At 31.2% G+C, this 144,179-nt stretch overlaps 2 protein-coding genes across 2 annotated transcripts in view; one reads left to right on the top strand and one right to left on the bottom strand.

Moving 5' to 3' along the window:
- Window positions 1-13,806, bottom strand: part of LOC148280965 (farnesol dehydrogenase-like) — a 17,693-nt gene extending 3,887 nt beyond the window's left edge. The window contains exons 1-4 of the mRNA XM_088227477.1: window positions 13,471-13,806; window positions 8,188-8,350; window positions 4,930-5,053; window positions 1,200-1,338 (exon numbers count right to left, since the gene is read on the bottom strand). Of these exons, the coding sequence (XP_088083603.1) occupies window positions 1,200-1,338; window positions 4,930-5,053; window positions 8,188-8,350; window positions 13,471-13,602 (558 nt within the window). The 5' untranslated portion in view covers window positions 13,603-13,806. The remainder of the gene's footprint in view (window positions 1-1,199; window positions 1,339-4,929; window positions 5,054-8,187; window positions 8,351-13,470) is intronic.
- Window positions 13,807-28,690: 14,884 nt separating this feature from the next.
- On the top strand, window positions 28,691-129,948 carry LOC148280964 (multicopper oxidase 3-like). The gene is made up of 5 exons (XM_088227478.1): window positions 28,691-29,123; window positions 86,427-86,526; window positions 87,665-88,800; window positions 122,126-122,308; window positions 129,138-129,948. Exons 1-5 carry the CDS (start codon window positions 28,979-28,981, stop codon window positions 129,506-129,508), a joined length of 1,935 nt encoding a protein of 644 aa, XP_088083604.1. The 5' UTR covers window positions 28,691-28,978; the 3' UTR covers window positions 129,509-129,948.
- The last annotated feature ends 14,231 nt before the right edge of the window (window positions 129,949-144,179 follow it).

Here is a 144,179-nt window from a genome sequence, read left to right as displayed (position 1 = left end):
CTTAACTATTTTCTTAAAAATATTTTTTGTCCTTGAGAGCTTAATACGTTCATCCAAAATATTGAACACTCTCGGTGCGATAAATGAGAGATGAGATATATTTTACTATTTGGCATGGAATTATCAAGATGCTTGTTTTACAAAAAAATCACCTTGTCACAAAATGTATTTTTGCTAACGTATTGTGCAATGATTTATTTTTGTCTCACTTTAGAATAAAACTGCTGATATATTTTTACTAACATTTTTTGTTTTTATATTTAAAAAAATGTTTTATTATGTATTAGTTTCATGACAACGTTTTTTGTAAATAATAATGTTATAATAAAAGACAATGGTGCATAGGGAAAGGATAAGTCGACTTCTCCTTCCTTATATATATATATATCACTAACGTTAGAGATTCTTCTTTATTTACATTTAAGTCAAGATTGAAATGTCACTATCTAAATATTTAAGTTGTTCCTGTATCCTTCTTCTTTCCTTCCCATCCCCTTTCCTCTCTTCATAGTATAGTGTTAATTTTTTGTGTATTTTTATTTTCTTAATCTTTGTTTTGAATTTTTGTATAAAATTGTAAGATTCAATATGTCCATGTACTTGTAATTTTCTCAAACTGAACGGTTTAGGTTGGTAGGAAGAAATTGCATTAAGGCAATATGCTCGCCCTTATATGTATAAAAAGTGTTAAATAAATATATATATACATATAATATATACGTTCAGGTCATATAGTGATTATTATGTTGCAATTCGAACCTGTATAATGTCAAATGATGAAAACATAATTTATTATTTATATCACTACAGAGATGGGTAGAATTTTTGTTTCAAGATTATGGATATTCGAGCGTTTACAGGGCTTATGACCTGTCATAGGTTGGGTTCAAGTGGCCACTTTTATGTAGATACTACAACATTCCCCATTCCGCTTATTAGCGAATATCCATATCGGTGACATTTTTGGTTTTTGTATATATGTCATGAAACAAGGAAAGCTTTCGCTAGCGCGTTTGGAGCGCCATCTATGTATTTGATATTGAGGTTAAGTATTTAAACATAATTTACCTTTTATATTTCAGTAAGTTTTATTATGTACAAAATTTAATTATTAAATGAATAATAATAAAAATAAATAACATGGGTGCATAGGGAAAGGAAAACTGGAAATTTTTCCGTAAAAATGTTTATATACGTACAGTGATCTTAATATTGCTATTTAAAGATTGTAGTTCGACTCTCAAGGCTTCAGTAAGAGCATTGACTGCATGTTTAGTGGCACTATACATTCCCGAAGGAACATATTCTGGATTTTGGCATACAATGTGACCTAAAACACTGCAAGAACATCAATAATATAATCAGTGTATTTTTAAAAGGAAATTATTAATCAACGTCTTTATAGACAATCTCATACAAAAATAAAACAGTAAATACTGCTGAAAAAATCATTGAATTATTTCTGTAACGTAGTTTTAGAATAAAATATCAACAAAATAAAACTATAAAACAAACAAATTACAAATTAGCAGAGCAAGTAAATGTAATAACAAAGTTTAGTTGTTTTTTAAAAAAATATATGGCAGTAATGAAATATTAAATAAATTATTATTTCAGCTTGATTTCACTTGAAAGTCATATTATTATTTTGTCTATTCAACTTGCTTTCCTTTAAAAAAATTGACAGCAGCAAGAATTAATTGGGTGATATTTACAATAACAATAATAATTTTTAATCCAGTAAAAGGCTAAAAAGCACAGACATATTTAACATATAAGACAAAAAAATATTTTAGCTTCATTAAACAATACATAAATAACTAATGAACTACAATATTTGGAGTTTGTCCAAATGTTTGTAGACAAATGACTAAATTTCACCCCCTAGGGAATCATTAAGATAAAAAAATGACAACAAGGATGGAGAACATTTTAGAGAAGGGAATATGGAAGACAGGGCTTATAAATTTGTAAATAAAATACAAATGAACAAACTTTACAGTTTCCTTACGGAAAGAAAAATTGAATTGATTTTTTTTATTAACTATATAAAATATTTAATATACCAAAAGATTAAAGAGGTCTTTTCACTAGGGATATCTGTTTGGATGAGGACTATCTAGTGTTAAATTTTATTTTTAAGTATTTCACACGTCATTAAATTATTATTGAATTTTTTCTATCCTAATTTTCTACATTTGCTTGTTTAAATATTGTTTGTGATTAGTTAAAATATATAAATAAAATATAAATCCTTCATAAATTGTCATAATAACATTTTATGGATAGAATCATAGTAGGGTAAACCAGGGTATTGTCGGCAGCCCCCTAGTAATTGGAACTTTCACATTTAATCTTAAAAAGGAAGTTTAGTAATTTTAGTATTAAAAACAAGTACTTAAATTTATCAAGTTGAATTACATTGTTGTATACTGGCCACAATTAATCTTTATTATTATGTTGTTATTCCTTTTTTTTTTCTCCCTCTTGTTCCCGTTATTTATTGCTTTGCTTATGCATACAAAGCTTTTTTTCCTGGTATGTATATTTTGCACAATAGTTATTTTTCTCGAGTCTGAGTCAATTCCTTCATTAATTTTTTTCATTTTTGTAACTATGGCCTTTAGAAAGTCAATGTATTTTTCGACAGTAGCTTCATTTTTTATAACTTCCTCTGGGTTTTCAAAAATTTGGCTGTGTTATGCGCACATTTGTATGCAGTTTAACCTCTCGGCGTCAAACATAGGACAATCTAGTAATATATGGGGGACGTCCTGAGAGCTGAGTCCATCGCAAGGGCAGCAAACGTTTTCTCTTTGTTATTTCTATTTAAAACCACCTGTCAATGTGCTCTATTAAAACGTGCGAGAAATCTGGAGTTTCTAAAAAAAAATTTAAGGATTGGGCTGGGCTGTGTTGTGTTGAACTTCAATTTTCAGCAAGGTTAGTATATACTTAACTATATTGTTTTTACAAATAATCGAAAACATGTTTACTAAGCTAGTTTTGTATCAAATGTGATTATTTTACTAATAAATTGTCTTTTTTAATAGGTGCCAACTTTACAAAGAAAAAAGGTACAAAACCGCAGATTGGCACTGTGCCAATAACTAACATGTTGTAGTTTTATCCGTTAATATTTGAACTATTGGCCCATGTCAATCAATATTTTACATGCATTATTGATATTTTGTTCGTGTATTATTTGTGGCACATAAAGTAAATTATATTAGCATTCGTAGCTATTGAAATTTAGTATTATTTCATATTCATTATTATAGATGCCGAAGGTACAAAGATAGGCTTATAAAAAGAAATATTCCTAATAAAATGTTTCTAAAGCCGTGGCAGCCATTACGTTTGGTATGTCTAAAAAACACCTTCGAAAAAAATGTGTGTGCCAAGATCTGCAATCCAGTTTTGCTTGAGTGGAAATAAAACTCGCAGAATTTTTCCTTGGAATTATGCAGCCATCGATTTTTTTTAATGTCTTGGATCCAACAGAAAAGACATTTCTAACTATCGAAATCTAGCTGATTGTGAAGAAAAAATTTTTTTTTCAACTAATTCGAATCTAATTAGCAAAACAATAAAAAAATCGATGTTTTACATCAAATATGTAATTTTTTAACTGACAAAGAAAAAGTCCGTCGAGACATACGGTCTATTCCAGTTATCTCAGACCAATCTAGAGCAAATGTGTTTGATGAAAGGCCAATTATTTTTGACATCGATGCACCATTACTTATTACAAATACTGCGACTGACTACTGATGTATTTAGATAGCTGTCATTTTAAATAAACATCATTTAGTTTGCTTGATAATATAAATTATGCAAACCCACTGAAAATTTCAGCACTTTTGCCTATTTCTATTTGTATTGGTTGGCGAAAATCTCCAATAAAAACAGGTAAAAGACAAGCAACTCGAATACCTTTCGTTATTACTGGGAAACAATGAAACAATAGAAAATAAATTATATAATTATAAAATTAAAAAAGAAAAAAATCTTGTTTGACAAAAATGAAAAACAAAGTGCGCTTTTAAAAAAAAAAATTAAAGACTGCATCAGCCAAAAAAAAAAAAATTCAACCAAAAAATAAATCTTCGAACGGAATCGTCATTTCATCTAATAAATCTCTCAATTTTAATATTGATGAAGATTTAGAACAATTTATAAAAAACAAAGGATCAACAAGTTATTCACCAAGTAAAAAAAATCCAACTCAAATTTTGAAATAGAAAGAGCGTTGGTATCTTCATCCTATTCAGATTGAGCTAAATTTTCTCATTTTGTTAAAATATTATATCCGTTGAATAATAATAATAAATATCAGGTCTTTTATTTTTTCCATATTCACGGAAATGTAAAGGTGCCAATAACTGACAACATTCCTGTGCCAATTAATAACTAGGGGTGCTTATAAATGTCTGAAATGGTATATTTCCAATAATCTTCATTTAACTTTAAAAATTGAAAGCTCCTCTGAATATCAATAAAAACATTAAAATCAACTAACATTATTTGTTTATGCAACAAAAATTGATTATATTAGTATGATGATTACAATATAAATTAATATTGCTTCAATCAATACGCTTAAAGTGCCAACCATATGTTTTGTACTTCATACGTTATAGCGAATTTACAGATGATTTTTTTTATTTGATTGAATTTAGAATTCTAAAAGAAGCTTTTTAAATTCTATCTAAGTGCTAGTTGAATGGAAACAAGTTAAGTTGAAATTGAAAATAATCGTTAAATATTTTATCAACGTTGACAAAATGGGTTGTACGAAAAAATTAAAAGGATTCTATTTTGCCCATTTAAACGAAAACGTAAAAAGATTAAACTTTTATTGACCTATTTCATATAAACTGACCATTAGAATTAAGAGAATGTTTTTTTTTTGAAAACATTATTTACCTGTTTAAATGGATAATATGACCGTTGTCTCCTCTTTTTCTCATTGTTTTCAGAGCTTCCTTTGTACAAATGCTTAGTCCTAATACATTTGTTCTTAGCATATTGTCCCAATCAGCAGTCGAACCTTGAAATGAAAGTGCACACATATTAGTTAGACTAATTTTGATGAAAATTAATTTTCCATTAATTTTTAAGTAATAATTTATAAGGAAACTCCACACATGAAAGAATTTGAAAAATATGGCGGTCACCCGATTCTCTTCTCTGCTATTTATTATGCATAAGTTATCGAATTTTATTACCAGTTTCGAAAAAATCTGCAATAAAAAATGAAATGGTAATTCATTTGATTTGTTTTTTCCAATGAAAATACATCATTATCATTGGGTCTGCATTGGTACCCTAACCGCAGCGTACGACCATGTTATTTAATGTGGGTACTATATATTTTTTTGTCTGTATTACTTCTATCTCTTTAGTGTATTTCGGGATAGAAGAATGTTGTTTTGTGTGGTACGACGCGATACATTTATCTTATATTAAGAAGAAAGCAAGCTATGATTTTAACTTTATTGTAATATGTTAATGTTAACAGCTCCCCAGGGAGTTGAATCCAGTCCTTGCCTACAAAAATTTGGAAAATATCAAAATATTGTTGATAAATTCACCTAGTCTATGAAGAAGTATATAAATTTAAAAAAAAAACAAAAAATTCAGTCGTTGCCTAGTATGAAGGTTAAATAATTTAATTAGATGAATCTCACCCGCATAAATAAAGGTTTCTGCTCTTTAACTTCACAAACATCAACAGATGAAAGAAGTAAACTAATATCAATATTGAAATATGGGCAGAATGGTGAATGAGTGTGTAAAGTGGCCACTTAAACCAGCCAATAACAAGTCTTTTTATTTTTTTATTTCAACTTTTAATATTAATTTTAACTTTATTTTAACTTTTTATTTCAACTCTTCATTTTTACTTATTCATATGTACATCTACTACCTGCATGTAACTAATTATTGTTGGTTGTGATTTTTACCAAGAAATATATGTGTTCATGGAAGCAGAAAGAGAGGGGAAGAAAGTAGAGTTGGAGCTTTGCAATGTCTTCTTCCTTTTATGTACTTTTTATTTAATTTTTGTAAATACATATTTTTTAGAATTTAATTGTTTTTGCCACCTCCTCCTGCATTCATAATAAATTAATGTGAAATCTGTAATTGGTCTTACTTTTTTGAATTGTCCCTTTGTACCTTGTATTTATAAAAAAGACTGTATGATTTCCTTCATAAATAAATAAGTCCTGTAGATACCTAGACTTCTATATTACCTTCTCAAAATGATATTCATCTCTGTTGTAATATGTTAATATTAACAGCTCATAAAAACTTTCCCTAGAGGGGATTTTACTTTATCCAAAAGCCACATCGTCACAATGGCGCCTATATAACTTCAGCATAACACATTTATTTATTTATTTATTTATTTATTTATTTATTTACGGACAAAGTCCATTATAAACATTACAATTAAAAGAAATTTTTACAAAGGAATAAAAAAATATAAGGAACAGAAATAAGCAGCAAAGACAGATGATAGATTTTTTAGATTAAGTAAAAAGCATAGGCTAACTATACAGATTCTTTAGCTGATTTGTAAAGAAAGACATCCTTACACCATAATAATCAAGATCTTGATGATCGTTCACCCGCCTGATCATTCTGGGCAAAGGCGACTGTGCACCATAATTGGTCCTGTAGTGACCGAGGAAAAGCATTTCATTATTTCTTAGTCTACGGGTGGGAACGTTAAAAAGAATCTTTTGCAAAATTTCAGGGGCATCAATGAGACAGTTCATAATTTTATACATGCAGATTATATCTGCAATGCATCTGCGTTTTTCAAGACTTGATATGCTTAAAAACCTCTCCATATCAGAATATGAATAGTCTCCTCTTTCCAATCCCATCTTCCATGCAATTTTTCTTATAAAACGATGTTGAACTGATTCAAGGCGCTTGATATGAACAGCATAATGAGGGGACCAGATTACAGATGCATATTCAAGAATAGGGCGAACTAAAGAGCAATAAAGTGTTTTAAGTGTAAGCATACTTTGGAAATCAGACGTAGTTCTATTAATAAAGCCTAAAATTTTTAAGGATCTGTTTACTATATTATCAAAGTGTTCCAGAAAAGTTAGTTTATTATCTAGGATCACTCCAAGATCTCTCATCTATCTCATCTATCATCATCTCTCATCATTCTCATCTACGGATGCGAATCGTGGCACCTTACTTGGGTCGAAAACGGCAAAATACTTAGTTTTGAGAATAGGTGTCTCTTCTTCTTCTTCGTTTTTTCATGGCCTTTTCACATCTCTACTCGGGTGTTCTAGCCAGTGTCGAGTATTTTTGTTTTGTTTTTTTTTATTATTTTTTTTACATATTTACACATGTGTTAGTAATATAATATATACAAGTTAATATGTTAGTATTCAATAAAATATTTACAAATAATAATATAATATATTTACAGCTTTACACCATTTATAACTAGATATTTATATAGGATTTAAAATACACGTTTATTGGGTGGGGACAGGAGAGTTAGAATATGAATTGGGAATGGGATGTTAATATCAGAGAGGTCGGATAGGAAATCAGGATAACAATCATTTATGGGGCATCCAAAAAAATATAATTTGAACCTTCCTCATCTAGCTGACATTCGCAAATGGCAGAGTCCCGGACATGGACTTTGAACAGGTGAAGAACCATTGCAGCAGTGCCCAATGCGCATTCTGCATATGGAGGATGTCTCAAACTCGTTCAGAATAATAGGTGTCTCAGAAGAATCTCGGGTGTGCGGTGGCTTGACTTCGAAAAGAATGAAGCAATAAGAAAACGGACGCAAAAAACTTCATAAAGCTGAGGCGATACGGTTGGCTGGGTATGTCTCCTGAGAGCTTAATCAGGCTTGCTTACTTTACAGGGCATCAGGTTCTCGACGTCCTGGACGCCTGCTTCTGACTGTCCGTCGACAATTCATTTCAGAACCATGGCTTGCGAATTTAAAGCTGGCAAGTGACATAAATAACCGGAGGCTCTTGGTGGACACTATATGCTCAAACTAGGGAGCGGATATGGAATGACGATGATGGTATAAGTGATTCTGCTGTGCGGATGTGGTCCTTAGTATTATGTTTAGGAAATGAATAATTATAATACGAAAATCTTTAATAATGATTAACTCACCACTAGACAAGGAAGCAGGTTTAACAATTCCAGCATTGTTTATTAAGATATCAACGCCTCCTAGTGTTTTCTCAACCCATTCGAACGTCTTCAGAATATCTTGTTCTTTGGTCAAGTCGCATTTTACAGCGTGAACCTTTCCTTTTGAAGCGGCTGCTACTTCCTAAAAATAAAGATGGAAAATCTGAGAATAAATTATTTTGTTTTATCAGGCTACCTTCCCATGTGGTGCGCAGTTAGAAACGTCACGACTAACAATTCATACCAATTTAAAACGAATTGAATTTAATACATTAAAATGACATTATAGCATAGGTCTATAGGGTCACGATGAATCAAGATCAACTGAGAACCGTGGTCTATACGAGGCAAAATATCTAGAATTCAAATTCGCTAAAATACTATTCATTTTAAGCATATCGTTTTAAACGAACTGTGATTATTACTGTTCATATATTTTCATATGCACACATGTAAAAAAAAAAAACCAATTCCTTGTATTTTCACTTGTCAAACTCGGAGTAGACGTTCAAAATTTGCATTACGTAGTTTTTAATAAAAATATTCTACAAATAAAAACGCGAAATTACAAAAAAAAAAAACAATCCATTGACATCTTTAATTGCTTTTATTTATGTGTGAGTAACATAAAATTATCTTATAAAATGTTTGTTATACACAAATAAAAAAATGTGATTAGTGGGCTCATTACAGACAACATATTAATATGGGCTATTAAACACACGCATTAAAAACACGATGAATATTTACAAACACCGAGACTATAACCCTTAATCAGAGCTTTTTAAAATACGCAACGTTTAAAAAAAATAGTATTGTATGAATATACTATTTGTTTATGTGAAGATTTTTGAGTTAACAACGAGATAAAATACTTGTATATAAATAGATCGATATCTGTTTAGCAAATAGAATTTGATAATATTGAAAATAATAATTATTTTTGGTGCTATACATAATTTCTAAAAACACTCGTTTTTCACAGCGCCCGGGCTATGTCATTACGAATCAGAAAATCGATTAATCGACAATGTTCACTTGAATTTAAAATAAAATGAAGGAAAAAGAAAAATTATGACAGGAATAGTTGACTGTACAGAACAACTTAGTTTAATAACAATACACGTGCCAGCCAGGATTTGTAGACGCTACCACCTGTTTCATGTACCAATAAGTAAAACATCGTATGTCAAAAATGCTTTTTTTCGTAGGACTTTTTCAGTGTACAATACAAAATTTAAAGACATAGATTACACAAACATCACTCTGTCAGATTTAAAGATAGAAGAAGGGAGAAGACTTAGAAAAAAAATTGAAAAAAATATATTCAGTAATGTACAGTGTAGCAGTTACATCTTTCCTGATGCAACAATTGATAATTATATGTCGACAATTATTCAAGGGTGTAAACAACTAACAAAAAATGATCTTGTATTTTTATACCCAGGAAAACATGAAAAATCACCAATTAATATTTTAAGCAATCTTTACTTTATACTCCAAAACTTAAAGCATACCAATGTAATTGTCCATTCGGTTGCAACAAATAAAAACTTAAATGTATCAAAACTAAACGTAGAAATAAAAAACAAAACTAATCTATTTGAGCATGCTAAATTTATTGGCCCAATATTTAATGACCAAATGAATTCATATTTCATCAACAATGCTTATAAAACAGAAACATACAGAATTATAGATATAATTAAACAAGAATATATATTAAATGTTTTCAGTGATACTAATGAAAATAATACTTTAGACAAAAAAAATTCTAGTGGGTCAAAAAACTTGGAAAAAGAACCGGATCAAAGCCTGAACTAACAAGTTTTATAATAAATAACCACATTAAAAACCTTAAAATACTGTACATAAATATTCGTAGTCTGAAACCCAAAATAGATGAACTAAAAGCACTTATAATAAGTGAATTTAAAAACCCCGATTTCATCATTCTAACTGAAACATGGCTCACTAATAGTGAAGCAGAATTATATGACATCAATAATTACAATGTAATAAACTCCTGCCGGGAAGGTAGAGGAGGAGGTGTAGCAATGTACATAAAGAAAAACTTAAATTACGAAGCAAAAAATATTGAAAATAACAGAGATATGGCAAACATTGTTTTAATAAGTCTCATAAAACAAAAAATAAATTTGTGTGCTATCTACAGACGACCAAATAAAACCGAAGTACATAGTTTCATAAATCTTCTAGAAACCCAAATACTTCCGTATGGAAATAAAGGAAAAACAATAATAGTTGGGGATTTTAATATCAATATATTAGAAAAAGACAATGTACTAACAAATGAATATGTAAATAGCCTAATATCTAATAATTATGTAATTCTTAACGAAATTTCACTTGAAAAATATACAAGATGGAATCACAGAGGAGAAAATTCGATTATTGATCATGTATTAACAAATTTTGTAGAAGCTAAATATACAATAGACTACAAAGATACTCCACTAAGTGATCACAGAGCACTCTATCTAAATATAGATATACCTATCGAAAGACAAAAAATATTTAAACAAAAATACACCTTAGAAATAACAGATTATGTCAAATTAAAAGAAAATCTCGTGGCGAAAATACAAGAAGTTAATAGTTTTAAACAGTTACAAGACATTATCCAAAACGAAATAAAAAAGAACACAAAAACCAAGGTGAGAAACTTCACAACATCAATAAAGGAGGGTTGGCTAACTAAAAACATATTTCAAAAAATAAAAAATAAAAATCAAGTATATAAAAAAATGATTAAAGAAAGAAATAACAGTCAACTTGTAACCGAACTAAAAAATATTCAAAAAGATTTAAGAAATGAAATCAGAAAATCAAAAAAACAATATTACCAGAATTATATAAAATCAGCAGAAGGCAGCAGCAATAAACTTTGGAAAATAATAAAAAATATCAAGTCTGGAGAAAAATTGCAGTCAGCTAGTATAAAAGAAATGAATGTAAAAGATGGGATTTTCACAAATGATGAAGAAGAAATATCAAACATTATCAATGAATATTACTCCAATGTAGGCCAAAACCTTGCAAGTAAATTAGATGGACCATGTCTAAACATATCAGAAAAACGAAGAAGAAAAATAAATAGTACCTTTTTTCTTAGACCAACAACGACAAAAGAAGTGTGTAAAATAATTGACAATCTTAAAAAAAATGCATCGCCAGGATATGATAAAATTAAACCTTCACTCGTAAAAAATCTCAAAGATGTTTTAAGCCCGGTCGTATCAAAATTAATTAACATGCATATAAAGTTAGGAATCTACCCGGAAGAACTAAAGACTGCAAGAATAACTCCTATATTTAAAGGTGGAGATCGAACGGAACCTAGTAACTATAGACCTATAGCAAATTTAACTGTATTTAATAAAATCTTTGAAAAATGTATTCATAAACGATTAATGGGACATATTAAAAATCTTAATATAATATGCTTAAACCAACATGGTTTTCAAGAAAAAAAAGGAACTGGAACCGCTCTAGTAAATTTGATTAATTATATTCAAACAAATATGGATGCTAAAATTTCAACCACAGGAGTAATATTAGATTTTAAAAAAGCTTTTGATACGGTTCACATTGAGACCATGATAAAAAAATTAAATGATATAGGAGTAAAATCTCAAGAATACAAACTATTAAAATCATACTTAACTAATCGGAAGCAGTATACCTTTGTAAATGAAAAAAAAAGTAAAATACAAACAGTAAATTTTGGAGTCCCACAAGGATCTATTTTGGGTCCACTGTTATATATTTTATATATTAATGACTTATCACTGTATAACTTTAAAGGGAAAATTATTATGTATGCCGACGACATTGGACTTTTTTATAAAAATCAAACAGACGTATTAACAAACAATGACATAAACGAAGACCTTACTATATTGACTAAATGGACAAACACAAACTTACTTACACTTAATGAAAAAAAATGCAATATTATCCATTTTGAATCTAGAAAAAAATGTCACAAAGTAGATGCTTACATAAATAATGAACGACTAACTGAAATTGAACATGTTAAATATTTAGGACTAACAATAGACAGACAATTGACATGGACAATTCATATCAACAATTTAATTAGCAAAGTGGCAACTTTATCGAGTCTATTTTTTAAAATCAAAAACTTTGTTCCAATAAAGGAAAAAATTTTAATGTATGAAGCATATGTTAAAACTAAAATATGTTATATGCAACTACTATGGGGAACAGGATATCAAAATGACATAAACAGACTACAAAGACAGCAAAATAAAATATTAAAGTTAGTATATGACCTTCCCTATCTAACAGCAACTAAAGAACTTTTTGAACAAACTAAACAATTAAACGTAACTGAACTCTTTAAACTAGAATCTTTAAAATTTATTCATAAATTAGCCACTGATGTAATTGTAGACGAAGAATTAAAACTTGAAAAAAATTGTAGTAAACATGAACACAATACGAGAATTTCAGAAAAATATCATATACAATCTTTTAAAACGAGAAAAGGACAATCGAGACTTATAAACCATGGACTGAAATTATACAATAAACTACCAGACAAAACTAAACAAAAGACTCAGGCAACCTTTACAAAAGATGTTAAAAATATTATTATTAACAGTAGAATTTGAATTTTAAAAGTGAAAATATTTTGTTAAATGTATGTAACCCGTAAGGGTTTATCAATAAAATTTAAATAAAAAAAAAAAAAAAAAAAATTTACACTAAAAATGCACTATGTAACTTGGTAGACATTATAATAATAAATATGCACATCTCCCTTCCCCTCCTTATCCTCTCTTCAAGCATCCTTGTCTTAATCCCGCCAAATTTACAATAACTTACTGTTCTTGAAAAAAGGTTATTTGATTATTAAAAAATATTTACGAGTACATGAAAATAATATTTTTATTATTTATTTAATATGTAATATATTTTCTTTACTAACTTTGTTAACTTAGAGGTAAAATAAAATAATAAAAAAAAAAATGAATAATAATAATAAAAAAAAAAATAAATAAAAAATAATAAAGTAAAATAAATAATAATAATAATAAAACAATCAAATACTTACTCAATAAAAATGAGCGTATAATAACAAATATTTTTCAAAAACAAGGCAATAAATTTGGTTCCAGACACAACAAAAACACAATTTTCAAAACGAAAAATAATAATTTTTAAAACTATTAATTTTTTGAGGTTAATAAGGAGGGAATTGAAAAAAAATACATATAGCTTTTCTTCCATTATGTCCAGAGCAACCACGATAATTCCCTTTGCAGCCAGAGCCGGTACTAAAGAGGCTCCTATTCCCGAACTGGCTCCCGTGACCACAGCAACTTTTCCAATCCAGCGATCCATTTCAAAATAACTGATAAAATTCCCGATTAAGTCCCAAAAGCTAAGAGCTAGTTAACTATGCGGAAACAAGGACGCTTAAACAGTAAACACTGAATTAGTAGTGGCTAGTGAACTGTTAACTAATACTTTTATAGATTGGGAAACAAAATGACTTTTAGAATATAATAGAGAAGTGATAAGTTATTTTTAAATGTTCACCATGAGCGCCTTGTTGAGTACATTAAAATAAATTTGATAATGGGTCGTCATATCAAAAACCCTTTATCACCCGTGACTTTTAATCTCAGGAAATGAGAGACGATTTATTTGTAAAAAAAAATGCGCGTTTATAAGTAAATAAGTATTACAAAAATATGTAAAACAGAATGCAGATAATACAGAAATTTTCAAATAAATACGAAAAAATAAAATTATGTGTGTTTTGTTTTATGTATTAATTTGTTACTACTTATGCAGGTATCTTTTTTTTTGGTCAAAATCGGGAAATATCACCTACTACGAATACCGAAAAGAATTTGTGAAATGGATTAAGAAACTTAATTGTATTTTCAAAATCAATATGGATACTGTGGAGAAATATTTTTACTATTTTAAAACATGTCTTCTCAAAAACGCGACATGTTTGGCCTTGACCAATGGTGACATCAAACTTTGTGAAGATGTTCTTTTTAAATTTAAAAGGTCACAAACTAAGTTCAAAATTTAACTGAATCGTGACGTATTAGGGGCGTGGCCAATGCAATAAACCGTTTTCGCGGGAATAAAAAATAATGAATTTAAATATATTTACTATGCTACTAATGAGTACATTTTTTTTTAACTCGACAGTATTCCATAGACCCTTATTTATTTTAAATTGTTTTAAAAATTACGTAATATTTCCCTTGTGAACTTTTTAATGTGCCTGTATTTATAAATGAAGTTTATAAAAATTTTGATATACAAAATGAACAACAACAAAAAAATCTCAACTGACGACAAAAAAACAACACCACAGAGACAACATATAAAAATAAGACAATTTAAAAAAATATTTTTAAGTATTCCTTATTATAGTTGACATAATATGTAAACAAATAAACTCAGTAATTTTATTCGTCATTATTTCGTCTGCCTAGTGGTCCAATAGTCAACGCATTTGCCTAACACGCAAGAGGTCCTCGGTTCAATTTACTACACGATTGACATGCAATATTTATTTGAAGAAGGTGTTTTTTCACAAAAACATTTTACAGTCCCTTGACTGGCATCTATAGGTCTATCTTATGCACCACGAGGCACTGAAAGATATTAATGATCATGAATTTTATTTCAATACACGATAATCTAAATGGATTTTCACAAAGTTGACACTAATCTTAATTTTAATGGGTACTTTTCATTAAAAAAAAATATTTTGTAGATTTAATATTTTTTTTTAAAATCTTATTTTGGTTGCATTTATGAGTACCCACTTTTCTTTTTTTCTAAACTTCCAAATTTATTCAACGTGTATTCTTTAATTTTTTCTTCTCTTTCTATTTTTCTCTTTTCATTCTTTTAAAAAATATATTTTACACCATTTTAATCGGTTTTGTTAGTTTTTTAGTCTAAATACTACTTTAAAAAAAATAAAATATGTACAATATTATGTCTGTACTCTTTTATTTGAATTTTAATTAATACAAATGTCTGAGCACCAGATGATAAGCTATTATTTAATAGTTTATCGGGACGAATATGGTTAATTACTTTTTGTTTTTCTTTTTTTTATGTATTAATATTTGAATAACATGTGTATTATTAATTGTAAGATTCAATATATCCATGTACCTACTTGTAATTTTCTCAAACTGAACGGTTTGGGTAGGTAGGAAAAAATTACCTCAAGGAAATATACCCGCCCTCATATTTATATAAATTGTATACGGATACAAAGTGTAAAATAAATAAATATTTATTTTTTTAAATAGAGAATAATATATTTTTTTAAATTATTCAAAAAGGATAAATCATTTTCTTCGAAATACGACGTTTAGGAGAACGGGTTAAATTAGAGATAACCCAAATCATGTTTTTTCATTATGTAATAAAAATCAGCGTGACTTCGCGATACTTCGCGAAAAATGCGATCTCACACACACATTCTCACGACGATAGTAGAACGTCGATTAGGAGCATTGTTCAAACGGTGGGGTGAGGTGGAGGCTCCACGATGTATTCTGTCAGATATTTCAACAGAGATGGAGTACCAACCAGAAAAAAAGAATGTGAAAGCTCACCCATAAATTGTCCTATCTATCTATAAAAACATCTCTGTTGAAATCACGCCCGAAGAAACATCTCTCTCTTCCTTAATCTCTCCCCTATTCCTCTTACTTTATTTCCCTCTCCCAGAGTCCCTAGATATGAATTAATTTTAAATACTGCTTGTTCTATTTTTGTATTTATTAAATCATATTTTTTCTCGAATACGTTTTGAAATTATAATAAAATAAAAGTTTCCTAGTATTTTATTAGATGGTTGGAATATATTTCCATATGGCAATAAGGCCGTCATTGTATAAAAATGTATTTACAAGAATTTCAATAAAAAAATCTTAGTTTCATTATTGTAAATAAACCAATTTATTGGAAACAAATACCATCAAGGATAAAGTTTATGATTTGATTAATAAGTAAAAATAATGCCACCTTTGTTTAAATGTGAACCTTTGGATTAACAAAAACTATGTACGAGTAGTATCCGACTCGTGGTCCAGACTCTAGACAGTGCGTTTGGTTATGCAAGACGTTTCTGGTTCAGTTTCCTGCACAATAAAACTGAAAAAAATATTTATGCCGGCCTCGTGGTGCAATGGTCAGTGCGTTTGCCTTCCATGCAGGTCCAAGAGGTCTCGGGTTCGATTCCCGACATGGTTGATATGAAATATGTATTTAAAAAGGGTGCTTTACACTGGAATATTTCATAGTCGTTGGACTGGTATCTGAAGCGTAAGACTGATCATCTTTTATTAAGTTTATTTTTTATTAATAAAGGTATAATTATTATAATATATAAAGTAATGCCTAGAAGGAAAAGACCCGTGCTAAGGCAGATAAACATATACGTTAATTTATATATTTCCATATATATATACACACACACACACATTCACAATACACACCCACATAAATATATTCATATATTTTAATTTTTTTCCTTCATGTCACAAAAATGATCAAGATACGCTGGTGTACCAATGCAGTGCCCTATGTACCATTAAATGCGGAAAAGGAATGATGCACATATCTACGAAATTTTTCGATTGATTTTATTTTACTTTAAATCGTCTCGATATACACCTACCGATGAAGATAGCGCCCAGGGCCGCGATTATAATGGAAAGCTAAGGACGTCATACCTTCGCCATGACGACATAATTGAATATAAAATCTCTGGAGCGATTACGAAGATACACTACCAAACCATCTTCAAGTTTTGTGTAGGTAAGTGGATATGTAATAAGGAGAAGCGTACGTCACGGTACACATATATACGCACTAAAGTGAGGTAGTTTTATTACGGCGTCATCGTTGAAGATATATTCTCCCGAGCGATTACGAAGATACACTACCGATCTCCAGCACTATCAGGTTTTGATTTAAGAACATAGGTTTGTACCGACGGATCTAGTACCCTTCGATACGCATATCTACGTATTGAATGTGACAAAAAATTTGTTCCAGCGAGCAATTTTTCCTTTAATTAGGATTTATTTAAATTTTTTATCGTTCTGAAGTTGGCACTTTTTTCTTCAAAGCCTATTAAAAATATGAGAGAGAAATAAGCAAATTTTGATGTCGAATTTAGTTCTGACATCACTGTTTTGAAAACGCACGCCTAGATGCTCAGATAATGTGGCTAGATTCTGCCCTATTAGCATACAAGAGCATCTAGGCATAAAATATTGCCACTATAAAAAATAAAATTTAGTTATAATATTTTTTCCATCTGTTTTACTATCTTCCAGAGCCGGCATTGTAATAGCTCGGCATCATTTTGAAAGAAAGGGCAAAATTTACTCTAAGATCACTTTTTTTTTGCTTTTGAAATAATACAGTGAATTGGAATCACATTAAAAACTTACTCAAAAATATCCAGCAAAGTTAATCGCTTTGAAGGAAAAACTCATTTACGACCTTACAGCTAATTATTATAACATCTCCTTTATTTTTTATTCATGACGAACCGGATATTTGGAAATCCGGATGACTGGAGTTCTACAGTAGTAACAAAAAATATCTAAATACGCAGCGATCGTCCTATACACTATGAAATGCGAATGCTAGAAGTGCGATACTACAAAAAACTCGTTCAAGTGTTTAATTTAATGTTCAATTTAATCTTCTTTCTTCTCTCATATAGTGTCCATGCAGCTCGACTGTGGAATCATCTCCCATCCATTTTTAAAGACGTTACTACAGTATCTCTGTTTAAATTACGTCTGAAGAAACATCTCCTTTCTCGTCCTTAATCTTTCCTCCTTTCCTGATTCCTCTTTTTGACTTTTTTCTATTGAGTAATGGCATTGATTTAAGATAATTTACACACAAATACATTTATTTATATTTTTATATATTGGCTTTTTTATTTTTATTTTCTATGGAATATGTTTTGTTACTTAAATTTAAAAAAAATAAAACTTTTATTTTAATGGTTGGATGGAAGAAATTGACATTTGGCAATAAGCCCTCTAATGTACAATTAACATTATGTACACAAATTCAAATCAATAAAAAATAAAAAATAAATTCTACACAAATAATATTTCAAGATACCTAATTGGGAATCGCTGCGCGCTGAAATAATCTTCATAATATTTACTTTGGAGTTGGTTCAATGATTTGCAGAAAATAAAATAATGATGATTTCGTATTGAATAACATTTTTATGGCTATCGTAATATTTAGTTTGAGGTATTTAAGTTATTTCTCTGTCCGGGCTTTTGAAGAATATATAATATAGTCTATGAGTGAAATAAAACCAGAATCCTGGGCGACTTTTCCGACTCGACGGGTACTGTCGGACTACTCTTAAAAAAGGAAATCGAGTTAATAAAAGCACGTCACGTAGTCTGTCTTTTGCGTTTTCCTACTATGTTTGAGGTCCAGAGACCTTTTTGGTATTCCGTTTTTTTTCCTAGAATTTTTTTTTAGCCTTTGTCATGTTTTTGTCATTTATTGCGTTTACGTTTTTACTAACCCATTGAAGGAAAAGTGAAAAAATTGACAAAATGATAAGACTATAGTATTTAAATTACCCTATTACAAAAGAGATAAAGAACTTTTTAAAGAAAGGAATATAGAAGTCTAGGCATCCACAGGGCTTATGACCTATCATTGGTTGGTTTAACTGGCCACTTTACACACTGTGTAACATTCACCATTCTGCTTATATTTAAACATCTATATTCCTTCGAATCTTCCATCTGTTGAGTTAAACAGAGAAAATAAAATAAAATAAGATAAAATTAAATTAAATAAATTAAATACAATAAACTAAAATAAAATAAAATGAAATAAAATAAAATAAAACAAAATAAAATACAATAAAGCAAAATAAAATAAAACAATAAAAATAAAATAAAACGAACATAAAAAGAATATAAAATAAAATAAAATAAAATACAATAAAGCAAAATAAAATAAGCAAGAAAAAATAATAAAAAAATAATCATAATCAGCGTCTCTATAATAAAGGGCAGAGGATCGAGAAAGTTGACGGCTTTAAATAGTTTAAACCCGCCAGGTATTTCTAGAGTAACTTTTAACATGATATGTGTTGTCTGGAACTCTAATCTATACTCGGTCAATACAAAATGCCGATTATTTAACTCTTGTATAATGACAGCACTCCGATATGGGTGCGAATCTTGGCACATTACTAAAACTCAAAACACCAAACTTCTAGAGTAAGTGCTTTAGGAGAATTTTAGGCATTAGGTGGTTTGATTTTACAACCAATGCTGAAGTTGGAGTACGGACGCAGCAGCCTCCTATAACGAGCTTCTTGAGGATGCGGCAATGGGCCTGGGTTGGACGTGTGCTGCGCATGCCTCAGAAGAACCCAAACAAAAGTTGCCTTTTCTTTAAACCTGCGGGCATACGCTGTTCTGGAAGGTCGTCGATGGCAATCTTTCAAGTTTATTCGGCGGAACTTAGGGATGCGGGATTGACGTGGGAGGAGACGAGAGTGCTGGCTGGTGATAGGGTCTCCGGGAGGCATCTGGTGATGTCCACATGCTCCACTTAGAAGTGGATGTGGAAAAGAAGAAGAAAAAATTGATATAATAATAAAATAAAATAAAATATAATGCACGCTTACTATGGCATATTATATTATATTTATAACTGAACAGTCTGGTTGAAATTTAATGTAAATATTATGAAACTTGATCCGTCTTATGGGCGTTCAAATAAATATAAGAAAAAAAGTAATTTTATCTCTCCTTAAATACATTTTTATCTTTTTATTTTTAACCTTTCTTTTTAACCCTCGAAATCAATTAAACATATTGCCTGTTCTATTTTTGTATTTATTATTATTTTTTTCAACCAGAATTGTATAAATAACCCCTAATGATTTATTGATTGTTTGGAAGATTTGCCATCTGGCAACTAGCCCGCCAATGTATAGACATGTATGTATGTATGTATGTATGTGCAAGAAGTTGAATAAATCAACATTATTATAAATAGTCTAATATGTTAAAAAAATATAACCAACAAAAAATTCTTCTTTTGATTTATTAAAAAGAATGTCGCCTTTGTTTACATGTATACTTTTGAGGCAGCAAAAAAAAATCTGACTTGTGGTCTAGGGGTAAGCGTGTTTGCTTATGCAAGACGTTTATGGATCAGTTTTCGTTATAATGAACCTAAAATAATTATTTCAAAAGCTGTCTTACACCCAATTTTTTATAGTCACATTTCATATGTCATTTGTTTCATAGTAGAATAGTGAAACTGAGAAAATAGCATTTTTGTGAAAAGAGTCAGTGGAATGTTTTTTATTTTGACAAATGATAAATAATGTATCCATTCGATTTTTCTACAAAAAAAAAATGTTTATCTACACAACCTAAAATAGGCATTTTGAAGAAAACAGCCAGATGTAATATTAAATGAAACTTCATACAAACTCTGAATGCACGAGGTGACATTCATTTTCATGACATTTTGACATCATGAAATTTTCAGAAGGTGATTATTATAGTTTTTTTGTACGAAAACGGCACATAGAATTGACCTTTCTGAACTCGATAACATCAGTATTATTTTTTCTAATTTGTGGACTGGCTGCTTTTTGCATAATTTTGTTCAATGAGGAATTCCAGCCCAACCCAGAATTAAATTTTAAAAATGTTGTCGTGTACACGTGAATATTTAAAAATTTTGGAATAGGATGAAATATCTCAAAAACGCACGCAAAAATAAATAAAAAATGTTAAAAATAGTATTCATTTTAAAATCGTAAATAATGACGTCACTCCTTAAATCTACGTGTAGTATTTCATTTAAATAATTTATTGACAATTCTTGATGGAATTCCATTGTAATGATGTAATTCAGTCTGAAGATGCCCATTAGAGGGTGAAAGCGCTAATTGGTCAAAATAAATAAATGGAAGTGTACCAAGTATTTAAAAAAAATTAATAACTTATATGGAAATATAAGTTATTACATCACTACGTGTAGTATTTCCGGTTTCCGCTTCAAGCCCCCGTACCTTGTAAGGAACGTTTTGACCATAAATAAAAACAGTATAATTTGTATAATTTGACATTTCAACCAGAGATTATGCCAACTTTCTAGGTTTTTCTAAATCGAAACGTTCGTAAAAACAACCATAACATAGAAATGAGCAAATTACGATCAACTAAATGAAGTAATCAAAGCAATATTCCATAGAATCTTAGAAGTTATTGGCTGGCGAAAAACAACTTACCGCGGTAAGTGAAAGTAAGAACGCCAACCGTTTCATGACGTCACTTCTGAAAAGTGACACACTAATTACAGTCATTTGGCGCAGTATTTGATAAATGTAACTTTAAAAAATCATATCTTTGTAAATAACGCACAAAAAAAATTATATTTTTACTTAGTTAAATAGTACGCAAATAGAAAAAAATTAATTAGAAAACAGTGGAACTCCTCATTATAGTAGCAAAAAATATCGAAATGCGCTGCGATTGGTGTACAAATGCATGGAACGGTGATAATACTATAAAACTGGTTCAGGTGTTTCATTTCAATTAAAAAATAAATATTACTCAAAACCGTGATTTTAAATTTCTGATTGGGAATCGCGGAGCACTGAGGGTTACTTACTACTTACTTCTTACTGCAGACCTAGAGATAAATACGCATTTTGAATTGCTATCCAACTATTATTTCGGCATCGGCATCGGCGTCGGACAAATGATTTGCAGAACATAAAATGCTGACGACGATTTTGTATTGGGCAACATTTTCATCCTTGTCGTAATATTACCTAGTGGATTTCAGTTACCCCCCGTGTCCGGGCGGACGTGTGTAAATTGAACTAGAATCCTGGACGAATGTTGACTCATCGGTTACTCTCAAGTAGTCTTTAAAAAAGATTTGTATTTTGATCAAAAACGTGATTTGAATCTCTAAGGTGGTTTGCAAACGTGGAGTTTTCCTTGTTATTTCTCCAACTTTGGAAGTGTTCGTTAATCCTAGTTTTGAACGACCTTGCCGTTTAAACCTCAGCATAACAGATATGAGCCCGAGTTAGTATCCCTTTCCCTTTTATCTTTATTATTAACTAACAATTTTTCCATTTTAGAATTATTATATAATGCAATAACAGAACGCAGTCATATCTGTTAGCTATTTTACCTATTAAATTACTACAATCCCCGGGATATGATAGCTTTGCCCATTTATAGGCGTTTTTGAATCTTTTATAAAAAGTCGTTGACTGATTTGTGACTAGTTTTTTCTGTTTTTTTTTCTAATTAATCGATCAATAAAATCACATGCATATCCATTATTACGGTTTATAGATAGACGTTTTATTTATGGCGTAATTTATTTGAGCTTTTTTATAGAATAAGCTGTGTTTTCATTGCCTCATAAAAAAGGACTCAACAGTTAACTTATTGATGATGGCGTAGGTAGTGTATTTGGATCATTACGCCGCATTTTAAACTATCACATTTACATTCAACATTTTTCGACGTCCATTTCTTAAAAATACCAAAGAATTGTATTTAAGTTTCAAAGCTAAAACACAGATGTCAGAAGTAGTATTTCGTAAATAGATTAAATAAAAATAAGCATTTTATATTTCAGCGACTTTTCATCAGAAGAAAAAAATTGTCCATAATTTAGTCAAAACAAAAACTCCAGTAAACCTAAAATATCGACCTTAATATACAAATTATAAATTGCAAACATACTTATTTCAAATTTGAGTTCCGCGTCGCGCCGTTTGCGCGTTGGCAAAAAAGAAACACTCTCTTATTGGGTGATCGCCAAAATGCAGTAATTCGAAAGGTATTATTTATTGTTTGTTTATTTATTTTCTAGAAACATACAGTCAAAAATGATTAAACGACATAATAAAGATAAGGTTTAAAGACAGACCAGCGAAGTTTCTAAATAAAATTTATACATATTAAATTATGGTACAACTAAAAGGTTTGTTTGTGTGTATTTGTATGGAAAATAAAATAATATTTATGCATAAGAGCCCCCCCGGCTGATTGTGACAAAAAGTCATTGTGACTTTTTGTTATTGATAATTTTGATGGAATTCTATTGTAATCATACATATGATATATTTTATACATCCATTCCTCAGAGGAATAATTCTCTAGAGAAGCCCTTTAGCTCTATTGCATAAAACAAAAGCGTTCCAAATTTTAGGTTTGGCCCGTTGTATTACTGTAAGCTGTAGCGAACTTCGTGGTGAATAATCGTAGACTGGTCATATGCGTGTTATAACTCTAAGTTCCAGTCATGAATTCCAGTCTGAACCTAATCTAACCTAACCTAACCCGTTAGTGGGTAAAAGCGATAATCGGTCAAATACATTTTAAACAATTTTATCGATAGTCCATATCTCTTGCAGCGTATTTCAACCAATTGTCCCGTAAAGTCAACACGACAAGTTCATTTTTTTAATAATTTATTGCCCAAAAAAATTATGTTCAAAACTCATTTATTTATCGTAGCTGCTCCAAATTTAAATTACTTTGACCTCATTTAGATATTTTTAATACAAAATTTTGTGACTTCAAAAAAAACTTTTTGAAACACTGTAAAATAAAACATTTGTCAGTGTGTAAAAAGGTTATGTTCCTTTAATTATGTTTATTTTATTATAATATCAAAATTTTAAATTGGTCATCTATATTATGAAAATCCCTCTCCTCCGCTCCTCCACTCTATTTCCCCACCCTTAACCTTCTTAAGAGCTCTTTTTTTTCTCATGTCTTATAATATATTATTTTTCTCTTTACTGTGTAACATGTTCTCTCATTATATTTGTGAAAAACTTTAACTGTAACTGTGTATTGGTGAACCGATTGCAGTGTAATTATGGGTAGGTACCTATCATTATTCCGTGTTCGCTCCCTAGTTGGAGTATATGGTATCCACAAAGAGCCTCCATGAATCTCTGTCGGCTGCCAGCTTCCGTGCGTCTTCCCAACCCAGATTCTCGTCCCGATGTTCTGACTTGAACTGCCGACGAACAGTCAGCAGTGGACGTCGAGAACCTGATGCCTTGTAAAGTAGGCAAGCGTGGTTAAGGCTCTCAGGAGGCATGCGCTGTATATGGCCCAGGCAATCGTATCGCCTCCGCTTGATGACAGTTAAGTAGTATCCAACGGAGTTTTCTGCGTCCGTTCTCTTATTACTTTATTCCTCACAAATAAAACCACCGCAGTCAAGATTCTTCTGAAACTCCTATTCTGAAAACTCAGTGTTTTGCTGTTTTGGGCCCTAGTGAGGTGCCACGATTCGTATCTGAAGAGGAGAACAGGTGTTATGAAGGCGTTATACAGGATGGTCTTTAAACCCTGTCACATCCGAAACCACAATGTTTAGTATGAGCAAGAAGACATATTAGCATATTTAAAAAAATATTTAGAACACAGAAAATTTTCAAAAATAAAATTTAAAAAAAACAAATGGTTGCTTACTTCTGCAGGGGAGAAGTGAGGGGAGCGCGGCGCAGTATCAGACTCCCCCTTCCCCCTCTTCATTTCTCCACAGCAGAAGTAAGCAACCATTTGCTTCTTTTGATTTTTAATTTTTTAAAATTGTATTTGTTTTAAAAAAGTATTTTAATATGCCAATATGTCTTCTTGCTCATACTGATCATCGTGGTTTCGGATGTGACAGGGTTGAACACTCTATATAGGCGGTTTCCACTAAGTAAATATCCGATCGCCAAACAGCCTTTATACTGTTGAATGTGGCGCTTGCTACTCCTAGCCGGATTCCCAGTTCTTTTTGAAAGTTGCCATTTTCTGTGACATGTACTCCGATGTATTTGTAACTCTCGACCGTTTCGATGATTTGGTTTGACAGAGTCACGGGATTTCGAGCATCAAAGCACGGAGAATTACACAGTACATTGATTTTTGCAATATTGATTTTTAAACCCACGCGTGCAGAGTACCTGTTTAGCTTATCTACAGTGACGTGAAGACCCCCGAATGAATCGTCAATTATAACCGCATCATCGGCATACTCTAGGTCGCAGAGTTTTTGGGAGGAGTAGATAGATATTAGGTTATTTGGTGTTAGGTAAGTACCTATACTCGTATACAAATATTAGAATTTCCATTATTTTTATCATTTTTGTATTATTATTTTACTTTCTATTTGGGGTATCTTTTGAAACTTAAGTTGTGTAAGTAACATCTTTTTTTTATTAGTTGGTTAGAAGAAATTGCCATTATTTGGCAAATAGCCGCCAATGTCGGGTGTTAACATAAATCGTACCCATTTTTTCCAATTGAAGAGAACAAGAGGTACAAGTAAAAAAAAAGATACTACGAGTTAGTCGATAAATTTTTGTTCATTATTTTACAACAAATAAGTCAATAATGTATTTTCCTTCATTATTTACAACTTCATGCCAACGGCCTTTCTGATGCAAACCATCGTCTTGCGCGGATGAAAAGCTTGTTTCGCTTTGGGCGTTGCTTGACCATAACTCACCCATTCTTTCCGTTTCTTCATATAACAAAAAGGCACAAATTTTCATCACCAGTAATGATGTGTTAAAGGAACCTTTGCTTGTGGCCATGCGTAGCTTGAGTGTAAGCAAATCGGCAGAAATTGTCGAACGTCGATTTTGCGTTATTTTCACTTAAAACATGTGGAACCCAAGCGTCGAACTACAGGACTTTTCCCATTGATTTGAGATTATAGTCATGCAACTGCGATTCATCTGCTCAGCCGATTCAAAAGTGGTCTGAAGGGGATCTTCATTAATAATATGGTTTAAGCGGTCCTCATCAAAGTCCACTGGTCGTCCGGAATGCGTGATTTTGAAACAAAAGTTTATTTATCGAGGTGTAATTTAGTACCAATAGCAATTGGAAAATGGAATTCTAGGCATTTATAGGGCTTATGAGCTGTACATTTTCCTTTCTCTAAAATTTTCTCCATCCCTGTTGTAATTTGTTAATCTGAATGACTCCCTAGGGAGTTAAATCCAGTCTTTCGTCTACAAACGTTTAGACAAACTCAAAATATCGTAATTATTCCAAATGGTTTATTTTATTTTCTGTTCTTTATACTACTTACCTTTTTAACACTTGTGAATTATTTGTCGATTTTTGGTCTGCGATCATTTATCCATTATATTTTCATAATGTAAACAGGTTCTTTATTTCATATCATGACTAGCTGGGAATTTCCTGTGTTTAAGCAGGACCATTTTTTACATTTGTTTTTCCATTGAATGATACTTAAACAATTGAAATCATAAATAATAATATGAAAAATTGTAACATAAATATAAATTAAAAAATATTCCAATAATAATGAGAAAATTAAACAAATATAAAAATTCTAATAATGAAAGGAATTTAAACAAACGTAAATTGCAAAATTTAAAAATTAATAAATATTAAAAGTTATAACCACTGCATAGAAATATATCCGTGTTTAGAAGATACAAAATATCACGGAAAAAAAGTTTTTTAGAATATCATAAAGTTTTTATCCACAAGTTCATCATCTTTTTACATGCATTAACACTTATGTACGTATTTATATCAGGGCCCAATACTTAAAAAAATCTGGGGCCCAATACTGTAAAATGCCTCTGAAAAAAGGCAGTTTTAGTTTAAGGTACCCTATAGTTAATATTCGAATTGCACATCTTGTTTTTTTTTTTTATAAACGGCTAAAGCCAATTTGTACAGATTGTGTTACATAATAAAAAAAGTGATCAAGTATAAGAAACAAATTAAGTTTATTAAACTTAGATACATTATTATGATGTACACATATGCATATTATGTATGTTGTATACGTACGTATAAATAAATGTAATTTTACGTACATATTTATAAACATATGAATATTTGGTTCATTGGTTATTGTTGTAATTTCAGTAGTACGTATTTCCTATGTACAACTAAATGAGTGTGTCAAACCAATATAGATAGTCAGTATGCTTTTTTGTAAATAGGGGGGTTTTAAACTAATTATATTTATTTTCTCTTTTAAAAAAAAATTAAATTATCAATTATTATATTAAAATACAGGTGTACGTATAAAACAAGGTATTATGCATTCTCCAGAAATATTGCGATTATTATCACTTTATGCTGGAAGTGACATATTCTGTTTAATATTTCGTTAGGTTCTTTTATTTTTATTGAAAACCAGAAATTATTTAGAGCCGCCCTGACACAGCTGTCGAGCTGTCTGATAGTTAAAAAAATAGTTTACTCAAGTGGAGTATCTGAGGAGTAGGCGAGTGGCAGTTTTAGCATTATTTTTGATAAGGGTTCTAAAAGAACACCTAATAGCTTGAAAATTGACTACATTGCCAATTTATTCTTTTATCTCATTTTTTTATAAATAATTCATCTACTTGTATGCGTATATTTTATAGATTGAGTTTTTCTCCTTACACGTTAAAGACACAAAGAGACGTTTATTTTAATAAAAAGGTTTTTAAAAATCACTGCACCGGAAGTTGGAACCGGAACTTTACGCCATTTAACAAATGATGAATGATGATATACAATATTAATGAGTGAAAATATTATTTATATTTTTGTACATTTTTCAATTACATAACAACGTCCATTTTGGTTACTTAACGCATATTATTTCGTTCTTCAGAAAAATAATTATACCAAATAGACTCCAACGCACCTTTATTCATAAATAAAATATTATGAAACAGAATTTTGCAAGAAAACTGGTTTCGTGCCTCGTCTATGCTCAACATTACAGGCGCGGACTATTAGAAACTGGATATTGTTACACTGTCGACAAAATAAACACTTAAGTCATCTAAATTATTAGAAAGAAAAAGCTTCGTTATAATTGTTAAACATAATATAATAACAATTAGAATTTTATAATAATTAATTATAGTGTTGCGAAGTGAATGTCAATTGTATTAATTTATGGTAATCAATCAGTTTCCTAAATTAAGATTCATAATAGTCAATTAAAGTTAGTACTTAAGCTTCTTGGTCAATTGGTCAGCGCGTTTGCTAAGCACGCAAGAGATTCCGAGATCAATTCCCGGCATGCTTGGCACGAAATATCTATTTAAAATAGTTTTTTTACAATAGGATATTTTATTTTCGAGTATACGGGTACAAATTTTAAAACTGAATATTCAAGCAATGGAAATTACCACAAGAAATGTTATTTTATGTAAGTATATTTATATTTATCCGAAGTACAAATAATTTAAAAAAATTGCAACGCATATGTAGATACGAGAATATTGTGTTTTGTAATTGCCGAGCCGCGGCGCGCCGCTCACCTGGGGAGTAGCATAGACGAGTCACGTTATCCGCGCAATACGAAGTGAAATATTTTAGGTATCAGTTGTCAGCTGATCGTTGTTGATGACGGTCGGGGATTTTTAGCATTACTGAATTAAAGCAATTAAAACGACAAACACCAAAAAAGAAATAGTACCATGTATAAAGGACAAAAATAATATAAGAATCTTACGCCTTCAAAAATTATTTTTTATCAGTTTACTGACCATACTTGCATCTTTATTTATTGGTCTGACATCATGTTCGTTATGCGACGGAATTTTATTTTTTAATATTTACTAATTGGAGCTGTGATAAATAGTATTTTCATTGTTTTTAACTTTAAAATGAAGGCTTCGGAGTGTGTCAGTAAAAAAAATGGCGATGTCGCGAAGCGGATTGACTACAAAAAAGCGTCACTGCAAAAAGTTGGAATTATTCTGGGACTCGTGTGTTTGGTTTCCGTGATTGTTTACTTTACTCCAATGCCAGGTAAATACATTTTGTGGATATTTTATATTAAAGTGGTCTTGCGCTCCGAATGTTAGTCCAGGGAAAGTATAATAATATATTGTAGTGATTTTATTTATTTATTTTATTAGGGAACAATGACAGACAACTGAAAATTACATGGAATATTGCTAGACCCGTCACCCTTTATAATTGTTCACATGATCCAATGTGTTGCAAATAATAATATAATAAATCGAAATAAGAAAAAAAAATACAATTCCAAAAAGAAGTCAAAGAGAAAAGTTTACAAAAATAATAGAAAAAAAAGAATTTAATTTAAAAAAACAATAAGAAGCGTATAAAAAATAATTTAATCATACATCATGTTAACATTATTAAAAATCAACACCGGGACTTCTAAACATGCTACCCGAGCAATTCACAATGAGACGCATAAATATACTGTAAAAGTAACCATCTTTCATAAAAAAACCATAAATTTAAATGTAGGTAAATAATGTAAACAATGTCTTCCGATTTTGAGACGTACAGGTCTCTTCGGCAGGACACTAATTATACTAACATTAATATCCTACTATTCTTCTTCACCAATGTAAAGTTACATAAAAATATAAAACAACCATGCTTATAAGACAGATGCTGTTAGTAGTAAATATAATGTACACTGATTATAATAATTGAAAAACTATAAATCTTGTTCAGCACGGAGCAGTCAGCGTCCCAGAACCAGCTGTTTCCAAAGAATAGCTGTTTTAAAATAACTTATTTTTCTTAAGTTTATTTTTTTTACTATCTCTTCTGTGTAGGTCGGGTAGAAATATAAATGCTAAGGGTGTTTACTCATGGATGATAATATACTCTAGGACGTCAAAGATGTCGATATATTTCATGACAGTGCGATTTCAGGAAGGCATTTCCAAATTATAATATGTATGTTCATTTTTTATGACATTTTTATTAGTAATCAATCTGTTTTGTATATTTTGTAATGCATTGAAAATAAATTGGGCACAATGTAATGTTCCTAATGTAAATAAAAAATGAAAACATGAATTTAATCATAAATATATTAATACTATTTAAGTAGTTGTTAAAAATATGAAAATATACTGGAACCTCTTTTGTGAGAACATTTTACACAGAGTACCGTGTAAATAATGAGTACTAAAAAAATCGGGGTTTAAAAAAAGAAAATTTTTCGCTATTTATTTTACCATAAGATTTTTCCTAAAAAAATGTAAAAGGAATATTCACTATCATATTATATTATACGCCAAATAAGTTTTTTTTTAAAGTGACGTGTAGGGCCCTCCAATACAAATAGTTTACACAAGCACAATCGAAATGTTATTAACTCTTGTGTGGCTGTGATTTTTTTTATTTTCTTTTATTCAGGAAACATACAGTACAGTTACAAAGTTTAATATTTTACACAATTGGACTTAATTCTAATGGACCAGTGAAGTTTCCATATTAAAAAGCAATTAAATCTAATGTTAATTATGAAAGTATAAAAAAGAGAAGGAAAAAGAAAACATAAATGAAAGTTGTTTAAAAATTTGAATTTAAGTGAAAAAAAAAAAAATATTTTAAGGTTTGTAGTTTGTAGTGAGTATTTACAAATGGAAATAATATTAAAAATGAAGAAAACTTGTAAGAGTAATTAAGAATTAAGAATGGAAATAAAGAATGAAAAACATACTCAGATGTAAAAATAAAATAAAATAGTAATAACATTTTTTTTTAAAAAGGAAAAACATAAACACATATTTATTTTAAGGGATTCAAAGAAACGATGAGAAGAATATTTAAGTGAAATATAAGACAGTAAATTTAAATTTAGGTCAATTTAAAAAACATCTTCAAAATTAATGACATATTATAGTAAGAGCAGCAATATATTGATTTTATTAACATATATAATATAAGTAATTAAAAGTTGTTTAAAAGTATAACAAGTATAAAAACATGCCAATGGCAGCAGAGAAAAAAGAAAAAATAAAGAAGGAATAACAAGTATGGCAAGTAATCATTTAAAATTTGAAAAAGCAATATAAGGAGAAGATTTTAAACCAAGAGAAGTCGATAAAATTTCATTAAAGCGATTTTAGAAGTAATACAAAATTTCAAAAGAGAAATTTAATTTATAATAATAATATGAATGTATGTAATTTGAGTGATATAAGAGAAAAAGGGACCAACCGTGATGTCACATTAGTCGATAAAGGATACAAAGATTTGAAATATTTCTCTTATTTTTTTAAATAATGAATTCGTATTTTTTTGTAATCTTCAAATGAACATTTTCACAAGCGATTTGCAAAGTATAATTTGTATAACTATGCTAAATGTTGATACGAAAAATATTTATCCATGCTACGCGAAGAATGAGTCCGCTAATTCAGCAACACATCTATACAGATACCTTACACAAGAGAGAGCACGAAGATAAAAGTCATAACAAGGAAGACAGAGACGCTATTCTGTGGCGGGTGTTGTTTAAAACAGATTCAGTCTTCAGTCGGTTGATGACAGTGATGGGAGACGCATGCACGTAATATGAGCGGCGTATTTGTGATTTTTAATAGGCCTTTTCGCATAAATTATGAAGAAAAAATTATTAAACAGTATGTCTCCATATTTTTTTTTTCAAATGTCTGAGCTTAAGAATATTCCATCTTTTACTAGCGGTAAGATGATGTTACATCACCGCGCGCAAAAGGATTATTTACCACAGTCTTTTAAGAGTTAAATAATTAAAGATTTTATTTAGGTAATGCTACATTTACAAAAACATATATGTTATTCATATAACATGGTGATAAGACTAATAAATAAAATAAAATAATGTTTTTAGTTGCTAACCAAAAGATAAATAATTTATTCTTTTTATTAAACTAGATTTTATTGTTTTCCATCAGTTTATATATTTTTTAAAGTTTTCTTTTATTTTTTTTCAGTTTTAGATACTTTTCCAGTTTTAATTATTTTAATTCCATATTTTTTTATCAGTTTTATATATATAGATATAACTTATTATTTTATTTATAGATATTACAAACTAAATTTTATAAAAAAAAAGTACAATGTATTTACAAATGACTAGTGAGGATAGACAGTGTCTAATTTGTTTGCATACAATTCAATTTTAATTTTGGTTGATTGTATTAAATACCATTGTCACTGTATTGCAAACAGTACATTTTGTATTATTTACTACAATAAACGCCGATTTTCTGCACTTTTACTCTTGCTAACTAACTCATATTGCTATTAAGCCTGAATTTTCAATTTAAAAAAAATGTTGGACCGTGTTATTTCAAAACCGTGTAAAAAAACCGAGGTTCAAGTGCGTATGAAAAAACATTTAAAACTCAAAAAGACACTCTCCATTTTCAATAAAGTTTGAAACATCGAATCACCGCGTGTACTTATTACAAAATGCTGACTATCTAGAACGGTTTTTATACTTCTAATTTCAGTTTAATAAATATTGTTGCAAATATAAAATAATGAATAGGATTTGCTGTTTGCAGATAGAGAAAAGATTTTAATTTATGTTTAATTTAGTGCTCCTAACAAAATTTAATCATAAATATTTCATTTCATTCATATATTTTATAATTCTGATGAATATAATAACGTGATGCGTCCTATGTGTATTAAATAGGCCACAACACATTATTTATTTATTTATTTATTCACTTAAAATTACAAAATTAAATATTTATAAACTTATTAAAGCTTTTTAGGCTATGCCCGTGTCAAGCCACAATAAATAACAATAAAAATACATAGTAAAATTAATTAGATCAAATTATAATGACATAGAATCACAATCTAGAAAAAAAGGTAAATGTATTAAATAATCAAATTCCAAAGTAGTCTTTGTATTCAATGCAAAAAAGATAATCAGAAATAATTTTTAAAATATAAATTATACAAATTAAGAATCACACATAATCAAATATACAAAATAGTGGTATCATTAAAATCAACAAAATAATAGTAAAATATAGTAGTATTAAAAAAAAAATAACACAAAATAAGCATAATTGAAAAATTGAAATATATAAAAGCATAATTGAAATGATATTTGAGTTATGTTTCTAGAAATTCACTCAATTTTAATAAGAAATATAAGGATAGGAGCAATAAATCATATACCAAATAATAGTACGTACTAAATTAAATTATAAAAAAATACATAATAAGAAAAACATAAAAATTATAAAAATTATTCATTGGCTTAGGAAATAGAAATCATTTGAATTTAGTCATATTTGTCCATTGTGTACATATTTGAAAATTCAATTACGTCCCACGTGAATAACAAGGTTAATTGAGTATTCAAAATATACCACACACGGTCCTAAGTTTAGGCAATCAAGTTGACCTTTTTCACACGGGTTTAAGAAATTAATAATATTTATTTCTGGTAAATATAAAAACAATCATGTTTTCACTTGTTTCTCACATTAAATATTTTAAAAAGTGCGACAAAAAAGAATGAACAAAGGAAATGCCCATAATTTAGATGCCATTTTGTTTTTATGATCCAAAATTCAAAATATCAAACTAATAATTTACGATTTGGAAAACTCTTTCTATTTTTGGGATAAGGAAAATAGGGTCTTAATTTCGTATACTGTAGGCGCCCAATTTCGAATACAATGGATAGGGCGAAAAACTTCAACGAGAATATTTTTATTAGAAACTTTCATTTCAGACATTCCAAGCAAATAAACTTTGCCTTCCTTGTTTAATTCTGCACCCTTCTCGAAACCTTACTTGAAACATTTACTGCACTTAGTCCAATCTTCCTCATATGTATTTTCCTTATATAATTCTAGGCACACCATACACTCAACATCTCCAGGATCGTCAAATTCGCATTTAGATTCATTAGTCAAAGGGGCTCCATATCTGAAAAATTTGAAAAGCTAACTTGTAATTACCTTTTTTTTCATTTTCCTGGCGGCGACTGATTTTGGGCATCCAAAATAAGAAACCATAGTGTATCCAAAAATAGGACACTACCAAAAGCATTTTACAACTTGCGCGCCAACATAATCTCATAAACTTTGACGTCTAATCAACTTGACTTAGCAAATAGAGTATAACACCTTTATATCAAACTACATAATAAATCATTTATGCTTACCACTTGCTGTGTTTTCCCGCTATTCGAAATTAAGAAACTATGCGAAATTTAGATAATTTCCTCTACAACATGCGAAGTAATCAAAATGTCTGCATTGTGGTGTAGTGGTTAGCGCGTCTGGACACCGTAAGTAAATTTGATTCTCGGAAAGGTTGCGATTGATTATTTATTTCAAAGGTGCTTTACGCAATATTTAAAAGTTTTCCTGGAAAAGCCTCGAATCATTTTAACTTCAAATTTGCCATGAAACCATGTAAATATTGTTATAAAAGTATATGTAAATTGTCTTTTTAAAAATTTTACCTGAGAGTAGCTATCGAGTTTAGGATTCTAGTTTTATTTCGCACGCAAAATTGTATTCTTCAACCGCCTGAACCCAAATATAAATACATTGTATTTCGTTCCGTTTTTTTTCATTTGTTCTTTTCGCCTTACATGTTTTATTTATATTTAAAATAAATCTGTTCTTGAATCATTTCACTAAAAAAATAAATTATTATTTTACCTACGCTTTTCATTACTTTTTAAAATATTTTTTTTCTAATCTTATATTCAAAAAAAAAATGTGATTCTTCTCAGGCCTGGGAGTTCTGTGTAGTAGTTTACAAATGTATTGAGGAAGTTCAGTGGATTAAAAAAAAAAGTTAATTGATAAGACTATTAAATTAAGCCAACAAAAATATTTCTAATTTTTATGTATCGTATTATCAGCGTCGGCCTCGTGGTGTAATGGTCAGCGCGTTAGCCTGCCATGCAAAAGGTTTCGGGTTCGATTCCTGATATGGTTGATATGAAATGATTATTTAAAAAGGGTGTTTTCACACTAGAATATTTCGAAATCCCTTGACTGGTAACTGAAGCGTAAGACTGATCACCTTACCTTCATGTAACAAAAATGATCAAGAAACGCTACGATTGGTGTACCAATGCAGTGCCCTATGCACCATTAAGTGCGGAAAGGAAATGATGATGATGATGATTATTATCAGAATTATGATTTTTTAAAGTTTTGCATTTCTGAAACTACTCCGCGTGTGACGTCTAAAGTTCTCTTTCGCTTTTTCTCGGTCAGTTCTGCCGATTGGCGCGTTAGCGGTATGTAAACCGGAAATCTTCCACTACTCTCTTATCATTGGTTAATTTATGTCTGTCAAAGAAGTTCTTTTTATTTTAATATTTTTAAATATTTTTTTAGTACATTTTCGAGAAACTTTGCCGCACATTAAAAGCTCTAATTTTTACCGCGCGTAAAAAAGCATTTTTTGTATCTAATTTCCCGTAGGGCTGAAGTTCTGCATTTGGTCTCTTGACATGTTGTAGTTAACAAAAAAAAAATATTTTGTTATAATGATTCTGTTACTCATTAAATTATGTTGGGAAAATGTAATACTTATCTACAAACATTTAGACATGCTACTTAAAATATGTGTTTCATTTATAATACGTTTTACAATACAATATATAACAGCATAACAGTTATGATTAGTGTGTATTAAAACCTAAAATAGGGAAAATAACTAGGTAAGTGAATTGAACATTGTCCATTATTACGTCAGAATAGTTTTATTAACTTTAATTTTTTAATTTTATTTAAATTTTTTATTAAGAAACCCTTACGGTTACATAAATTCAATAAAATATTTTTACTTTTAAAATTCACATTCTACTGTTAATAATAATATTTTTAACATCTTTTGTTGGTTGTCTGAGTCTTTTGTTTAGTTTTGTCTGGTAGTTTATTGTATAGTTTCAGTCCTTGGTTTATTAGTCTCGATTGTTCTTTTCTCGTTTTAGAAGGTTGCATATGATATTTTTCTGATATTCTCGTATTGTGTTCATGTAATAAAGGTTTTTTTTTAATTAACGTAAAACACGAATATGTTATTCCAAGGAAAAGAAAAGAAAAGTACGTATATGAATAAATAAGAAAACAATTAATAATACAGCACAAATGCCTTTTAAAAATCATTAGTACGGTACAAAGCAAAATATTTGTTAAGAAATGATTTCAGAGTTTGGAGTTTAAAATGTAAATATAAGAGGTAGGTAAATTCATTCTTTAGTCTGTGTATTGTTAAACAGATTGAAAAATGTTCGTCACTCTACGTAAAATTGTATTTTAATTACAATTTCATAAAATTAATCATGTAAATTGTAAAAAAGTTGTGACAACGTGTGAATTGCAGTAAAAACATGACGAAATTTCACTGATTTAATTCAAAACACATTAGCGAGGAATTTGAATGCATAATTAAGTTTCCCTAAAGTTACGTCAATTATTTTGAATGCTAGAAAATAAACAAATATGGATATTCGAACATGCATAGAATGGTGAAATTAATGTTTTAATTTTTTTTAAACATTTTGCAATTTAAATTTTTTTTGTTTGAATTTAGTACATTTTTTATTGCATAATACTCATCATGTATCACTATTTTCATGAAAACAAAAAAAATCCCACATAAGCATGGCCTGTGCGTGGGTATACTAAATCTATAATAAATAACGAAGTTTAAGGTGTAGATGCATGTATAATATATACAAAATATAATACATAGAAAATAATACACATAAAAAATAAAAATACATGCAGAGAAAAAAAATATTTAATTTAAGTTGATAATTTAATTAGGGAAATTCAGTGTATAAACTATCTACTGGACCCCTACGACTTAACTGTACGAAAAAACACCTCAGCAGCTCAATCACAATGGCCGAACTTGACGATAATTACCGACGCGATAAAAAATCTTAAAGATAAGTATTGGTTATGGGCTTAATCGACGTGATAAACATCTGTGATTAAGCACTTATGATTAAGCACTAAGTTAGACATAAAATGCTTGACGAAAATTGATACGATACAATTGTACGTCAAATGTCATCAGGAATAATCTAAATGATGACGAATTAATATAATACAAGACGACAACATCCACATTTAAAAAGCATTAAATATAAAATTTGGATCCAGTTTTAGCATTCTATACAAATTTTAACGGCCACGAACAAATAAACATGAATCATGACGTATTAGGGGCGTAGCCAATGGAATCACAGTTTTTTGCGGGAATTCAAAATTACAAATTTAAAAGTATTTTTTGTGCCACTAATAATTAGCAAATATATTTTTTTTTACTGGACAGTATTACTTCGTTCAAAAATTCCTCGTAGTGCAATGGTTGGTGAATTTGCCTTCACTTGAGGTCTCGGGTTTGAGTTCTGAGAAATATTTGTTCTGAACTAGCACCTGAAACATTAACGATCACCTTATTTTCCTGTAATAGATTATTGAGATACGCTGCATTTAACTTAACAATGCAATGCTCTATTGGTGCGGATAAGAGTTGGATGGTGAATATTTAACTGCCAGTGTACTTGACAACTAAAGCGTAAGACTTACCACCTTGCCTTCGTGTAACCGATGATCAATATATGCTGCATTTGGCGATTCAATGCAGAGTCCTTTTGACCATTTGGTACGTATTGATGATGATTACGTCTTTCTTCTCTCATATAGTGTCCATGCGGCTCGACTGTGGAATCATCTCTCTTCCTCTATCAAAGATATTTAAATCACGTATTCAAATCACGTCTGAAGAATCATCTCTTTTCTCTTCCTTAATCTCTCCCCCTTTCCTCTTTTTTCCCCTTTCCCATTGAGTAATAGTATTGATTTAAGGTAATTTATATCCAAATAAAATTATTTATATTCTTGTATATCTTTAGATTTTTTTTTATTTTCTATTAAATACGTTTTGTAACTTGGAATAAAAAATTATAACTTTTATTTTATTGGTTGGTTGGAAGAATTTGCCATTTGGTAATAAGCCCGCCAATGTACAATTAACATTACGTACAAAAAGTTAAATTAGTAAAAAAACTGTTCGGGTGGCGATTAATTTTTGCGGGGTGTAAAAATAGCGTTTGCGCGATTACGGCAGATGCGGATAAACAGTATGCGGCCTAACAAACCACAGCAGACAACAATCCTACCTTTGGGAAGTCAGGAAAATGGATCAGGGACAGGAATCCGGATGCTAAATCTCCAAGTCCTGGCTTCTGGGTAGTGTTTCCCTTTTTTGGCGAACAGAGCACTGTCACTATAATTATGCGGGAATATATCGAGGAATGTGGCGGCGCGCGGCGTGGCGGTCAGAAGATGTAAAGGTGTACGGATGCGGACAGACGATTAAAAGGCAAGTGGATGCGGGCAAATAAATTATGCAGAAAAAAAATGATTGTTGATGTGGGTTGCTATGGATATGGAAAACTCTTCTCATAGAAACCGTAGGTACCCATGGCCATAGCAATGAGGAGAATAAACCATTATTGGAAGTTGGAAATTCACAGGATAGGATAGGTGGACTCCTATCAACTGGCAGTACATCCAGCCACGACTCACTTAATCTCAACCACTCACGCAACCAACTGTGATGATTAAAATAAAAATAATATTTTGAGATGAAAGAGAATATTTTTGTTGCAGAGGTATTTGTAAATCACAAATTTAATTTATGGACTTGGTGAACCCAAGCCCATATTTTTATAAGAAGAGTTTTTAATTGTAATATTAACATTATTGCTTCGTAAAAATTTAAAAAGTTTTTATAACCTCGTTGTAAAATAGAAATTTAAATCGTAAAATTTGTTATTACAGGTAATTTACTATCATATCATTCATACCTGAGTGCACTTGTTTCACCGAGGTAAATTATTATTATATTGCTCTTAGGCTGACGGAGTTTCTGTTAAAAGGTGGCATGTTATTTATTAGCTAGGATGAAGATGTTGCGTTTAACAGGAGAGAGTTTTTCCAATAAACAGCAATCAAAAATATAAATGGTTTTATTGTCAGAACGTGTTTCCGTAAAAAAATAATTTAATAATTATTTTATGAGATATCAAAAAATTATTAACTGTAATTTTATGCAAAAATATTAGACCTAAATAATAAATATCTAACATGCAAAGATTAAAATTTGTTTCGTTTAACAAATTACAACAGGGATGGAGAATACCTTAAATAAGGGAATATGGAAGTCTAGGCATTTATAGGGCTTATAATCAGTCATTGGCTGGTTTAAGTGGCTACTTTACACTCTGTGTAACATTCACCATTTTGCCTATGTTTGAACATCCATATTTTTTCAATTTTTCTATTAGTTGATTTTAGTGAAGTTAAAGAGCTGAAACCTTTATTGTTGTGAAGATATTCATCTGACTGAATTATTTCACATACTAGGCAACGCCTGAAAACAATTTTCTTCTTCTTTTTAAACTTCTTCTTGGACCAGTTGGTTTCATTACAATATTTGAGTTTGTCCAAATGTCTCTTCACAACAATAAAGATTTAAACTTTTTAACTTCACTAAAATCAACAAATGGAAGAATTGAAGAAATACGGATGTTCAAATATAGGCAAAATGGTGAATGTTAAACCAGCCAATGACAGGTCATAAACCCTGTAAATGCCTACACTTCCATATTCCCTTATTTAAGGTATTCTCCATCCCTGTTGTAATTTGTTAATCTTAATGACTCCCGAGGGGGTAAAATCCAGTCTTTTGTCTACAAACATTTGGACAAATTTAAATATTGTTTGTTTCGTTTGTTATTTAAGTTTAAACTTTTTTATTGAAATTTAAAAAAAAGTTTATTCAGTAAAAAAGTTAAAGGGCCATTTACATGTGGACGATACAATAGATATGGCATTACTGTCTTGTTCTAGCTCCGTGAACAGCCTCAACTGCGCTGGACAGAACGCTAGGACAATACGAAAATTCGGCCGCAGTTCACACGTGAGCGCTGCGAAAATGAATACACTAAGGCGTTTGTAACGAGCGAAATAAAAAACATTATTAGTTTTACTCCAGATAATTCAAAATTGTAAGAACGAAATATGTAACAATTTTTTTTCCTGCCCGACGAACTAAATAGTAAAAATGTTTTTTTTGGAGCTCATGTTCACTTCAAACAAATTGTCATTGTCACATGGTCCTGTCCATACGCGTTCACACGAAGACAATGTGGCCGCTGGTGGCCACGCGCTATGGAGAGGGTATTCATTGTTCCGCGTAGATAGCCTGCCTGTCTTTCGGTAGCGATGTCTTGGGACAATTTACTGACCCGCGAATTTGTATTTACGCGTGGACAATGGTCTAGTCCTGAGACGAAACAATATTGTGTTATCTACGTGTTAACTCGATTATTTTGGCGAAAACGTAATGTAACAACCCGTGAATGCCTAGACTTTCTTATTCCCTTCGCTAAAATGTTTTCCATCTTTGTTGTAATATTATGATTCCCTAGTGGGTAAAATCCAGTCCTTGACGACATAAATTTGGACAAAAGTTAAGTTTAATCTAAGAATAAAAAATTCGAAGTCATTTCATATAAATGATCAATTTGGTAGAATCTTATCTACATCAATGAAGATTTTAGCCTTTTCACTTCACAAAAAATATAAGGTGAAGTATAGAAGTACCATCATATGTGGCAGGCAGGATTATAAATATTTCTTTATTTCGGTATTTTATCAAAAATAATTTCGGCTAATTGGTTTTCCAACGAGAATGAATATAATTGGCGTACGTAATAATTATGATTTTGTCGGCCTTGTGGTGTAATGGTCAGCGCATTTGCCTACCATTCCCGACATGGTTGATATGAAATATTTATTAAAAAGGTGTTTTCACACCAGAATATTTAATAGTCCCTGATTATCTTACCTTCTTGTAACAAAAATGATCAAGATACAATGCGATTCTTGTACCAATGCAGTGCCCTATGCACCATTACGTGCGAAAGGAAATGGAGATGTTGATTATGATGAATAATCATGGTAAAACTAAATCACTTCTGCTATTGCTTGTTTATGCTAGCTTATTCGATCGATTTTACCAGGGGAAAGCTAAATAAATTAGTCAAGAAATTATAATTGAACGTAGTTATGCAGAAAGCAGCCAGTCCACAATTTTGAAAAAAAATATATTGGTGTTATCGGATGCAGTTGGGTCAATTCTATGTTCTGCTAAAAACGGCAAAAACCGCTTTCGTACTAAAAACTACTCCAATAATCACCTTCTGAAAAAAGTTTCGATCACAAAAACGACATTTCTAAATTTGCAGAAAACACCCACAGTACCAGAAACATCTTGTGGTACTTTAATAATCGTTAATACTGGTCCAATGTATAATAAGGTTCTTGTTTGTAATATAAAGAAAACTAATGTACTCATTGGTTATCATTTGTCAAACTCAAGAACATTACAACTGTTGTGTGGATTTGATTACTCACTCTTTTCACAAAGGTGCTATTATCTCAGTTTCACTTTTATATGGCTGGCTGCTTTCTGCATAACTACGTTTATTCTTACGGGTATTGTAGGTTGATTTTCATATGTGGACAAAAAACTAATAACTTGGACAAATGGGTAAATGGGTAAATGAAATTTAGAAAACTAGTCACAACGGAGTTAATAATTAAACTTTAATGCACCATTACAAAAATGACCGGGTTGCCAAATAACTGAGTGACCTTTGCTAAAACTTATCGAAATGAAAGATTTCTATTTTTTATTTACCATAAACTATTTTAAAAGTTTATTCATAAAATTTAAGTACCTCGTTTTGCGAACCATTTTAGTAATATTTACTTTTCCTCATGTTTTACCTTACCTTTTACTTTTAAATTTCTCGTTCGTATTTTTTATCTGATTAACTTTGACATATAATAAAAATAATCATTTGTCTTATTTTTAATTTGCCCGTCTGAATCCTAGATGTATATGTACGAGTATGTTTTAAACAATTGACGACAGGCTTTTTTGACGTCATCCATCTTTTGTGCGTCTTCTGAAGTCAGGCCTGAATATTATCATTCATCATAATTTACTTATTCTCGCCCAGTATTACATAGGGCGTTACATTGTTTTTTTGTTTGTTTGTTATTTTTATCAATGAAATTAAAAATTTGTAGTCAAATCGCGTTTTTTATTATTCGCGGATGACTTGAAACTATTTTTGAGGGTTAAAACTTTGGATGATTTTCGTTCTCTCCAAACGGATATACTAAACGTATCTGAATGGCGAACACGAAACAAATTATCGTTCAATATTTCAAAATGCTCAGTTATGTCTTTCACCAGGGCCCACAAAACGCTATTCTTCCGCTATAGAATGAATAACCAGAATCTTATGCGGACTGCGAAGGTTAAAGATCTAGGCATCACTTTTGTGAGTTCCCTGACATTTCATGATCAGATCGAAACAGTTTGTAGTAGTTCATTGAAGATGATAGGATTCGTCTTGCGTACTGCTAGGGTTTTTGGTAGTACACGAGTACTGAGAATTCTTTATAACTCGTTGGTGCGAAGTAGACTCGAGAGTGGCTCGATGATTTGGGGACCGTGTGAGTTGAAGTACTCTCTTATGGTGGAGAGGGTTCAGAAGAAATTTCTTCGGTTTCTCTACACGAGGGAGTGCGGATATTATCCATGGCTTTATCCCACTGAGTTCCTCCAGGGTATGCTTGGTTACAGCAGTTTGAAGACTAGAAGGAGTGTGTATTTAACAACGCACTTCTTTCGATTGTTGCGCGGTATTATTGACAACCCTGAAATTATGCGGAGCATTAGCTTTTATGTTCCTGATAATTACCTTAGACAGCGTCAACATAGACTGTTTCACATTCCAATATACAGGACCAACCTGCCAATGGTTATGCCTGTTGGAAGGGCTATCTCTATGTTGAACAATATCACTTTGGACATTGACATTTTTCACGTCTCTGAGGGAGTTTTTCGTTACAAGATTCTCTTACTTTTTAAACATATTTATTCGTTGGATATTATGTATACTAATGTGTTTTTTTTATAAATACCTTATTTTACCTAATTATTTCTATATGTATGAATTAAGATATTTTATTTTGTAATGTACATATATATGAATAAATAAATGATAAAATGATAAATAAATGATTGTTGCACAAGCGCATCTCGATCATTTTTATTATGTGAAAGTTATGTTTAAAAACCTTAATCTTCAGGTGCCAGTCCAGGAATAAAAAAAAAAGTATTTTAGTGTAGAACCCGCTCTGAAACCAATATTTTATGTCCACCTTGTCAGGTATCGAACCCAGGACCTCAAGCGTGGCAGTCGAACGTGCCAACCACGCTACGAGAAGACGTGTCTTTACTCAATTTTTTTTTGTGATTTTTACATAAGAGTTGCCATCAATTCGAAAGCCTCGTTCAGTATTATAGGTCTATTTCTCACAAAGACGACAAAAAAAATATTATTTATTCATCCGGATACAGCAATTTATACTGAAAGTAGTTATTCAAATTCAACTTTTTATTTAAAAGTCTATTTCCGTGATACATTTAGAGTTTTAGGTCAAACTTCGAATCGTTCTGTGGTCCAGTGGCTAGTGTTGCCGACTCACGCATCAGAGGTCCGAGGATCGAATGGCGTAATTCAAAACCGACTCTAAGTCTTGCAAAAACAGATATCAATTTTACTAATTGACACCGCAAACTTAGCATTCTCCATTGAGTTAGTGAAGCATCATTAGAAATCTCACAATTCTTTTTTCAATGTTTTTCGCAAATATCTCAGTAACTTCTTTATTGGAGATTTCTTAGTTTGCTTGTAAGAAAAAATAAATAAAATAAAATGAATAAAAAAATAGGCAATCGAGATAAAAGTTGTCGCGAGCCATTCACAGAATGTGAGCTATTTAATCGCCTGTTTAATGGCAGTTATAACCAATAGTTTTTACGTCCTTTTCGTTTTTCTATAATACATTATTTACCAAGTCAAATCACCACTCACTCAAAATAATTCTGAGGCAGAAAAACCGTAAAAAGAGTTAATTTAATTCTTTTGTAGCATTTTTATGTGCAAGCGAAAGTTAAATCCATTGATATATAATGAGTTAAAAAGAAAAGTGAATTTCTATAGATGCAAAATCCCACGCAAATCATTAAAAACGAATTGAATTTCGATCACAGCAGATCGAATATAGTAAAATTGAAATAAATGGGTCGTAAGTGTTACAATATTTATTCAGCGAAAAGTTTAAAAACCAAAATACAAATAATATTAAATCTGTAACTATTACAATATATTTTAGTTTAATGTTTGGCATTTATTTTTGCAATCACGTACGCGTAGCACGTGTCATTTCTCAGGTAACATCTAACACTTTCCATTTGCATTGTTCAAATCAGGGTTTTTTAACCTTTACGTGACGTATGAATATTTACAATACTTTTAAAGTTTTTATCAAAACGTGAAGATACATAATATACCATCATCAAACACTAATCGGTACCCGATGGCGCATAGAACACTGCATTTGTAAAGTACTTGCAGTGAATCTCGATTGTGTTACTGGAAGGTAAGGTGATCGGTCTTACGCTTGAGATGCCAGCCCAAGGACAGTAAAATATCGTAGTGTAAAACCACCATGTAAACAAATGTTTTATGTTGACCCTCCAAGGAATTGAACCCACTACCTCAAGCATGGTAGGTGCCACGCCAACCACTACACTGCGTGGTGGACTTATCTTTACTGGTTTTCCATTTTGAGGATTTTCACATGAGATTAGCCATCGACTTGAAAACACTGGTCGAACTGTATTCATCGTCCGCCTGAAAATATACAACAATACAGACCATTCAAAAATATATTGGGTGTCCGTTTTTTTCTAATTTGAAAATGAGCATCAGAGGTAAAGTGGGCGTTATTCGAAAGAAAATTTTCTACTTTATAAGTTTATTATTGTTTTTGCTTTTACGTTACATAAAACACATTATTTTATTTGATTCCAAGTCTTCAAAATGGAATGTCAAGTAGACGAAAGTAAGCATTTTTGACATGATCTTCTGTTCGCGTTCAGTTGAGGAAATGAAACCGCCAAAGCTGATCGTGACATTTGCCCAGTGCGGTGACGATGCTTTAATTATTGACTAATTTGTTATTAAATAATAAATGAGTGTACATTATTTACTAATTTATTGTGTCCGGTCGTTCTTTCCATTTGGAAAAAAAACTGGTACAATTTATGTTAACAAAATAAACTAGTCAATAATGTATTCTCCTTCATGTGGTGTATATTTGTCTCCATTTAGACACAATTGAACGCAGTTATGCAGAAAACAGCCATCCATAGAGAAGTGAAATTGAGAAAATAGCACGTTTGTGAAAACAGTGAATAATCAAATAAATACAACAGTTAGAATGTTTTTGACTTTGACAAATGACAAACAATTAATACATAAGTTTTTTTTTATATTTCAAACAAGTATCTTATTACGTATTTGACCAGTTTTAGTAGTAGTTATAAAGTGCTGTAAGATTTTTCTAGTGCTGTGGGTGTTTTATGCAAATTGAAAAATGCCATTTTTATAATCAACACTATTTTTAGAACGAGATTATTCCAGTTTATTTGGATGATACGGCCTGGCTGTTTTAAGCAGAACATACAATTGACACTAATATCGCATTTTTTCAAAATTGTGGACTGGCTGCTTTCTGCATAACTACGTTAAATTTATGTATACGCCTAATATTTAAAATATTGGTACACATTTACAATTTACAAAACGAGTTAGAGAGTTACCTTTTTAATTTTATTTTAAAAAAAACATTTAAAATATAATATTATTACTAAGCGACCACCGTGGCGTATTAGCTAAAATGTTGGCTTAGAGGGTTGGGGGTTCGATTCCCGGTACATTTATAAAATAGTTCATGTTGCAAATCTAAATATTTTATATTAAAATAAGTATACGTTAGTGTTAGATTTTAAAGGCATTTGTCCTATCAGCAGGTAAATTTGATATTTTTTTGCAGCTGGCGTGTAGTAGGATTTAGATTTTAGTGTAATTAGTATCCTGTCGAAGAAACGGGTACGTTTTGAAACCGGTAGACTTTGGAAAATAATAATAAAAACATTTACTAAGATTTATTGAAACAATATTTTGAGTTCGTCCAAATGGTTGTAAACAGTTTGTAGAGTTGTTATAATACTAACAGGTCCAAGAAAAAGTTTAAAAATAGCAAAATTGTTTTAAAGAAATAATTCGATCAGATGAATCTCTTCACAACAATTAAGGTTTCAGCTCTTTTATTTCACTAAAAGTCAACAGATAGAAGAGTTAAGGAAATGTGGACGTGCAAACATAGACAGAATGGTAAATGTTACCTAGTGTGTAAAAAGGCCACATAAACCAGCCAATGACAGGTCATAAGCAATGTAAATGCCTAGACTTCCAAATTACCTTATTTATTATGTTATCTATCCAAGTTTAAATTTGTTAATTTATTGAAACGTTTGAAAACAAAGTTAATGCTCTCAATAATAATAAAACGAAAATATTTGTTTATTATATTGCAATAAATCCACGACTGCGGTCGAACCCCAGGTTTTTGAAGGCCGATTTTGGTCTGCGGGCCGTTATTTAATGACTCCTGGTTTATATTGTTCATTTAATTAAAGATTTTTTATTAATAGTGTCGGTTCTAGAGATGATATCAAATCGTGAGATTGATGAGGCTGTTTTTGTCTGTCGAATCTATTGATTATGATTAAGGATCTTGTTCCGACAAAATGTGAATACTAATTTTACCAAACGGGTATGCATATCATTAAACATGTCAAAATGTTTCAATAAAATGGCGGTGTTTTGTTTGCAATATTATGATTCAAGTCAGTTAAGGTATTATGAACTACTAATCAAGCTGTATAAACAAGTTACATTTTATTGATATGGGGAAATTTAACTTTTTTTTTGCATTTTTAAACTAATAAGGGTCTATGAAATACTGTCCAGTGAACAAAAAAAAATATTGCTAGTTATTAGCAGCATAAAAAATATTTGTAAATTATTGATTATTAATTCCCGCAAAAACGGTCATTGCATTGGCTTCGCCTCTAATACGTCACGATTCATGTTCATTATAAACTTTGTTCCAGATTATTCAAATTTTTATATAACATCGTCACGAATCTTGACGTCACAACTATCAATGCAAAACATGTCGCGTTTTTCTAGTGACATATTTTTTTAATGAAAACATTTCTCCACAATATCCATATTGAATTTGAAAATACAAATAACTATTCTAAGTCCATTTCATATATTTTCATCGGCTTTCGTAGAACGTGATATTTCCCTATGTATGCTAAGATCAAAAATTGACAAACCCATCTCCTATTAAAAAATATAACAAGGAAAAACTCTCATTCGTGCCGTAGACGTATTTTTAATTAAAAAATAATGCACATACATTAATTAAAACGTGCAAAACTCGTGACAGTGTCCAGTGTATCATTTTAAAGAAAATATTCTAATTACGATTATGGATTTGCCGATATTAGTATTAACGTAAGGATTTAACAATATTTAAAAAAAAAAATTGATTTGAACAAATTTGACAATGATCCTTATATGGTGTATGCATTTTGTTTTTCAGTAGCTAAATTTCAATGTTTTATTAATGACAGTTAAAACAATACATGTGAGAATAAGAAAAGTATAAATATTAATAAAAAAATATATAAAGTATAATTAATAGAAATCATTTGAACCGTAAAATACAACAATATCTAATACAAAATTTATACATTTTTTATTCGTAAGATTTAAGATAAAAAATATCGATTTAGCCAATTAAAACAGTGTTCATAGTATGCCCAAATGTTTGCAGACAAGCTAGATTGCTTCCTTAGGGTGTTATCTCGATCTAATTTTGCTGCAGCAGAGAGGGAAAACATGTTTGAGAAGGGGGAAATCTAGACATTTACAGGGCTTATGACCCGTCATTGGCTGGATTAAGTGGCCACTTTAAACACTGTGAAACATTCACCATTCTGCCTTTGTTTAAACACCCACATTTTCACAACTCTTCCATCTGTTGACTTTTGTGAAGAAAAAGGGGTGAAATCTTTATCATGCGGGTGAGATTTATTTGGCTGAACCAATTAACGTAATAAAGTAATTCATGAAATTATGCTGTTTTTTCACCCTCCTGGAAAAATTTTATTTTTGGAGATTAGAGTTTTGCAAGTTAGCCAGACGATATTTTTTTTGGAATTATGTGACTTAAAAATCATTTTTATTTTATTTAATGAAAATGTCTGAAAACGTGAGAACTGTTCAATTTATTAAAAGGCATTTGGGTATTTTTTACATGTGGTTCATAACCCCTTTACAGGGCAATACTTGAGGAGCTTTAAAATGATTTTTTCACTACTTATATTTGTTCATATATCTTCAAATTTTATGAATGATTTTTTTTTATTTTGAAAAAAGAAATATGTACATGGTGGAAACAAATTTTACCAGAGAACGCTTGAAAAAGCAAAATATCACTAATCACTTCATTTCCATGTTTTGAAAAATCAAAAAGTATTACAAAGTCTTTTAAATTTAAAATTAAAGCTCTGAATAATAATGAAACAAAGAATTAATTACTTATTTTTTTTGTCTAAAATGAACAAATAAAATACAAAAACAGCTGTCAAAAACGTGTTGCGATGATCGAATAGATGCTCACTTGTATAACGTAATTACCCTTTTGAATGTTCACCTATGAACTTTATTTTCTTCGTAATGTTTTTTGAACCGACAACTGCGAAATGCAAAAAGTGGTAAGCCCATATATCAGAGAGCGCCTGTAAAATAAAAAATTAGCAATCAATATTATTTTTCTATACTTTTTGTATAAAAGGTGATTCTTCTAGCAAGTGGTAAAACGTATTACCAAAGACCGTTAAGGAGTTAAAGGAGGTGATTAAATTTTTTAAAGGGTTGAAATAATGGTAGGTGCATGCTTTGTACATTAAAATTGGCTTTCCCACAGTAAAGCTCCAATTAAATTTATTAGTTGTGTTCTAATACCAGAACCTATTTTTTAACTATTTGATATCTATCGATTCTTCCAGTAGGATTTATTTCAATTAAAAATAAAATTTACACCCACTTACAGGCCATGCCTTTGTGGGTTTTTTTTTGTGCCAATGCAATAGTTTTTTTTTGTATTTGTAACTAATGTATACCTATTTTGAAATGCGAAGAAAAAATCATAATAAATAAAAAAAATATAAACATATAAATACATGTTGCAATTTTCATTCATTGTGATGTACAATCAATTTGTAGTCACAAAGTATTTTACCGGCAGGACATTACAGAATTTTATTATACACCTTCGCCTATATGTTTCGTCTCACGGATTATGCTATTTGGTACAATCCCCTTATACAGTCTTACCTGAATATCATAAATTTTACCCAGATGAGACTGGAAGGTGAGACCCCAGACACGTACTCCGTAAGATATATTCGTTTCAATGAGCGAGTTATATATGTATCTTAACGTTTTGAAAGGTAGTATGCTTTTAATTTTGTAAATGCCTTCAAGCCAGTACCTTAATCTGTCACTGATTCCATCAATATAACACCCCAGCTTAATTAAGAATCAATAATTAATCCTAACTAGGTATTTATAATTATTTACAACACCTATAATAGGACAATTATTATATTTATCTTATTCTATATTTGAATTTAAATGAGGGCGAAAATTTATATGAGCTTGTATTTCTATTTCAAATTTACATATAATATTGTGAGGATTTTTTAGAATTTATTACTAAACCATTGGTCATGCGCCTATTAAATAAGATTGGACAAAGCTTGAAGCATTTTTAGGCAGTTTTTTGCATTTGAAAGTATCTTATCTTTGACAGTATCTTCTGCGAATTGGAAGCGAAGGAATATGATTTCCAATGAGAAAAAAAAAATCTCAAAACTCATTGTACGAGGGTTTAAAATTGTTTAATGAATTACCTGGAGATATTGGAAAGCCTTCAAATATTTCAAATCAATGAAAAAATGTAAAATTTTGATATTAATGTAATGTAAAAGTAATTAGTTCTTAAGATGGTTTAAACTAACTTAATAAAGCATAAAAAAAATATGTAAAATTTAACAGTAGAATGAATGTGTGTAAGAACAATACTTATTTCTGAAGCTATAATATTAGTAACTTATTATAAATAGTGACTTAAAATTAAAGTTATAAAAAAATGTGAAAAACCACGGGGAAGCTTAAACCAAAACTCAATATAAAAAATAATTACGTCGGCGTCAATTTTCTTTATACTCCAGAGGTATTTTATGGCGTTGTAAAAATCTTAAAGGTATTATTAAAGAGAAATTTAAAGAAATTACTCAACGCTTTGTGCGTTAAAATATTCATGTCAATTTAAATACGACAATACAGATTACAATTCCTCCTCCTTTGACTTATTGGAATTCGTGTTCACAACATTCATTTGAATGAACGAGTGAGCTCACCCACGTAATTATAGATCAATAATAATAAATTATTTTACGATATGTTGAGTTTGTCTAAATGTTTGTAGACAAAATGTTGAATTTCACACCTCTGAATTTGATTGAGATTAATAATGGATAAGGAAATAATATATGGAAGTCTTGGGATTTACAGGTCTTATAACCTGTCGTTGGCTGGTTTAAGTGGCCACTTTAAATATTGTGTAACATTCACCGTTTTGCCAATATTTAAACATGAATTTATATTTCTTCAATTCTTCCATCTGTTGATTTTAGTGAAGTGAGCTGAAACCTTTATTGTTGTGAAGAGATGAATCTGATTGAATTATTTCACCTACTAGGCAACGCCTCAAAACAATTTTTCAATTTTACATTTTTTTGTGGACCAGTTTGTTTAATTTCAATATTTTGAGTTTGTGCAAATGTTTGAAGACAAAATACTGGATTTTACTGAAGAGTAAAAGAATCATGGTTTCTGTGTCGGTACCTAAACCATTTTGGAAAATTATCCAACATATTTGTCAACCGCACGTCTGAATAGGTGGATAATACGGGGCCTTTTTTGGGTTTTTGGATAGTCCTAGCTGTTAACGAAAAGGCGTACTGTAAATGAAAAACCAATTTCATTCAGTTTTGTGATAGAAAAATATTTGAAGAAAGGATAGGAACATGGAATGGATACCTACCGTTAATATGACGTGAATGATCTTCAATTTCGGGCACTGGATGACAAAATGCACTATAAAATGTAACAATGTTTCCAACGACACGCGACGAATCCAAGCACTTTTTATGCAATTTTTTGTGAAGTGAAAAATGTTTTGTTTTTGTTCTAAATCCGAATCTTCTAATTTTAAATTTCCACTATCTTGATGTTAGGTAGGTACCATAAGGATGGATCAAGGGAAGGATGGGAAAGAAAGGTAATCGGCCAGGCATAGTACCGATAAATTCTGTTATTTACTTAACACTAGCTCCTATTAGAAAAAATTCATCAAAATAATGAAATCATTACTCTAGAAAATAAGGAAATACGTTTGTATGAAGAAAGATGAGACCGCGTTTCCTCTTAAGTTCCATGGAGTTAGAATTAGTGTCTCAATAAATGTAATCAAATAGATAATAAATAATTGAATAAACATAATAAGCGTTGATTTTCTTTTCACAACTGAGACTCGGGAAATAATGACCAAACATGTTATGTAATATTTCTTCCTGTTTCCTAAATCTAATGATGACTCATGTTCGTATGATTTCCCTCTTCACTTTACACAATCTAATGACAATCACTCGTTTGATATGTAACCTTTACACGTTTTTATCACGGCATTATTATATTATTTTTTATTGAAGCTGACTTGTTGATTGATTGAATTTGTATTTATGATCAGTCTAAGAAAGGAGCGATAAAATGAAAATGTAAACATGTCAATTTATATATTTATCTTTGAATAATATAATTACAAACTACATATTAACTCTTATTTGGGTTTCTGAGTCATAATTGTCTAATTTAAGTGATCATATTGTTTGATATTATGAACGTAAAATCTTTATCTGTGTCCGACCGGAGGAAGAATACAGTTCTGTGTGTGAAATATAACCAATCCCTGGACGGGTGTTTTCGACTCGATGGTTGCTCTCAAGTATAAATCCCGAATTAGGAAATCGAGTGAAGATAAGTCCGCCTCGTTGTGAAGTTATTATTGTCCCGTTTTCCGAACCTTAATACAGAACCGATTTTAACGTTTTTTTTAGGAAGTGTATCAGAATAAAATTTTATTTTAAGGGTCTTTTCCTTTTCCGTTTTAGAAATGATTTATCATAGATATATACCGTACTTCCGAAAACGGCAGATAAAATTAACAGCTTTTGTAGGTTTTTCGATGATCGTAGCTCCCATAAGAAATAATTTAAAAGATCATTGCTGTGGTGCTATAATCAAGGGAGAAAATACGGGACTATGTTTGAATGAAGAAAAGTAATACCGCGTTTCCTCTCAAAGTCTTCCTCGTCATCAATACTTCAAAGTAAAAAATGTGTTCAGCTCTTACTTATAGCAATAATACGCCACCGCTTTTAGGGTATCATACGGACAAAACCCATTCTATGATTATCAATCACAGTTAGCTACAGTTTACAGCAATAAAACAGGCCGACGGGACCCAGGTCGAAAATTGCAAGCGCAAACCGAAACCGTCCGTAACATGTTTGCTGTTTGACCAAAAACCAAACTAAAAATTTCGAACGCTTTTGTTGTATACAATAGTGCGAAATGGCGTCTCTTTATCGCGTAGCAAAATTATTACTCTGAGATTCAGCTATTATTCCTTTTTTTTAAAAATCGTAGCATTGTTTCATTTTTTGGTATTTGATTTTTTATGATATTTTTTTATTTGAAGTAATAAATAACCGATAAATTTTTATTTGTTTTACGTGATCTAGGTATTAATAACTTTTGTTTATAAATTTGAGGATACAAACCATCATCATTTATTTTCCGCATCGAATGGTGCATAGGGCACTGCATTGGTATAACAATCCCAGCGTATCTTGAACATTTTTGATACATGAAGGTAAGATAATTAGTCGTACGATTCAGTTACCAGTCCAGGGACTATATAAAATTCTAGCGTAAAAACATCTCCAATAAATATTTCATATCAACTATGTCGGAAATCGAATTCGAGACCTCTCGCATGGTAGGCAAACGCGCTGACCAGAACACCACAAGGCCGACGACAAATAGTGTAAAAACATAAAATCAAAACGAATCATCTATCAGTTTGTAATTAGTTTTTCCCAATTTTAATATGTTTATGTAATTATCGTTAGTAAATTTTGAATAGGTCAACCAAATTATACAAATCACTCTCTTCCACTTTTTTTCCTCATCTCCAACCTTCTTCTCTTCTTTTTTTATATTATAATTTCATTTTTTCTTTGTTCTATCATTATATTTATTCATTTATTTATATTTCTTAACAACTTTAACGTACAATTTTTGATATTTTACTACTTATGTACATAACATCTATTGTTTTTCTTAATAAAAAATATAACAGGCGCCGTGGGGCAGTTGTTATACGGCTAACTGTGAAACTGGCATCTCGGGTTTGATTCCCGCCAGTTGCAAGAAAGAAATCCAAGAAAGGCTTTTTTATCAATTAGTCTAGGTGTTGTAGTGTATTATTAATTGCTTTCATCCATATCCTTTCTTTCCCACCTGCTGACAAGCTTTTGAAATAAAAGCTTATTAGGTATTTCCATTTTTTAAAAAAATAAAAAAAATACCGTGTAATGTTCTTAAAAATCATAATTAAAAAGGCAAGCAAGTGATTAATATATTCAGTATAGGAAAATAGGAATACATGAGATTTTTTTATAAATTTAAGTATTTTGTATAATTGAGTGTTTAAAATTAGATTGATTCAAAAATATTAACCGGTGATTATTTCGGAATATCTAAATATGATTCAAATTTTAAAGTCTCCGGATTAAAAGAGAGAAACCAATAATAAAAATGAACCGCTCTTACAGAAACAACACCGAGTTCTGCATTTTGTCAGAAGTAAAACATACACAATGATTAATAAAAAGAGTACACTGGGAAAGATTTAATTATTGTAGTTGTATAATAATAATTACTACTGTGATAAAATCTTTGTACCTACAAAACAATTATTTTATGTGGAGTACATCTTAATTACATTTGGTGAGAGGCTCTCTCCATTTTTGACATGCACCAACGGGGAATGAGTGATGTTTCAATATAGGAAGTGGGTACTCAATTGTATGTTGACAAGCAAAAATGTATCAAAGAAATTTTGAATATGTCTGCACAATACTTGAGTAACACCGAACCTTATATGAGTGAGAAAAATTAAATCTTCGTAAAGAAATTTCCAGTGCTTCAATTTGGAAGTTCTGCCCTACGGGGAATTGGAAATAAAAAATATATTATTACGCGCGGTAAAAATTAGAGCATTAAATTTTTAGGCAAAGTTTCTTGAAAATGTATGAAAAAAATAATTAAAATGATTTTGATAAAAACGAACAACTTTGCATGATGTCACTTGTTTTTAAAAACTATTCGAATATGTCTTTTGAATGTGCAAAACAACTTCAAACATTTTTTCATAATATTATATCGCTAAATCTATCGATAAGTTGATAAATTAATATGTTAAGTCCATGTTCCTTTTATTGTTATTAAATTTCGATAAGAAAAACGATGTATAAATAAATTAATGACTTTATAATAACATGCTGTGAAACATTTATTTATTGGTTGCAAAAATAAATGTATAAAACACATTCAGAGGCTATCTTTTTACTGACGCTATTAATTTTTATTATAGCAATAAATCAACCGTTTGAGCTTTTTTGAGCATTTGCTTTGGTCAAAAACATGGTGGCAAATTAATAATGATGCATGTTTTTTTTTACTTAAATAAAACTCACTTTCTTATTGCGTGGAATGGTGGAAATTTTAATTCATAATTTTGATGATTAAATTAATTAACGAAAAAATATAAAACGATGATTTGAAGTTTGGTGCTTAAAATTCTGAAAGACTTTGCTTTAAAGTTATTGTATCTTCGGCGTTAGAATATGTAGCTTAAAAAGAAAAAAAATGAAAAAATAATTTTAAATGTGAATTAAATAGATTTGCAATAACTTGTTGATATAATTATTGTAATTCTAAGATAACACGAGAGTATTTAGAAAATTTAATTAAAAAAAAGAACAACATTTTTTACTTATTTGTACAATGTACATGTTGTGTTCACATATATAAAATTGATGAACAGGATTTAAACGTAACAATTTATAATAATGTTATTAAATATTTGTATATAACCACTTACCGACTTTTCTATGTCTACCGGTTTCGAGACGTACCCGTCTATCGTCAGGACACCAATAAAACCAACATGCAAACCAACTATGGTGAAGGTGTATAGTGGGTTTTGCGTGTTGATTTGCATGTTGGTTTAATTGGTGTCCTGATAAAGAGACAGGTACGTCTCTAAACCGGTAGACAAAGAAAAAGCGGTAAGTAGTTATTTGCAAATATTTAATAACATTTATTAAAATGTTTGACGACAGAGTTAATGCTTTAAATATTCATAGTAACAAATTGTAATTATTATACCAATGTCTTTTATATTGTTTATTGTTTGTGAACTATAATAAATATAATAAAGTAAAAACAGTGGGATCATTAAGAACATTACATTAACATATTACAACAGAGATGAAGAACATTTAAGAGAAGGTAATATGGAAGTCTAGGCATCTACAGGGCTTATAAACATAAACATTAATATATAAACATTAATATATAATAAACATAAACATAAACGTTAATATAAACAGCTCCCCAGGGAGTTGAATCCAGTCCTTGTCTACAAAAATTTGCACAAACTCAAAATATTGTTGATAAATTACCTGGTCCATGAAGAAGTATAGAAATTGAAAAAATAATATTTTCAGGCGTTGCCTAGTATGTAGGTGAAATAATTCAATTTGATGAATCTCACCCGCATAAATAAAGGTTTCAGCTCTTTTACTTCACAAACATCAACGGATGAAAGAATTGAAGGAATATAGATGTTCAAATATAGGCAGAATGGTGAATGTTACACAGTGTGTAAAGTGGCCACTTAAACCAGCCATTGACAGGTCATAAGCCCTGTAGATGCCTAGACTTCCATATTGCCTTCTCTTAAATGTTCTTCATCTCTGTTGTAATATGTTAATATAAACAGCTCCCCAGGGAGTTGAATCCAGTTCTTGTCTACAAAAGTTTGGACAAACTTAAAATATTGTTGAACATTACATTATTTGTTATATCGTATCGTGGCGCGGCGCCGTACCGAGCAATTTTATTAATCGAAAGGTGGATGGTACTAATTGAGCGAATGAGGATGATCAGTGGTTTTTTTTTTTTTTTATACATTATTTGACTATCTAACAAAGCAAACAGTTTTTTTTTTTGCGTAGTATTATTATCTCTGGCTGATGTGATCAACTCCATCAAGGTGGCGTTTGAGGCTGGCTGACCGTATAATTAAAACGGACGACAACCCTATAAAACGTCTAACTCTCGACGCCTGATGAAGACCAGGAAGGCCCGAAATTTGATAGATGGACTGCATCAGTACAATACGATAACGTTGGAAGTGAGGAACTAGAGAGGAAGGGCAGCAGACCGGCAAGAGTGGAGGAGACTATTGGATACTGCTCACCCAGGACTGTCGAGCTTATGATGATGAATGTGATTGTACATTATTTTTTTAATGATTCGTAATTTTGAAATTACACCGCCCGAGTTCAAGTCAGTGAGTTTTTCTGACATTTAAAAAGAGAACTCAGTGCCTTTGAAAACACGGTAAACATAACTTCCCGGAAACCGGAAATCTATCACAATACATCATTGATTAGCTATTCTAAACACGTGTTTACCTAAACCTGTGACCTTTCAAAGAAGTTATTTTTTTATAATTATAATTTTTGAGAAACTTCGCCGTACACTAAAATTCTCTAATTTTTACCGCGTGTAAATTTTTTTTGTATTCAATTTCCCGTAGCACTGAACTTCTTTATTCTTGTGGGTACTAGGTACGCATTAAAATGATTATCGATAAGAATTCCTGTTTGTGAGCTTGCGTGCAAAGGAATTAAGATTAATGTAGTATGTCAGATAGCAATCAATTCTATTTTTATGCACGTAAAGGCCTAGGTGCCAGCATCAATGAAAAAAAAAGTAAATTAGATCATAACGATGTAAGAATTTCTCTCATTTAAAAAGAAAATGAGGTGGGAGAGGTCACAGCTAGAATAATAATTTTCGATCAATCATTATTACATCGGTTTGCGAAACGATCCCCAATGTGTGAAGTTGGTCCGTTTCGTGATGCGTTCATTAATCACTAGAGAAATCTTTAGGTACCGCAGGCTAAAATATTTATGTACATAAAATTATTCTGAACATAAACTTATCTCGGAAATTATTTTTCAGTAAGCCAGGAGTAGAGAGATACACTGATTTTGGTCACGGTTCACATTGGAAAAAATCGATTTGCAACTCTGTTAACCAACTAACGACTATTTTAAAGTCACGCACATCATTTCCTTTTTCGCATTTAATAGTGCAAAGGCCTTAAATTGATTCACTCAATTGCAGCGTTACAGGCTGTTTGCACGTGGGCAATACAATTTTGTTTTGACCCGGGATCGACCATTGTTCACGTGTAAACAGGGGACAAAAAATTGTTTCGAGACATCGCCACCGAGATGGACGGCCAGACTATTTTCGCGGAACAATGATAACCCTTACTACCGCCCGCGGCCGCAATGTCCTTGTCCGAACATACGGACAGGACTTAGTGACAATATTGATTCATTTTGTTCGATGTCAACGTATCACTTTTTATTATCAAATTAATTCTTAAACAATTCCAATACATCCAGATAAAAATTAAAAAGTATATTTCGTAAACTCACTCGTAATAAACGCGCCGTCGTGTATTCATTTTTCCGAATTTTTGTGTTGTCCCAGGATTCTAACGCGTGCGGTCGAGGCTGTTCACGAAACTAGGACATGACAATATTGCCATATCAATTGTTTTGTTCACATGTAAACGACCGTTTACTATCAATTTCGTATAAAATTATCTGAAATAACGTAAGGTAAATCAAGAAAAAGTTAACGGATAAAGTTTTTATTGAAATTGGAAGTAAATCATTAAAAGATGGCCTTAAAAAAATACTCTATAAAATTAAATAACGCTAAGTCACTATAGCTGTTAGAAAACAAGATTCAATCTAAATACACAGAAGCATTTCCTGAGCAATGCGGTTGTTGGTGGTTGGAATAAGCTGCCACAAGAGCTAATCTAAATCTGTAATCTTTGTTCAAAAATTGACTTAATTTGTTTCTGAAAACTTAAAGTGCGCCACCAACTTCACTCATTAAAATAGAAATAATTATTTCAGCTTTAAGTTGCGCGCTTAAAATAAATGTGTTACTATGTAAGATTTACAAACCTAAAATGCATCTTTTTTATTCTACATTTCTTCTATACTTCACCATTTTACCATAAATCTTTGATTCTTTAATACATTACTTTTACTAAGTTTAACCATAACAATAAACTATGTTTTATTTATATTACATAACTTTGTATTTAATTTTAATTCTGTCCAAATTGGCTATGGCCGTTAGTTATAATAATAAATATAAATAATACTCAGAAGAAAGTGTGTTTTTCAAAGGTAGAGTAAGTTTATTCGAAAGTATCCCGGCTTACACATAAAACAAATTATCAATTAATATTAGTGTTCTCTAATGAGAAGTGCAAAGATAAGCCGGGTTTAGCAAGATAAATTAATTGAGTTATTAGGAAGATATGCAAATACACCTGGCTTATAAAATAATATTGTTTGCGTAGTAAGAAAACGGTTGAAAGCATTTCCGGTGCTTTGAATAAAGCAATTTTTCAATTAGAGGTGTGAGAAACGGTCAATCGACAAAGTTGTAGGTAGACAAAACTGCTTTTGTGTATGAAAATTAGTAATTTTTTTCAACTCTCTCTAGACCAGTCATTCCCAAAATGGTTTATATCAACCCCCAGAGGTTGATTTCGACCTGCAGGGGGTCCATGTCTGTGACAAAAATATTATTGGGCAGTCACTGAAATTTCGGCTTCCCTCAAATGTTATAATTCACCTAACACAGATACTACCTCTAAACAGTTCAGAGCCAAATCGCAAAACTTCAGAGGAGCATATTTTTTTGGAAAATCGCATTTTTAAATAAAAATAAAAAATGGACATAAACGTCTTCATTCGACTCATCACCTGTCATTGGTCTTTATACATTCTGTAGTATTCACCATTTTTCTTATTTTTAAACATCCATATTTCTTAATTAAGCCATATTTCCTTCTAAAAAATGTTTTCTCTTTTCTATAGCAACAAATTTAGAACATTTTTTCATACCGACATAGTTAACACCTTTCCAATATTTTTATTATTTCTAAATGTTTGTAAGTAAAATAGTGAATTTCACTCCTTGGGGAGTTATTAAGGTTGACATATAACAACAAAGACGAAGAACATTTTAGAAAAGGAAATGTGGAACATTTGAATATTTTATTAAATGATGACCCGGGTTTCGCTCGCGTGATATTAGGGAGAATAGGATAAATAACGTAGTTTTGTCATTTAACAATAAGAATTTTCTAGATGGAATCATATTATTTTTTTTAGATAAAAAAATAGCCTGTGTCGATTGCCGGTCCTTCACCTATCGCTATGTGTAAAAACGGCGATCCGTAAGTCTATGTCGACGTTGCATCGTTATTATGTTTTAGTATTATATAAGTGAAACCATTTTTCATTATACTTGGTAAATGTTAGTATTTGATCACTCACCGACGTTTCGAGACGCACCTTAACCATCATCCGTAGTACACATAGTAAACACAAAAAAATACGTTATTTACATTTTATTTTATTTATATTTTTTATTTATAAATCATGTAACACAAAGTATTTTACGTTGAATTACATTCCCAGGAGTTACAACAACTCAATTCGGGACATGCAGAGTTAAATGGGATGCATACACCACCATGTTCTCTTCAATCTCTTCACAATAAAAATGGTTTCTGCTCTTTAACTTTACTAAAATTACAAATGAAAGAATTGAACCTCTGTTGTAATTAGATTATTTTAGGTTGTGAAATGCAATCTTTTGTTCACAAACATTAAAATAATCACAAAATACTGTAACATTTAATGCTGGTAAAAAATTAATATTGTGAAAGCAGGGGTCTACCTAAAACTGAAAAAAATCGGCACATGGTTTACGGAACGAAAAAGTTCTGTGACCTCAGCTCTAGACGATGGATGATCTCAACTTTAATATCAAGATGGAAGATGCTGGTGTAATTTATACAGTTGTGGCTACATAATAAATGACCTGCGATTTGTTTTTGCTGATAATTCTGCAGTTGCGGCTGCAGCGGTCAATAAAACCGCCTACATACTTCATTAATCTATTACTTGCCGTTTTAAACATCGATCTATCAAGATACCACTAGACACAAAAAAAAATGCAAGACGCATGATAATGTCATCGATTAAATTGATATGAAAAAAAATTGAAAGCTCAATTAATTCGTATGCGACTTTCAAACAGAAAATAAAACTTTTTTTGGTTGAATTATGAGGATATGTAATGGCAGAATAGATTGATAAATAGGTATTTGAACATAGTTTTTCTGTTACTCTCTCGCTGAAGCCTCCCCGATATTGTGTCAAAAAGAAAACTGCACGTCGAATTGATTATGCCTTAACTAAATCGACGGAATCGAGGTCTCGAGGAACAGAATAATGTTCCCTCACTGGGGTGTCCCGTGCCGAGGGAACCATTTTACAAAAAGTGAAACATGCCTTAAATTAGTTATTTAACTAAGTCAACATGATAATTAAAAAAAAAACGTAATTAATCTATTAAACGTAATTATCATTAACATAATGAGCATATTAAACTAAAATAATCATAAAAAACATAACCAATTTATATAGCCTTGTTGACCAGATTTCATATACATTAAACAAATTTTACCTATTTGGCTTAGTCCACTCATCGATCCGTGCGCAACCCACCTCAACTATCTATTTCTAAATAGCAAATTTATATTGTGAGTATTTACTAATTGTCCTTATGGATAATGGAAGTAGATTGCACACTTTAACCGAGTAGTAGGCCAATCCTCTTTGACCGAAGGTTATTTTAATTTTTAATTATTTTTGCATCATCAGGGTGGAGTATCTAGTAATTCTTGTATTTGTGAAAGAAGTTATGGAAGGTAGAGAATAATGTATGTGTGCGTATAGTAACAGAGCTTTTACATAAAGTTGTGTTTTAGATGTTACATTAAGATTTACGAATATACCGAGGGAGCTAATTCTGATTGGGACTCTTTAAGATATTTTTTATTAAAGTTTTTTGTGCAATTATTATTATTTTTTGGATAAAACATAGAACAAAAACCTTAATTATCACCTACTAGTACCGAAACAAAAAATGCTCGGTTCAACATTTATGTGTAAATCAACCAACACGTTTGATAATTACTAATATAATAATGGGCGTAGACATTTTGTTGGTTTAAGAACAAAAGAAACAAGAGAAAGTATGCGAAGATGATTAATTTATTAATCATTTGTTGGTAATAATTAGAAAAAAACACAAACGTATTTAATAACAATCGTTTCTTTAACATTCTTAATAATGGATATATGTAGTTATTATGATACCTATTTATTTATTTACGGTTATAATAAGCTATACTATTTTTTTTAAAAGTGATAACCAGTTAAGCCTCTATTTTAGAGGCTTGTCAGTTGCTGGGAAAGAAAATATGGAGGGAAGTTAGGAAAAATACACCACAACACTTAGACCAATCAGGAAAAAAATGTTTCTTGGATTTCTTTCATGCAATTGGTGGGAATCAAACCCGCGCCGCGACGCCAGTTTCACAGTTGGCCATTTAACCAACTACTCCACGGCACTATTTTGAGATTTACCATACTTTTTGAAAATACAATCAAAGTATTGCCAAAGAAAAATATTTTTTCAACTGTTTCAAAAGTAGATATATACTTTTTTATTTTATTTTCTTTAATAATCAAACCTCTTAACAAGTTATCTCCTATACCCTTTTCAATATAAATAAACTTTCAAAATTATTTTTTTTTTACTTGCGCACCCACACACCCGCACCCTTATTCACATACACACACATGCGTACAAACGACTCACTCATAAAATTTTGTAAACTCTTTTCTTATATAACATGTATTATTAGATAACAAGTGGATTGCTTTGATTAGCTCTAGTATTGTTAATATATTCTTATTTATTATTTATGTAATCGCTGTAAAAATCCCTAAAAAAAAGTATGTATAATCACAGCGGTCAATAATTTATAAAAAAATAATTAAAAGAACATACAAAACAACAGAAAAGCTTACAAAGTTAAAAGTTAGTTTAAATAATACATAATTTTGATATTTAGTTAATATCCGATATTTTAAGAAATGAGAAAGTTCAGTTTTTTTTATAATTTTTTTTTGTTCATAGGATATGAAACTATATCAAAAATTAAAAAAAATATTTTTATGCATCGTGTTATCAGCGCTATGATTTTTTAAAGTTATGAAATTTTGAAATTACTCCACTCGTGATATTATAATTTTTCATCGTTCAGTTGATTTGGAAGAACTTGTGACGTAGTTCATTTTTTATAAATCCTTTTTATTATTTTTCATTAAATTTCGAGAAATTTAGCCATGCAATTAAATGCACCAATTTTTACCGCGCGTTAACAAACAATTTTTGTATCCAATTTCCTGTAACACTGAACTTCCTAATTATTGATATTGTGTGAATTTTCGATGTTATGTAACATATTCAATGTCAGGTTATTTTCCGTAATGAAAATCATGTATGACGATGGATAACGAATGGTGAAATCAGGCGGAGTGAATTTGAGTCAGGTAAAATTAATAAGGTTTGGTCATGTATAACGAATGGGAAGTGAAAGAATGGTAAAACAGGTATATAAGGCGAGAATGAACGGTAACGTGGGACTAGGACGACCAAGGAAGACGTGGCATGATCAGTTTAATCAAAATCTTAAGTCCGGTCATGTCAAAAGCAGGGAGAACCGAAGGGCATGTTTTTAAACTGGATAGACAGCTATCAATCTAATCGAGTTCTTTGTGTTAAAATTGAAAGTATAGTATCTTCTTCATTTATTGCTTAGAGCGGTGTTCCACAGAGATCTCATTTGGGCCCTATTTTATTTATTTTATTCATTAACGATATTGTTAATATATTCTACGATGTCAAAATACTCATTTTCGCTGATGATCTCAAGATCTTCAGACTTATTAAAACTCCTTTCGACTGTTCGATTGTTCAAAGAAATTAGGATAATCTTGAGGCCTGGTGCACCAGAAATGTTATCTTTCTTAACGTGGATAAATGTCATGTAATGCGATTTTCTCGAATTAAAAATCCATTGGTTTTTTAATATAGCATCAGTAATACGACATTAACTCTTGTAAAGCGAATAAATGATCTGGGTATCATATTTGATGATAAATTAACTTTTGTTACCTATTTGAATGAGATGGTTAATAGAGCCATAAAAACCCTAGGCTTTGTTATCAGAACAACAAGAGAGTCTGTTGATGCATTTAAAATATTATACATGACCCTAGTAAGAAGTCAGTTAGAATACGGGTCCTCAGTTTAGTCTCCTCATTATGTTACCCATATAAATAGTGTAGAGAAGGTCCAACACAACTTTTTAAGATTCATGAATTTCAAATTAAACATTCCAATTGAGGAGATAAACTATAAATGTTTAATGAAGTAGTAAAAAATAACATTATTTTGTGATAAAAGGGAAATTTCACATTTAGTGCTGCTTTTTAAGTTATTAAATAATGTTATTGACAGTCCCGAACTTTTGAATTGTGTGAATTTTTATGTGAGACGAGACATAATATTTTTTTTGCTGTTGATTTGCATAGTTCAAACTATGCTAAATACTCACCTATTCCACGGCTCCACATGTTAGCGAACAAACATGGAAACTTTGATTTATTTAATTTATCTTTGCACATATTAAAATCATTACTTTTTGTTAACTTCTTTTCTAAATTATAAAAATGTACTGAGTGTTACAATTGTTTTACTATTTAAACAATGATACTCGTATTTCACCACTGTTACTTCAGTACTTTTTATATTTAAACTCTTTATTTATTGTTAATTTGCTGCATATCTATGTTATAATTTCTTATTCGATTTTCCTTTATTATTTCTTCATTTTCTGCTGATTTTATTTATTTGAATTTTATGTATCTATATTTTATATACTTGTGTACAGGTGTTTTGTTTCATTATAATTGTTTTGCAAAATTATTTTATATTTTGTCAAAGGCGTAAGCCGTCGAAATAAATAAATAAATAAGATGCATGAATGTGGAAGAATCTAGGAATGTACGCCAGGATACACGTGTGTGGCGGTCCACCCTCTCTGCCTATCCCTACAATGAAATTGCGTGATGGTGGTAGTAGTAATAGTAGTAGAAGTAGTAGTAGTAAATGCATATTTCGATATTTGGGAAAACATGCTAATGTCGATTGTCCGGCGCGGTGTGCGTGCAGATTCATGCGAGACAGTAGATTAAGGCTGTAAATTTTCGATGTTAGGTTATCTTCCGAGATAATGCAACATTTTCGATATTCGGGAAAACACGCTAATCTCGCTTGCCCGGTGCGGCGTGCGGCGTGCATTGTGCAGTAAGTCATGCGAGACGAGGCGAGGTACACAGTACGACACGACTCGGTACTTGTATCTCGTAACTTCTCAGTGGAACCAGTTCAATATGAATCAGAAATTCTAAAGAAGTCATTCAGATTTTTACTTGTTACAATATTGCGTCGAGTTACACAATATTTTCGAAAACATAACAGTATTTTTTTTATCGTTTACTTGGACTGCCTCACTAAAGCTGCATATTTGATTAATTAACCATTTTTTTCTTCTTTTTGGTATTCTCAGTCGTTTTCTCTTGGCAGAGTAGTCGTAGACACATTGGCAGGAGGGAAGCACGTTGTTACGATCCGCCTCCATCTGCTTCTATCTACAGGGCTTCTAGAGATGCCAGTCACTTCTGTCACCGAGTCTGTCCATCTGGTAGAACTTCTTCCGCGATATCGAGTTCCTTCTACTCGTCCTTGTACCACTAATCTTTTACCATATTGGCATTTCGTCTCGTAACGTGGCCGAAGTACCTGAGAACATGAATTTGTGCAATGGAAGAAAGACGCTGTTCAACCCCTAGTTCTCGGATTATAGAGACATTAGTCCTATAGGTGTCCATGGTATCCACAGCATTCTACGCCAGCATCACATTTCAAAAGCATATATCTTTCTTTGTTTTCTATTTCTCAGAGTTCACGTTTCTGCGGTGTACAAGAAAATATAAAACAAAATACGGTTTTGACCATTTTTACTTTGGTAAACTTGGTGATACTACTAACACTTTCCTTACAATACTAAAAAATCATGCGTTCCGCTGCTGTGTAGTCAATACGCATATAAAAATGAGGGATTTAAAACGTGAAAAATGAAACATTCATGGGCGATTTCTTTAATTAACTATATTTGAAAACAAAAGTAATCATATTTTTAATGTAATCGCTAAAAGCATAAAAAAACCATTTGCTAACGCTCACAGCGCGGGCAAACAGAACACCCTTAGCGGAGCTCCGAGAGCAACTAAGAGCAACTGGCGTTCGGCAATGGTACAAGCTAGCCTGCGTCACAAGTAAAATTGTCTCTCCCGCTTGCGAATATATCTGTTGAATCGATTATGAGACGTAAAAAGTGCGTGAGACAATATAATATTCAGTAGTTTTTTTAATTCATACCTCGCAACTTGCGACATATTGGTAAGCTTTTGATTACAAAGGTGAATTTGAGTTTGAATCCAAATATGCGAAAATCGAAAAAAGCCCGCCGTGACAATATCTCTTAAGACGATGCCGATTGATTCTCATAAGATCACGTTAAAATTCTGGCTCAAAGTAATTTGATTTGATTCAGAATCAGTTCGCGCATACCTAATTACTGTGCATTTAGCGCGTACTTACTGCATGATGCATGATGTATTGTACTCGCTCACGTGCTATTTCAAAATTGAGATTTGTACCATACAATAAAGTAAATAACGGCCTCCATGGTGCAATGGCTTAGGCGCTCGACTTACACAAGAAGAGTTCCGAGTTCATTTGCCAGTGGGAACACAATGAGATTTTTTGTTCGGAATTCTGACCAATTTGCCGTTCCGTTTCTGATCCATCTAAAACGGGCAAGACTAACGGAACATGCCACATGGTGCAGATGTGAGAAGAAAAAATGCCGAGGTATTGGTGGGCTGAAGTGGTGAAAGTTATCGAAGTACTTATTTCTTTTGGTTGTGCTTTGCAAAAAACAGTACTTTCAGTTTATGTCTGTGTAAGCGGCGATGGGACAGTTTGTTAATGACGGCTCATTATACAGTCGCATTAAGGTATTATCCGGTTTTTCAATCGAATAAATTATGTAAAAAATACAAGCTCCGCACTTTCTTATTTTTAATCCGAAAATTGATAAGCAAAATATAACAGCTTTAAGTTTTTTCAAGCATTCCAAAACTCGTATATTTGTAGAGCATTTTTTATCACTAAATACGGGTATCCGAGTACTAAAGTATTCGTATATTTTAAAAATGCAATTTCAAGAAAGCACACTTCACGTGTCATGTTTCGTGTTTAATTTATGGTACCATATTTGTCGACAATATTAGTAAGTAAGTCTTAAATTATGTTTAGATTATGTTAATTTACTTAACCGGACCCGGCTTATTGAGATCTCGGAATATTAGTAAAGTTCTAACTGGGTTTTAATTGTTTTGTTGTTGTTTAATATAGGCGGTTTTCCCTTTTCAATAATTGATTTTTCATTAAAAAATGCTGTATGTTTTTTCAAATGGAAGTAAACACGCCTTCAATTTTTTTATTCATTAATGATGCATCTTTAGCTGAATAAAAACTATATGTAGCAATAAAAACGAGATTTTAAGGTTAACCAGGTGTAATAACTGAATCGTTGAGCTACAGAAAAATGTTATTTAAAATTTTAACGATTAAAAATGCTTATTAATTTAAGTCAAAATACCCGTACTTTGTTTTTTTAAACTACTTTTACACCCACTCAACCATCACTGTGTAAATTTTATATAAATATCATTTTAGTTCAAATTACGAAATCAAAAGCATACTACCTTTCAAAACGTTAAGATACATATATATACCTCGCTCATTGAATCGATTATATCTTACGGAGTGCGTGTCTGGGGTCTCACCTTACAGTCCCATCTGAGTAAAATTTATGATATTAAGATGAGACTGTTAAAAGTGATTGAACCAGATAGTATACTCCGTGCGGCAAAATATATGGGCCAAGGTGTACATTTTAAATTCTGTAATGTCCTGCCGGTAAAACAACTTTGTGACTACAAATTGATTGTAGATCACTTTGTTTATCTGGAATATGAAAAAAAAGGAATTTCTCACACTCACAATACTAGATTAAAAATAAAGGTCCCCTGGTCGTTCCCCGAATCACAAATTAATTCGGAGAACGTACATTAAATTGCGTTATTCCAAGGTTGTTCAATGATCTTCCACAAACCATGAAAGATATTCAAATAAAAAAAAATAGCCGAAGAAATATCTTCTACACACTTTATAGTAACCGTTGATCAATAAATTTGTGTAATATAAATAAAATAATGTAAAATAAACCTGTCCTAATTTATTTTTTTAAATATGTCCCACTGAAAAAGTCGTTGGACTTAGTGGGTAACAATATATATTATATTGTATTTTTAAATGTCAAATAAACGCTGTTCTGCAGCTCTGAAACCGAACAGCTCTCCAGGGAGTTGAATCCAGTCCTTGTCTACAAAAAATTGAACAAACTTAAAATATTGTTAATTGTGTTAGTTAGTTAGTTAGAAGAAGGCAAAGTGTTTTGTCGAAACTAGTTGGTTATTAAATCAAAAAATTAAGTGGTACATAAAAACAAAGCTTTTTATTTTAATTTATAAATCTAAAAGGTTAGTGCTTAAAACATTAAAAATACTGTAAATATTGTTTATTAACAAATCCATGATATTTGAATAGAATATTATGTATTTTTTTAGATTGCTACGTTTTATTGTACGTTCTTTTAACATCAGACCCCTATTCTTCCGTCTATTTTTCTTATTATTTTTATACCCTTAATCCTGGCTTGATATAACCCCATATTCTATTTTATTATAATAATAACTAAAACTTTTTTCACCTTTATCTTTCATTACGTAATGCGTAAATAATGTCCCGCCCGAATGAGGGTAAAAACATAGTACCAACTTCAGAAGTAGGTAAATAATGTTGTTTTTACTCCCAGGAATATAAATAAAATACATAAATAAATAGTAAAAAAATAAGATTATGTGTCTCGCAGAGTTATGTTTTACGTTTTTTAACAATTAATTTAACTTTTGCACTTTTAAAATATATGTTGGTACCTACTACGTTGATGTTTGAAGTGTTAATCTTGAAACTGTTATTTACTAAAATTTTGCATTTTTATTTCACGTAATTATAAACAATACGCATTGTTTTTTGTTTGAAGCTCATAAATATATTTATTTGATTAAAGTAATTGTACGTAAACTACTTTATTTGTTACTATACCTTTGTTGTTTGATTGTTAAAGTAACAAAAAAGCATAAATATAATAATAAAACAGTATGTATGCAGTATGCTTCTTACTGTTTCTAAATGTATACAAAAAAGCATTGTTTATCTTTTAAATTTTTACGCACTATGTTTGTACTTGCCTGTATATTTTTTGTAAATGCCCCTTAGGCGTATTGTAAAATTAATTAAATAAATAAATAATCAGCAATCTCTCAATCTGTCTTCATTGGAGAGACGTAGAACTGAGATGGACCTTATATGCATTTTCAAAATACTTAATGCTTTAAGTGATGTCCCATCTCTGTTGCAATCAATTTCTTTTCATGTTCCCAACCGTGTCACCAGAAGTCAAAATCTGCTATTTATAAAATCTTCTAAGAGCAACTTTGGTTTTTATGCCCCAATGTCCAGAATGTGTAGATTAGTCAATTCATCACACGACTTGGAATTTTTTGGGATAGATCTTCCGGCTTTTCGTAGATCTCTTCGCGACTAAACAGTGTGGAATGAAGTTGGATTGGCGTGGTTTAGCTCAAAGTTTTTGGTCTTTCGTTTTTTTTTAATATATTGTATACTATTATTGTTTTGCCCTTGTTAAATAGTTTTATGTTATTTTTGTTCAGTTTCTTGCATTTATGTTTCTTCATGTAACTGTTGTAATTGGCTTAGGCTGTATATATTTAATAAATAAATAAATAAAGTAAGTTTTAAACGCACTGGTAATAAAAACTTATCAAAAAATGAAATTTTAAACAGTTGTATGAATATTCAATTAAAGTCATTTGTAAATTTCCTTCCCGAATCTATGCTATCCACATTCTTTGTATTACATGTTTGTAAAAAATAATTTTTAATTTGTTCACGGGTACATAATTTTATTATTATTGATTACCTCCAGTATTTTAGACATACGAATTTACATATTATTAAAAAGTCAGAGAGTTTTGTTGCTTTAATAAATAAACATTCCTCCCAATTAAGCTATAGTGCTTTAAATAGCTTTCAAGTATAATATTGTGTTTTTATGTAATTAGGCTAAAGTTAATTGAGTTATTAAAAAAGATAAGTTATAGTTCTAAGATTAATTGATCTCATTCTAATGAATAATAAAGAGATTTAACATTTTTACAGTTCATTATAATACCGACAAATCATATTTTTATCACCTAAGTTCGAATATAATCACAACAGCCATTAAAAATATATAAAAAAATACATAAATTGTAAAAAAATAAATCATTGATAACATAAAACACGACTTTCATCTTTTTACTGCTTTAATCTTGATTTATTATTTTTATTTAAAATTATACCAAAATTTTAAACCAATATATTAAATTTCGATGTTTCTCCATAAATAAATAAGAGATTAGCTTTGGTTCACGGAGAGGACCTTTAATACACAAATTAAAATATCTGTAAAAGAAAAAGGATTCGGTATTTAAAAAAATGCAAATTAGATTGATAGCATAACGTTGGACAGTATTTTCAACTTGATGGCTGCTCTCAGGTAAAATACCCGACTAGAAAAATCGACTGGAGGTACTTTCATCTACTTGTGTTCTTATTAGTGCGATCTCCTAACATTTTAGAGGCGCTGAATTAGATTCCTAACAAGGTGGAAGTGAAATATTGATTTTAACGGTTGTTTGAACTGCAATATTTCATTGTTCCCGAAGCGCATGACTTATGACGTTACCTAAATGTAACAGATGATCGAAATACGCTTATGCCCTATGCACCATTGAGTGCTGAGAGAAGAATAATGGCGATTGGATTAATAGTCTGTTTTAACATTATTTCTGGTAGCAAGAGATAAAAAAATAAAAAGGTAAACATAAATTTGAAATGTGTTTATTTATTATAATGTTTATATTTTTTTGAGATTGATTGAAAACAGAGATACAGTTTATAATGACACAATCAGGAATGACCCGTGCGTGTGAACTCGCCCCGACTCATTTGAAAATCCATGTCGAGTCGGGGCACTTGCAGTGCATTCATAAGCTCGTCTTACCTACATGTATATTATTATTACTAAACAATATACAATACTTTACATACGTACGAGGGCGGGCATATTGCCTTAAGGCAATTTCTTCCTACCTTCCTAATTTATTCACACACACATAATATATGTGTATATTTATAAATTATACGTACATTTTAAGTGTAAAAAAAAATATTATTCAAAACATTTTACTGTTTTGACTATCGATCTGTGCATTTGTAGATAGTAAATTTGTATAACACTTTCATCACACTATTTTTCTATTTCCGTAGGGGTAAATATTATAAATGTACATATTATACTTAGACTATATAATATGAAATAAACCAAAAAAAAAAAAAAAAACCATCGCGCTGTTTCCCCATCAGGGTCACCAGACAGGATAGAATGCCACGCCAATATAACTTTATATATAAAACAATCTTCCTCCACAAATACGCATCTGATTATGCAGCCACGCTGATTATCCTACCTTTTAAAATGTCAATTTTAAAATATTTCAATAACTATAATTTACGTTCATTTACATAACTTAATAAGTAAGGAGTTTTGAAGGATAAAGAAGAGGCTCGAGGAAAAAAATATGTAAATACAGTGTTTATCCGGACTCCAGTTATCCGGATTGCGAAATATCCGAATCGTTATCGGGAAATAAATAAGGCGATGTTATGATAACAAATAAAAAAGGGCGCAGGCGGCCGCGGCCGGGGCGTCTTTTTGTCAAAGCCATTAACTTTGCTGGACAGTAAGTTTTTAGGTTATAACTTCTGGCACCCATTAGTTCAGATTGGAGTTTTACTGTATAGAGTAAAAAAATAAAGTAATTTGCCTCGTGGTCTAGTGGTTAGCGCGTTTGCTTGCCATGCGAGAGGTCTTAGATTCGAATTCCAAAATGGTTAAAACAAAATATTCATTTAATAAGCTGTTTATACCTAAAATGTCACAGTCCCTCGACTGGCTCCTGAGACGCGAGACTGTTCATCTTAAATCTTCGTTAAAAATGATCGAGATACCCCGCGGTTGGCAAGAAAAGAGCTATTTATTTATTTTCTTTTATAAATTTATTGCATAAAACCAGTATACATATTTAATAACAGGGAAACTATATAAAAGTAATTAATATAAAATAAAAAACGGAGTGTTCTCTGTTTATGATAGTCTGTCTCCATCTAACATGGCTCAGCCTGTTCTAAGATGGAGATTTTTTATCTTTTAGAGCATAAGTAGTCCTATACTAATAAAACAATAACATAAAAAAACACTTAATTTTAAATGCATAGCTAATCAAATATAAGAAATTAAAAATAGTTTTTTACAAATATAAAGTATATACATGTGCCAAGAATACATGTTACTTAAACATAAATAATATAGTATTAAAAAACAAATATAAAGCAATGAAATACATAAAAATATAAATAAAATGTGTACCAATTATATAAAGTACTACGTTTTTTTAATAACTTATATTTTTCAAAAAAATCTCTCGCTACAATATTTATATGTGCAATTATTTTTATTTTTATATTTCAGCACAGAACACCCGGGTTTGAGATTTTTTTGTGTTCTTATCGGCAATCGAACCGGAAATCTTTCTTGTGTGAGTCAAGCGCCTTAAGAATTACGCGGAGGCCGCGGATTAGTTGCGGAAAAGAAAAAAAAAATTAACACACAAATAGACATTGAAAAACTGGCCTTACTTCCTTATTGGATGTGCGAATAAAAGATCTTTAGACGTAAACTTTCCGTTTTACCAAAGCACTTAAATATCTCATTACATTGACTTAACACAAAACAGATATGCCACATAGAAAAGATATTAAATAACCAAACAAAAGATGCCTTATTCTTAAAAAACATATCGCTATTTTGATGCCTTTGTTGAAACTCAGTTTACTAAAAAAGACGAATAAAATAATCCGAAGAGAAATTTTTCATTTGATTTTTAATTAGGAAGAATGCTTTTGTGTGCTAAAACGTTGTTCTAATATCACCTTTTAGATGGCTGTGAAAGTTATCTTTTCAGGTTCAATTAAAGTTATATTATACCCTCACTAATTCATTTATTTATATGTAAACGAAATTAACTGCCTTTTATCCCTATCTTGCCACAATGAAAAAATATTTTTGTACGCATTTGATGGTTAAAAAGGCTTCGGAATCTCGTGAATCTATACTCGTATTTTGGTTCATTTAAACAAATGACATTAAATAATATATTTTGTAGAATATATTGCCAAGAAAATTGTTAACATATACGAGTAGATTGATCATAAAAAGTGAAAAATATATATTATATCATAAAAATAAAAAAATTGAATTTCATATTTATAATAATATTTATGTATTAAAAACCTCAAGTACAAAGAATAAGTACTCTGGCGGACTTATTGCTAAGTAATATCTTCCATCCAATAAAAAACAGACTGGTCAAAAGAAGCTGGTCAAAAGAAACTGTTTTTTAATTGGTAGATAAGGCTTGCACATTTGGCAAAAGCATCAACTTGAACATGTGAAGCCATTTAATTTTTTTGAAAAAATGCTTGCACATAATAACTTTAAAAAAATTACATACTGTTAAAAATATTAAATGATAAAAAATGTGGAATAAGTGAGTTTGGAAGGAGAGAGAAAGAGGAACCAAGGAAAGAAAAAGGAAATATATATATATATATATATATAATAACAACTAAATTCATTAAATAAATAAGACGAGCGATACTTTAATCCACAAATTTGGAATATCCAGTGACCGGTTTCATCGCTTTCGCGACATCTTCGAGACTGGTATCTTTATTAAGGAGTTCAATGTATTTATACAAAACAGAGGTAAGGATAGAGAATTCAAAATTATATGATAGTAAATTAAATCAAATTATTTTTGTCTTAAGGATCATTAACGAAATAATAAATACATTGAACTCCTTAATAAAGATACCAGTCTCGAAGATGTCGCGAAAGCGATGAATCCGGTCACTAGATATTCCAAATTTGTGGATTAAAGTATCAGTCGTCTTTTATTTCTAAAATAAATTACAATGAACTTCCAACAAGAATGTTCACTTACAAACTTAAATGTTTTAAGCAAATTCACTTAAGTAAAACTATTTTAAAAATTAAAACATAAATAAGAAAAACCTAAATATTGATTTTTAACACAAGTTATGTCCGTTTTTTCCAAATAAAGAGAACAAAAGGACAAATTATACCAAATAAGTCAACAATGTATTCTCCTTATTTGTTTTCTCTTTTATTTCTCTCCGTTGAAAGCGAACATAAGAAGGTGCCAAAATTGCTCACTTTCGTCTACTTAACATTCCGTTTTTAAGGCTTGTAATCAAATGAAATAATATATGTAACGTTAAAACAAATACAAAATCTTGTAGAACAGAAAATTTAGTTTCGAAAGACGTGTAACCTTTACCATTTGTTTTACTTTTAGTGCTCATTTTTTAATTTGAAAAAAAACAAACACCATCTATGTGAACACTTTTTTTTTTTTTTTTGAGTCATAAGTCCCAACTTAGTGGGGTCGAGGTCCTGTGTTGAGTAAGGACGAATAATCAACTCAACTAATATATCACAACAAATATTTTAGAAAATCGGAAATCGGAAATATAATAAAAAAATAACAATATGACACAGTAATATAAAATGAACAAAGACAAACATTTCTTCTTCTTTTTCACACACGCTCCTAAGTGGAGCATGTGGACATCACAAGTTGCTTCCAGGAGACCCTATCGCCAGTCAGCACTCTCGCCTCCTTCCACGTAAATCCAGCTCCTTAGTTCCGCCGAATGAAGTCATAAGATCGTCTTCGACGTCCACCGCCGCATCCTCAAGACGCTCGTTATAGAATACTACTGCGTCCGTTCTCAGACTTCAATGTTAGTTATAAAATCGAACCACCTTATAACCCACCCCATAGATATAATAATAATAAAAATGCCTGTATTCTGGGGTAAATAAAAAAAACAATATTCTGGACTCAGAGAGCGTTTAATTTGAATTTACAAAAAAGTATCACACTCCACTGACCTTATGTTAAAAACGTGAATAAATTATAAATATATAAAGTTGATAAATATTAATACTTTTATGTGCGTAAATCATATTAAAAATAATTTCCATAAGAAAATTACGTTGTCAATTCAACTACCTTAGATTTTTTTTCAGTGGGTGTATTATAATACGGTAATTTATCAAACGTTTTTGATCTTATCAAATGTGTATTTACATGTAGGTAATGTTTCCATTTATCTTCTAATCAAGATATAAATTACATATTTACGCATCCGTAATCATAACGAATAAATTTAATTAGTGGTGGATCATCTAAATAAGTGAAACACGGATTGTAATATATAATATTATTCATTAAATTAAGGTTTAGTCGTTAAGTTATAATACTAAAACTCTTTAACACTTTTCAATAAAGTTTTCTAAGTCGCGCTACGGGGAAGTTCAGTGCTACAAGAAATTGGACATAAAACATGTTTTCTTTTACCCGTTAAAAATCGGAGCACTATAATTGACGGCGAAGTTTCTCGAAAATGTATGAAAAAATAAGTAAAAATGGTTTTAATAAAAACCAACTAATTTGAAACGTCACAGGTTTGTGTGAACACGTGTTTATAATAACCAATCAATTATAGCGTTGTTATGTTGTGATAGATTCCCCAGACGTTAATTAGCGTGATTTGAAGTTTGGCGGGGTACAAATAATTGGTTTTTACAATGAGGAAGTTCAGTGTTTTTTTATATATTTCCATTTTGTTAATAGATTATTAAACCAAGCAAAAAAAGTTTTTTATACATTTTTTTAACATCGTATTTTTAGCGCTCCGATTTTTCTGTTTTTCTAAAATAACTCCGCGTGTGACGTCAGAGCTTCTTTTCCGGTTATTCTCGATCGGTTCTTCCCATTGGTCCATCCACAGTAAGCAAACCGGAAGTCTTCCTTAACTCTCATATCATAGGTTGAGTCATATGAACCAGTGACGTCATTCAAAGTGGTTCGTTTTCATTAAAATGTTTTCTTATTTTTTTTGTACACTTCATGAAACTTTGATTTACAATTTAATGTTCCAATTTTTGTTTTTGTATATATTTTTTGAAATTGGATATAATAAAAACATTTATCCACAAAAAAATTCTACCTACACCTATAGATTATATAGGTACGAGACACTTACATACTTGAAGATTTGCATTGAATAAAAATGCAACTTTCTCTTAGTGGCAAATTCCTCAAATGCATCAGATTCTATTCTCCTCTGCTTGCGCTGATGTACACATAATGTAGTTTATAGGGCACTATTATACAGATTTCATTTTGACTATTTTGGGATTTTTTAATTTTTTTCACAAAATGCATACGAAAGACAAAATAATAGAAGCATAAATTATAAAAATAGTATTTTTTTTATTAACTCCTACGGATTATTACATTCATTTTACAAAAATTACATTTCATTTTTTATTCATAATCTGTTGTTGATAATATTATTTTTTACGCCTTTTGAAAAGAGTCTATTCTTTGGTTTTGTCTTGTAGTTTATTGTATGATTTCAGTCCCAGATTGATTAGTCTCGATTGATTTTGAATGTTGTATGTGATATTGTTTTGATATTCTTGTATAATGTTCATGTTTATTACAATTTTTTCCAAGTTTGATTTATTATTTATATACATTAATTAAACTGCGATAAGCCGAGTAATAAAATAAATTCAACCATGATGTTATTTTCAGGAATGATAAACAGAGTATATTTATGAAAATATAATAATTCAAAATGAATTTACTACTTATTTTAAGTTGTAAAAAAAGGGAGAAAAATTGATGAATAAAATATTAATAAATTAGTAAAGAAAGAACACTACAAGATAATTTTTTTAAATTAAGAATTTACGGATCGTAACAAAAATTGCAGCTTATCTTCACAAGTTTACTAGGGGCCTAACTTATAAACCCGGTATAAAGTTATGCCAAGGAATAGTGGTAACATTAAGATGAAAATAGCATCCTTATTCTATCACTATAATAGGAATGGTATTCCTATCCTTATTCTGCCACTATGCCTAGGTTTAACTATATACCAGATTTATAAGTAAGGCCCTAAATGTAGTAAATATAATAATTTATATAATGTATTATTTTAGAAAAAAAAACACCTTTTCTTCTGTTTCTTCAGCCTTGTTCTCTCTCTCCACTGCTGTATAAAGGCCTCTTCAACGTCTCTATTCCTTCCTACCACCAGCTTTTATCACCCATGTTGAATAAAACACAGTTACGATAAATATTTTATAATAACCTTCTCGGTACTAGATCCTGGGACTTTTCGAATGACGGCTTGACGTGTTTTCCACAACATAAACGCATGTTTAAACAAATTCACATTTAAACGCTTGAATTAAATTGCGTCTTGAAGTTTTAAAACAGAGATTAAAAGAATTTAATAGAAGGTATATAGAGGTCTAGGTATTCACAGGGCATATGATCTGTCGTTGGCTGGTTTAAGAGGCCACTTTACACACTTTGAAATTTTTACCATTTTGCCTATGTTTTAATATCCCATGTTTCTTCCATCTGCTGATTTTTGTGAAATAAAAGAGCTGAAATCTTTAGTGATGCGAGTGAGATTCATCTAGTAGAATATTAATATCTTAATAAGCAAATCTTAAAATAACTTAATATTTAAATTTTTATACTTCTTCATGGACCATTTAAGTTGTAACAGTCTTATATTGGGATTCTAGATTAAAACATAAAATATATTTTTAACAAGAACTTGTGTTGGACTTTTGTTATTTATCATCTTTCTTTGTCGTTTTCGTTGTTCTTTTAATAATACTTTACAAGACGCGCTATCAGCGAGGAAGTTTAGTGGTTTCTTTATATTTTTTTATTTGTCAATAGACTATCAATCTAAGCTAAATTTAAAAAAAAAATATGCGTCGTATTATCAGTGCGATGATTTTTTAAAGTTTTAAAACTACTCCTCTTGTGACGTCACAAGTTCTCTACGGGAAGTTCTGCAGATAAGTGAATTGGCTTCGCGTAAACCGAAAATCTATCACAACATTTTACCATCGGTTGATTCACAAGATTTCGTGTCGTCATTCAAAATAATTAATTTTCATTAATTTTTTCTTGCATTTTCGAGACACTTCAGTTAACAATTTATTTATTTATTTATGTATTTCACAGTTTAAAAATGTACAGAGTTTCTTTGTTTCATGTCCCGACTAGCTAGAAAATTCCTGTGTTTAGGAAGGAGCTTATTTTTTACACGTGTGTTTTTTTTATTCCATTAAATTATGCTTAATAGATACAAAGAATAATAATAACATTAGAAAAAATCAAAATAAATATAAGTTAGAAAACATGCAGGTAATAATAATAAAAATAGAATCATTAAAACAAATAAGAAAATATGCCATTAATAGTAAAGAAATGAGACATAATTATTATAAATTAGAAAACATACCGATAATAATAATAAAATAAGCATAAATACACATTATAAAATATAACATTAGTAATAAAGAAATTAAACAAAAATACAAATTGGAAAACATACCGATAACATTAAAAATTGAAGCATAAATATAAATTTGAAAATATATCGTTAAAAATTAAAAATTGAAGAACAAAAACAAATTACAGAATATACCATTTATAATTAAAAAATTAAAGATACGTGTAAATACTAGCATTAATAAAAAAAAAATTGTTATAATTTTTACAGCGTGAATCCAACTTCCCGTAATACTGAACTTCCTCATTGCACATAAAGCGTTAAAATATGACTTTCGTAAAGAACATACAGACTGCTCCAATGAAACAGGTTTCCAACTAATAATTACCATAATGCAATCGCTCAGTGCTGATCGTTACGGTTTATGGTCCCTTGAAATGTAGGTAGTATGGAATTTGTTGAACAAATCGTTTTTCTTACCGGTTTCGGACAATGTTGGTAAAAATATTTTTAGCGGAGTCTACTTTTGGTCTTAACGAATTTATAAAGATATTCCTTTTCATTTTTTGGTATTTTACAATGGTAGGTAACTATTCACATTGGAATTTTTTAATAGCTACGAGGCATTTTTAATGAAAACATTAAACTGCCATTAACTTATAATTGACCGAATAGATGCTGCTAGTTCAGACCTGGGACTCTCAATGAATACGAGCAAAACTAAGCTTATGATCATTGATCGAGCTAATAAAGTAGCGCCATTATTCTTACTGCGCAACTAAGAAAGAGTCAACAATTTCATTTATCTAGGTTCTCTCATCAGCGATGGCGGTGGGTGTGAAGGTGAAATACGGCGACGCGGTGGTATTGCCAAAAGTGCTATGAGTCGGCTGGTGAAGATTTGGAAGAATCGCAGTATAACCATTAACACCAAAAAGAGACTGGTGAAGGCCTTGGTTTTCTCAGTGTTCATGTACGGTGTGGAGTGTTGGACACTGAGGGAATCTGAAAAGAAAAAAATCGAAGCTTTTGAAATGTGGTGAGGGCGGCGAATGCTGCGGATTCCGTGGACGGCCAGACGTACGAATACATCTATACTCCAGGAACTGGACATAGGAGAGAGACTAATATCCATGTGCGAGAAAAGAATCCTGCAGTTCTTTGGACATATTTCCAGGGGGAACTCTGATAGTTTGGAGAAAACTTTTCTCCTGGGAAGTGTCGAAGGGACAAGGTCGCGTGGACGTCAACCGACAAGATGGAGCGGCACAGTCACTGAATTATCAGAATCATCACTGACGAATGCCTATAGAAGAGTACAAGAACGTTTCAGATGGAGGCAGACTGTCAACAGGCGAGCCATGCCTGGAGTCAGGCGTAATCACCATCCTCAGACATGAGGCACGGATTGAAGAGTACTTGTAAGGCGATGTAAAGTTTTTTTTGCGAATGTTTTAAATATAACAGCTTCTTTCTGTTCCAGTTACTCTTAAAACCTTCCGCATTGTATTAATAAAAGTGGTAATTACTTAGGGTAATAACACGCCGCTGGCTAATAGAGTCACCGATACGGAGAAAAACCTTTCTATGATTATTAACCACGGAGTTAGCTACAGATTACAGCAATAGAACGGGCCATAAGTACTAGGGTTGAGAATTGTTAGCGCAAACCAAAACCGTCCGTTACACGTTTGTTGTTAAACTAAAAACCAAACTAAAAAAATTGAAACGCTTATGTTCTATGCAATGGAGCTTAAATGGCTTCTCTAGTGAATTATTACTCTTAGGATAATTATCACTTTTACTACTAAAGTAATTTTGTTTTCATTAAGGTCAATGGGCCCCCCGTTGCGTAACAAAAAGTTAAATTGAAAAATGTTTCATGTTTCATAATAAGGTATTTATAAGTTTTTAAAAAATTATTGCAGTAAAACTCTGTTTATACAATCTCTAGTCGTCCAGATTGCCAAATATCCGGATTGGTATCAGGAAACAAAAACGATGTTATAATAACAAATAAAATTAGACAATTAATTTCGCTGGACATGCTAAAGTAAATTTTTAATATGATTCCAATTCGCTTTATTATTTCAAAATTAATAAAAAAGTGATCTTTGAGTAAATTTAGTTTATTTTGAAAAATTGTAGTAAAAATATTCTTTCCGTGCATTCTATGAATAATTAGGAAAGGCTTGATCAAGGCATATAAAATGAAATAATCTTGCAATGATAAATATACGATATCTACCTTTTAAGGAAATGAATACATCGGCATATTAAAAGTAATTACAATGCAAATTAAAACCGATTTGTCGATTCTCGGGCTGAGTACCCACGGCATATTGTATTGATGCAAACTGTAACTAACTTCGCGATTGATAATCCTAGATTAATTTTTGTGCGTATGGGCGGCTTTCAGTAACGCGTTATTTTTCTGAGGACCGAATATTTAACTCTTTGGCCCATTTCTCACGGATCACTTAAATCCAAACAGTACAGTAAAATGAGAGTGGATGAACATTTATTGTATTATTTTGTATGAATTTAAAATATATTATTTAGAAATAATTCGGCTTCGTAGTGTAACAGTAGCGAGCGGTTTTTTTTTATCTACCAAAAATTATCATAATTTTTTACCTACATATAGGTTCATATAAGTCATATATAAATTAGCTAATTCTCAGGAACATTATCTCCCAGCTTCAGCTATTGACAACAGAAGATTATTACCAATAATCCATCAAATTAACTCAAACAGCAATTATTATCAACTTCACAATAGTAGCTATTTTATACACTGTTTTAATAAAACGTTTTACTTAAAACAAAAGTAAACTTGAAAAAAATAACAATTACATTTAGTAGATATTATTTTCATTATATTTTAAATGTCAACACGAAGCTTTATGCCAACTCCTTCTAGAAATGAATAATGCCAAAAAGGACCGCGTCGAGCGCTACATGTCATGTCATAATATGTCAACTGTATAATATTAATGACAGATAGGTCTTAAAAAATTATGTTTAAATAGTATTGTTCAAATAGACAATCTTACTCAAGGAGGAAAAAACAGCAACTGGGTTTTACAAATTTAAATACAGTACATTTATTTCTATGAAGAAATAAGCTGAAGTAATATGCTGAAGTAATCTGCTATTATAGTTTCTTCATTTAATGGGAACGGACTGGATGATGCGCGCGCTTATTAATATTTATATTTACTTTTTGAGGAATATATAAACGGTGGCGGTAATTTAAAATAAATTTAAAAAAAAACATTTACTTTCCACAAATGTGACTAGTATACAACATTATTATCGGTAGTCAAATATAATGGTAAGCTAAGCATAATCGCTTACATGGATGATTTGCCCCTGTTATTGCGTTTGCCTGGCATTAAATATATTAATATCCACCCTACGTTATTTTATTGTGCCGAGTGGATTTTAAAAATGGTATGAAATAAGCCTATCGGTACATAATTAAACGTAACATAACGCTTTCTTTTTCTATTGAATTTGGTCATAGCAAAAATAGTTGCATCGCAAAAATTCACTGAGAAAAAAGTGTCTGAATAATATACTTTCTGACATTTATGAAACCGAATATAATACGAAATAGAGCGTAAAATTTATCAGCGGCTTCGTTCATTTCTTTTTATTTAATTTGCTTGTTTCTTTCATATTATTAAAATTACATTTGACAAAACATCTATCTATCTATCTTCTCTTTTTCTTGTGAAAAGCCGCAAATAACCATTAAAATATAACATTAGCAAATATTGTAAAGTTCGTATTACACGTGTCTGAAAATGGTAGAAGATTTGCGCAAGATCTTGTGCCTAAACTTAGGCCATTTAATTTGCTACGGGAAAGCTTCCAGGATTGAAAATTGCGTGTAAGCATGTGCACTGTGCGGTACATAGATGTTTTCGTTGCCATAACAGATAACGGTCAGTTTCACAGTTGAAAAAATGAGCTTTCTTGTGACGACGCGACTACTAACAAGCAATAGCATAATACTAGCAGGAAACGGTCGGTTATCACCGACTGTTACATGTTTTACCTTTTTCACTGTTTTGCAAACAGATCATAATAATACTTTGCTTTACTTATAATAAACGCCGATTTTTTCGGCACTGAACTAAACTGTATGTTTTGGAACAATCCCTCGACGTTTCAATACGAAAATTAAATATAAATATTTTTTTACAATTTACTCACAGCGTATGATTTCTTTTCCATCAGACAATTTATTTTCTAAGAAAGCGACTTCGTCAAAGGGTTTGGGATTAACTTTATTAGTATTGCATAGTCGGAATGATGTTTTTATCGACAATAATAATAATGTAAGTGAAGTTATTTGCAATATATATCGATTTCTTTACCGCAGTACTCACTTTCCTAGTAGAAATTGCATCGCATTTCTAGAAAATTACAGTTAACTAGATTACAATGGTTCCAATTTGCAATAATGATATGAGACAGTTCTCACAATATGTTCCTACGTTTCTGCTTGTTGTTTTATTCTTATGTAGAAACCAGAGGATTCCAACATTTTTTATTGATGATTATATAAATATATTTGGTTTATCATGATTATAATACTTATTTTTACTATTTTATACAGCTTAAATTCAGCAATAACAGTATCATGGATTTTGTAATATAAAATGATAATAAAAAATTTACGCATGTAATCTTGAACGTAATATTAAAGTATTACAACAGAGATGGAGAACACTTAAGATAAGGGAATATGGAAGTATTTAGGGCTGATGAACTGTTGTTGACTAGTTTTTTTATTTTTATTTTTATTAATTCATATAAATACATATTACAAAAAAAACGTCTCCGCAACTTTATGAGGTCAAAAGCCCTAAGTTGAGTTGGGAAACAACAAAATAGAAAGTAAAAGCATGCATATAATTAAAGAATATTACAAAAAATATATAACATAGACATTAATTTCAATAAACATTTGGACAACACGCTTAAGTGGCTCTTTACACACCCTGTGATATTCACTATTCTGCCCATGTTCAAAGATCCATATTTCTTCAATTCTTCCATCAGTTGATTTTTGTGAAGTTAAAGAGCCTTAACTTTTATTGATGCGGGTAAGATTCATCTGACTGAATTCTTTTACCTGCATGCTGAAATGGTTTTTTATTATTTTTATTTCTTCGTAATAAATTTTTATAATTCAATTTTCAAAAATTATGACTTTGACCTGAGAGTAGCCATTGAGTCGAAATTGCTCGTTTAATTCTATTTCACATTCAAAACTGTATTCTTTACCCGCGAGGATACGGACAGAAAATAGTGCTGGATAAAATCAAAAGCATGTTTTTCTTTGTTATACCAGTCCTTGTTTGTAGAAACAATCATATTAAATTCATCATCATCATCATCGTTCCCTTTCCGCACCTAATGATGCATAGGACACTGCATTGGTACACCAATCGCAGCGTATCTTGATCATTTTTGTTACACGAAGGTAAGATAATCAGTCTCACGCTTCAGGTACCAGTCCATATAAATATCAAATATTCTAGTGTGAAAACACCCATTTAAATAAATATTTCACATCAACCATGTCGGGAATCAAACCCGAGACCTCTTGCATGGCAGGCTAACGCGCTGACCATTACACCACGAGGCCGGCAAATTTAATTAAATTCAGTTGTGTCATAAACTTTGTGTTCATATTATAAGATGGAATATTTTTTAAAAAATAAAGCACATTTTTTTAAAGCCTTAGTTATCTATATTATGAGCTACTTAAGCGATATTTTTTAATTAATTTATCGATATTAATGTTTTATGTGTAAGTTTACCAAATAATATAAATTTTATGCTTCTTGTTAACATTCAACTTCAGTCAAGATCTAATTAACCAATTACCAAATTTTACGAACTTTTTCGTATCGTAAACGGTTCGTAAATTCTTCAAAACGAGTTTTCTTCCGATAAAATTCACGAAATGAATTTGTCTGGTTGTATGGCGAAAAACAAAAATGCATGCAATGTTTCGAGTTTGTCCAAATGTTTGTAGATAGGCTGGATTTCCTCCCTAGGGAGTTATTGAGATCGCAGAGAGAGAAACGAAGCTAACCGGTATTAAATGTATAAAAATAGGATAAGGTGAATTGGTTCAGCCGGATGAATATCACCCGCATAATGACGGTTTCAGCTCTTTTATTTTACAAAAATCAACACATGGAGGAGCTGAAGAAATGTGGATGTTTAAAAATAGGCAGAATGGTTAATGTTACACAGTGTGTAAAGTGGCACTTAAACTAGCCAATGACAGTTCAGTTTAAACAAAGTAAATTGAAAAACCTTGTTTGATCTGTAGGTCCTCTTTTTTAAAAAATAAATCCCAATTGTTTCAATGATTAACTGGCAACCCAGAGAGAGAACGATTTTATGAGAATGGAATAGGTTTTTTTTTTTTTTTAATTATTTAAACCGATCAACAGGTAATTAAATCCTTATTGATTAGTATATAAACAAGAATTTAAAAGTGAATTAAAATAAACATGTAAAAAGTATGATCAAAACATAAGTTGCATATTGTAAACAGCATAAATATATATACAAAGAGATAATTATTATAAAGAGACAAGACATTATTGCCCTGTCGGTAAGTTTCACGTTTCAAAAAGTGAGTTAATAATTTATTTTTTGAATAAGTCTGCTGTAGGAATACATCAACCGAGCTGTCTTTGGACACTTCATTGTAAAGCCTAAGCATTCTCGGTATTGGTGAAATAAAGCCAGTAGTGGTTTTGTAATTTTCCACAGCTAATACAGTGTTTGTACGAGTGGCGCGATTTGGAACATTGATGTTGATTTGAGATAAAACATCTTGATCTTACCGGATAAAATTGAATGTAAAACTAATAATGAAGCTAAAGTTCTCCTAAATTCCAAGCTAAAGATATAAAAATATTCCATTCCATCAAAATAATTATCGAAAGTATTGATTTGATTGTCGAAATAGGTAATTAATCTGAGAAATTTGCGTTGCACGGATTTGATTAGCTTTTTATGGATATCGTAGATGGGAGACCATTTTATAGAATTAAACTCTAATATCGAAATTCGATGCCGGCAAGATAAAGGATAGTAATATAAAACTGTGAAAAGTTAAGTAAGAGAGTTCTTAAGATCTTCTATCGAGATGTGTTGTCTTTTTTTTACTGATTAGTAATTTTATTATCATACACATGTCCGTTGTCTATAGTGAGACAATTTTTTTCTTGCGACCTGACAAAATATACAAATGTTTTTCTTACTTTTAAGTAGCTTGTATTATATATGTTTCGCGTGTACAAAAATTACTGTTACTTGGTAGTTTATTTGTTAATTATTACAATTATTGTCGAAAAATAATATTTTAAAAGCTTGGTCAGTAAAAAAAATAAAAAAATATCATTGTTACACCGTTGTCGAATTGGGTTGGATAAAAAAAGTTAAATAATCAATCAATAAATGATTAACAATGATTATTGTTTTGAGTTTGGCAAAGTAGATATATAGTTAGTGGATTTAATTTGAGATGAATGTCTGATTTACTTATTACATTTACTCATATGACTAATTTTATTAGAATAATATTTTATTATTGTTATCAAAAACATTTTTCACTTTGTGGTATGTCATTTTACACTTATTTGTTTATAAATTTGCATAAACCACTTATTTCTTTAAAAAATTACACTTCGACCGGTTTCGAGGTTACTACCTCATCGTCAGGAATATCATAGTAACCTCGAAACCGGTCGAAGTGTAATTTAAAAAAAAAAAAGTGGTTTATACAAATTTGTAAACAAATAAGTGTAGAATAATATTTCTTAAATTCTTACAATTCTTAATTTTTTCAGAGGAATACTTCGAAAGCTGTGATCGTCCCTGTCACGAACTAGACTGGCCCATGATTTGCAGAGTAAAGCTAACACTAGAAGTATATAAATCATTAAGCAAGTAAGTTTTGATATTTATACGATCAAATAATAGTATGACTTAAAAATGAGTTTTTATAATTAATCTAACTTTTTAAGAAAACCGAAAAACAGATTTAAAAAAAAACTGGTTTTATGGCAATCTTTACCGTAAAACTATGATACATAATATTTATTCTGTTTTGAATTGTGGACGTAATTTCGATAAACTTATTTTAACATACACATAGTACAACCATGTAATCAGTAAATATTGCTTGCTTAATCAAAACATAAAATTATTATTTGAAAGCGCTGGTAGATCGTTGATTCTAATCATGCTTATAATATTTTAATAATGATTAATGACACTCATATACAACGTTAAAAAAAACATTTTACGAACTTATCACAATTTTTTAAATAATTGTTTACTTCTTAAAAAGTCATCATTAATTAATGAGAGAAAGTCTGTAATAGTGCACTTTGATCAAACTGACATTAAAACCTGTAAATAATGTATTATGTTATGTGTTCCTCGGTATTAAGTAAACCCCTCTGTATTTTCTCGTTAGTTTCAAAATTAATGACAGCAATAAATAAATGGTTTATAGATGTTATTAAATTTGTATCCCTTTTCAGTTTGGCATACTTTTAGTAGCAATAAACTATGAGCACCTGTGTTTTTTTCCTATATCCTGTAGTTAGGTAAAAGCAACTCAAAAGTAACATTTTGTGATACTAAAGAATAGTGGAAGTACATCTATAAGCATTAAAAATATTTTTTTCGAGAGTCGTATTAGAAATAGTTTACATGCAGCAATAAGTTTTACCATTTAAATATAAATCGTCAACAACAATGGTTTCGAAACTTTAAACTTGAATTTCTGAATAGTTGCTGATTTCGTTTGGTGTGGTCGATCACTAAATATTTTTAACTCGTTATTGTGATGTCGAAATTGACCTTGTTTAGTTTTTGCCTTTTAAATTGTATAAGTACTACTGCCAATCGAGCTGTGAAAATAAAAAAAGTAAAACGAAATCAGTAATCGAAAGAAAGCAAGACGGCTTATAAAAACTTTAATAAACTAAGTTTTTTTTTTTACATTATAGTAACATCAAATTTAAAGAAATTTATACATTCAATTCTTCCATGCTGATTTTTAATTTTTGTTCAACAGATCTTGCAGGGGATGTCCAGGGAACGTCTCTGATTGTCAGCGTCCCCATTGCGTTAGCGCGGATGGACACTCTCGTGGCATACTGGCTGCCAACCGCCTTCTTCCCGGTCCTAGCATTCAGGTCTGCGAGAACGACATAATGGTTATAGACGTGGTCAACCGCGTACCGGGTCAAGGCTTGACTATTCACTGGCGAGGACAGCCACAGATCGAAACACCTTTCATGGATGGAGTACCCATGGTCACGCAGTGCCCCATCCCGAGCTATACAACTTTCCAGTATAAGTTTAGAGCTGCAGCTCCTGGAACACACCTCTATCATGCTCATTCAGGAGCGGAAGCTTCAGACGGACTTTATGGAGCATTCATTGTCCGCCAACCAGACAAACTAGAACCTCAAAAGAAGCATTATGATTATGATCTTAACGAACACGTGATGGTGATTTCAGAATGGAGCCACGGTTTTGCGATTCAGAGCATCCTCGATACTCTTCCTCTTCCTGTAGAATCAGTATTGGTCAACGGAAAAGGGATGCATAAAGATAATTCTTTGGACATCGAATCGGACATCGATGCGCCGTTATCAGTATTCACTGTTGTTCCAGGCAAAAGGTATCGATTCAGAGTCGCCTATGCAGGTGGTGTAAAAGGCTGCCCAATCACACTATCGATAGATGATCATACTGTTCAGCTTATAGCTTTAGATGGTCATCCCGTTGTTCCGAAAGAAATTAACTCGCTAATACTCGGCAAAGGAGAAAGAGCCGATTTCGTCTTAACCTCCAATAAAGACATTGACTCGTACTGGATCAAGGTATCGACCGTGGAAAATTGCGAAACGCCCATCTTTAGCGCTGCGGTGTTAAAATACGACGGTAAACAAATAAACGAGAACATTGAAAAAGAAACGGTTGAATCAGCTGAAATAGTTGAAACAACAACAAATATCAATTCAGATGTTTCTGACAGTGAGTTAAATACAGTTGCAGGAAAAAAGTGCACAGAAGAAAGGACTCTTTGTGTAAGTGAAGTGCAAGCTTTGTATAAAATACCAGAAGAGCTTAGAGAAGAAAAAATGCAAACGTCAATATATCTGCCATTCCACCATAAGATGGCCGATCATCATCCCAACTCAGGTAAATGCAAATCGTGAGAGTCTATTTGTAGATAAAACGCATTTTTTTTATTATCGAATTGAACGTCTTTACTCTTTGTCTATAATTTCTTGTTGAAAATATCATGTAAAAAATAATTTACGAATTCCTATATTTGTACAAAAAGCAATATTCTCAATATCAAATAAACTAGTATTTCCATTTTCACTTGAATCCGGCAACACATGAAACATTTCGGGTTCCTAAATCTTAAATGAATTTTACCGACATTACGCAACTACTTGTTATATCAGGTTAGTATTTTCGAGACAAATTTTGGCTGTGGTTAGTTATATAACTGGAGAAATGTAGTTACTACAGTGTAGAGATGAGGTAATAGTGAACGTCGGCGTCGGTGGTACTTAGGACATTATGCTACGGGCTGGGTATGATGCTCTGCACGATATGAATCCGATGTATGAATACGATAGTTGTGTGGTTAATGATATATTGTGAACACTTTATGGATGTCGAAGGTATTAACTTTTGACTGACACCATTACCCGAGGATCGAATGGAGATCGAGCAAATTTGTGTGGATATTGTTCATTTTAGATATTGTTGATGTACATATCATACAATATACCGTTCATAATAGTTAGTGTTAACATAGCAATCGTATTGAATTATGATGATTTGTTCCGGAAGTAATAGAGATGCATTAGGTGATAAACACACCATCAATTGTAATTAGGCAATTTTCTTCGTATCGTTTTATTTCCCATGATTATTTGCAGCAAATTTATTTATTTATTTATTCATTTTATTTATTATTTATTTATGTCCGTGTCGAATTATAATATGTATGTTTTTATTATATTAAGCAACTCTTTCTCCATTTGACACGGTCCTTAGCTTTTCACTAGGCACAAGATTTATTATTCATATAATGTTTTGCATTATGTCCCTTTTAATTTAAACGATTTTATTTCAGACCTTCCAGAATGAGCTTTAAAACTCCTGGGTACGTATTCTGACGGGAAGTTAAAATTTATCTTCAATTTTATCTACAAAGTAAAATTAAGTTTTCTGTATGAGAAATAGAATATGTTGTTTTTTATGTTTTTTTTCGGAACGTGTTAAATTACCGGTTACCGACGAAGATACTGAGAATGTTTATACAAATATACACACTTTCGTACGTAAATATCGATATAAGGTTATACCGTCTCAATATATACCGATGTAGATAGCCGTTCACAATAGTGACCCTGGGATAAGGATACATTATCATGTACTTATGCCATATAAAATCACTTTCATAGGTTCAAAATTGCTAAAAAGTTCCGTGTCTCTAAGATATTCAAACAAAAATTCTACATGATTAAGGTTTCCGCTCTTTTACTTCACAAAAGTCAACAGATGAAAGAGTTGAGAAAATGTGGCAGAATGGTGACACATGTTACAAAGTGTGTAAAGTGGCCACTTAAACCAGCCAATGACTGGTCATAAGCCCTGTAAATGCCTAGACTCCCATATTCCCTTCCTAAAAATGTTTTCAATCTCTGTTGCAACTTAAAAAAAAAATATGAGCGACTCCCTACGGAAAAAATCTAGCCAATCTGCAAGCATTTGGATATACTCAAAACATTGTTGAACAAAAATTTCTTTTTTTTTTAAACACATTAGATATCAATATAAAATACACATTATGTTAAAATAAAGTTCATTTAGGTAAGTAATTTAAAGAACATTGGAGTAGCAATAATCAGATCACGTAGATTAAATTTACAATCAGATTTATTTGTTATTTTTTAATTTAATCAAACAATTAATTTTCAAAATAAAAAAATTATAACATTATATTGTACAATTTCAATGAAAAAATTTAGTAAACCAATTGATTTTGCTAGTATAGAAATAAGGTGTCTGTTTATTAGACGCCAGTATTCAGAACCAGTATCATTATGAATGTAGGTACAATTATTTACATTCGCCCAAACGCAGAAAGCGTTGTCGATGGTTACATAAAAATCCCAAATCTCAAACACGGCCCGCGGCCAAACGGAAAAAGTGGACACCGACATAGGTAATAGTTACGTAAACCTTGTTACTATCACAAAGTAAACTATTAACCTAGAATGAACGCGTGTTTATATTTTGTTTCGTAATAGACTAATTTTTAAATTTCACGATGTGTTTTGCGTTAGAGCGTGCGTTCCTTTGTATGTAGGTATATTTAAAACACGTGATTTGTGAAAAAAAAATGTTCACATTACGCACGGACGGGTAAACCCTGTTCAACTAGACAAGATCAGTTATATTGATTTGATATTTTTATCGATTGCGCGGTTAACAAGCACAAACCTAATACATCACCAATTACGCATACAACACTATATACACATTTCTAAACGGGATAACAAGATGAAATGAGAATAGGTATCTAAACATTATTTTATTTGTGTTAGTGTTGTTATTGTTTTGTGAGTTTAGAATAGGGTTAGTGGAGTGTAGTATATACAGTTTGGTATATGAAATGATGTGTGTAGAATGTAGTGTGCAGCGTTGCCAATACTAATTTTGCAAATTACTCAAAAATGTAGATCAAATTACCCAAATGGGGAGAAAATTAAGTCCCGATTTCTCACAAATTCCCCAAATAATTATATCAAGAAAAAATAGTTTTGATAAAATATGTATAGAATAACATGATATAAAAACTGGCTAGAGTTGTGAGTGTAGCGAGGGTCCACCATCGGCAACTTTTCCATTTATGCACATATAATATTACAATATTTTTTAATTCAAACAAAATAGAATTAAGCTCTAATCATCCTCGATATTTCGAGGGGACGTTTGTGGGCTTTTAAAAAGAATTAAAACAAATTTTATTAATAACCTACCTTAAGATTATCTTGCGCTTTTTTATCAACAACTTTTAACAACCATTAATAAATTTTTGCACGAAACCGTTATTATTTTGAAAGATAATAAAAGAAAACGCAAGCAGTCGTTTGTACTAGTACCTAATGTGCTCATTCAACTGTCATTGTTTTCATTTTCCGTTAAAATGGGGATCCCTAAATTACTATTTGAAGTTGATATTGTGTTACTTTAAAAAATAAATCGATTTCATTTGAAATAATATTAATGTTTTAATCACTTACCATCAAACTATCGATGTGTTAGTTAATGATAAATTAATAAATGGTAAAATGTTTAAATCCCCGCATTTTCTCCGCATAATACCAAACCCCGAAAAATCCCTAATTCAGTTGAGATTCCGCGCAGTTTAGGGAATTCCCCACAAATTGGCAACCCTGGTGGTATGTTATGTGTGTTTCGAGAGTAGATTTAGTTTTTTTTTAACTTGTTCTCTTGTGTGGCTGTAATTGTCTTCAACTTAACATTGACTAATGTAAAATAATGTCTTTCTTGCGACAAAAAAAAAACCTATACAATTCAACTACAAACTAAAAAATATTTCCCTTTCAATGCTTTCGTTAATAAATGATCTTGGCATTACTTTAGATAGTAATTTTCCTATCGTGAACACATTGATAATATTGCAAACAAATTTCTCAAACTTCCCGGTTTTGTCAATAGAATGACCACGGACTTCAAACATATTAATGCCATCAAAACTCTTTATTGCTCACAAGTTCGACCCCATCTAGAATACGCTTTTCCTATTTGGTCTCCATTCTACAGAACTCATATTGACCATATCGAGTCTGTCCAACACCGTTTTCTAAGAAAAAAGGCATGGTTGCTCGGATTACAAAGGGCTAATTATTCCTATTTTGAAATAGAGCAATCTCTTAATGTGTCTTCATTGCTTCTGCAGAACTACGTAGAACGAGATGGGCCTTATATGCATTTTTAAAATACTTAATGCTATAATAAATGTCCCATCTCTGTTGCAATTAATTTATTTTCATTTTTCCAACCATATCATCAGAAGTCAAAATCTGCTATTTATTAAATCTTTTAAAAGCAACTTTTGTTTTTATGCCCCGATGTCCAGAATGTGTAGACTAGTCAATTCGTCACACGACTTGGAATTCTTTGGGATAGATCTTCCGGCTTTTCCTAGATCTTTTCGCGACTAAAACAGTGTGGGATGAAGTTGAATTGGCATGGTTTAGCTCGAAGTCTTATATGTCTTTCGTTTTTATAAATATATTGTATTGCCCTTGTTGGTCTTTGCTAGTTTTATGTTCTTTTTGTCTAGTTTCTTGTATTTGTGTTTCTTCATGTAACTGTTGTAATTAGGTTTGGCCGTATAGATAATAAATAAATAAAATACTTGACGTATCTCCCTTTTTTTCAAATGATTAAGTTGAGTTTATTTTATCTTCAAATGAGCATTTTCAAACCGGATTTGGAAAGTAAGATTGGTATAACTATGCTGGATTTTATTTCAAAAATATTTATCATTGCTACACGAAGAACGAATGTGACTCGTGACGCCAATATATCAATACATCTAGATAAGAGATAGCACGAAGATAGAACGCATAACAAGGAAGACAGAGACGCTGTTCTATGCTCGGTATATGTATGAAACAGATTTAGTCGGTTACTGACAGTGAGTGGGATGCACGCACTTAAAATGACCGGCGTATTAATGATTTTAAATTTATTTTGCTATAAAAGCGGAAAATTATTTGATTACTTTTATAAATTATACAGAAAAATATATTAAAGAGTATGCTTCCATGTTTTAAAAAAAAAAAATTAGAATATTCCGTATTTTGCTTGTGGCAACACGATGTTACATTGCCGCGATCAAAATAATTATTTACCACAGTCTTTTGAGAGTTAAAGGCTAAATGTTATTAGTGTCAATAAGACTCAGCTTCCGTTCGTAGTCGTGAGCTGAGTCGTTAAAAAAGTCCAAATAGTAATGAATTTTGAGATGCTCTAGTAAAGCATTTGTTGTTGTTTAAGAATGTGGTGCATTGAAATTTATTTCCCGGGGATCGAACCCAGAATAAGTGACCTTGAAATTATCATAATTCCCCTTTCCATTCCCAGTGGTCTATAAGGCACTGCATTTGTACACAAAAATATTTTAAAATTTCACGTAGTGTTCTGTGTTATAGCGTGATTACCTATGTAAATAATATAAAACACGCGATTCGTGAAAAAAACAATTTCATAATACGCACGGGCGGGTAAACGCTGTTCAACTAGACCAAGATAAAGTATACTTATTATTTTTATCTGTTTTGAGATTACATAGATCTTCAAGACATTTTAATCAAGAAATATAGAATATGCATACAGTTTTGTTTCTAAACATGTTCAATTACGGGTTACCGGTGAAGACGCTTTAAATTTTTATACAAAATCACATATTTTCGTCCACTAATACTGTTTTTTTTTTTACGTAATACCGTCTCGATATGTACCTAGCGTTTGTTACCGCGGCCTTGGCCTTTTTTGGCATGTCTTTCTACATTTGTACAATCACTAAAATATACAAGATCTTTCAGTTTTGTCATTGCCTAAATGTTTTTTGAATTTTGTTTTCTTTTAATCATGAATGAAATGTTAAATATGTACATATTTTAGTGGCGTGCACAGGGTTTTAAACTAGGGTAGGCAGTAGAAAAAATAGTACGTTTTATATAAGTAATAAATCTTACCAAACAGTTTCCTTCACTCGTTACATTAGTTTGAACCACTATGTTGTTAACTTGCAGTTATTGTTGAAATTACCTAAGCGACAACAAATATAAAAAAAGCTAAATTTATATAATATATTACAAGCCAAGTATTGAATGCCTGAAGTGGCCTTGATAAAGGCCAATAACTTTGTTTACAATTTTAAGAGTATACAGTCCGTTTTTTTTACTCATTTGTATATCAAATCTACTCGCCAATCTTTTGTTAAATATGCTTTTATAACATCGTCGTAAGAACTGCCAGAACGCTTTAAATCCAAAACGTATTTAAAATAGTATGTAAAGATTAAACACACATTTCTGTCACTATCACAAATTTCACAAAACTACATTTAATTTTTTTCTTTAACAAAATAAACATGTACTTTTTTCTCGAATGTAAAAAATGAAATCAGTTTGAGAAATATTGGACTGTTTTTTATAACATAATATTTGAAAAAACACGCTAGATGTCAGTAACGTGTTTGTTTTTTCGTTGTAAAACAATTTCTAAAATAAGCACTGCTTAAAAAATAACCCAAACACGCGTAATTACAACAAAAAAATAACCCACACATACACGCATTGATCATGTATACAACAACTAATACATGAAAAAATAGGCATTTTTAGTTCGTGCCTCTGCCGTTAGCGGCGCGCCGGCGCCGATCGGAACGAAACACGACTTAATTGAAAAACATTTGGCGCATATTTCAAATTTTACAAATAGCAAATCGTATTTATTATATTATTTTTTGTTATTGTTTTAATAAAATTCTAGTAGGATAGGTACTACTTATGTGCTTATATGGAACGCACGCCACTGCATATTGTATACCTAAGCAACATTTAATTATTGTTACAATAAATTCAAAACACCAGTTTGTATCTAGTATCGTTGAACAAGACTGGAAAACGATGCATGAATTCCATAAGCGTGCATAAATAAATTTGATTTTTCTCCGTTTAATTTTCAATCATTTTCTATTTCAGTTGCAAACAATGACATATTGGTTAGAAAGTGATAGAACTTCAATAGGAAATAATAACTATCATTCAATCTAACTGTACCTATTTAAAAAGGTTTAACATGTTTTACTTTTTTGTATCCTTTCATATTATATTATATTTATTTTCTCTTGTTTGAAGGATGAAAGGAGGGAAGGATAATTTGGGGTTACTCCGTATGGATCCCCCCCCGCGAAATGATTTTTTAAGACAGTCAACAAAAAAATTATAATATCTTTTCATATGTGCGTTTTCATTATTATTGCTACATTTTTTTTTACAAGTGGAAATTAAACGGAGTGGCTTTTCACGGGTTCGCTTTTTTTCTCATTTTTCGCATTGTATTAACTTGTACATAGAGAACTATAATTTTGGTTTATTTGTAAATATTGTAATTTTTTGTTACAATGGCTGTTGTTTTCTTTAAATAAATAAATTGGCTGTAAAGATATTCAAACACTTTTACTTTCTGAAACTAATATTTTGAATGACGTATATTTTTTTAACCCCTTTGGGCCTATTTAGGTATTTAGGGTCCCCCAGGTAGCATATTTTTTTATCATCATACTGATTTCATGTTTTACATAATCCTACCCCGTAATGTTAAAAAGTACCAACATTATTGAAATATTTTTTTCCCAAATCCTTTCAATAATAATTCACATTCGTCTTCGCTTTCCCCAGTGCAAACAGCCAAAGTTTCAATTAAACGCTCTGTAGTTTAATATTGTGTGAATATAATTTATTATAATTCTATGATTGTTTATAGATGATGGTCAGTTTAAACGTGTGATTTTTGCTACTTAGGGGTATATTTCCAGCCATAACCACAAAAACCCGATTTCATGCTTCACATTTTACATGCATTCCCTCTCCCTATTCTCCGCTGTACCTCCATGCAACGAGTGACGTGACATTAGATCAGTGATCAGTGTTGTTCAACGCGTCACAGCGGAAGCAGCTCGAGGTCATATAGCATCCTCTTCCAACAGTATTTTCTAAAAAAAATGTAATTAATTAGTATTTCTAGCATTTTAGGTATTTTATTCCTCAGGAATTCTTGGATTTTTTTCACCTTCAGAAAATGTTAAATAAGTACCAAATTCATGATTTTTGAATGTTTTATTTTATGGTTTGAAATTTAAATTACGTATTAAATTATTTAAAACACGTAGCTTTAAGTGTGATTTTTAATTTTCTAAAGACATATGCATTTAATCGAAATCGGTCAACATGTGTTGACATTTCTAGTGACAAATTTAGGCTCTAATTGAAATACAGCTAAAATGACATTTATACCTAAGAGCTGTTATCTCTACCTGTCGTTTTGATATGTTTGTTGTTGTGTATTCTGTTGCTTTTATAAAATACATATATTAAATTAAAACAATAACAATCCTTGAACGATTTTTGTCCGGATGGGCGGCTCTACAGCTGTGGCGCCTTATTATTCTGAGGTTTAAGTAGAGAGTAGAGCGAAACTGTTTTTATTCATAATTATTTATGATGATGTCTTAAAAAATCCACTTTCGCTTTGCCATTTTTGAAAGGGATAAGATAATCTTTCATACGAATGTAATCCGTGACTGATCTTGTTTGGGAAACATTCCACGGAGGCAAATGAAAATGCGTCCGTAGAATGTTTTTTTTATTGTCGGTCTTTGACAACTGCCATCAATCTTACATATTATTTTGTGTATTAATCAATCAAACAATATGGTGTATAAAATATGATTCTCATTTAATAAGCATGATGTTTGTAAAACATTATTAATAGTTTTATGGTATGATTTTTATTTTTAACTAATCAAATATATGCGGCAGTCTAATATTTTATCAACGATGTTTTTTTTCAGTAAGTTTTTTTGAAAACAAGAACTAGATTTCACACCCTAGGGAGTTATTAAGATTATCATATTACGGAACTGATAATCTGTGTTGCACAATGTTCATTTCAAAATTTAATTTTTAAAATTCTAACGAAAGACAAAGAACAAAAAGAAAGACAAAGGATTAAAAATTGAAATAAAGACAAACACAATACGACAATACCGGAATAATATCACATGCATACAACATTCTAAAACGAGACAAGGACGATCGAGACTAAAAAATACTTTTTATACCTCCAGTTTGTTTGATTATTGTTTTTCCAAAAATTAATACATAACGAGTAAAATTTACTTGGTAGTAAACTTAAATTTAACAAACAAAGAAAATACTGTAGAAAAAGCTTACAAAATGTTAGGGTTTGTCATACGATCAACCAAACCTTTCACAAGAACTGACGCATTAAGAAAACTTTTTTTTTTTCATATGTACGTAGTGTCCTAGAGTTTAGTTCGCCGATTTGGAATCCTCAATATAATACTTACACAAATCGTATTGAACATATTCAAAACTATTTTCTTAGACAATTAGATTTAAAAAAAAATGTTTCATTTTCAAGTAGGTCTGAGTCCGCTAATTTTTACAAGGTTCAAAATGACGCAACTCGGCGTACCATGTTGGATATGAGCTTTCTCTACAAAATTGTTAATAACCTTATTGATAGCTCAAAAATTGTTAGAGGCATTTCATATCGAGTTCCTAACTCAATGACTAATTATTTGAAAAATAGCACTTTCGAAGAATACATATTACCTATAACGACAGTTTTTGTAAATACCATATTTTTATCAGATCTGTTTAAGACATTTTAAATTTATCTCCTGCTTGACTTTTAACTTTTAATATCTTTCAATTTTAACTTTTTAATTTTGATTCTTAATTTTAACTTTTAATTTTAACTTTTAATTTAAACTTTTAACTTTAATTTCAATTTAAACTTTTAATTTTTATTTTAATTTTAACTTTTACTTTTGATTTTAATTTTAATTTTAATTTTAATTTTTAACTTCAACTCTTAATTTATACTTATTCATATGTACATCTACTACCTGTATCTAATTAATTATTGTTGGTTGTGAATTTTTACCAAGAAATATAAATGTTCATGGAAGCATCTCTGCTGAGAGGGAGGAGAGTTGGAGCTATACAATGTCTTCTCCCTTTATGTACTTTTTATTTAATATTCATATTGTTACTTTTTTAGAATTTAGTAATTTTTCCTCTCTCCTGCATTCATAAAAAAATAGTGTGAAATCTGTAATTGGTCTTACTTTTTTTAATTGTTCTTTTGTACATTTATAAAATGACTGTATGATTTCCTTAATAAATAGATAAATAAATAAAATAGAAATACGTATACACGTACTAACCATTATTTGGACTCGTGACATTCTAAATACAGTCAATGAGGTATAATAGAAACACTTGTCAAGATTTACAAAGTTGAATAATCATTTGAATTTAATGTCATTATGTTAAGTTAAATGCGATCGCGTTGCTTTTGATTGACGCATGAACAAACTAGGATAAAAGGTCACACTGAAACAGGTGATGGACCTTTTATCGAAACTTTCTCCGTCTCAATAGAAATTATTCGCCACCAAGAATGACACGAATCTTTGGGCACCAATTGTATTTAACTAGAAAACTATTACAATTACATGTATAGTACGAATCTAGATTTAGTTCGTGTCAGGGCGGATAAAAATATGGTTTTGTGTGTGAGAATCAGACTCGTGGACTTTTGTTTTCTACTCGGTGGTTACTCTCAAGTAAAAATCTAGAAAAAGAAAATCGAGTGGAAGGGTAACGTAAAATATTATAAAGAAATAAATTCATAAAATAAACCGGACGAGTGACCAGTTTCATGGCCTTCGAGGCGTATTGTAGTAGCTGGCGTATTTCAGCGCGGCGGGGGCGCGGTGAACTCAGACTACGAATTTTCCGCTCTGAATGGAAAAGCTAGATTGAAATTTCTGAGAACACGATACGACGTTATCAAAACCAGAATAACTGGTTTAACTATAATTAGTCGATTTGAAAAATTACTGATTAAGCACCGGTTTTGCAAGTAAGTTTGATTTCATTTTTAACTAATATTGGGTAAACATGTCCGGTCATGTGTCAAATAGTAACTACCCGATTTCGGCCGGTAAGATGCATTATAATCCGTTATGTTCAGCGCCTCTGCCGCATTTGACATAGACAAGTATTTTGACATATTGTTAAATAACAACGTGATTTTCGAGTTTCGATCAAATAATCATTTCTCTAGTTCTCCGCTTAGTTCATTTGTGATGTGTGATTGTTTCCTATATATGATTTACAATTCTAATATTATTTTACTCCGCGTTGTATCAGACAAAGATTGTATAATGCAAATAGTATAACCATAGAATTAAGAATAGTCCAGAAGGAGCGTAGAATCATATTTGAATACATCGTACGGTGTCGAATAATTCCTCCACTATGCTCCACTTACGCCGCGCGCATTCGCGATGCCGCCGCGTAATGTTGCACGATGGGAAAAATATAATTATAACATAAACGCAAGGTAAAAAAAATCAATCTGTTAATTTCTCTAAAGTTTTATTGTGCACGCGGAAATATTGATTGACACAACAGAGTAGATAAGTAAAAAATCATTTAATAAGAGTAATTGAATTAATGAACTTTAAACTTAAAATATAAAACAAATTTTATTTTACATAAAACGAATATTTTTATATCACGGTAAATAATATTTGATGTTTTGAAGATAATGTCGGTCAAATGTTCACGATAGAGTTGTTTAATCCGAGATCCAATTTTCATTAGTTCTTGCATTAGATGAGCAAAGTAGGGTAACACATAAAAATTAATACTAAAGTTTAAATTTATCGTAAAATACTTACAGCTGATGGCCAGTTATTGTTACAAACGGTTAACTCTTCAATGTCCAATTTTTCTTATTCTAACTAAAAATATATTTATGTTTACTGATGAAAATATTGGAAAAAATAATTGAAAAAATTCAGTTTTAATTTCATATTTTAGTTTACGTAGATAATATGCTACATAGGGGATTAAAACAAAAAATAACAATTCTTATGATCATTTTTTAATACAATAATGAAAGTTGCGAAAACTTCAAATCTTTAAAAAAAAAACAAAGAAATCACCATTTGAACTTTAGCTAAATTACACTTTTGACCGAATACGTTCAACTGATTTTTTGTATCAAATTTTATAGAAAAAGTTTACCCTGGTGGCAACTTTTTAAAATAAATTATAATGGCTAGTATATATTTAATATAATAAACTAGTCGCCGAGTGATAAACATGTTTGAAATCACTTTTATACACCGATAATCGGTATGTAGCAGATCGTCTACATTGACAGTTCCTTGCGCTGATGAACGTTTGATAGATTGTTTATAAACTTGTAGAACAAGATAATCTACGAGCTCCATTAGGAAGTTTTATTGTTGTATTGATTTATTTATCATAAAGTCTCATAAAATGATTGTCAATTCAATCTATAAAGTTAGTTGAATTGCTTAAGTTGTTTAATCTGTGACAAGTGTAAAATCAAGACAACGATAGCGTATGGTTCATTTGAAGATAACAATAATTTGTGAACATCAATCATCATTCCAAATCCGCTTCCTAGTTGGAGCGGATAACGGATAACGGATTTGTCATTCCGTTTTGCGGGTTGTCATTGTACAAATATAATAGCTCGTTTAAAACAGCATGCTAGACTTATTATTTATTATATTTTTGTAATTTTCTTTTATTTATTTTAAAGAAACGAACAGTCGACAGTAAAATAATAACATTAAGAAAAAAAATACAGTTTAAAGACAGACCGGCAAAGTTTCTAAATACAAATCATACATATTATTAAATAGTGTTACAACAAAAGGATGTGTTTATGTGTATTTGTATGAGAGTAAGTGTAGATGTGTGTTTTTGTGTATCAGTGTGGGAGTAAGTATTTAGGAGTATGCATCATTAAATAGTAATGGGATCATATCGCAACCAGAAATAATAAATCTTAATTTATTTTTAAATAAATTAAGGTGTATGTAAAATATATCAATAAATGAAATAAAAACAATAAAGTTAGAGCAAGAACGATAGAGGAAAGAGTGTTGTGCATAGTTAGAGCTACAGACTAGCAGATGGAATAAATACTTATTTCTTGTCACGCGAAAGGGGACATTAAGATTAATTTAAAAGAGTAGGTTAAAAGAGTCTACTTTATTATTTAATAATTTATGTAAAAAGCATAATTCAGATACAGTGCGTCTATTTTCAGGGGTAAAAATCCATTTTGTTTGGCAGATTGGCTGTAAGTACAAAGCGTTTTATTTTTTATATAATTTAGGTATTTTAAAATATTTCGTTGTATGCTCCAAACAACGGATGCAAACTTAAAATTAGTGGGTGCAAAAGTGTTATATAAAGTTTTTATTGTATTTGGTTTTTTAAAAGGTTTGGAAATTTTTAAAATGAAGCCCAGCATTTGGTAAGCTTTTTTAACAATAGAATTTTATGAGACCCAAACAGCAATCTATTATCAAAAATAACTCCTAAGTCTCCAATCTCGTTACACCGTGATATGGAATTATCTTTGATCGTATAATTGTGCGTTAAAAAAATTGTACAAATTTGTAAAAATTTTAGTAAATGTCATTGAATAACATTTTGAGATATTAATGTACAATTGATTTTTATTACAGTAATCAAATAGACGTTAAAGAACTTCTTGGATATTTACACAGTGAGATATATCATTGACAGTGGCAAAAATCTTGGCATCGTTGGCAAAAAGTAGAAATTGAGAAAGTTTAAAGCACTAATATTATATATAGTGCAAAATTGAGTTATGTTATAAACGCATTGCCAGTATTTTTGGTCAGGAGCCCCCAGAGATAAATATATTCATCGATCTTGAATATGATGATTCACGCGATGAAATTTTGAGACTTATGTATGCAAAAAATATCTAAGCACGTTTGCATCATCTTGCAGTCTTATTTTTTTAATGAAATAATTATAACTTTGATTTTGATGAGCGGAAACCAGTGAAAGTTTTAAGCAGTTGCAAAATTTTAAAGGTTTAATTTTATCATGCAAAATTTAAGTTTTTTGTTGCACTTTTAAAGATTTTCATATAATGAATGTTCGAGTATTGATATTAACTGATTTGTACTCACAAGATGAATCGCTGAAATTAACACGAGTTGAAAAACATATATATTAAAAACCAATGACTAGAAATTGTGTTTTTTTTTTTCAAATTAAATCTGTTATTATTATTCCTATGTATATGATACTACTTTCAATTGACATAAAATAATAAATTAATTGTTTTAATGAATTTGTTTTTTTTGTGTTCGAAATAATGAAAACATAAATTTATTTTTTGAAAAATGATACCCAAAAAAATATTCTCCGAGATAACAGTTACAATTTTTCGAGACTTTTTATAACACTAGCGTTAATTCTGAAATATTGCCCGTTACATTGGCTCGCAATGTTTCAAGAGATGTTAGTTTGTTTCCATATAGAAGTGTTTTTAAACTTATGCGTCGCGATCTTGGTGGTTTGCGGTCACAAAAAAACTACAATAAAAAATATATAGAGACCCAATTTTTAGAATAATAATAATATGGTCTAGATAGAAAGAAAATGTGCCGTCGTTGAAATCACTGGTATACCAGTAGTACAATAAAATTAAGGTCCTGGGGTGACGTCAGATTATCTTTACTCGTAAAGGGGTCGCGAATTTCAAAAGTTTGAAAAACACTGTAATAAAAAGTTGAATTAACGTAACCCTTAAAGGAAATTTGTAAATAACTCAACAGCGTCAAATAACAGAATCATGTATCAACACAATTGATTGACCTCAATTAACAGAACCGTCTTTAGAAAAATGCTGTCGTCAAACTTGTCACAAAGTAAATTTGTAGGAATCACACGGAAATCAATTCTCAGTTTCATCTGGCCTACGATCGTATTATGGACACCGCAGAAACGAAATCACATATTTCTTGTGTGTAAACAATTAATTACCAAAACGCCTAAATTACAAATGTCAAATCATTGCTGACATGCGCGGATATCAGCCATATCGATAAAATCGCTGACAGCCAAGACTGTAGTATGGTTTTGCAAAGAGCTCCTATAAGTTAAGCAAACTGAACAATAATTTATAGAGTAAATTTTCACGATTTGCGATTTGATATAAGAATCAGCAGGAATGGTGTCAAGTCTCGAAAAGAATTTTGTTTTGCATGCCAGTGTTAATAATTTGTGTTTTGTTATAGAGCACAAATAATGTAGGCACCTAAAAAAAAATTCTCCATAAGGTTGAAAAGAGACAGTATTACCAATCGAAATTTCTATCACGACAGAAAAATGCCCTTTACACAAATACGCCGTGTATATTTTCACAGTAAATAAAACATGGATTTTACAAAACCAACCAACGCCACTACTTTTTTACCATATTTTTATAATAAAAAAGGTATATTTTAACTATACGATAAAAAAATATTATACGATGAAAAAATTAACCAACAGTAAAAACGATGATTATTTCTTCGAAAGAATAATTTTTACAATAGCATTTTAAAAATTTCATAATCACATTTTGTATTTGAAAGGGAAGACCATATTAGTACAATTTGTTTTGAAAAACAATTCAATTTCTATTTTGTAAAACACAGAAAAGCATAGTCTATTTGAGCGTTCATTCCTTATTCGGGAGCGTGACAATAGTTAAGATATGCCGCGTTAGTTTACAAAACATTTCTTTAAAGTCTTCATATAAGCCTAAATAATAGTTTATGGAAATACATTATTGTATTCTTTACCGTATAATGATACTACCGTGAAAGCATTACTAATTTGTACCCATACAACTGTATCCATTCGAAGATGCTTACTGGACGTAACGAAATTGTATTAAGTGATATTTAATTTGTATCAACCGGTCAGTCCAGGTTGGTTGGCAACGAACAGGCACTAGCTTTCTTTTGGATTAAATTTAATAATGCACTATATGATGTTCACGAAATGTCTCTCACAGGTTTTTTTAATCGATTTAAAAACGTCAAACAAAAAGAACTGATCTGTGGTAAACAATTTGTGTAAGAGGAGAGGCGGTCTGACTTAATATAAACGTATTCCCGAATTTTATTCCTAGATTATGACACTACAGGTTATTGGTATTTACCATTGGCGTATCTAAGTGTCTATTGCTTTGCTTTTTTGATAAATTGTTTCTTATGGGAGCTAGGACCATCCAAAAACCCTAATAAGCGCCCTGATTTATCTGCCGTTTTCAGACGCACGGTATGCAAATATGATAAGTAATTTTTAAAAATGGAAAACGTATCAATACAGAAAAAATCGTTTTAAAACTTTTTCTTTGAAAAAAACCACCAAATCGGTTCAGTTTTGGGGTGCGGAAAACGGGACAACTAACCGTCGATTTTAGTTAGGTAAAATGAGTCAGACGTGCAGTCTTTTTTAGACATTTGACGAGAGAGTGACAGAAAACCAATGTTCAATTACATTTTTATCGAAATTCTTAGACACCATTTATCCTTTTAATGCTGAGACTTGGATCAACACTTTAAATTATTTTAACAGAAACCAATTTGTTTTGAAGATCTGGGAATACACTACTTTTGTTGTAAGTGAAGTATTGTTAATAAAATAACTACAAACTTATAACTTTAAACTTTGTTCAAATGATTTAAAATATTTATCTATTATAAAAACTCGAGCTCTTTTTGACCCAATAACCTCGCCTAAGATTGAGTTTGTACTCGTAGTAATAATATTAAGCTCGTAGGCTCGTATTACTAATATTAGCTCGTAAGCTACGAGGTCTTTAAACTATAAAAAAAAGAATTTTTTTTCCCTTAAATTGCTTTAAAATTAAAATTGTTTTTAAGGACCATGGTGTCAAAAAAAATCAAAATGAAATATTACCTTCTTCATCCATAAAAAAATATTCTCTCGTTCTTGGAAAACCGGCCATCACATTTCATTCAAAAAATTCCGATTACCACTCACTAGTAGCAATTTTATTATTTATTTATTTATTTATTTATTTACGGACAAAGTCCATTATAAACATTACAATTAAAAGAAATTTTTACAAAGGAATAAAAAAATATAAGGAACAGAAATAAGCAGCAAAGACAGATGATAGATTTTTTAGATTAAGTAAAAAGCATAGGCTAACTATACAGATTCTTTAGCTGATTTGTAAAGAAAGACATCCTTACACCATAATAATCAAGATCTTGATGATCGTTCACCCGCCTGATCATTCTGGGCAAAGGCGACTGTGCACCATAATTGGTCCTGTAGTGACCGAGGAAAAGCATTTCATTATTTCTTAGTCTACGGGTGGGAACGTTAAAAAGAATCTTTTGCAAAATTTCAGGGGCATCAATGAGACAGTTCATAATTTTATACATGCAGATTATATCTGCAATGCATCTGCGTTTTTCAAGACTTGATATGCTTAAAAACCTCTCCATATCAGAATATGAATAGTCTCCTCTTTCCAATCCCATCTTCCATGCAATTTTTCTTATAAAACGATGTTGAACTGATTCAAGGCGCTTGATATGAACAGCATAATGAGGGGACCAGATTACAGATGCATATTCAAGAATAGGGCGAACTAAAGAGCAATAAAGTGTTTTAAGTGTAAGCATACTTTGGAAATCAGACGTAGTTCTATTAATAAAGCCTAAAATTTTTAAGGATCTGTTTACTATATTATCAAAGTGTTCCAGAAAAGTTAGTTTATTATCTAGGATCACTCCAAGATCTCTTATAGAGGTGACAATCGAAAGAACTTGGCCATTAAGTTTATAATCAAAAATAAAAGGATGTTTACATTTATGGTATGAAATAATTTTGCATTTATCGATGTTAAGTTCCATGTTATTAGTTTTGCACCAAGTATGAAATGCATTTATGTCTTCTTGGAGTCTGACACAGTCATCAATATTTTTAATTAGCTTAAGTATCTTGTTATCGTCAGCAAAAAGCCAGAATTTTGTAAAAGAAAAAACATTAGCAGCATCATTAACAAACAGATTAAATAGAAGAGGGGCCAAGTGGGCACCCTGTGGTACACCAGAAGTTACTAGGAAGCTATTTGATATGAAGTTATTGATTTTTACACTTTGTTTTCTATGTGAGAGGTAGGATTTTAAAAACGATAAAAAGGGATCTCTAATGCCTACAGCACGAAGTTTAGCACATAAAATGTTGTGATCAACTTTGTCAAAGGCCTTGGAGAAGTCTGTATACAGTACATCAGCTTGAAGATTATTCTCGAACGCTGTAAAAATAGTATCAGTAAAAGAAAGCAAATTGGTCGTCGTTGATTTGGCTGTCCTAAATCCATGCTGCTCCTCAATCAGCACATTTTTAAATATAGGTGTTATTTTTTTTGTAATAATTGATTCGAATAGTTTAGGTACAGGAGATATCATTGAAATGGGTCTATAGTTAGTTACGTTAGATTTATCACCAGATTTGAATATCGGTCTTAATTTTTTTAATATCCTACATATTACAACAGAGATGAAGACCATTTCAGAGAAGGTAGTATAGAAGTCCAGACATCTACAGGGCTTATGGCTTGTCATTGGCTGGTTTAAGTGGCCACTTTACACACTGTGTAACTTTCACCATTCTGCCCATATGTGTGCATCTATACCCCTTCAATTCTTTCATCTGTTGAAGTAAAAGAGCTGAAACCTTTAATTATGTTAATATCAACAGCTCCCCAAGGAGTTGAATCCAGTCCTTGTTTTAAAAATTTGGACAAACTCAAAATAATGTTGATTCCTTTGATGGATTGCGGAGTTCTCTAAACGATGGTTGGCAACCATTAGTTTGTTTTAAATAAAATATATTTATATATTTTATTTTCAAACTCTTTAAGGTTTATCTGTTTTTCTGTAATATTGTTTTGCTGCCATTTAACATATGTAAACACTGTTTGCTTTTGGCTAGTATTACCAAGAATGGTAAAAGCCATAATAAATGAAAAAAAATAAAAAATTGAGACAACAAGCAGAATTAAATTTGTCCGCCTTGTGGTCTAATGGCCAGCGCGTTTACATACCAATCAAGAGGTTTCGAGTTTAATTACGACAAAGCTGAGATGAAATATTTATTTAAAAATGTGTTTTTTCACTAGAATATTTCATAGTCTCAGGACTTGCAAATCAAGTGTAAGACTGTAATAATCTTACCATCATATAACATACATTATCAAGATACGCTGCGGTTGATCTACAGATTTAGGCAGAGGAAAACTTGTCGAAATACGGCGGTCCCCAAACACTAGATTCGGAGATCGTGCTTTTGCCGTTGCCGGCCCCTCTGCCTGGAACCAATTCGTTTTACGAATCATCGACAGTTCCAATCAGTTCAGATCTCAACTAAAATCTCACTTATTTAGTTTATCATTCCCTCAATTTTAAATCAGAAAATATAATGTTACTAGAGCTTAGTGATTTTTCACAAAACTGGCGTTACATAAATAATATGTTCCCTGCATACTTTTAGGCGCAAAAAGGGTGTAATGAAAAATTAACATGAAGAACCAAAAAGATTTTGTATTATGTTTTAGATTCTTCGAACACATTTATTTACTTATTATTTAATATAATATACTTTTATTATAAATAAATAAAGTGATAAGTAAAACAATGTTACTAAGAAAGTAGGTAAAATATGATAATTATTAACCTAGAATTTCTATGGTACGAGAAATCGTGACAAGTTAAAGATTATGTTATTTACACAAAATAATTACGCCAATTCACCAAATATCAAAAATGTCTCAACTTAAAATCAAACAGCTTTATTTTATAAAATTTGTAGGTATCTAAGTTTTCCATTGGTATCCATTATTTTCTTTTCTTTTCTCAGCTATTAGGTCAAAACCCACTCCAATTGAAAATACCAAGTAAAAGGTTTGAAAAAATTGGATTGCCAAAATGGGGTTGCAAAAAGTTGGTTAACGAAAGCGTGTTAATATAAAAAATGAAGAACAAATAACGATTTTATTTTTTTTGTTTTAATTACTATAAAATTATAAGAGCAAACGTTGAGTATATAAATCGTTTGTACACGTGCATGTGCGTTTTAATTAAAAAAGTTAGGTGCAGCTTCATTTCGTCATTTTTAGATCAATTAAATAACTTTACAAGCTTTAGAAAATTAATTGTTATTTTTAGGTTTGAAGGGAAGGTATTAGAACCATGCGTACATAAAAATTAAATAATTAAAACGCGCTAATGTTCAAACACGTGCAATCAATTTATTAATTGAAACTACCAAAGTGCGTAAATGAAACCAAATTAAAAAAACGAGGCTGACAAATAAGCTAATGTCAAATATTAATGTGATATTATGAATTATTTGTATAATCGAGCTTTAGTAATTATTTTGAAATCACTTAAATATGTACGGTATGTACGAGTATTGTATTAGATTTTAATTATATTTAATGGACCCGACCTAACTGGAGTACGGTATTTTGGAGTTATGCTTATAATTCAATTTTCGCTTATATAACGATTCTTTCATGAAATGATTTTTCGGAAATTTATGCATGTTTTTGTCATATTTTAATAAAACTTTATGAAAGAAAAGTTACCATTTAAATATCATAGAGAATTATTTTTATCAAAGCAATTGTTGACGATAGTATATAAATACTGTAAACTCCATTATGGTTTCACAAAAAGTATTACGTGCATTTAACAGTTGATATTCATTGTAAATTTGACAATATTAATGCTAATGTCAAAACTAATAGTACCCAAAAATACTTGTGACCGGTCGCAACAAAATTTTCAGCCGATACCGAAGCCGATTCTTATTTAAATAAATTTAAAGTCTATATTTTAAGCACTAACTTTGTGGTTATTTATTATAATAAAATAAATTACACAACTTTGTTTCTTACGTAAACTTTGACGAAAAAACTTGTTTGCTATGAAACTGTGGGAAAAAAAAGAGGTTAAAAACAAAGTTGTTTTTATTTATTTTACTAAATTAAAAGTCACTTCAAAAGTTACGAACAAAATTATGCGTTTTCATTGTTTAACTTTTAAAGTATGAACGCTTGTTTTAATGATAAAACAAGCGTTGAATATAATACACAATAAAATAAAAGGCATATTCATTTTATTTTTAGTACTCTTTGGTTCGTTGTTATTTAATTATTTTTTTAAAAATCTAGTCATATACAGAATAATAAGGTTATAATATAATTGCTACTTAATACCAGACGAAATGAAAAAATGACTTCAAACTTACACTAAACAATAACCGTAATGCGTCATAAATATGGTTATATTAATACAATAATAGAATTTAGAAAACAAAAAATCAAATGAAAGTAGCTATGCAGAAAGCAGGCAGTGCACAATTGTGCAAAAATTAAATATTGGTGTTATTGGGTGCAGTAAGGTCAATTCTATGTTCTGTTAAAAATAGCCAGACCGCTTTCATACAAACACCGCAATAATCACGTTATTAAAATAGTGTCGATCACAAACACGGTATATCTCAATTTGCAGAAAACACCTACAACACTACAAAAATCTTACGGTGCTTTAAAAATCAGGAAAACTGGTGAAATACATAATTAGATTCTTGTTTGTAATATATAAAAACTAATACATTAATTGTTTATCATCTGTCAAAGTCAAAAACATTTCAACTGTTGTGTACATTTGATTATTCACTCTTTTCATAAAAGTGCCATAATCATAGTTTCACTTTTCTATGGCTGGCTGCTTTTTGCATAAAATCGTCCAAATGTTTGTACGTATTTAGCTTTAAATAATTATAAAAATAAAAATGAAAAAATAAATTGTATTTACCCATCATTACTCACCCATGACGACAATGCCTGTATGCTGTCGCTGATTTCGCTTTTGAATTTATTATTATTCAAGTTGAATATATCACTCGCACCTTTATGTTTTGTTATACATATATCTTATACAGCCGAACGTAATCCAATTCATCCCGACCGCAATTTTTGGGCAATTTTCTGCCGAAACTGACCAGAACCGAAACTTCAGTCGGTCAATAAAATTTTTGTTTTATAAAATAAAGGAATGTAACGTAAAAATAACATAACAGTGAAATAGCGGCACTGTCAAAAGAATAGAAAAACATCTAAAATTATTTCTTGGCTAAAGTCGGCCTCGTGGTGTAATAGACAGCTCATTGACCAACCATGCAAGAGGCCTCGGGTTCGTACCCTACATGGTTGATATGAAATATTTATTTAAAATGGTGTTTTTACACTAGAATATTTCAGTTTTTACACTGGACTGGTACCTGAAGCGTAAGACTGATTATCTTACCTTCATGTGACAAAAATGATCAAGATACGCTGCGATTGGTGTACCGATGCATTGCCCTATGCACCATTCGATGCGGAAATGAAATTGATGATGCTGAAAATTGTTAGAAATTTATTACTAGAAATTTTAAACCTTATTCTTACAATATTCAACCACAACTTTGTCGTAATAGAATTTGGGTTTAATATACGATGAAAACATTTGATGTGGGAAGAAAATATTAGACAAGTATTATTATTTAGTGGTTATATTTTTGATATCACGATGAACCGTGTCCGAACCTAGGTATCAAATCTATTGTTCATTGAATTTCGCCTCTATTAATGCGGGTTATAGGTACCAATTATTAAAATAACATTATTTAACAGTGAACTATCTTATCGGATGAAGATTTTCGGCTTTCTCTACGTGAAAAATATCTGTAATTCGTCGTAAGTGCACGAATATTCGATTACACTTACTAAATATTATACATATACGTACGACTAGATTTTATTAAATTATGAATGTGTAATGTAAAAAAACCACTTTAGATTTCTACAGCCAATAAAAAATCAAGATGATTATTTAGATTAAGATATTATCTTTCTTCGTAAATTTCCGTTTGTAGGTACCAAATTATTTAAGTGCTCTTACTATTATTTATTAAATTAAAATTCCTGTGGAATAATTGTACACTTTTCTCCAATTTGTGTCTAAGAGTGAAATAAATAAAGGTCGCGTTGTAGATAGAAGTTGTAGATAGATTTATATGTAAATTTTTTTACCATCTTAAAGGTTTTTATCTTATTATTATTAATTATTATTATGGATATTAAATAAAAGTAAGTCAATCGGGTTGTGGTCCTGTGGCTAGTGTCTCGGACTCACGGACCAAAGTTCCGTGGTTCAAATTCCACTTTACCCCAACTTGATTCCATTTTCTAATAGTGAGTTATTAACAACTCGTTGAAAATGGCCCTCAAAATTAAATATTTGGGTAAATCATATGAACGCAAATATTAAAAAAAAAAACGAATATAGCGCAATTTTCGTAATATTAACCTCAAAGGCGCTTTACAAAGTGATTATATGGATAAATAAATTTAATTATAACTTTTAAATTTGTAATTTCATTAAAAAGATTTATTTTGTTTTCACATGCTACGTATTTATTCAAATGATTTAGTGGGTTTTAAGTTTTTTCCGAAACATCACTTCACTCTCACAGCCTTGCACCTCCCCTGGGAGAGCATTCCATGCCATAGGGCTTGCGACCGCAAATGCGCGTTTATCGAACTTAGTGAGCTGTTTGCGAAGGGGTATAATGACCTTTTCTCTCGCCGAAAACGTAGCTGATCAGCTAGTTCATCTGGAATGCATAGTTCCCTTAGATATTCCGGAGCAGAGTTGTGCAGTGATTTGTACATAAGCCAACAGAGTTTGTATTCCATCCTCTGTGGAAAATGTAGCCAGTGTAATTCCCGAAGTAGTGGGGTGATGTGACTGAACTTAGAGATTCCAAAAATAAGTCTCGCTGCAGCATTTACAACAGACTGTAGGCGAGTCATTTTGTTCATTGGTAGACCTGCATAGATACCATTACAATAATCGACTCTAGACACTTCAAACGCATTTATTAATTGATGGGCGGCATCAGCCGGCAAATTTTTGAGTATACATTTAATTTGTCTACTCTGGTAGAAGCATGAACTTATCGTTTTACTAATTTGAGCGTCAAGAGAAAGGTCAGAATTAAGAAAGACTCCCAGTAGTTTGACGGTGGGTAAAGCGGTACTCCCTACATCGGGTAGTGCAGTATCCTGAATCAAATTCTGTTATCTGGCTAAAGCCACCCATAGTAGTTTCCTATTTTCTCAATGCATCCATCAATTAAATTAACAAGCACACTTCAATAATTTGCAATAAAAATAAATCTGTGTATCATCTGCATAGCGTGATCATACCTTAAGGAACCCAAAAACATTCCACATAGATTCATTTAAGAATAATGTGTCCTTATTCAATCCAGTACCAAGAATGTGCAGATTATACACCATTGAAAACGTAGAGATTGTCATTTCGACGCTGGATTGTTTAGGTTTAAAAAGTGTTTACAAAATGCGTTTTTATATTGATATATTAATTTTGTACATTTAATTTTGATGGATTACATTGCTGGTTTTGTTTTGGTGCATATTTTGTTAATTGTTTTTATTAGTTTTATATTAATGAATGATTTTTTTAAATAATTTAATTTTGATAACTTTTATTGTTAATTTGATTTCAATACGTATTTTTATCATGTTTATTTTATTATTAATTCGTACAATTTTTGCAATTTTATTTCAATTTTTACAATAATTTTACTTCAATTTAATTATTTGTTTTGCTCATTTTATATAAACATGTATTTAGTTGGTGTTTACATGTAATTGATAAAAAATAAGTAGTGTCTATTTTATTTTTATTGTTTCAATATTTATGTGTATTATTTTTTCATTGTTTGTAAACCAAATAAATAAATAAAAATCAGTGGGACCTTATAAATACTATTCTTTGACATCATACAAACATATTTTAATAGATACTTATAATCAAACAGAAACAGAAATATACCACGCAGTACCATATTCAAGCATAAAGTTCTTCCAAAATATTGTAGAAACACTCAAGTATGACGTATGACACATAGGGTACCTCTCTGGGTTTAATCCAAAGTCTACGGGTTTGAACGGTGATATCCAGGCTAGGGGTTAGCATCCTATATTTCCGAATCAGACGAATTTAATCGCAAACATTAATTATTATATGACTAGTTAAGAATTTTAAAAGTCTTTGATAAAAACCCAGAACAAGAAAATTTGCTAAAAAAATCAGATAGTACCTACCAATAAAAATATGGTTTAAAAAATCAAGCTGGTTCTGGCAGCACCGTTTCAGATGTTTATTTTAAAGGAATGCCTGAGTTATTTTGATTCACTTTAATATATGAATTTTTAGGGTTATTTTCAACGAGTTGTAAATTACTCAATATTAGATAGCGGAAATAGTAAAGTTGTGGTAGAACGGAATGCGAACCTCGGACATTTGATCCGGGCCTGCCCTTTTTAAAAGGTAGCAGCCTTTATCATACACATAATTTTAACATAGGGTGGTATCCACTAATTAAAATATGTATATAAGGGGTTTATTCATCAAAATGACAGTACTGACGAACCTAAAATAAAAACCATGTATTTGATTCTAATCTTTTTTTTTACACGACAACAGGCCTTGAGGCCCAATTACAGTGGAGAATTACAGCACAACGCCCAGGCTTGAGAAAAATCAAATTTGACTTTTGTGTTCTCACCGGGAATCGAACCCAGATTTTTTTGTATGTGAGTCAAGTCATCAATCTGAATCTCCTTCGATCTACCTACTGATTTTCATCTTTGTTAAAAATATTGTAGGTACTGAATTATGGGCAGGTATCCAGTAATGATATGCTTGTACCAAAAGCCATTAAAATTAAATTAGTCACGTCGCGTCACTTCGTGTCGTAAAAGCCGATGGAAATTATTATTAGTAGGTTAGAAGTTAATCGTTCGTTAATTTTCCTCTTAAAGACACATTAGCGCTAAAACGAAAAAAAAAACACTGAAAAAAATACTACTTTATACCTAAGAGACAGGCTTCGAATAACATTGTGGTTATGAGGTACTTTTTACCATCACTCGTTTGGTCATGATGGCCATTTTAGGTAATCATACAATTTGTTGGACATGATGATCTGTAAAATAGACAAACGTATTTAAGGCTCTCGGGAGGTATACGTAGAATGGGGCTCTTCGCTTTTTGACAGTTTATTTATTTATACTTTTACATTGTTTGTATTCTTTTTTTATGCAGAAAAATGTTCCCTCACTGGGGTGTTCCGCGCCGAGGAAAACATTTTACAAAATATGAAACATGCCTTAAATTAGCCATTTAACAAACTTTACATAATAATAACAATAAAATAAACGCAATTAATCCAATTTACCTAATTATCATTAACATTATAACAATAAAAAAACTCAAATAATAATTTTTTTGTATGAGTAACAAAAAAAAAGATAAAAAGAAAATTTATGCATGAGTAATGAATAATAAATATTAACATATTACAACCGAGATGAAGAACATTTAAGAGAAGGTGATATAGAAGTCTAGGCATCTACATCATACATCTACTAGACTTCTTTATTACCTTATCTTAAATGTTCTTCATCTCTGTTGTAATATGTTAATATAAACAGCTCCCCAGGGAGTTGAATCCAGTCCTTGTCTACAAAAATTTGGACAAACTCAAAATATTGTAAATAATAAATAAATGAAAAAATATATGCAGTTAGGAATAAATCATCTCTCAGGCCACCCAGACATACTTCGGGCTATGCGCTGCTGGAAGACAGCGCCAGCGGCGTCGGGCAGGACGTTATATTAATGATGGTATCGGAGTAAAGGGGGTTAATGTTTTGGCGTCAGGTGGCAACCGGCAGTAAAATAGAAACCAAACAACGAATCTCCTGGTGCAGTGGTCGGCAAACTCATTAGTCAAAAGAGCCAAAGATCAGCACTTAAACAGTTAAGATTTCCTTCGAGAGCCAAATTCCTTGATGTTTTGAATTGTTTCTTCTGTAATGGCAACGTACCTTAAAAATAAAGTACGTCCATAAGCAGCAGAAAATTTGCGTATTCAGTCTCCATTTAAACTAAAAATCCTTGAAATTGGCGATGCTTTAGCTAAAATTGTGATGACTTCTTTTGGAAATGTCTGCGCACAAAGCGGTTCTTGTTAAATGATAATGAAGTATCTCGTGATTGTTTTTTGACTTCAAAATATTAATAAAAAAAACATTTTGCCCCACCTGCATCATTGAGACAATTTTATTGAGTTTAATATGATGCATTAATTGACAGCAGTTGCTATATTATCGCTATAGCAACTGCTGTCATTAAATTAAGAGGAAGAGGAAGAGGAAGAGGAAGAGGAAGAGGAAGAGGAAGAGGAAGAGGAAGAGGAAGAGGAAGAGGAAGAGGAAGAGGAAGAGGAAGAGGAAGAGGAAGAGGAAGAGGAAGAGGAAGAGGAAGAGGAAGAGGAAGAGGAAGAGGAAGAGGAAGAGGAAGAGGAAGAGGAAGAGGAAGAGGAAGAGGAAGAGGAAGAGGAAGAGGAAGAGGAAGAGGAAGAGGAAGAGGAAGAGGAAGAGGAAGAGGAAGAGGAAGAGGAAGAGGAAGAGGAAGAGGAAGAGGAAGAGGAAGAGGAAGAGGAAGAGGAAGAGGAAGAGGAAGAGGAAGAGGAAGAGGAAGAGGAAGAGGAAGAGGAAGAGGAAGAGGAAGAGGAAGAGGAAGAGGAAGAGGAAGAGGAAGAGGAAGAGGAAGAGGAAGAGGAAGAGGAAGAGGAAGAGGAAGATACAGTTAGGAATAAAAAATATTACACTAACATAACTGTCACTAACATAAAAATATATACATGAGTGATAACCGTTTTATTATTAATTATTTTTACATATGTGAGTATGTTAATGAAGTGAAAATAATATATTTTAGCGGTTAATCATTAATTTTTTGATCGTATGAGAATGAACGAGGACGAAATAAGACTTTGATTGCGTTAGATTAAGATGGATATACGATGATCGAACGTAACCACGAAACGACATTGTATCGTTCTTTTCGTGGATTCATTTTATGCGTCTCTCACGAGGAGACAAAGGAAATGAAAAAATAATAATTAAGCTCAATATTTGCACATAATACCTACTTTCAAATCATATTCATAAACCGGTTTGTACTTTCAATACGTGCATCATATTACATTTTACAGTAACCTATTGAGACCGTAGTAAATTATAAGTATGCTAATATATTTAATTAAATTGTGATTTATTTTGAAAACGTGAAGTGAATTATATAATGTTCATATTTACCTATTTTTAAATACATTTGTTTTTCATGGTAAAAATTATATAAATATGCTAAATTAAATTCGCTATAATTTAATATGAATAAAATTGTTGGTTTTTTTAAAAAATATTTAAAAAAACTAAATTTAAAGGTAAAATTGATGAAAAATAACTTTTTTCCGCGGCTAAAAAACATTAATTTAGTTAATTAAATAAATAAAATAAATAATAAATAAGCAGAAATCGTTGTCAAATAATAAATCGAACTCGATTTGTTCGTAATGTTTATTTATTATTTGCATAGATCACTGCCCGAACCTAATAGTGCATAGGTTAATGAAAGAATATGAGAATTGCAGCGTACTTCAATATTGTTTATAACCTATGTACATTGAAGTAGTTGATCTGTCTTACGCTTTAGGTGCCGGAACAGGAATTTAAAAATATTGTTAAGTTAACACACAAAAAAAAACATATTACGGTCAACCATGTCGGAAATTGAACCCTAATAATTATAAAACATTCACATACCTAGATAAATTTAAAACTATACAATAAAAAAATATACACAATTATTTTGTAAGATCTGGTCAGTTCTATTTATTTTTTTACCTCAGCATAAAATTTAACATTTAAGTAAATTTAGTAGATAAAAAAAATCTATGGTGTAAGTAAAAAAATCTGTGGTCAAATATAATTAAAGATTTGTATAATACACTTGGGGTGCTATTCTGAATCTTCTCTACCCCCTAGAGAGTGGTTAATTCGTGGATTTTTATTTTGGACGTTTAATCATCTGTGTGGCCATGTTTGAAGCCAACCGAAGTGGCATGCAAAAATAAAAATTCACATTTATTCACTCTCTACCCCCGCGAGAAGATTTAGAATAGCACCCTGGGTGGTTTTCAATTCATCTTTCGAAAGTCTTAGTTAGATTTTATTTTGTCAAGTATTTAAAGTAAATGAATGTATCAAAAGCGTTTTCACAAACAAAACAAAAATAAACTATCACTCAATTTCACTGTCAGGGTAGGCAGAGAGAACAGAACGCCATGTCACTTTGTCTTTGCATACAGATCTCGCTTTCTCTACATTCAAACATCTTCTCATGCACGTGCGCCGATTATTTAGACTTTTAAAATGACCGTCTTCAAGGTTTGTTAGATTTAGTCATACAATGTCTTTCTCGATCTTTATTGCTGTTTCTCGGTCTTTTTCTGTTTCTGAATCCATAAACTCCTGAAATTCCTGAAATTCTTTTAGCCGTTCTTTTGCTGTGCATTCCCTCTACATGTCCATACCTACGCCTAGCTCCTTTCTTGATTTTTTCGATAATGCTTATCTCAGCCTTACATAATGTACGATCTCGATATTTGTGCATCATCGTACATAGTTTTACCAGACATTCGCCTGAGAGATTACGTTTTCTTATCAGCGAACAACGAACGAACGTCGACATTGTTGAAACACAAAGAGTAATGTCACTTGCATTCGAGCATATCTCTTCATGGACCAAAAAACATGTATTTCTCATAAATCCAACAAAAACCTAAATTGTACTTGTTGGAAGTAAACAAATGTATTCAAAAGTGAATTTTTCCAAAGTTCCTCTTTTTAAAATAGATGGTACAGAAATTCCATTCATGAATTCAGTCTAAAACTTAGGCGTTATCATTTATAAGCATTTAGGGTGGCACGATCAGGTAAACGAAGTTAGTCGTAAACTTTATAGCAGTTTGCACTCACTTAAAATATTACAGAATTTCTTGCCAATTAATGTAAGCAAACATTAGTCCAGAGCTTACTTCTTCTACTCCTTGACTATGCGGATGTATGTTATACATATGCTAACTCTTAATTACTTGATAAGTTAGAACGATTGCAGAATATTTGTATTCGTTATATCTTTGATCTTCGCAAATTCAACCACATAACCGAGTATCGCACGCAACTACACTGGCTCAGTATCAGACATAGAAGAAACATTCACATTCTATCACTTTTTTACGATATTTTAAATTCACTATCTATATATTTAATCCCACTTCGCCTGTTCATCTGAGAGAGCTCATCCAACCTCTTTCACATCACGGACTATCACTTCGTTCTATTAACGACAGAACCTTTTTAATACCCTGTTATCGCTCTAATTTTCTTGCCTCCTCTTTCACTGTAGTAGCCGCTCGATTGTGGAATAATCTACCCATTAATGTTAGAGAGGCCCCTTCTTTATTTACATTTAAGTCAAGATTGAAATGTCACCATCTAAATATTTAAATTGTTCCTTTAACCTTCTCTTTCCTTCCCATCCCCTCTCCGCTCTTCATAGTATAGTGTTAATTTTTTTTAAATATTTTTATTTTGTTAATCTTTGTTTCTAATTTTTGTATAAAATTGTAAGATTCAATTTGTCCATGTTTTTATAATTTTCTCAAACTGAACGGTTTGAGGAGGCAGGAAGAAATTGCCTTAAGGCAATATGCCCGCCCTTATATGTTTACATATTGTTTATGTATATAAAGTGTCAGATAAATAAATAAAATAAAAGCGTCTTCTCATCTGACATTAGAGGGTTAAAAGCTTCGATTTATTATTACTTTTTAACAAGAGACATAAATAACGACTGATGAAAAGAACTCGTTTGGATTGTATTGTATAAAGAAATATTCTCGTTAAATATTAAAATATACAATTTGTATTTTAATACTGTAATAAGTTATGAACTTTTATACTTGGCTTACGGGTTCAAATATACGCTTCATAATATCATAAGTCAAATAAATTATTGCGCGAATGAAAGTTTTAATTTTTTTTTGTATTCATAAATTTCATAAAAAGTTCATGTTTTTTGTAAAATTCTAAACATATCTACTTTTACACATCTAGTAAATGTTATCACTGTAACTCTCCAAAAAAGATACTAACTCTTGTGGTTGGAGAGTGACTTACACTGTTTTAGTTGTTTATTTATAAGAGTTTAAATAATTTTAAATACGAGTACATGAGAAAGAAAAATAAAAACATAGGATTTATAAAGAAAAAACCTAAAACAATAATACATTCATACTAATTAAAATTTTTATGTTGTTTTTACACGTGTTCAAAAAATTTCTTTATATTAACTTTAAATTTATTTTTTGATATATTATTTTGAATAGTTTTTAGTTCATTAGGAAAATTATTATAATTTTTTATACATTTGAATACAAAGCTATTTTGACCGTGACTTGTATGGAATTTAGGAATTTTAATATTATGTTGGTATTTGAGTGACTTATTCATCTCAATTTCTTTTATTTTTTCTTCTTTATAAATTTGTATAATAGAATATATTTTATAAAGAGTGTCTACTGTGTGAACCTTAAATATTTTATACAGACTTTCCGTATTGAATGTTGAGGGTTTCTTTAAAATTACTTTAATAATTAATCTTTGTACTATTTTAAGAGGGTTTAATATATTGGTATATGTTTCATTTCAAAAGATTCATAAAATCATCATTTATAAATAATGTAATATAACTAGTAACACAAATGTAAAGTTTTTATCGGCGCATATTGCAAAAAGGACCGAAAACGTATTGAGAAGGAAATATGCAAATTTAGGGAATAAAAGAGCTTATATATAACCTGTCGTTAGCTGGTTTCAGCGCACACTTAAATGAATAGCTTGAGTTTTTCTACTGACTACACATTTTTCAATGCAGAACTGTTTTTGAATTAAAATAATAAAATACTAAATTTAGTTTTATTCAACTTTTATTTATAATTTTCACCAGTGTCCGGGTTTCGTCTGCCATCGTCAAACTGGTGGGAGACTAAAAAATTTGTATGTTATATTATTCAAGCGTTGGTTGTCATGATGATTTTATGTAAAAGTGGGAATAAACGAGCTTAAATTAAACGTCAACAATGTTTTGAGTATGTCCAAATGCGTGCTGATTAGCTGAATTTTCTCCTTAAGGAGTTGTTCATATTTAAATTTGTTGCAACAGAGAGGGAAAACATTTTTGAGAAGGGAATATGGGAGTCTAGGCATTTACAGGGCTTATGATCTGTCATTAGCTTGTTTAAGTGGCCACATTACACACGGTGTAATATTCACCATTTTGCCTATGTTTGAACATCCAAATTTCCTCTACTCTTTGTGAAGTAAAAGAGCTGAGACCTTTATCATGTTGGTGAGATTCATCCGGCTGAACCAATTCAACTACTAGGCAACGCCTGAAAACTATTTTCTATTTTTTTATACTTCTTCTTTTACCAGGTAGTTAATTCAAAAATGTTTTAGTATGTCTAAATGCTTGCAGACTGGCTGGATTTTCTTTCTAAAGAGTTGTTCATAGTCCTGTCCCATAGCCTAGACTCTCATATTCCCTTCTCGAAAATGTTTTCCCTTTCTTTTGCAACAAATTTAAATTAAACGTGTTTAAGTATAATGCAACGATATTGGGCATGACAAAACCCGTTAACTTGTGAAAATTTTTAATATAAGTGAAATAAACTTAAATGCAGTATTTTTATAATTCTACTTAGAAAACTTAATATTTTACTGTGTGTAAATTTGCCACTTAAACAATCCAATGAAACTTCATTATTTTTTAAATATGCCTACCTTTCCATATACTTTCCATATTTTTTCCTTCTTAAAAATGTTCACCATCTCTGTATAATTATGTTACAAATGTCTTTTATAAACATAAACACATACACGGGGCTTTACTCATAAACCTAGTATATAGTTACACCTAGGCATAGAGGCAAAATAACGATAGGAATATCATCCATATTATAGTGGCAGAATAAGGGTATTATTTCTATCCCAATTTTATCACTATGCCTAGGCGTAATTTTATACCAGGTTTATAAGTAAGGCCCAAGGTGTTTTAGGGCTACACCGCGAAATTCAGAGGAACATTAAATTCTTAATAATTGCTTTTCAAAAATATTTTTTTTTATGATTTAAAAAAAAAAAAAAAAACGAAAATGAAGACAGTACTTTATTTCTCAAACTAGCTCCTCTAACCAGCCGCATTCCTAATCCGCGTCCAGTGCATATAGCTTTATTGGTCAAATATGTTTTTTGTACAATTTTTGTTTTATTTAAAAATGAGTTTTTTCAAAAATCTCATTAGGATATTTTCATACCTCATAAAAAAATATTCCTCTGAAGTTTCGCGGTATGGCAAACCGTAAAACTCCAATTATCTGGGTTAATGAGTGCCAGACGTTAACCGGATATACAGAAATCTGGATTACCATTAAATTATGGCAATGTTTTGAAAGAAAACACAACATTTACTATAAGATAGCACTTTTAATGCTTTTGAAGTAATACAGTGAATTAGAATCACATTAATAACTCGCTAACAAAGTTAATTGCTTTCTTGTTCAGCCTTATTTTCGGCCGCCAGCGCCCTTTCTTTATTTGTTACTATAACTTCTTTATTTTTTATTTTCAGGAATATCGGAAACTGACAGTGTGACGTTTACTTTTCCTTCGTCCCCCCTCCTGACGCAAGCGCGCGACAGTGCAAACTTGCAGTGCACGCGTGATTCGTGCTCGAGTGAGAACACGTGCGAGTGCGTGCACGTGCGCAAAATACCACTGGGCAATACCGTGGAACTGATGCTAATCGATCAAGGTTGGTAAATTTTATATCATGTATAAGGGTGCATGGATGGCTGCTCTCAGATAAAAATCCTGAATAAGGAAATTGAGTGGAGAAAAGTCCACCTCGTGGTGTCGTGGTTGACGCGTTCGCCAATCATGCTTGAGGTCCGGCTAGGTTCCTGGGAAGGTCGACCAGAAGTATGGGCTAAAAATGTGGTTCTATACTAATATTTTGTGCCTTCCTTTCCCATCAAAGGGACGTTTTGTCGCTAACCCTTAGTCAACACCACAATTTCAACAAATTGTCAGACGTAGTACCTACCTACAATCCTTTCACCGTGACTTAAACATTGATGTAGTTAATAACCTTTAAATAAGCGGTGCTACATGCTTGATAATGAGATTTATCTTTTGGTGACTACATGAAGGCAAGTTTAGAAATTTTTCCTCCTAAATGGCTCCTTCAGATTACCATCTGTTTGCAAAACTCAAGGGCTTTTTGGCAGGAAAAAAAAATTAAAAGTGATAAAGAGCTGAAAGCAGCTGTGACTACGTATCTCAATACACTGGCAGCGGAGGAATATGACGCTGGGATACAAAAACTTGTCACACGTTACAACAAATGCTTAAATTTGCTAGGTGACTATGTAGATAAATAGTTTAAGTTATGTTCTTTTCAAATAAAACGTTCACATTTTCTGTGCATTTGTCGATCTACAAAAAGCGTTTGATAGAGTTGACAGAGAAAAATTATGGAAGGTGTTGTCGGAGTACGGAGTGAGCGGAAATCTAACACGTGCTATTGCTTCTCTGTATAAAGACAGCATAGCATGTGTTAGGGTAAACGGATCATAAACATCGTGGTTTGACACTCATAAAAAAGAGAAGCAGGGATGTGTGATGTCACCATAGCTGTTCAACGTGTATATCGATAACTGTATGAAAGAACTGAAAGGCTTAAAAATGGGAGCAAAAATAGGTGATTTAAATGTCAATTGTCTTTTGTATGCTGACGATGCTGACGATACTGTACTTCTTGCTAACAACAAAGAGGAACTGCAATTTTTGGTAACAAAGGTATACGATGAATGCAAGAGAAGCGATTTGCTGATTAATGTCGATAAATCGAATGTGATGGTTTTTGAAAGAAATGAATGTATGACTAAATGTGAAATCACTGTGAATAGAGTTATACTAAAACAAGTAGAGGAATTTGTGTAACTGGGAAGTATGTTCACTAGGGATGGAATGACTGAGTAAGATATTGAAAGGAGGGTGAGTGCCGGGAACAGAGTAAACGGTGCACTTAAATCGACCTTGGCAAATAAATGTTTGTCACAAGAGGCAAAATTGGCAGTTCACAACGGAGTCCTGGTCCCGTCGTATGAACTTGGAAAAACAGGGGTAAAAGTAGGCTGAATTCTGTCGAAATGCGATCTCTCAGGGGAATGTGTGGTAAAACTATGTACGATAGATGCACAAATATTGAGATCCGTACATTATGCAAGGCTGAGACAAGCATTATCGACAAAATCAAGGAAGGAGCTCTGCGCTGGTTTGGACATGTAGAACGAATGCACAGCGAAAGAATGGCTAAGAATATATACAATGCGAATGTTGATGGATGCAGAAATAGAGGAAGACCGAGAAAGACATGGCAAGACCAAATCCAACAAATACTTAAAGATGGACATGTCAAAAGTCGGAATAATCGACGCGCGTGCATGAGAAGATGTACGAATGTAGAGGAAGCGAGATCTTTATGCAAAGATAGAGAGTTGTGGCGTTCTATCCTCTCTGCCTACCCTTACGGGGAAACGGCGTGATGGTTTGTTTGTTTGTACTAGATTTTTTTTTATTTCCAAACAGATACTAGTTTCCGGATGACCCTCGTAGTTCATGTTATATTGGTTTCCAATGCCACAGAAGCTGTTAGTTTGTTTCCAGAGATCATTGAATTAACGTTTCCCCACACGAAATAATCAAATGGCGTCAAAGTACAGGATCGTGGTTGCTCGCTAGAAATAATGACGTCACACGCCAAACTTCTCGCGCTGTGAATTCGTGGTTTCGCGAAGACCCCTAAACATTTGAAAACGGATTTTTGAAGCATGTAAATTTCCCCCATTTGCAAGCGTTATTCCGATTATAATGCGGTTCATTATTTATTTTACTATTAACTAATAACATATTACAACAGAGATGAAGAACATTTTAGAGAAGATCATAAGGAAGTCTAGGCATCTACAGGGCTTATGACCTGTCATTGGCTGGTTAGTGGCCACTTTACACACTGTGTAACATTCACCATTCTGCCCGTATTTGAACATCTACATTATTTTGATTATTTTATCTGTTGATGTTTGTGAAGGTAAAGAGCTTAAACCTTTATTTATGCAGGTCAGATTCATCTTATTCAATTATTTCAGCTACATACTAGGCAACGCCTGAAAAACTTATTTTTTCAATTTCTATACTTCTTTATGGACCAGGTGGATTTATCAACAAAATGATTCAACTAAATTCAACAAAAAACTAACCATTGATAAAGCTAGTCATTTATTCAAATTTAAATAATTAATTTAAAATTGATTCTTTTTGATACCCCACCTAATCGCCTACTCATTTTCAAATAATGTTGCTTATTGTTGATACGTTTTTTAAAAAATTTGGTATGAAAAATACGTATCATATTTTACTTCTTATCTCTCTGGCTATCCGTGTGCAAAAAATATGTCAATCGGTCGCTCTGTTGAGACGTGAAAGAAACGCAAACAAACAAACACGCACACTTTCGCATTTTTAATATTAGTATGGAAGTATGGATTAAGAGCAATCATATAAAAGAAAACTGTCACTATTTGATTATCAAGAGACAGTATTACAAATAGAAAGTTCTATCACGACAAAAAAAATTGTTATTAAATTAAAATGAGTGGTAGCGGTGGGGATTAATATCAGAAATATGTATTTATTTATCAATATTTATACGCCCAGAGAATTTTCGCAAAATATAAAGGGCCACCAGTCTGACAAGTTCTATAAAATCAGATTCAAGTTAATTTTGCAGTTCTTTGGAACAAAAATATCGATGTATCTGATTCAATACTTGGGAAATTGAAAAATGTCGTCCACAAAAACATCGTCATCTCCCATCCGCATCCATTGGTGCATAAGGTGCTGTATTATCACTCCGATTGCATTGTATATTGATCATTTTTGTTACATGGATGGTTAGGTGATTACGCTACAATTGCCAGCCCAGGAACAATGAAATCTTGCAGTGTAGGAATCGAACCCGGAAATATGAAAAATATCAGATCTGGTGAAACTGTGGCGTGAGCGAGATATGGTATGGTCGATAGGAGTAAATCATGCGCAGGGAGATGACAATATAGGTACATAATTCGAACAGCGCCAGCGCATGCATTTATATGTAGTTCGCTTGCAACGTCACTATGAATTGGCGTGCTGACAATTCTGTCATTCAAATTCTTACCATTATTCAAGGTAAGACTTTTTTGATTTAGTTACGTAAAATGTGCTTAAAATATAAGTGCGAATAAAACATATTTGTATGTAAACGAAAACAATGGCGGATTTAGCGTTCCGCATTTGTTTCGATGTGCGGGCGGTCATTGCACAATATATATTATCTTCTTCTTCATCTTTAAAGAGATCCTAAGATCTGTGTTACACCGAACTTGTTCTTTTGAGATGATGAGGTCTTACTGTTCCTCCATCTCTTGCGTGGTCTAGCAAGCGAACGTTGTCCAGATGGGATGTCATTGGCTGCGGTATACACAAGTCTGTCGCTTCTCATTCTGTCCACATGGTCCCTCCGGTATCTTCGTCTGGATCTGGTCCATGGCATGATATTTTATATTACACACGTTTCATATTCTTATTCTTAATGGTGAGGATCAGTGCTATGGAAGCTCCTGACGTCACCGCGACCTGTGAAGATCTATTGTGACGGTTCTCCGTGAATAGTTCTCGCCCTCCAAGCCCAGGTCTATAAAGAGCCTGGCTACCGTGTGAAAAGCGAGAGTTTACTGTTTGTTAAAGCTCCCCCTCCGATCCGTAAAGAATCGGTTTATTAGGTAGGGAGCGAGCTCTTTAACATCCTTAGGTTTCACTAGTGGTCCCCCGAAGATAAAGCTCCTTTAATGATGTTAAGCATCACATCCACATATAATGTGTATAGGTGTTTTTTCAGTTGCACTGCAGAGCCTACATCTAGAAGTTTTGGAAGGTTCATTCTAGCAAGCTGTTCGTTCAACCTGCATTGCCCTGTAAGGGCTAAAGAGATAACCCTCACTTGATTTCGGCTGAGCTTTATTTGGTCAAAAGCAAAAATTAGCGAGTACCCTTTTATCAGTTCCTTCGGATGGTGCTGATTAGGTACTTTTTGCCAGAGCATTAAACTCTGCTTCCTGGCCCATGACCTAAGCTTATTACAAGAAGCACATTTAGGTAGCCCACAGTAGGGTTAAGGGCATACGTATCTCTAATTTTAGTATAATGGATTTGGTCTCGAAGCGTTTTTCCTGTAATGAACCTTGCGACCCGATGCAGATTTCAGCAGTTCTTAGTAGCTTTTTGTTACGAACAGTGTCAGCCCGCGCTTCCATAGCATACGCCATAACGGGTCTCACACACGTATTGTATATTCTGACCTTGATATCGATATCCTTATTTGGACGTAGTTTTGCAGTGTAATCAGATGCGGTAAGATCAATTCTATGTTCTGTTTAAAACAACCAGGCTGCTTTCATACAAAAAACTGTAGTAATCACCTTCTTAAAATAGTGTTGATCACAAAAACGGCATTTCTCAATTTGCAGAAAATACCCACAACACTTTTTCTTACGGTATAGCTGCTGATTGGAAGATTAATGCCTCTGGAAATCCTGTTCTCTTAAATAAATTTAAGTTGTTGATACAGATGTATTATAATTATGTAAATTCATTGGATTGGGTTGTGGTCCTGTGGCTAGTGTCTCGGACTCACGGACCAAAGGTCTGTGGTTCGAATCCCACTTTACCCCAACTTGATTCCATTTTCTAATAGTGAGTTATTTACAACTCGTTGAAAATGGCCCTCAAAATTAAATATTTGGGTAAATCATAAGAACGCAAATATTTCTTTTTATTTAAAAAAAAAAAAAAAATTAATAAAATTTAAAAAAAACTTGTTTTAATACAGAATGTAATTTCATACATTATGGAGGTATCGTTCAATGTTAGATTTGGCTGTTTTTTGGTAAATGAATGTTTTAGGTTGTGTGGTAGACTTAAAAAAATCATCACAATTTCTTTAACAGCTAATTAAATTATTTTTAAAGTTATTATTGTGATTATTTACAATTAAGTACACTAATGTAAATATGAAGTTACATGTTCAATACATAATGACACACATCATCGTTTTACTAGGGCTGGCTATTTTCTGCAAAACGCACACCTCAGGTTGTGTGGTCAGCCAGCTTTTAAAAATTATTAAAACTGGTCAAATACACTATTTATTTCTTTTTGTATTAGTTTAAACGAATGAATGCATTATTTATCATTTGTCAAAGTGAACAAATTTCCATCTGTTGAGTAGATGGATTATTAATTTTTTTCACAAAAGTGCTATTATCTCAGATTCTGAGATAAAATTTTTGCGAAAACTTTTGTGAAAAAGTTGTGGCTTGTTGTCAATAGTTAGCTTACACCTTATACCAATATAATATCACTCGTTAAAAATAATAAAGTAGACTTATTATAATATACTTTAACTTAATATTAATAGTACAAGTTAACAAAATGTTAAGAAATGCACTGCCAGTGTTTTAGTTAAGGGCTGCCCTTGGTAGCAAGGCAGTGCTCTATATTAGGTGCAGATAACTATATAATGATGCAATTCTATGCTACAGAAATAATATTTTTTTAAACATGCCACTTTCAAGAATTAACTTTCGTATTAAGTGAACACATTTCTAGTGGCAGTAGCTTTTGATATTAATTGATAATAAGTCGTTCTTATATTCAAATCAGATCAAACCACTATTTTTTGTTACTAGGAAAAGCGTTGATAAGCTACCGCAAACATATAACGAGCACCTCTTATTCAAATGAATTATAATTAAAATGTTAGCGATGAATTTTGATGGCATGTCAAAATACAAAGACAAGAATATTTTTTTTCTGTGCCTGGGCGGATTTCTTCTTTACAATACAGTTTTGAGTGTGAAGTCGAACCAGAACCCTGGATTCGTGTTTTCGACGCGACGGTTACTCTTAAATAAAAATCTTGAAAAAAGAAATCAAGTAGAGATAAGTTTACGTCGTTAAGTGGCGCTTTAAGACATAGGTTTGATTCTTTACGATATGTTTGTTATTTATTTTACAAATTTAATCAGTATTATTTAACGGGTCATTTAATCCATTAAGCAATATACACTGTAAATATTTGGTAAAATAATATTGTGAATTGAAATTGAATGAAGGGAAAGCTGAAAGCTGGTAAACTGCCCAAACGTATAGACAAATATGTGCACATTATTTGCAGAATCCGTATTCAGCCAGCGAATTCTGATTTGCGTGCGTATGGCTTCTGGGTGCGGAAAATTGTGCGTGAGATCCCGCTTCGGGACCATGCAAACTGATCTATTTCAGTACGTTTGGATTATACATACTTCCAGAAATCAGCCTTTAGAAATGTTTCACAAGAAAAATATGACGACGAGATTAAAAAGTGTTGTAATCTAGCAAGTTAGAGATAATGATGGATAATAATTATATTCGTGTATAATTATAGCGGCCTAATCAAATTGATCGATCATTTCTAATAAATTTTGTTTTTACTCTTTCAGGCGGTGAGTCTGATCACGTTTTTCACCTTCATGGATACAGTTTCTACATAGTGGGAAACAACCAACTCTCCGAATACATGAACTTAGAAAAGATCGAGCAAATGGATAAAGATGGCGAACTATTCCCGAACAAAAATCTCATTGATCCTGTCAGAAAAGATACAGTCAGCATCCCCAAGTTCGGAGCCGTGGCTTTGCGGTTCAAAGCGGATAATCCAGGATATTGGATCCTTAGAGATGAAAGGTCTAACCAATGGACGAGAGGACTCGATGTTGTTCTTCAAGTGGGGGAAACTTCGGACTTCGTAAAACCACCCCCCGATTTCCCAAAGTGTGGTAGCTACATAGGACCGCAGTATTTTTTAATTTAAACAGAGACGATATTCACGATGAATTGTGATATTATTATATTAAAATTACTGTTAAAAATATATTTAATAAAAACAATTTAATTCGCTGAAAGTGTGATCGCTCTTCATGCAATACTGTTGTTATTGTGATCTAATAAACGGATCATTCGAGATAAATACGTTGTAGAATGTGTATAGATATTAAAAGTAAAAGTGTGAAAATGAGACTGGGAACAATGGATTATTGTAATTTATTACTGAGTGAAGTTACCATTAATATTAAAGATAAGGAAAATGAGAAAAAGAATATAATGTGATCTCTAGTGATAATATTGATTAAAATAATTCTCATTGTGCCGCTTGGATTGTGAAATAAAATAATTATAATTTTCCCCGAATGATATCACTTCATATTAGCTACTTATTCACATTGGAATTAAATTTTTGTGTATTTTTTCAAATGATTTTTTTGAAGACCCCCTTTCCTCTTAAATTATTAAAATTACCCGTGAATATGAAAAAAAATAACCAACACATGAATGTACTTAAAGATACATAATACTGAATAATATTATATTTTAAAGGCATTCAGTATTTAAATAAATATTGTAATTAATTTAAATCTCACGTACAAATATGCTAAAATCAAATGTTTTTCGATTTCGTATACAACTATGTAGATCCCTCGGGAAATTAAGGTTAGACATAAGGGGAATATTATATCATTATGTCTGGTTGGATGAAAATCTCGAAATTTGTTGCCACACAGAGGGAAAACATTTTTCGGAATAGGGAATATAGAAGTCTAGGCACTTACAGGGCTTATGCCCTGTCATTGGCCGGTATTAGTAGAAACTTTAAACACCGTGTAACACTTATCATTCTGTCAATGTTTACACATACACATTTCTTCAACTCCTCGATCTGTTGACTTTTATGAAGTAAAGATTCGAAATTTTTATTGGCTGAATTATTTCACCTCTGAAAATTTTTGTTTTCAAAAAGTACTAAAAAAATTCCGAAGGTTTGAGATCACATTGAATTTTTGCGTTCTCATCGGGAATCAAACCAGGACTTTTGAATTTCGCCCCAACCATTACAACAACAAGGCCAACAATTCTTTAAAGGGAAGATACAGTTTGTATCGGATATGGAAGAGATTGTACATTTTGTGATTTGAATATATTACTTCAAGTTTGTATTGTAATTGTAGTAGTCCCGTGTCCCACTCTGCTCCAACTCGATTCCTATTTTCAAACAGTGAGTTATATACAACTCGTTGAAAATGTCCTCAAAATTGAAATATTTGTAAGTACTTATTTTTTCCTTTCAAAAAAACTTTTAAGTTTTATGATATCTGAAGGGTCGAAAATATGGGTTTTCAAATATTTTATTTATGAAAATACTAAAAAAATCTTAGAAAAACTTTTTTCAATTATCGAAATAAACAGTTAAGGAATTTTATTTTTAAAAACAATGTTATCTAAATGTAATTTATTATTTTTTAGGCACTTTCTAAACGAACAAAAGGATTCCTTCGGATGGCTCGTCCCGTAGTCTCTATAATGACTGCCATTTCGTGTCAGACATTTTCTTCTAACTGCACTAGAACCCGGTTTATTGACATAACTTTTCGATTTTAGATGTCCAATAAAAAAAATCCATAGGGGTAAAATCAGCACTGTGAGGAGGCCAATTTATATCAAGAGTGTGGTCAGGACACTTGACTCACGCACGGAAGGTTCCGGGTTCGATCCCCGGTGAGAACACAAAGAAAATAAAATGTGATTTTTCTCACGCCTGGGTACTCTGTGATCTAATTCACCGCTGTAATTGGACCTCCTGGTCTGTTGTGGTGAAAATAAACATAATCCTGGAGATCATTTTAAAGTGAACATTTTACGAACTCGTGGCAAAGACGTGTTGGACGGATGTGACGTTGCTCCGTCCTGCTGAAAACATGTTCTTTGAATAATCAATCGTTATAAAACGCGAAAAGTTTTGCAGTTCAGTTACAAAAAAATGGTCCAATATTTCCACATACCGAATATCAATCCACATTAAAAGCTTTCGCTCACTTACCAACGAAAAAGTTTGTATTGTCATAAATGAACTGATTTACACTTTCTACGCTTTTCAGTTACTTCGTGATGACGTTGGTCGCTCGGACTTGTTTTTTTAAATATTTTTTTATATATATTTGGACTCCTGTATTTAGTAACCTTACGTGTCATGTACAAAGCTAAGGTACTCGGAAAAAATCGTTTTTGTTTGTCTTGGAAATGGGATGTTCGATCACTGATTTTGGTTTATTACCATTATGAGTCCCATCACCATTGTTGCAAAGTTCAAGAACAATGGCGCGTGATAACTACTTTTAACTACTGTATGGATATCTGTTAAGGATATTCAATCTTTCCTGCATTCTGCTTCAAGATTATGGCGTTGCAAACTGAAAAATGGGCACTGAAATAACAGATGTTCGATACTCTGTGAAGAAATATCATCCCATGGACAATAGTCATCATTCCTTAATTTAAACCTAATTAGATAACTTCTCATAGCTCGGACGTGTATCCATTGTTGAATCGGTTTCTTCAAACTTCTAAACACATTTCCAGATGACGGGAACACTTGGCGCTTCTTTAATGTCACGCAAACCACGATGATTTTGTTTTTGCGAAATTCTCGCACACACAATGCACGGCCTGCTCCCAAGAAATGCTCCATCGCCACCATCGATTGACATAGAGACCCCCGCGCCTCTCAGAATTGTTGCATTTACGCAGAAAGCCAATGAAACACATATTTTATATAGGGACAAGCTGTATATCTGTTAATTTAATCCCAAACCACGATAAGTAATAATAAATTTGCGTTATTTGCCGGGTCGATTCTTGCCAAACTGGTTGTTATTCGTGGTTCCATTATTGAATCCAAAAAGTACGATTTGTAGCTACTTTGTTGATCTTCGCGTGTAAGAAGTGAAAGCTAAAGGGTCATAATTAGTCTTTAACAGAGTAAGGTTTATAGCATTGTTTATTCCCTATAACATGAATTACCTATAAATCATGCATCATACAACGCAAAGTGAGTGAAACTTATTTTAATTAACACAGGAAATATTTGTTTAAAATGGATCTTAAATTGATCGTTACGCTTTCTAATTTAGTCTTAAAAGTAATATTAATCAGTAATTTTAATATTCAAATCAAACACTTATTTGTGTCTGCTTAAAATCATTTATTTTATTTTTAAGCAGAAAAACAATGATCCGAATTTTGGTTTTTTATTGAAAATATATTTTATGTTTTGTTAATAATTTTATTAAAAATAAAATTAACGATTTTAATAAGACTGAAATAAGTGATTGATTTTTGCATCCAAATCATAATATGGAGTTGTACAAAATAAACAACAAGTCAATTTATATAAAGTCTTTACTGAAATAAACGTAGATTTTGTAACATGATCAATATAATGCATTGATGTTAATTCTTTCAAATGGTTATTTGTTTTTAATTTTAATTTGAAAACAAACCTTTAATGATTCTTAATATTTATTTTGTCTCTTTCTTCAAAATTCACGAAATTCAAAAGCGGCGAGCTCATTTTTAATTACCTACATCTATATTTTTTCGGTAATTAGCACTACACAGAAAATTTTATTTTTAACTTTTTAAAACTTTTTTCTGGCCGGTTTGTTTGTTTTGGATCGATTTCAGTTTGATTATCAGTTTGAGACCCATTAGTAATAAAAAATAAACGTTAAATAATGTCCAAATTTTAGAAAAAAAAACATAAAAAATTCCCAAAATTTTCCCATTGCTACTTAATGCAGCATACATCGATCATTGGTTATATGATCAGCTTTACGCTTAAGCTGCCAGTTCAGAAACACCGTTTTAAAGACTGAGGGTCTTCCTATCGGTTTCGCTCATACAAAAAGTAACGTCTCTTTGTCAATAAACAAGTTAGTCTTTTAAATTTTAAATTTACCCACCTACCTTCAAAGCCCCTTTCAATGTAAGTTTGGTAAACTATACGAAGGGACTTTGCCGGATATTGTCATTCCTCCTCATGACCATATTGCAAATACGAATGGTAGCAAATACTGTGTTTGTTTATATGAAATTCAGTTACAAAAGTCCTATGTCAATTGTACTTAGTATTTTTATCAATTTAATAACATCAAATTAGATTATTATTGCAGTGTATCTTTTAATTCAAAATTTCATGTGGACCTACCCAGGAATCAAACCCGGAAACACAAGCATGGTAAACGAAAGAGCTAACCACTTCGAAACGAGGTGGACTTTCTCCACTCGATTTACGTATTAAGGATTTTGACCTGAGAGCAGTCATCGAGTAAAAACACTCGTCCAGGATTCTGGTTCTATTTCACACTCAGAACTGTATTCTTAATACGTCCGGTCTCCGAGTCCCCTCCTGCCCTATACATGTTAGAGTCTCTTCCTTTTTCGATAAAATATTCTTAGACTCCAGGTAGGGGTTCCTTGTCAAATGCCAATCGACTATAATTTTAAGAAACAAAAATTGTACCGACATCGCAGAGAAAATTTTACCATGATATATATATTTTTTAAATAATTAAATTGGACAGCCAAACGCTGATTTTAGTTAGAGAGTGACAGAAAAATAATGTCCAAATACCTATTCACCAAAATTCTCTGGCTCCGCCATATTTATAATTTCTTAATGAGGTATCCGTTTCATAAAAACAGTGTTTATTTGTACTCGATTTTGATTAATATTCGATTCTTAACTACAGAGGCGATGAGAAACGCAATTACATAATTTTATACATTCTCTTTACTATCTCACTGTAAAGAATATAGGAGTGTTATTAATCGTCGGACCATTCCTTGTTTTGGTTACGTAGTTAATTTTATATTTTACACTCACGAAAAGTATTGTATGGGTTACGCGAGAGGTTATTATACAATAAATAAAGATGTAAATACTAAATAAAATATTTTTGTAGCAATGTGAAAGATTCGTTGATTTATTTTTGTATATTTTTTTATACTTTTATAAAGATCTGTTGTTTTTTTATATTATTTTATTGTTAATTATTGTTTTTTTTTTCTTAGTTAATAAATATTTCTCAACATTGACTATTTGATTTATTTTAAATCCGTATTCTCATAATGAATTAATGATTGGCTATTATATCAAATTTCGACTCATAGTTTAGAACATAAGCACATGTCGTCATGATCGTAAAACAATGACGCGTGCGGTTGTCTTCAACTTTACGAGAGAGCGTTTATTTATTTATTTAACACTTTATATACATATAACGGCGGGCATATTGTCTCAAGGCAATTCCTTCCTACCTCCCCGGCGTTCTGTTATATCAAATTTAAACTCATTGTTTAAACATAAAGCACATTTCTGAAATAAAGAAAAATGTTTTGGCGTCAGTGGAACCACTTTTGCGGCGCATTTTGAAAGATGATTTGCATTTCTTTCCATATTAAGTGCAATTGACTCAAATAATATTTTATTCAGACCATCCACGTCGCTTGGAATACGGCCAGACAGTCGCTCGAATGGCTGACACTGAACCCGATTATTGGAAACAAATTTTGATGACCGACGAGGCTCATTTCACACACTCTGGCGCCAACAAGCAAAATTGCCACATTTGGGGTACGAAAAATCCACACGCGATCCATGAAACACCATTGCATGGCCAAAAAATTACTGTTTGAGCCAGCGTTTGCGCCAAAACCATCATGGCCATTTTTCTTCAGAGAAGGCTAAATAGTAAATTAGAATCGATATCGGTGGATGCTGGCTCATTGATAATGAAAATAGTTTCCTTGCATTTTTTTATTTTATAGTTGACTTTTAAATTACTAAATATCCTTACTTCCTTTCATTTTTTTAAATTCCCTTTCTTTCCTGGTTCCCCTTCCTCTTCAAACTCACCTGGTTCCACATTTCTCATCCTTTAGGTTTTTTCATGTATGTATCATTTGATATAATATATTTTGTTTTTCAGCACAAACTTTTGACCAACTTCTTTTGACCAGACTGTTTTTTGGTTGACTGGAAGATATTGGTTTTAGCAATAAGTCCACCAGAGTACCTGTTATTTGAACTTGAAGTTTTAAATAAATAAGCTTTTTAATAATTTTTTTCACTTTATAAGAATTTCTTTGTCTTTTCTGTTAGTACCTTTGCAATCTGTACTATAGTCACAATCTGTATTTATTTTTACCTTCAGACTCAAATATTACTTTTAAGTAATTCATCGGCCGTGTGGTATAGTGGTCGGCGCGTTTGCCTACCATGCAAGAGGTGACGGGTTCGATTCCCGACATGGTAGGCATGAAATATTTATTCAAAAAGGTGTTTTACACTAGAATATTTCAAAGTCCCTGGACTGGTACTTAAAGCGTAAGACTAATCATCTTACCTTCATGTAACAAAAATGATCAAGATACCTACAGTGGGATTGGTGAACCAATGCAGCACCCTATGCACCATTAGGTGCGGAAAGGGAGTGATAATGATAAAGTAATTCTTGTATAGCACTTTTTAATATTGTTTCATGCATCACTGTTATAGTCTGGAATTCTTAATGTTTCAATTATAATTATTTCTAAACATCTTAATGCTTAAGCTGATTAAGTTTAAAATAACTGAAAGTATAGGAAATATATATTTATTTATTTGGTTTTTGTGTGAGGACAAACCTTTAGGTTATGTTATATTTTCTAAAATGAAATTATCAAAATCAATTTGGTAATAAAGTTTTTAACTTCTGATACACACAATACACATTATCTAAACTATATTTTTTTACTTAAAACACTAAAGTTCTCACGGTGCGATATATAGATATGTATGTATGTAAATGATGTAAATGCATCTATTTTATTTTGTATATTTATTAATTTTTCACGTCATAAATACTAATAAATACTCGTTATAAAAAAAAGTGACCTCACTGGGGTTACCCGTACCGAGAACACTTAACAATACACTTTTTTTTACATGTAAGAATATACAAAGAAGACTGAGTGAAATTACAAAATGTTAAGACAGTTTTAAGCACTACGTATTTATGTATATATAAAATTTCTGAATACTTATATTATTTATATTCATTATCATCATCATTATCTTTCTACATTGAATGGTGCATAGGGCACTGCATTGGTACACCAATCACAGCGTATCTTAATAATTTTTATTACATTGAGGTCAAATGATCAGTCTAACGCTTCAGGTGACAGTCCAGGGACTAAGATATATTTTAGTGTAAAAACACTTTTTTTAACAATCATTTCCTGTCAATCATGTCGGGAATCGAACCCGAGACCTCTTGCATGGCAGGCAAACGCACTGACCATTACACCACAAGACTGACTGCATCCACATCATATAAAATTTATGTTTGTGGTTTATTATCATACATTATCTATTTACACTATCTCTAACGAGTACGTGATTTATTGCAATAAAAAGCACGTTGTGTTCAGATTTTAGATAATATTGCAATATTTATATGCAAGTAGGTATGCTAAGCGATTACTCATCGCCATAAAACAGCCAATTTACATTTTACGATTACAGCAAACTCACATATTATATGCAATTTTGCGATACCGCAGACGGAAAAGTTAAGACGAAACTAGCGATAAAAAGTAATTTAGCATTATAAATGGTCTTCATTGTAAAACATATTTGAAATCTCCAATAAATAAAAACCCCATCTGTTTAACTCAATGACGTATAATTAAATTGACACGTTAGAAGCGCATAATAAGTGGTATTTTAATTCGTCGGTAAGCATTATATGAATTTGATTTATTTTAATTTCTAACAATAACTGGTAACTGTTAGACCCTATGTGAAGATGTGACCAAAAATTTGTAAAAAAAAACAACTTTAGGTGAATAAATTATTTAATCCTCTTTAAAATAATCACCATTATTAAAAGCAATCCACATATGTCAATGTTTTTTTCCAATCTTCATGGCACTTTTCGTAGACCGATTTCGGAATGACTTTTAGCTCCCTCTGCGAATTTTCTTTTGTCGTCTCAATCAAATCTAAATGCTTTCTGCAAAGTAATGATTTGACTTAAGGGAATAGAAAAAAGTCACACGGAGCCAAATTAGGTAAAAAAAGTGCACGAGGAACGACTTTTAAGTTATTTTTGACCAAAATATCGTGTACAAGAAGAAATGTGTGAGCCGCCACATTATCGTGATAAAAAAATCAAGAGTTATCTTTTTATAAATCTGTCCTTTTTGACAAATATTCTCTCTCAAATGCTTCAATACGTCTTAATAGTATAACTTGTTGACCGTCTGGCCTGTTGGAAGATAATCGAAGAAAACGGTCAACATCACCTTGATTTTATTTGACAGTATATATTGAGAACGGTAGTGGTTACACACATAAAAAGAGACATTTACCCAAGTGTCAACCACAACCATAATACAAGATACTAATAGGGATCTGATACTAATTGAAGGGGTTAACACTGTTCTGGTATCGAGACAACACTATTACGTAGGCAAAAAGGTCCATAACCTTTTGCTAGAATCGTGGAAAGACGGGAGTAATGTCAAGTTACGGAAGGTGTTGTCCTCGCTCTTTCATGACATTGGTCGTAGGGAGTCGTCTTATGACCTGTCATTGCTGGTTTAAGGGGCCACTTTTCACACTGTGTAACATTCACCATTCTGCCCATGTTTAGCCCTGTAAATGCCCAGACTTCCATATTACCTTCTCAAAAGTTTTTTCCCTCACTGTTGAAATAAATTTAAATATGAACAACTCTCTAGGGAGGGAATCCAGCCAGTCTGCAAGCATTTGGACATAATCAAACATTGTTGAATTACTACCTGGTAAAAGAAGAAGTATAAAAATTGGAAAATTGTTTTCAGGCGTTGCCTAGTAGGTGATTTGGTTCAGCCGGATGAATCTCACCCACGTGATAAAGATTTCAGCTCTTTAAATTCACAAAATTCAACAGATGGAAGAGTTGAGGAAATGTGGATGTTCAAACATGGGCAGAAAGGTGAATGTTACAGTGTGTAAAGTGGCCACTTAAACCAGCTAATGACAGGTCATAAGCCCTGTAAATGCCTAGACTTCCATATTCCCTTCTCAAAAGTTTTTTCCCTCTCTGTCGAAATACATTTGATATATTTCGTCTGACTTTATATAATTATAGGTTAAATATTCTAAATGCTATTATATACATATCTATATTTATGTGTATGTATGTATGCATGTGGGTGTGTATGAATGTTTGTATATTTTTATATGTAAATATACAGATACCTATACGAGTATACCTATGTGAGTACATTTCCTTATTTCAACTCATTATTGTTTCTTTTAGTCTTTCTTATGTTGATCTTACTTTTAAATTTATTTATATACTTATGTTACACTGCTAGAATAATGTGTCCCTAAATCGGTTTGTGGTCCCGTGGCTAGTGTTTCGGACTCGTGGATCAGAGGTCCAAGGTTCGAACCCTACTCTACTACAACTTGATTACCATGTTCTAATAGTGAGTTATTTACAATGAGTTGAAAATGGCCCCAACATCGAAATATTTAGGTAAATAATGAAAATGCAAATATTCCCCTTTTATTTAAAAAAATTAAAAATGTTCAAGCCTATAGGGAACGAGTGGAGGCGTATAAAAAAAAAAAAAAAAAAAGCCTTTAGGGCATAAACAAATAAATAATACAACATCAATTTTAACCGTGAGAAGATTCGTGATAATTGAACCTCAAAATGAGAATTGTTGCGTAAGACATTCATGTTTTCGACCTGAAATTTATGCTACACTTTCTCCAATTAAATATTAGTACGTTTAGTGAATCTGACATAGATAATTACGATTTTTCGTCGTAAAGTCACTGATGTGCAATCAATTAAAAAGGCCAATAAAATACACGAACTGCTAATGACGATTGTTTTATTAGTGGAAATGAGTTTATATTGCGATGAATAAAAATAAATTACGTTTGCCTGATATTAAGACTGGCCGTTGGATTAAAAATATAACAGCAGTAATTGCACAAAAAATCTCGAAAATTGTTTACATATATACAGTAATAATTATTAAGTAAAATATTTTTTCTCAAAAAGAATGTCAACATTATAAATGTTTCGACATAGATGAAGAATCTTTCTGAAAGGTAAATATTAGCCCATAAGATAAAGTTAACTGACAGATGTTTTTCAGGTGAAGTAAACTTATTTCTTTTATTACATCTCTGTGATCAGCATAATCCAAAACCTTTTCCCCTGGTTTTTTCTGTACAAAACATCCACGTTAGTTAAAAATATCAAAAAGTTAAGTAAAAAAATAGAGAAAAACGTTTCATTATTTTGTCAGTTGGTTCACTTCAACCGCAATAGTCTCATATGGGACGGGTAGGAAGGATTATGTGATGCGGTTGGTGTACTAAATTGATACACCAATCGCAGATTATTATCATTTATTTATGTTCAATGAAGGTAAGACGACTAGTGTTTCGCTTCGAGAGTAAATAAAACAGATCCGATATAAATGGCCAGGAAGATATATCTGAACTCTTCAAAAAGCGAGGGTGCCTGTCCGTAAATAACGAAGGCTTGTCAGTATCGAGGTTAAATAACAAATATGGTCAAAGAACGCTTACCTAAACACATCTCAAAAGAAAGCATTGATCTCATATCTACAAGAAAAATTACCGGATGGCTGATATGCAATAATGCTTTGTATTGATATTACTTTCTCTATTAAAGCTATTCCGAGACATTTACTATTTTTCTTTGCAGGTAAAATTAAAAAACGTAAATTATTTATTTTTTATTTTTTATAATAAATGCAATGATTTTGAAATAGATGTAGTTGGACTTCACTTCTCTATCTCTGTATAAAAAATGAGAATCTGCTGGCGAGCCGGTCTCGCGGTTTAGCAGGATTTCCTTTTAATTTTTGTATCTTATTAATCGCTTAAATGCCAGACAAATTAAACAAGCTTTGGAATGTTTTTCAAAGGAAAGAAAAAAAAATCAATAGGGATAAGTTTTGTATCAGGATGTCATGCGGAATCAAAAGTGGGATGGTCTCTCCATTCATTTAAAGCAAAGCAGTGTAAAACATTGGCTGTAAAACATATTCTAGATATTTATTTATTAATTTACACATCCTACGAGCTTTTACATTTATAAGAAATACATTTAAGTGCAACAAAGAAACAAAAGTAAGTACATTAAGTTAAAATTAAAGATAAAATTCAAAAACTAAAAGTTACATTAATAAGTAAAAATAAGGAAATGAACCAACAAATGTATATGGGCATAAAGAAAGATAATATATTTACATACAAAAACATACACACAACCATACACAAGCATATGCGTACATAAAAATACATGCATATAAATATATATATACATAAGTAAATACATTATTATAGAGATACACGAAAAAAAATAGTAATGAAATAACAATATTAAGAAATTGTACACAGATTCATTTATAGCTTTTTGAATACTTAACCTATATTTAAATAAAGTCAGACGAAATATATTAACTTCACCATACTCGTTACCTAGCCGGTGTAGTCTAGGTATTGGTGAATTGTAATAATAATTACGACTGCCAGGAAATTAAAAAAATAACTTTATCTGCCGAGTATTTCGAACAGGAACCTTTATGCTATATATTTACATACAAAAAATGTTCTTGTTACACTAAACCATGCGCGAGATATCTCGCTTGTGGCACCTAAAGGGTTGATTAATAAATAAAAAAAGGTATGTCAATATGTACTTTATTTAGGTCTTTAGTCTAAGTGATTCAATCAAATTATGTCATTGAATTGATTGATTTCATAGGCGAAATAAGAATAGTCTTTACTCTTTGTCTCTTTAGACATCACTGTTGATAAACTGTGAACAGCCATACATTTACGTATTATAAGTTATTGTTTTACTAACTGCATATCATTGGGGGTGGTATTCGTATCCTCTACCTCTGACTACCCAGGGAGTCCATTTTTATTCAACGCGGTTCTCTCAATTTAAATATCCGTGTTTTTACTTATGTTTGTTGTGTTAGTTATGTTTGTTTGTGCTACTATAGTTTTTAGAAATTGTTTTTGTATATTTGGATACGTTTATTTATGTAAATTGTTTGTGTAAATACATATTTTTTGAATAAAAAAAGCTGAAGCATTGAGGGGACCCTGAGGGGTAAGGACAACATGTTGGCCTAAGTAGATATCGATGTACCTACCCAAAACTTGAATAAAGAGGGTAGGAAGTGTATCTTCGTAACCGCTCGGGAAAATTTATCTTTAACTATAATACCGTCATGGTGAAGGTATGACGTCCTTAACTTCCGATTGTAATCGCAATTGATTGAAAGTAAAATTTCTTTGCGCTTGTAACGTGTCAAATTTATTGTACGTCATTACAGACGTATTATAAAAACTGCCTCCATTTCAACGAATGTGAGAATGTCGGTACGGTTTAATAAAAGGAATGATATATGATTTGAGCATTCAAATAATTCAATAAAAAATACTATATTGACAGTCAGCATTCGCTGCAAGACATTACACTCAACAATCTTGCAAAACATCAGTGTTAGAATAATATGCGATCGGGCGTAGCTTAATGATTTGTCAAAATTTAGAACGCCTCGGACGAACGGGGTGAGTGGTAAACAAAAATTGATTTAATTACAATTATCAATTAAAGTCGTTTTTTATCAACAATATTTTAACGAAACACACTTCATTTCTATATTTTAAAAGATACCCTTTTGACTTTACTACTGATTGCGTTTAACTGTATTATAGTGTTTTTTTCTCGAGAAAAGTTGACAGCTTTAAACACTTGGGAGTACACATTACTGAGGATGGAAGCATGCATAAAGAGCTCACAACCCGCCTAGGAATTGCTGGAGCAACTTTTAACATGATGCGTGTTGTCTGGAACTCTAGTCTATACTCGGTCAAAACGAAATGCCGATTATTCAACTCTTGTATAATGCCAGTTTTCCTATATGGGTGCGAATCTTGGCACCTTACCAAAGCTCAAAACACCAAACTTATGAGTTTTGAGAGTAAGTGCTTGGGAAGAATATTAGGTATAAGGTGGTTCGATTTTATAACTAACATTACAGTCCGAGAACGAACGCAGCAGCCTCCTATAACGAGCGTCTTGAGGATGCGGCGGTGGTACTGGCTTGGACACGTGCTGCGCATGCCTCAGGAGAATCTAAACTCAAGTTGCCTCTTCTTTAAACCTGCGGGATTACGCCGTCCTGGAAGGCCGTCAATGACGATCTTTAAACTTTATTCGGCGGAATTAAGGGGCGCTGGACATGGGAATAAGCGAGAGTGCTGGCTGGCGATAGGGTCTCCTGGAGGCAACTGGTGATGTCCACATGCTCGTAACACACATGTAAGTATTCAAAATTAAACTTTATTCTAATGGATTAGTGAAGTTTCTGTATTATATTATTATATATAATATAAATATTATAATTAAAATCATTTTTTTTATTAAGAATAGTAATATTTTAAGAAAAAAACTATATTTAATGAAAAATAAAATACATTCTCTAAGTAATTGTAAGAAAAAACAAAAAAACGACTGTTCGAAAAAGACGTATTAAAAATAAATTTAAAGTCGAGAAATTAATGTTGATCAAAAATTATTGTGAAGGAAATAATATAAAAAATCAATGTCCTAATAAAAAATTGAATGTTACGTGAGAGAAAAAAAGTATAGTCCATTCAAATATTCAATAATCTTTACTTTAAGTGTCCTTTACAATGAGTTTTCATATAAATCATTCTACTGTGCGTGCTAAAAACAAGAAAAACTGTACGGTTACTTGGTTTGCCGACAGCAACTAACATATTTATACTTATTTAAACAAAATCAATGGGATTTTTGTTCAAAGGTTTTTATTAATTTATTTTTATTCGGGAAAAAACAACACGTTCTACATATATTATAAACAGAAAATAAGAATAAAGATATATTTATATTTAAACGAAAATTGTGAAAACAGTCAATATAAATTTTCAACAGTGATGTAAGCTATTGATTAAGTAAATCATCGGCATCAAAATAAAAGCAATTTAACAATTTAGTTGCATATAAAATAAAATACATACATTTATATACAGTAATAAAAATAAAGTTAACAAAAATAAGATAAATTTAAATTGAAAGAATAAGAAAAGAAAAAAGTTATATAAAAATAATGTAAAAGGTACAAAATATAATATTGAACACACGAGTACATACATAATTACTGACATCGTATAATTAAACTAATTAAATTAAATTTCAATATATTGGTTTTAATAGAGGTTTGTCTCGAAACTGTTAGACATTAAGATGTCATTACGTTTTACACTTTATTATACACTAATAGTTGCTAGGGTATAAGTTTTAGGTTAAACACTTAAATTAAATTGTATGTTTCTTGTATTTCTATTCGGTACAATAAAATTAAATGACAAAATGGACTATACCTGTTTCAGATTCATATATATTTTTATACAATTGTCAATCCATTTCTTCCTTTGATTCCGGTAGCCTTGTTTTGAATCCCAACGTACATTCTCCCTGACAGCTAGTCAAAAAAGCAACACACAACGAAACTTAAGACCG

This window comes from Micrasema longulum, unplaced genomic scaffold, assembly GCF_059751315.1.
Source record: "Micrasema longulum isolate JH-2025_06_02 unplaced genomic scaffold, ASM5975131v1 h1tg000508l, whole genome shotgun sequence".
Lineage (NCBI taxonomy): Eukaryota > Metazoa > Arthropoda > Insecta > Trichoptera > Brachycentridae > Micrasema > Micrasema longulum.
Note: the sequence above shows the minus strand (reverse complement) of the source record. Positions and strands in the feature narration are given on the sequence as shown.

Bases quoted from the DNA above. Each gene is read 5' to 3' on its own strand.
- LOC148280964 (XM_088227478.1), top strand. From the start codon at position 28,979: ATGAAGGCTTCGGAGTGTGTCAGTAAAAAAAATGGCGATGTCGCGAAG. The intron at 86,527-87,664 runs GTAAGTTTTGAT...TTTGTTCAACAG, and splicing joins GTATATAAATCATTAAGCAA to ATCTTGCAGGGGATGTCCAG. The intron at 122,309-129,137 runs GTTGGTAAATTT...TTACTCTTTCAG, and splicing joins ACTGATGCTAATCGATCAAG to GCGGTGAGTCTGATCACGTT.